Genomic DNA, 113617 nt, shown 5'->3' with positions numbered 1-113617 from the left:
CAGCCACGACAACCTTAAGAGCAAATACTTGTGACTTTACATCCGCAGATCTACAATATCACAGAATTCACTTTGAACTACTTTTTGTACTGAGACACACAAAACTGACCTATTAATGACCTATTGAGTGTGTGTAGATTTGACCATGATTAATATGATATAGGAACAGTTTCTCACCTATTTTTTTTATTGTGAAATATCCCAAAAGTTTTGGGAAGATCTAGAGTCTCACCTTTTTGAGGCTGCTAACTCTTCCTACTCCTTAACCTTAAAGATATTACTTGTTAGGCTTACTATGATAATCCATATAATGGCGCTCTTGAATATCTGATTAAGCTAAATTCTTTATTCACAAACAAAAATTTGCTAAATAAACTCCTAAATTTTCACCTTTCCTCCTAGAGCTGAATCCTCTTCCCAAGTCACTCAGTTTATTAAACAACAAAAACAGAAATGAGCTTTTGGAAAATTATGGACAATTTTCACCTCTGACTAAATATGTTACCGTAATATTTGTGTGTTAATATTTGTATATGTGCTCCTGTTTTACCTGAAGTATTGTATATTTCCTTTGATTGGACCACAACTGGCTCCATCTCACCTGTTTGTTACTATAGTGAGCTTCCCCTTAGGAGAACAAACCGCTACTCCAAGTCCTTCTGCTAACAGGCTACTAAACTCCAACAGTTTTCACTTTAAATGATATATTGAAATTTAAATTTTTTAAAGTCAGTCATTTATTTATTTACTTTAGAAACTGCAACATAATGTGTTATTTGTAATCTATTTTACTTGTTTTGTTCTTGTTTTATTTATTTTACTTATTGCGGCTTGTTGTTCTTTGTACTGTGACTTTTTAGGTTGTGTGTATGGACTGGGTAAGCTGCAAAACAATTGCCCTTCTTGGGCTAAATATTTGTTATCTGAATCTGAATCTGTTGAGTAAAGCTCAGGTTGATATTGAAATGACATGCAGTACAGGTCCAATCAATATTCTTCATACAGTAATCATTTAAATTCAAACATTAAATAGGTTCAGCAGAGCCATTATTTAGTTGTTTAAAGTCAATGTGAATCAGTAGTTTTACATGCTCAAAGGGTGCAAATTGGGTTTACTGTAGTTGGTTGAACCTCATTGAGCCCCCCAGGGCAAAAAATTGTGCACACACACACACACACACACACACACACACACACACACACACACACACACATACATCCTTGTCGTACTATGTTGTTACCCTATTCTTAACCATCACAACTGAATGCCTAACCTTAACCTGAAACAGCCACAGCATTTAGATCCCAAAGATCCCACAAATTTAGTGGGCTCCCAGTTTATGGACATCACAAATATAGTAAAAAAGTAAAACACACACACACACACACACACACACACCTGCTCTCTGCGCATTGTGAATATTCCCTGTCACCTCAAAGAGAACCAATTTAGTATTAGACAAGACACATTTGTCAACAAATACACAGTGTGTGTGTGCACGTGTGCACGTGTGTGTGTATGTGAGTGTGCGTGTGCGTGTGTTTGTAATTGAAAAATAATTTAATCAAAATTTTACCAAAAAAATTGCAAAACTAATAACATACACACCAGCCTCAGCTGTTAGCATGCTAACACACTAAACTAAACTATAACATAAACACCTGCTTAACATAAGCCTGTTTGCATTGTTTCAGTTTTAGTATGCTGATGGTAGCATGTAGTTCAAAGCAGTGCTGTGCCTAGTCAGCCTCTTATACTGTAGCTGCTAGCATTGTGGACTCTCAGTCTTGCTGAATGATAAAATCTCTCAGCATGTGTGTGCCTCTATTTTAAATTCAAAGAAACTTAAGAAATAGGTTTTCTTTCTTAAGTTTTCTGTATAAATTACTAGTTCACTTTTCCCAGTTGTGGAGTATAGTAACACTCTCTCTTCTGCAGGTTAGACCACCATACGCCATGGACACACAGTTATAGGTATAACTAGATCTCATTTCTCTATTTGAAGTCCACAGAAAGAGCCAAGGAAAAGGTGATTTCCATGTGTTTGTATAGTTAAATGTCTTGGCACTGTTTGATATTTTGCACCTAGCTTGTATTGAGTTTGCAAATACAGACAAGAGCTTGTGTTTGTGGATGTGTGAGTTTCTATGTTTAGTTCCACTTGAACAACTTTCACTTGATTTTTGGTAAACCAGTACTACTTCCCATTGCTCAAGTCAGCTATATGCTGTACTTCTGCACTTCAACCACTAGATGGACCTTTAGTTGTGCTGTTAGCTTCAGATAACTATGGCACTTCTTATGTATGGTTTTGGGTTAGGGAGTTTTTATCTTTGACTTTATTCTGGGGTGTCATCATTTTATCATTTTACCGTCCAGGTGAGTGATGAAAACAACTGCAGAATATAAAAAGTGTTATTTACAAGTAAATAAAAGAATTATAGAACATGTTGATTAGTCGCACTTTACTCATTCGTATATTACATTTCTGAAATAACACTTTCAAGAGGTGACTTCTTTTCCATTCTGCTTCCATTTTAATTTCATGTCATAGTTATATCAAGCATAATCAGAAGAGGAAATCAGTTTTGCTGGACTCACTCAGCTAAGACCTTACATGCTTTTATTATTCTTATAGTTGTTCAAAAGGCCTTTGCTTTTGTTGTTCTGCAGATGTGCACAGGCATTTTTCCTCAGACAAAACGTATGTTGTCTACTTCAAACTGAAACTTTACTGGCTAATAACAGGAATGATTCAGCAGGTTTTTTTTTAATGTTTTGTTTTAGTTCTACACACATTTCAAAGCAGATCTGGAGGCAGAGATGAACTCACCGGTTGCATTAACCCTAAACTGGGCAGAGCTGAAGATGTGCAATTTTTCTGGCCCACAATCTCAGGGCACATTCACTTATTTGAACTCTGGAGTGATAAGTTCTTACGTTGTGTTAATTTGGTCAAGTGAGAGCATTTGAAATAAAGTAGCAGCACATAACAAACTGTGACTCTGAGCTCATTACAGAGGTAAGAACAAGCTGAACAAGCTGCAGGGAACAAATCCAATATACACTTCTGAGCTTCTTTGTTTCTATACTGTGTCAATATTTGTGTTTTTATAATCCAGACTGTCTGTCTCATGTTTATCCCATGTTTACCTATCATGTTTAACTTTCTCCTCTCATCTCTCTCTCTCTCTCTCTCTCTCTCTGTCTCCTGTCTTGTCATCTGTCATTGACACTCATTTATCTTCATAATACTGACTGGATACCTGTGGGTTCCTATCCTATATGGCTTGACAGATATGGCTACATGAGGCCTTATATCATGTTTTTGGGATTTCAATTTTGGATTATTTGGATTAATTCTGGATTATTTGATAGGTATTATTATTTATTCAGTTACAGGCACACAATAAAGTCCAGAAGGCTGGGAGACATGTGAGAGACAGATTAAAAAAAAAAAAGTTTTATTATGTTATTTCAATTTATAATATGACTATAGTAATAACAAACATATTTGCAGTTACTTGAATTAAGACACATGGTCAACAATGAGCCACTGGACCCCCTGAGGGTCTGGATCAAAAGCTCCTCATCTGAATCACTTCAAGTTATGATCTTCCTATAAACAAGGAGACAGTTTTATAAACAAGAGTTAGTATTGATCAGTTTGACATATAGCATGCAATCAATCAAACTACCTTAAAACTATCACATCACAGCTTCTCCCCATGCCTACTTCCACATCTGCCTGTCTACCATCTGCTCTGCAGCTACTTCAATAATAGCTTGCAGCTGCAAAGACAGGAGGAGAAAGGGGGGGGAGTGGAGGAAAAACCCAGAGTGGTGAGGGGCAAAGGGAGGGAAGTCATTCAGTCAGTCAGTCAAGCAGGCGGGAGGGGGTGGGGTGTGTGTGTGTGGTGTGTTGTTGGGGGGGGGGGGTGAAAGCAGAGCTGTGATGCAGACAGCGAATCACATGAGCAGGGATCTGTTTACAAACTGAGAGCTGAAGACGAGAAGTGGAGAAGAGGGACGAGGAAGGAGAAAGGAGGAGAGTGAATGTGAGAAGAAAATAGAGGAGAAGAGAGGAGAGCCTGAGTCTGAGTTAACATTGGCCGCATTGTTTTCCTGTATTTTATACCTCCCTGTGTCCTGTGTTCAGAGCAGGAAGGCAGGGGGAGAGATGAGGAGCTGCTTTCCACAGGAGCACTGTTGAGGCTGCCTCCCTGCCTGCCTGCCTGCCTGCCTGCCTGGCTGCCTGGTTGGCTGGCTGTGCTGCCGGGGAACCCATCCATGTCCTTCCCTTTGTCTCTCCATAATTGGCCACGGCAGGTTTTCACAGCCAGAGAGGAGGAAAGCGACGTGGAGATCTGAAAAAGAGGAGAAGAGAAGAAAGGAAGACAGGAGAGAAAAGAAGAAGGAAGGGAGGGAGAGCCTTGTGACAATGTTTTGAAGAGGAGACAAAGCAAGAAAGCAGAGAGTGTGCTCGGCCACAGGTTCATAACAGAGTGCTGGAAGGGATTTGATGTATATTTCCTCATATTGTCACTGACATTGGTGTCTTTTCATCCACAACGCTCACAGTTTACCTCCAAGACTTTTTCTTTGTCATGCAGAGGGAAGACACAGAGGAATATTTTGATTTATTTCTCTAACACATTTACAGGAGTCTTAATGTCAATTAAAGTGGATGTTTGTATGGTATTTTTTGATAGCAAATCATCGCTGCTGGCTGAATAATCACTGTTCAGTTGAGCAGCTGCTTGTTAGGCTGATGTCTTCTTGAGGAACTGGAAGTCTCTCATCAGGTCTGCTTACTCAAGACCACAAGGATTGAACTCAGTGCCCATCCTCTCTGCCAACTATCAGGACTGGTCTGAACTGAAAAGCCACAACTGATCCTTTTCATTTCCAGAAACAAACTTCAGAAAAGTTGCGGAAACCAGAGTTTGTGACCTCTACAACTTTCTGGCTTTGCCATCTGAGCATCTGCACATTTGATGCATTCTGTCCAATGGTGTTACGGTAAGTGACATTTGCACAGGCTTTTTGTAAGTTCAAACTCCTCCAAATTAAAACTAAATAAGTGTTTACTAAATGAAATTTTACACAACACACAACAGAAAAAACAACAGAAACCAGTTCTAATGTAGAGATAAGCTTTTACTTAATATTTACAGCCACTAACTTACTAAGCAGAACTAATGCTAAGCTAACTGACAAAACTCACTTTAGCTTGCTAATATTCTACCTTTTGAAGTTTTAGAGTAAAGGAAGTAACTGGATCAAAATGCAGTTTAATATACATGTACATGAGCTACATAATGTTACACTATCATTAGCTATATGACTAAATAGCATCGGTTAGCCTAGCATATTCAGATATTTCCAACTCTTTGCAGGAATACTACTGATTGTGAAAGAAGTATTTCTTAATATTTAAAAAACTAGGTCTGAAACCAGTAGTCTTTGCAAGCTAACAAATTTCTTAATTTCTAAATGTGGTAAAGCACCAGTTTAAAAATAGCTAAATACTAAGAACTTATTATTCTTGAGAAGAAAACTTAAGGTGTTTTGTACAACTTACAAAGGGATTTACAGTATGAATGCCTGGCTCAATCAATCCTAATATGAAAGTTTATACAACATGACCTATAAAAACCATGATAATATATCATCTCATGTCTTTATTGTTTTCAATACCAATATCCTCTGAAGGGAGGACCATTTTTTTCCCAGACAAAACACATAAAACCAAAGCTACTTTTCCTGTTTAACAGTGTTCAGGTACAATCCTGTACACGCTGCATGCATTTGCACAGTGGCCTACCTTTTAGTGCTCCACTATCAATGATTCACTAACATCGTGCTAAGATTACAGCTGCTTGTTTCTTTAGCCAAATGTCCCGTCAAACCTCCCCAAACACCCCCACTGTGCACTGAGACTACACCCTATACTGCTGTGAACCTTGTCCATTAGAGGATGATTTTTGAACCCGGAGGTCACAGTATAAGCTGTGGCACTTGACCTCAAGAATGAGTGAACTCCTGCAGTTTAAGGCTGACATGCGTCGCATGGAATGAAAAGTGCCATGTTAAGAGCCCCTTGGGCTGAATGCACTTCTTTCTCTCTATGGCCAAATTCCAGTGAGTAACTAGTCTTAGGCCAAGAAGCAAGTGGAACACATTCCTGTGTGACGCAAGGATGCTTGTAAAAGTTCACATGAAAGTGCTTTGCAGTGTGGATAGGTGCTTTTGCTGTGTGATCTATGAATTTTGTAAATATGTGTAAGGACTCTCCTGTGGGAAAGCCAGTGAGCATCATGAGGATAGTGAACACCAGTAGAAACAAAAATCTGCCCTTAATAGACCCTGTTTTTTGTAGCTTAACTCAGTTTTAACCTGATTAATATGGATTTATGCCATTAATATTTTGCAACCCTTAAAACATTGCACTTTAATAAGAAAATAAATAGCCAAATGCTATTTCCAGAACACAGTTTTCTCCCTATTTCTCACTCACTTCTCATGTAAAACAAAATTAGAAGTTGGGTTCATAACTGTTACTACACACCACCTCTATACATGCACTCATATCTCAACTTTCACCCAAGTTCAAAAACTTTGTGCGGGTCAAGAATCTCTACAGTGTAAGCAGTATTACATTGCAGTTTGAAACAAGAGGCTTAACAGATACAAGTGCGGAGCCTATGTGCCAGGCCTTACAAGTTACACATATACGTCCACACACACACATGCGCCGACCCCACATCCTCACCACGGGAGGTGGACGCAGGCAAAGTCTAGGATTGCTAGACAGGGTGATGTATGATGGGATATGTTTGTCATGAAGACCTGTGTGGGCCATGGAAACACAGTAGCAAGGCTCTGACGGAGCTGAGTGAGCTGGTCTCTCACCACGGTGACACAAAGATCACAGGAAATATCCACAATATACCTACAATGAGAAGCCATTATGGATGACATGTTGTCCACTCCGCTTCATGTCTGTTTAGTGAAACATCCTGCAGACACAAGCTATATTACAATGGGCTTAAAGATGCTCAGACGTCCTGCAGAGCTGAGGTGGGCTGCCTGATAATTCTTTGCATGTTATGTTGTGTTCTATCACATTACGCGTTTGATCCATTGTGAATATTCTGATCAGTGCAGCTTTAACCCCTTCTGTAACCTAAACCCAGACCTAGCCCTAACCTTATAAGTGAAGATGTGAGCCTAAAATAAAAATGTCACAGTTGTGGGCAACTACTTTAACTTTCTGGTGTGTGAGTTTGTCTTCACAATGTGAGTGCCCCCATCTGTGAGGAAACCAAGAAGAAAAAGTTCAATGATCAGATCATTCAGAAAGAATAGCTCACCCACATCACTGTGAATTTTTCAGACTATTTATGCTGACATGCGACGAGACAGTGTGTGAAGACGCATTAATTCATACGTGATTTCTGCTGAGTGTCTAAATGCCACATAATGTTGAATTATCTGACAGGGGCTTTGTTCACTGTTTCTTTTCATGTATAAAAAATGACATTATCTCACATTTTCAACATGCAATTGAAAACACGAGTGTGTATTTACATTATTAGCAACAGTAGGCTATATTCATGACTGCCTTGTTCTTTGTGTGAGGACAAAGTTAAGTTGGATTAGACACACTGACCAATACCAACCCTTCATGAAAATTACATTTTGACATGATGGTGATGCAGTTTAAATACAAGTTGTATTCATTGTTGAATTTGTTAATACTTCGTGATTTCTGTTTGAAGTTTAAATTTCTTCTGATGTAAATACATATGCAACGGATAGTTCAGAATGACTGTTTCACATTATATTTTCTTATTATGACAGTCATCTGTGATACAGTGATGGGACTGGTGTAACCCTTGCAGCCAAACCATGCTGTTTTTCCTGCATTCATAGGATTTCTTTTTTCCATTCTGTGTCATCTTGTTCATGTGTCCTGTCCTCTCAGGGTGTCTGTGTGACCTTGGACTGCAGAACGCCAACCCTTACTGCAAGATGACATCTGAAGAGCTCTTCCACCTGCCGCTCAACATCTACATCATCATCCTGGGCATTGGCCTCTTCATCCTCATGCTCAGCCTCATCTTCTGCTGCTACCTGTTCAGGTACAACACAACAGACAGGGCTGAGGTAGAGCTCCTGTACAGGAAGTGTCAGGCCGCTGTGCTGGATCAGTATTAGCAGACAAATTCATCCACCTCTGAAAGGAGGAAGTCTGCCTCACCCTGCCTTCATGTGAAATTCCAATTTGTGTGTCACCTACCACCTACCCGTAGTGCTTTTCAGGATTTCCTAATGAAATCTTGTAAATCTTTCTTTTTCATTCTGTCTCTGCTTTTGCATTAGTTACTGATGTTCTGTATTTTTATCTCAACAACACTGAGAGAGCAAATCTGAACTTCTTGCATACAGTATAACTATTGTTTTTAACTGTAGAGCAGGAGAGAAAGAGAGCTGTGAACTATTACCCATTAAACCTACAAAAATTTAATTCCATGCAAAATACTTGTGCTAGTATCAAAAGGCTGTGTGACTTTAAACTGACTTCAGCGTATGACATATGACTTTACCTGTACCTGAGTTTTATTTTTATTTTGGTATATAACAAGAGCATCAACGTTGTAAATCAGAAAATTGAATTTCCACACTAACAGCTTCCCAATTTCCCATTCAACCCAACACAAACACACAAAATACAAAATGGTTTTCTTAAGTATGAAGAGTTCTGATTTCAAAAGAAGAATTAAAAAGCACTATTATAAAAAAAAATACTTGTAAGATACAATATTATTAATCCCTAACTTGAAAACATATTGGTGTGGTCATTGGATTACAAACTGTAAAAAAAAAACTGAGAACAGAGATGAGACTACAGGGAACAGGTCCACATTCTATTTACATTCTATAATTATCAATAATATTTATGCCCCAGCTTTTACTAAATATTCTCCCTTCATTTTTAACTTCACCTGTGTTTTAGTAGCCATGGGTACAGGCCTACAACCGAAGGCAGGTTTACACCCTCCAGTCACTGGTGGAATATATTTTCTACCCTCACAGGACAAAACCTGAGTCAGCGGTCTCCATTTTCAGCAGTGAGAGAACAATTCATCCACAGCCAGACTGGCCAGTTGGCATCATTTGGTATCGTTTGGTTTTCACATGGGGTAGTTGTATCCTGGGCCAGTTTCACATGTACAAACCTTATTAGCCAACTGTGCGCATTAGCAGATGGCCTCTTGTGTGCTCTGAAGAATCCTCTTAAAAGTCTAAACAGACTGGGTTTTATTGGAATGAAGTGCACTCAGTTGATTCAGGTCATCTGTCAATGCAGAATCCTCTCATTGTATTACATGGAAATGCATACAGTAGTGCATTGTCTGCTGTTTGACAAATCACAAAGGTTCAAGTGAGCGCTGCTTAAGGCTATTACAGACAGGCTGGGATTGGGTCAGTGTGCTGTTGCTGACTTCCAGAAGTTTTGGAAAGACCTGTTTAACCCTTAGAGAGGATGTTTGATAATTGAGCGATCTACATTTGGGCCGAGAGAGTACAATATGTGAGGCTGGGTTTACAGCCAGGTATCGGGTTAAAGAGCATCAGCTAAGACTGTAGTTAGTGATCTGAGTCCGGAGTTTGATTTGATTTAATTTAGGTGGTTTTCTGATTTTGTGTGTGTGTGTGTGTGTGTGTGTGTGTGTTTTTAAAGGTATATCTCTGATACTAAAGGACAAAAAGTAAGGCTATGTTTGCTGAATGAAAGTGTAGATGGACTGATGAGAATGTCTTATCAACAGCATATGATCAACAAGAATCTTAAGGAGATATTCCTGAAAGTGTTATAGATCTGCTCTGTGTAGATGCACAGGCTGTTACTTGACTTTGGTATTGTGTGAATTCCAGGCCCTCAGCTGATTCAGACAGCATGATGAGACATGTCCTGATGAAGACAGATACGGAGCCACCAGGCACATTATAGAATTTTTTATGACAAGTTTGTTTTTTGTTTTTTTTGTGCTTTACAGACTGAGGCGACAAGGGGCAAGAGAACAGTATGGGTACAACGAGGTAATATGTTAAAACCATTTCCAGTTTGACTAGTAATAATAGTTCAGACTGTGTCATTTGCTTATTTGTCTGTTAAATTTGAATATGCATTTTGTGATAAATCCTTTACTGTCAACAGGTTGTTTTGAAAGGAGCGGGGAAGAAACTGAGCCTTCTTGGTGTAAGTTGAATGCAGAGTGAATGGGATGGGCTAAACACTAATATAAAACAGTTGAAAGAAGTATAACTGACCCATGCTAACTGGCTAATGGGACAAAAAAAGGATGTGGAAAACACATCAGCAACAAATTTACTGCTGAAACAGTGAATGTGCAATTTTCTTAAAAGACAGAGAAGTGCGTATATGTATATATTTCTATTGTACTGTGAAAGTGTTGCATGTGTCATCATCACTGCTGTACTAGTCAAAATTTCACTGAAGTTCAGAGGAAAACTACACAACCAAATATTCTAGCTCCACCTAAGCCTTTCCCAAACCTGGACAGGAAATGATGTGGATGATATTCCTTTTAACTCACTGTATTTTATTTAGTTTATTTTTAAAGGTGGGTTTAACCAGGAAAAGGTCCTCACTTTTAGAAAACCACAGTTTTGAGTTATAAAGAGCCAGGCAAATATTTTTCAGTGAAAAATGTCAGTTTGAAGTCATGTTTCTTTATTTAAGTTCCAGGTGTTTGTTTCTGAAATAACTTTTACCTGTTCGCTACTGCTTTGTGATTGGCTAGCTACAGCAACTAGCTACACCTGATATGATATGGCCTCATAGTAATTGTGACCAGGTTTTTGCAAAAGTAAGAAAATACAACAACTTAAACAAAACAAAACAAAACAAAACAAAACAAAACAAAACAACAGGGGAACTACTCAAGCTAACAACAAAGTGTAAACTCTGGGAGCTTTGAGAAGCTCTCTATAACAACAACTATTACATTTTTGAACAATCATTTTACTTTCTTTTTGTTATACTGTCACATTTGAATAGTCATCATAAATTTATTTCTTGAAAACCTGATGCAAAAACAGAATATTTTTTAAAATTGGTAATATATAGGTTATTTTAGCTTATTATTATGAATAAGAGATTACGTCAGTGATCTAATTATTGCAGTGCAGCCATGGACACTTATGTTGGTGATTATTTTAACATAGAAATATACAGTAGTAGTCCATGAGTGAGAACTGTTTTCAACTGATTTCATAACGCGTCGTTTCCCTGTTTCAGCAAACATGTGCAGTGTGTTTAGAGGAGTTTCGCACCAGGGACGAGCTCGGAGTGTGTCCATGTTCCCATGCTTTTCACAAGAAGTAAGTTCTACAGCCTTCGCCTGGTCACAAAAACTTTCATGAGGCTGAGCAGCTGACCCCGTATTTGTGAACATGCACGACTGTATTTAAAAGTCACAGTCAAATGAAAAACCTCCAGACTTGATTCATTTGTTTAGCTGTTTCACAATCTGGTAACCGCGCAGCTAATTGTACTGACTCATACACTGTGTTTGAGACTGTGGATGCAAACAATCTTCAACTGAAATCATGTGGAACAACACTTTTGGAACAGCCAATATGTCTGCAAATCCATTGTCAGTGGCTCCACCTTCCTAAATCCACAATATCTTATTCTGGCCTTGATTTCTTAACATTTTGGTGAAGACTTCAAATCTCAACTAACCACTTCAGAGGAATGACTCATAAATTCCACTTAATGGTGGATTTCTGCCTTCAAGTCAGCAGCAGAAGGAGTCAGAGAGGCTGTGAAATCCAGAAAAAAAAGCACGTTTTTTCCAGCTGCCCTCCAGAAAATGACGAGCAAATTCCTGACAACATATGTCCCGGCATGTTTGAACATGAGCATGCTTTATGCAACTGAGACCTGTTTCGGCTCTGCAGCGTAGGTGTGACATTGACAGCAGGGCTTTCAGGCTGGTTTACTTTTTCTTTCTGACTGATATTTCTCCTAACGCCTGTCTCATCAGTCCTGTTTTACAAGCTGTCTGAACTTTGTCTTGCTTTGTTAATGACAAAACGTAGTAATATGTCTCTCATCTGTCCACTCTTCCCAGGTGTTTGCTAAAATGGTTAGAAATCCGCAGAGTGTGCCCCATGTGCAACAAGCCCATCTGTCGCCTCCAGCCTGACCCCCCACAAGCGTCCGAGCGGCCTCAGAGTCTCCTGGAGGTCTGAGAGGGGGAACGTACGTCCAGCAGCACCTCACGCTCTCCACTCAGTTGACACCCGTCACTATAGAGGCTCCTGTTACACGGTCCAACAGTCTGTAGTGTTAGTAACATGTTTTGAGGCAGAGCTACTCTGGAAATAGAAATGTTATAAACCGTAAGTACTGAGCCAATGAACCTACCTGGAAAACAATATGGAGGTGGTAACAGTAGTGACTTTCACTAACACTTGACATGGAGTTCATGATGATGGATTAAGGCTATTTTCAGTACATAGCTAGGTTATGCTAATGCCCAAGTGCCTTAAAGCTGCAGCTCCCCTGAAGGCCACTTAAATCAAATCAGACTGGCTCATCAAGGTTGGTTGTCAGCCTGCTAATTCATCTGTATATGTGTGTATTTAAAACGGTGTTATTAAGAGGTCAATAGCTTAAGGAGAGCTGTGTTTGCTCAGCTGACAGGTTCTGTCATTTTATTTGATTATCTGACTTAATTTTTGTTTTAATATTAAAGGAGAACAAACCAAAAGAACTCACTATACACTGCCCTCAGCAATTTTCATAATGGAATGAAAAATATAGCGTCTATATCATATACATTACTTTTTTTGCTTTGCTGAATGTAAACATACCTGTGTACACCTGACTACACCTGTCAGTAATGGCACAAAATGATGATGGTTCATAAGTGTTGGGAATAGTGAATGAGCTTTATGGCTCACCACCATCTTGGCGGTGAGCCATAAAGCTAAACTCCAAGCATCAAAAGGCTCCCACTCAGTCCAGATCAGATGTCCATATTTTACTTGTCTTATTCTTTTTTGCTCGTCGTTTTCATCATTTGATCATCCATCATGCAGAAACGTTGCTGCAGTTAAAAAAGTCTGTGACATCAACACAACCATTAACGCTTCAGCATTTATCTCAATTATCAAAATCACAGCATCATCACCAGCAGTATGTTTTATTGTTAGGATCATCATCAGACTGTGGAGACCAGGAAACTATCCCTTTGGAGACACCTGGTTTTCTGTCATAAAATCTGACCTGATCTTCATCTCCTTCACAAGCGTAGACAAACACAATGCGCTTAAGATAATAACACACAATTACAACATCTTGTGTCTTTATTGAACCACACCCATTTAACATTCACAGTGCTGGTGGAAAAAGCAAGTGAACCATCGTATTTAATTAGTGGTCGATCCTCCTTTAGCAGGAATAACCTCAAACAAGCTGATGCTGATCAGACCTGCACAATGTTCAGGAGCAATTTTGGACTATTCTTCCTACAGCACTACTTCAGCTCGGACATATTAGGATGTCTGAGTTATGTATTAGGACGTATTGGATGAATGTCTGGGCTCTGATTGGACCACTCAAGAAGGTGGATTTTCTTCATTTGAAGTCATTCTGTAGTAGGTTTACTTTAGGGTCATTGTCCTGCTGCATCACAGCTTCTCCTGAGCTTCAGCAGGTGGACACACACCCTGGCATCAGTCCTGTATGACACCTTGATAAAGTTGGGAATTCATTTTCCCCTGGATGATGTTGAGCTGTTCCAGCCAAGAGGCAGCAAAGCTCCAGATCATGATGCTCCCCCCACCCTGCTTCACCTTTTGGATGATGTTTTAGACAGTTGACAGTTTGTGAAAACATGGACTGATGAATATCCAAACCCTTTTTAACCCTTCAGCTTCATGCAAATCAACAATTCTTGATTCTAAATCTTCTGAGATCTATTTTGTGTGTGGCTCACATCAGCAGAGGTTTCTTGTGAACAGCAAATTCAAAATGTGTTGTTATATATATATATTGTTATCGTGTTTTTATAAGTGAAAGTTTCTCTAACCCACACCTCAAATCTGGTTTCATTGACACCTGACTCCAACTAGTGTTTTGATGCCATTAGCCGAGAGGTTCACTATTTTTTCCAGCTACACTGTGAATGCTTGAATGATGTTTTCAATATGGACAAGAACAACACGGTGATTTGTATGTTATTAGTTAATATAAATTGTGTTTGTTCATAATTGTAACTTAGATGAAGACCTGATTATATGTTAATACAAATTTATACATAAGTGCAGGTAATTTTAAACGCTTCACTTACTTTTTCTTGCCACTGTATTCAAGGGGCAAATAGAGTCAGATAATAATATACTTACAGCTTTACCAAGGGTTATTCTGTACAGTTATGTCGGGCCCTCAGTATTTTGGGGGATGTTGATGTGTAGTGTCACTTCTGTAACTCAACTAATGAGATTATTTCTGCCTTCAGAGCAGCTCTGCCTCTGAGTAATATTTGTATGGCAGCTTTTTTTTTTTTCAGTTTGCCCCTTGATTATATGCAGCTCCATATGAATATGTCTTGGACTTTAACCACCACATAAGTACCTGGAGCTTGGAAAGACGAAGATTTCAACCACCAGAAAACACCAGCTTTGAAGATATCAGAACCTCCTTTGGCTCGACGATGCCCCAAAGAGACTCAACCGATAAGATAACACATATATAAATATATACATGGTTTTTAAGTTATTTTTAAGGAACTGTTTTGTATCATAACTGGCTTTCAATAAAGGGTGTAGTATGTCAGCTCAAACACCTCGACTGTCATTTGTCATACAGCTGGATGTCATCGACAGAACTGAACCAACCTTTCTTCAGTGGAATCTGAGCTCAGTGTCTAAGAGCTGCTGTAGTGATATAAATAGACACATTGCACCGATATGAGGAGCCTGTTTGAGCTGGTTTCTTGTCTGAGTGAGGTGTGTGTCTCTGTGTGTGTACCATGTCTTATACTATGAGTACTGTGGAAACCATAAATGCTTTTAATTTTGAAAAAAATATAATCAGTGTTTGCATAAGGACAAAGCTGTTTATTTGCTTTACATTGCTATTATTATATATGGAGAAAGTATGGTCACTTTGGTGCAGACTGAAATATCTCAGCAGTTATTGTATAGAAACGTTGACGATGCTCTGACTTTTCATCCTGCACCACAAGCAGGTCAAAATGTTCACTTACCCAATGAAATATCTCAACATCTGCAACATGGATCGGCATAACATTTTGTACAGACATTAAATGGTTCCCAGGCTGTGTCCTAATGACTCTGGTGGTTTTCATGTCGCGCCATCATCATCTGGTCAAAACTTTAGTTTGGTTTTTGGCCAAATACCTGCAAAACTAATGACATTCAGCCTCAGCTGCACTTTGTGTTTAGTGCAAATTAACCATTGACAGCATGCTAACAAGCTAATTTGACATGGTAAACAGTATACCTGCTGAACATCAGCGTGTTAGCATTGGCATCGTAAGCATGTTAGCATTGACATTAGCTGCGCCCAACTACATCCTCATTCAGCTTCTTTTTAGAAGAAGTTTATAAGAAAATGAAAATAGTCTTTTGTCTAAAATCTGACGAGACCGTCCATATTCTGAGTTTGGAACAAGGAGCATATAACAGATAAAATTTTGAGAGGTTTAACCACTTGAATCCACCACACAGGCCATGAATGTCAGCAGCTCACCAATAAAAACAGACAAAGGTTGTCAGGTAAGTGGATGTCCCGTTGGATCTGTTGTGGATCTGATGCTGTTCTTCCAGAGACTGGACCCTTAGACCGTGAATCTGCAGAATCTCTCTGAAGATATATCTCACACAGGCTCTAGGAGAAACCAGAAGCAAACTTACAACCAAATCAAGTCACATCATCTTCTTCATGTGCAATGTTTCCTACTTGCTGTGTCATCAGTCTGACTTCTTCTCTCTTCCAGTGATCCCCAAAAGACACTTTTACATTGCATTTACCACTTAACGTGAACCAGGTGTGAATTCACAGGTAATTCCACCTAATTTTGAACGCAGCTTCCCCCATTTCCAGCAAAGTTCAACAACAGGTGTTGAGAATTTCAATAGTAACAGTTCATTTTTCTGAAAGCTACCCTCTGGTTTACTGTGGAGTCCTTCATGATATCACCAGAACAAGTAAATACAAAGTGGTCATGCAGGTATGAAGATGCACATGACTGCAAAAATGTGCACCACACACACACAAACACAAACACAGACAAAACACAAAACTGTTACACACAGTGAGCAGATGTCTGGAAATTCCCTGTGCAGTCATGACATAAGGATGTTTGCACAAGAACACAATGAGTGTGTTAGGAAAGGTTTTCAAGGATGCTAATGTTACATTATTGACACTGACTAACTGCATGAGTTACAAAGACACACAGCTCCTCTGTGTTTCCACAGTCCTTTGCTAATATGCATCACTCTTTGTGAAAGGATTTCAACACTGGAGTCCATTAAATCTGTCAGACATCCAGCATGTTAACTTTATATTCTCATACACAAAGTCCAGTGCAAGATAATCTTCTGTCTTTCCTCCTTTAACTCTCAGGAATTGAAAATGTATCACAATGAAATGACCAGTGAGTTAAGTCCAGAGCAAAATGATTTTATCAGTTGTTTCATTTTACCAGATTCACATCAGACCTGAGGACGCCCAATATCAACCATCACAAACCTGCTGAAGCTGAAACAGAAAACACCATCTAGAGAAAAGATGATAACTGTTTTTTTTTGTTTTTAAAAAAAAAGAAAAGAAAATATATATATATATTTTTACAGTTTTAGACCTGTGTTTGAACTAATAGCAGACATACAGCCTTGCATTATAGGCCACAGAACACACAGAAGTAAAGTCTTCCATGTTTTCTTCTGGGCTTTGGGGGTTTAAACACCCTGAGGAGGAGTATGTATTTTACAATTACGCATAAGTTGCAGTGGCTGAGTTTTTAAAGGAGAGTGACTTTGACAATTAGTTCTGACAGAAAATGTTTTAAAATACAGGTATTTGGTATTTTTCAACCATGGACAAAAGTATTGGGCCACACCTCTTAATCACTGAATTCAGGTGTTTCATTCAGTGCCATTGCCACAGGTCAATCAAGCGCCTAGCCATGCAGTCTGCCTTTATAAACGTTTGTGAAAGAATGGGTCGTTCTGAAGAGCTCACTGAATTCGAGCGTGGTACTGTAATAGGACGCCACCGTTGCAACAAGCCAGTTCGTGAAATATCTTCCCTCCTAAATATTCCACAATCAACTGTGAGTGGTATTATTGCAAAGTGGAAGCATTTAGGATCCACAGCAACTCAGCCACAAAGTGGCAGACCACGTAAAGTTACAGGGCAGAGGCGCCGAGTGCTGAGGCGCATAGTGCGTAAAAGTCTGACTCAAAAACTGCAGAGTTCCAAACCTCCTCTGGCATTAACATCAGCACAAAAACTGTGCGCCGGGAGCTCCATGGCATGGGTTTCCATGGCCGAGCAGCTGCGTGCAAGCCTGACATCACCAAGCACAATGCCAAGCGTCGGATGGAGTGGTGTAAAGCACGCCGCCACTGGACTCTGGAGCAGTGGGAACATGTTCTGTGGAGTGACGAATCACGCTTCTCTATCTGGCAGTCTGAGAGGAGAACGTTACCTGCCTGACTGCATTGTACCAACTGTAAAGTTTGGTGGATAATGCTATGGGGTTGTTTTTTCAGGGTTTGGCCTAAGCCCCTTAGTTCCAGTGAAGGGAAATCTTAATGCGTCAGCTTACCAAGACATTTTGGACAATTCTATGTTTCCAACTTTGTGGGAACAGTTTGGGGAAGGCCCTTTTCTGTTCCAGCATGACTGTGGCCCAGTGAACAAAGCTAGGTCCGTAAAGGCATGGTTGGGTGAGTTTGGTGCGGAAGAACAGAGCCCTGACCTCAACCCCCATCGAACACCTTTGGGATGAACTAGAACATAGATTGCGAGCCAGGCCCTCTAGTCCTACATCAGTGTCTGATCTAACAAATGCATGCTCTTCTAGATGAATGGGCAAAAATTCCCACAGACACTCCAAAATCTTGTAGAAAGCCTTCCCAGAAGAGTGGAAGCTGTTATAGCTGCAAAGGCGGGACCAACTCCAAAATAATGCCTATGGATTTAGAATGGGATGTCATAAAAGCTCCAGTACGTGTAATGTGTAGGTGGCCCAATACTTTTGTCCATATAGTGTATGTCGTGCCATTGTAGAGGGGGCTTAAGGTAATATAGGATTCATAGAAAATGTAAAAAACAATTAAACTGATATAAAAAGAAGGAAAATAATATTAAGAAATGACACAAGCATTTTATTGGCTTTCTCACAGTTGCAGGGTTGTGCTGGTGTTTGGACTCATTAGGCTCAGTATTCTGGCAACAGACTTCCATGAACTTTAAATTCTTGCCATAAAATATAAAAAAGAAAAAATGAGTTAATAAATCAAACATTTGTTTTCACAAGTGGCACAACTGCTGACAAACTTCATGGAACATGTGAATAACTGGGGGTGCTCTGGTAGCCTGGGGTGTGGTGTGTATGATCCGTATGGTGCCTGATTCAAGTCAAGCCAGGGACCTTAGCTGCATGTCATTACTCATCTTTCTACTGTCATAAAAGGCCCAAAAAAAATAGGTTTTAAAAACTTTTTAAGTAGATACATTAATCAATTCACCTTAAAATATTCTGTCTTGGACACTCTCGTTTTGAAGTGTCACACTCCTTATTTCTTCCTCATATCTGTGCACTTTCTGACACCTAAGACCACTTTCTCCCATGCAGAACATTTTCTCCACAGACCTATGGTAATAAGTCTGTGGTGTGTCTGATTCAGCTGCTCACACCTGCTGATGCTCCTCGGAGAATAATTATCTTCAAAAACACAGGCTGATTCAATGACACCACATGCAAAGCAGACAGAGGTGAAGGTGGTGTAATGATGGTGGAGATTAAAATGTGGAGTGAAAAGTATCATTACATCTGGAAATACTGAATGAGTTTAAGTGAGATTGTTGGACTCAGTCTATCTACAAACGAAGAATGATGTTGCACTATCTGTTGATTCTGTCTAAATGGGATCTTTGGTAAAACTCTAATTGTAGCTGTAGTCTTTTGCTAATACTGTAAAACTGTAAATTCATTTTATTTCTCTTAATTTTTTGATCTTATGTTGAAAACTAGTTAAGAGTAATGTGTAAAGATGCACTTTTTAACACCTAAGGTACAATAGTTAAATTGGCCATGACAGTAGCCAGACCACAGTTGTAACACAGGATTTGATAAATCCATGTAACCGGATGATAGCAATACACCACAGGGGTTTGGGAATGGTTTCATCACAACAATCAGTCAACTCAAAAGTGTCAGTTCACAGCATCTATATCCCCTGCATGTAGTCACATCCTTACATTCATAGAACACTGAGCTTTCCTGGTCATAAACATAGTCGTAACTATAATTAGGGTGCCTGTGATCGCCAGAGCGAGAGGATGAGTGTCATCAGGTGAAGAATTAAACCCACTGCAAGGCTTGAGATAATGATGGGTTTCCCATCTTCCATGTTTAATATGATGTAAATCATGAGTACTTGTGTCCTGGAGGAATGTCTGTGCTGACATGCTAAACACGGGGATGTCCCGACTTGGTGGGCATGTCACTGCAACATGTAACACCAATTCAACCTGGCTCCTCCTGTAATGTTACCACAGGAACAAAGGAGGTTTAGCTCTGGAGCTCTAAATCCTTATACAAGGCTTTGTTATAATTCTTTTTTTTTGGCTCAGAGTCTCTGTCCAAAATATGCAAGCTCCTATACAGAGCCCTCTTGACACAGTTAAGTGTCTTGTAATACACAGTGGGAAACAGCCTATGTTATTACTTTTACTTTGGCTTACAGATTGCTGCATAGAACAGTTGATATATTTGACACCATAAAGAAAATACATTTATTTGGTGTGTCTACTAAATTGTTATGGCTGTGTTGAGTGCTGAAAGGTGAAAATGAGTCGATCAATTTTCCATATCAAAAGTTATTATCATGGGGAAAAAAATCACACACAAAATGTTGGCTTTAAACCTGGTCACACATAGGCATCTCAGGGGTTAATTACCATATGTGTCTACCTGTAAGTCAAAGCAATATCTTCCCATTGTGACACCAACAAAAATAAATTAAAATGAACAAATAGAAAAACACAAAGTAGTGTAGGCAGACACAAATACAGGAATAAAGAAAAGTGACTTATTGTAACTATTGCATCGATTTAATTAATGCTTCGAGCGCCCCCTGCTGGCTAAATCAAAGTAGAACCTTCTTCTCCATGCATCGCAATTCCCGGAAAAGATGTAATTGTGTCATCAAAATAAATGTATCGAATTTGTTACATGTGATTGGGATTACCGAGTTACTATTTTTTTTTATATTTTATGCTGCAGGTCTAACCCCATTTGAGTCCCCTCATTCTCTGAAAGCAAATTTGTCAAATTGAATGCACCATATTGCTAAATGCTATTCTATATATTTCTCTATTTTACTCTTATTGGAGGCTTTGGTGGGTTTGGGCCAGTGTTTTACACACACTACAAATTAAATAACGATGGGAACCCTAAATTGTGTATATTGAATATTTACACAGATGATTTTGTGACATCTAAAAATATCCAGGTCCTTACTCAACATCTGCTTCTTGAAAGACAACCTGTACAATTCCACAATGACTTTTGCATCAGAAAAGATAAGTTACATTACAAATACCAACTTGACAAGTTTTGGGACATTTGGAACATCTTTTGTAACGTCCTGATCTGAAATGTAACAATATTGAAGTAGAAGGATGGAACAATGAACTGAATTGACAGCTATATAGGCCGCCCCCCCCCCCTTTTTTTCTTCAAATTATGTATTTTCTATTATTATTATTTGTGATTGTCAAATAATTTTACTCATTATTGTTTATTTATTATCATATATGTTGTATTTTTGCACTTATATGTGCCTTCTTGCTCCGTGTTTGTATTGTTCTTAAACTAAAAAATCAAGTTCAATAAAGAAATGTTGGGAAAAAAACAATTTGAGGACAAAGTACAGGTGTATTTAGATTTAGACGTATAATTTATTCATTTTTCTGGTCAAGCCGGGTCAAGTCACATTTATTATGAAAGACTCAGACCGGAAGTCGTCTTGTTGTTGCCGCTCACGTAGTACGAGCGAGGGAAATTGAGTCGCTAACGTGAGTGTGAAGAAGCAACAAAGTAAAGATTGGAAGCACTTTTACTTCGTGATGAAGCGTACTTTTGTGGTGTCAGCACGGACGCGTTAAACCTTTTAACCTAGCCAAATTAGTCGAATAAGCTTTAACGCTAGCTGTACATATGTTTATGTTTTTATAGTAAGCAAGCTAACGTTAACCAGGAAGCCAAGCGTTGCTAAGTCAACGCAAGTCACCGGCAAGTAAAACATATCTTCGACGTTTGGAGCTACGTTGTACTTAAAGAGAAAGCGTTTTATTTGACATTTTGTTCTCTTACCTGAGAAAGGAAAGAGAGAGTTCGTCGAAGAGTCGTTGGCAGTCGCTGGGGATGTCATCGCCTCCATGTGGACGCAGGAGTCATGAGGGGTCAACTCACACATCAGACAGCGATTCAGAGGACGAGGTACCTGTTGTCTTTACTCTGCTTTATTTACAACAAAGACGTTTATTTTCGCCCTTCCCGACAGCTGTCCGACGCTGTCCTGATCTGAAACATGCACCAACCAACCACCAACCAATTATAAACTTACTTTTTTAATTGTAAAGTTTTCATAACACATAAAACCAGAACTTAAATGACATAAGTTGAACACAGATGAACATAAAAGTAATGCAAATGTAAAAAGAAAAAAAGAATAAAAAATCACAGGGGGACATAAATACACCACTATATATAAAACCTAGGAGGAAAGGTAACAATTAAGGAATTGATTTGTTTGTGGATAAAGAATTTTGCATTCAGAATTATGAAGTCAGGTAAAAATTCAGATTGCCATCATTTGGATTATCATAGTGATAAATAATATTTTTAAGGTTGAAGGAGTAGAGAGATATTATTCTGGGATATTTCACACTCAAAAAATAGATGAGAAATTGTTTCTAAATCATGTTTTCAAAAGGTACAAGAGGAATCAATATCTGAAAATTTGGCCAGGTGTATATATTATGCATAATTTTACAATGAACTTCCTCAGCCTTGTATGTATATTGTAAAGTTGTACCTCTTGACTGTGATTTGTTTATGTCCCCACAGCCCAAGCTCCCCCTCAACCAGTTCTATCCATACATCCGCTGCGCCCTGTGCTGCGGCTTCCTCATCGATGCCACCACCATCACAGAGTGCCTGCACACATGTAAGTTACAACACAGGTCATCTTTTACTCCTCAGTCAAGTGGATGGTTAATCCGGGGCTTTCCACAATGATAGGGTCTGGCGTCTGCTGTGGAACCTTTTAATGCCACTATTCCATCATATACACTGATCTTAATTATTACATATTTAATTTAAGTTTAACTACCAGATTGTAACATGTAATGAATTATTGTGAAGGAGAATTAGGCTTCTTGTGCGTTTTAGCCCATTTAAGATTATACCTACTGTATTCCTGAATGATGAGAACATTTATTCATGGTTCTGATGTTGCCCTTGCTGGTTCCTCTACCTGCTCTATAAAACGGTCGATCGATCGATCGATCGATCGATCGATCGATCGATCAATCAATCAATCAGACTTTATTTGTGTAGCCCTTTTCATACAAACAATGCAAAATAAAGTGCTTTACAGAATAAAAGCAATAAAAACACAATACAATACACACATTTACACACAGAACAATAAATGACCAAGTAATGAATAAAATCAATAGAAATAAGACAATAACAGGAACTGAGGAAATGCTATCATGAATCGCAAAGATAAGGATAGAGTGATAAAGATAAGATAATAAAATGCTAAAAGAGAGGGGATGTTTGGAAGTGAGTAAAACCAGAAATAAAAGCAGAAATGAAATGAATAACCAGAAATAAAAGTTCGGTATTAAAAGGAAAATAATCGAGAAAATAATCAAAGAATAAAAGGACAAACTGGTGACACAGCTTAAAATATATAAACAAAACCACATTTGTAAAACCAAATTACATACTGCATCAGTAAAATATTATATAATATATTATTACACATTTCAATTTAAAATGGCATTAGTTCTAAATTGAAATATTTACAAGAATTGAAATTAAAACCAAATCAAAACTTGAATTAGCAGCATGTATTCATTCCAATATTCTTGATAAGCTGACTTACTTTAACAGCATTGCCAGTTTTAGTGTGTGTTTGCCATGTGTCTTAGAGATGGCTCTGCTGTAAAAAGCGCAATGTAAATAACGATTGTTCATTCATTCATTAAGCCCATAAACGTCTCTGTGGTACATATGGAAAAAGCAGCCATTCAGTGGACTTTCTAATGCTGACTGCACAATCTTACTGAAGTAGCCCGTCTAATAAGGATGTCTCCTGTCTGTGCAATCATTGCAATTCTTGATATGTTTTGGGCTTTGTAACTTAGCAGCCCTGTTACATACACACAATAGCTATATAACACAGACAAAGGGAAAAAACCCAAAAACATAACATGGGCACTTTAATCTGATACGTGCTTTTGTCACTGAGTGCATAGCAACGTATAAGCATTGATTTGGTTTCTCCTTTGGAAACCTGACTTTCTGGGATATGGTAAGGCAGATGGACAACATGGTGATTGATATACAATAAAGGTCTGAACTTTGGATGCATTTAACCTCTCACCTGATGTCCACATATGCCAGAGTTAAACCAGACCATACAACAATCGGCCAATATTAGCTTATCACTGATAAATCAGTATCGGTGTATATATATTGGCCAGTAATTAACAAGAAATTTCAGTATCAAGAAGCCAAAGACATGTTATATCAAGTTAAACTGTCTCCATTACATAGTTTGTCCAGCAGAGGCAGTTGACAAGTTTTCTACAGCAAAACATCCTCTTCACTGTTTGTTTTGATCACAATTCTTTAACAAACAGATTTAAGGGATCCGTATCAAACATGTTCATGTGCAGACATAATGAATATCAGCTGATATACGTATAGTCATAAGATTATTTAGATTCAAATATTAATGTATCTCAGCCCCAAAAGTCCATATTAGTCTGGCTGTCACATACTTGACTCCTGACTGTGTCCCCTATTGTTTTGTGTTTAACCTTTTCCCAGTTTGTAAAAGCTGCATTGTGAAGCACTTCTTCTACAGCAACAGGTGTCCCACATGCAGCATTGTTGTCCACCAGACACAGCCCCTTTACAACATCAGGTAGGCCCGCTCATTCTTGAAGTGTCTGGTGATTTGTTTCACCCTCTGTGCCTGTAAAATGACCAGATGTTTTTGAAAGTTCAATTGGAGTTAGTTAAGAGAAAAGAATGGAAAAAATCCTACAAGAATAGTTTTGCAAATTGGAATGCATTATTGGAATGCATCAACTTGTTTAAAGTTTATTGTCAAAGGAGATTTTGACCTGAAGAATTCAAAAAGTGTTTGAAATTTATGATTTCAATGATTTTTATAATTTATGAACTCTGCTCTCACTCAGATCTGTAAGTCTGTTAAGCTTCAAATGCTTTTTTTCCTGCAGGCTGGACAGACAACTGCAGGATATTGTTTACAAAATGGTTCCCTTCTTGGAGGAGCGTAAGTATGTGCACAATGTACAAAAAACTGAGTACACCCTTGGTCAGTATCACTAAAAGGTTAAGTACTTACAAGTCCTGTCCATTTTATACAGTTTAGACAAATTTGGCTAAAAATACTGGAGCTGATTAATTTGAAAAACAGAAATGTCTGACTAGATAAACAATAATGAAAGCTCCATATCAAAGAACCAACTGCAACAAAAGTCAGTTCACCCCTCATTAGTGGGATTCAGTTCTTTTATTTTTTTTATATTATGTGTGTCCACCTTTAATTTTGATGGCAGATTAGATCCTCCAGGGCTGGATGATACCCAAACCTGTGGACATGTTCTGTCATTCCACATAGACGTGTCTTTTCAGCTGCTCTTTGCAGGAGGGGGTTTGCTCCTCTGCCTTCCACTTTAAAATCCAGACAGTTCTCTCCTGCCAAGCTTCTTGAGACTGGGAGTCATCTTTTCATTTAGTATTGGGGTAAACAAACTTGCATCCATAGTGCCTAGACCTACATATTGGCACAGATAATCATTGTCCTGAGGTTAATGCACGAGTTGCATTAGACACAACCCAGGACAGAACTGATGAAGTTGTGGTGTCCACACGTTCTTTTACATCCTCGTTCGTAAAACTAGGTTTAACTGGAAGTCACTTGTGTAATTAGTTTTGTGGCGTTGCTTACAGGTGTTCAAGTTCATCTTTTACCTGTTTGTTTTTAATTATACATAAGATCATTAAGCCTACACTTCAACTTGAAATAATGTAATATGGTGCAATTTTGAATCATTTAATGTTTTAGTGATATTGCATACTAAGTTTTGTTATATACTTTATGTATAGTTAGATGTATTTAATGTAATTTTTTTTTTTTTCTACAGTTGAACGAGAGAGAATGTGTAACTTCTACAAAGAGAGAGGGCTGGAGGTGCCAAAACCAGGTAAAATAGTTCTGCATTAAATGTTTAAGTAAACAGTGTATAAGCTGTGTAAAGTAACATGCAGTAATGTCACTTTCCTTCTTTGTAGAAAGGTATTCAATATCAAAGTATTTGGTGGACTTAACTGCATTGTTACTCTACATACTGCAGAGAGGCTCCCAAATAATTTCTAAGTAATAAATGTTTTGCCTGTCACTGCAGTGCCCCCTCTGTCCAATCAGAGTATTCTTGATGACACTGAAACACAGCCTATGTTTCATCAGACTGGGATTAGTGGGGTCTTCACTGGAAGCATAAAGACAAGAACAAAGGTCCTCAAAATGGGGGAACAACTGCTGGGGACTTTTCCTCTTTATTATTCTAATAGGAGAAAGTAAATTACACTCAGAAAGATTTTGAGTTTGTGGCGTAATGATCACAAATAATTCCAGTTTGTGAATTTGTAGTTGTAAATCAACCTTTGTAAACCCCTAAAATAAATCTGCACGAGATATTGAAGCTTTTACATGTGTAGAAAAGATTTCTATTTGTAAGAAAAAATAAAAGTATGACTGTGAATAAAATCTGAACAAATTGTGAACAAAATCAGTGGTGTGGTAACACAAAAAAGGAAAGTAGTGCTTTGTGAACATGTGTGCAGACACGAAGCAGAACACTATGTGTAAAACCCATACTGTGTGCGAAGTAACAAGTATGAATTCTGACCCTGTTTTTACCCCTGAATCTGATCTGAGATCTGAATTCCTTGCCACTGTCGCCAAGTGCTCTCTCACAGTGGAATGTTGGGTCTCTGTAAATAAAGAGTACAATCTAGACCCGCACATCATGAGAGGTGCCCAGAGATAAACTTCTGTTATGATTTGGTGCTATTTAAATAACGAACTTGACCTGACATTAAATCTGAAAATTCATAAAGTTGGTCACTGAAGCGATTCGTCTGTGTTTTCTCTTTGCACCTTTGCAGTAATGATCACCTCTCCAGGTCCTGTTGTGTCAAAGAGGCAGAAGAAAGATAACATTCCTCAGTCTGTGTTCACCATCCCCCCTGAGCTGGATATATCTCTGCTGCTGGAGTTTGTAGGGTAAGGATTCATTACTGCTATACAAGGTGCTCAGCCTCTTAGACATTTATATATAATTTAAAGGCCCTATACAACTGAGATAAAAACACAATGTAGTTTGTAGTTGTAATAATCCAATTTAATTACCTGTACTCAACTGTTTCTCGCTAGCTAAACATATCATGGTATTTTCAGTCTTCCCTCACTGGGGGATGTTTTAACGAGTCAGTTAGCCACATGTGGTGTCGGGATGATACAGAGGAAGTTCAGCATCTGGTACTTTCAGGCACACTCAAGTAACAGCGATTTTGTCCTCTTTTCTTTTCTTTTCTTTTTTCTTTTCTTTTCTTTTCTTTGCATGATGTTGAAATTTATAAAAAATAAGAGGTATTTTCTTGGCCGCCATTGGACTTGTCACAGGTATAAATAATTATATATATATATAAATATCTAAAAAATAAGAGGTCACAAATTGTATTTCCAGGACTTGGTGCTAGAAGTATAAAACTCTGTAGATTCATCACAAAAACTATGTGTACGCACAAAACCAGAAATATGCATACATGTTCTTTTCGTGAGAATTATAAATCCATGCGTACACATTGGTCCCACTTTATAAATCTCACTCATTGAGAAATTGGGCACGTGCACGATTGCACAAATGGGAGGCAAAAAATTGCATCACTAAACTTCAGTTCAATCACTCCAAATGTAAAGTCTTGTTTTATCTCCTTCATTAGGCTCCAGACAGGTGTCTAAAATTGTGATTAGTAAATATTAAAATAGTATGGAAACAGTTTACAGAAACAATAAATAACAAGGATATTAATCAATGCTAAAGTAAACATTGAGCACACAAACACAATTATTGTAACTAACTTGGATCACTTTGGAAAACTGTGTGTACACATGGTCAGTGCGTGGCATGTGCACATTCACACTGCACATTCTGTGTTAATAAATATCAATTTATATGCGGGAAATGGCATACACATGACTTTTGTGTGTATGCATCATTTCTGCATACGCCCCCCTGGTGCTTTGCTTTTAGTCTGTAGACTGACCTGAGTTTGGCTCCTGGCAAACATGTTGTAGAAAATGAATGACATTACCATGCAGTTACTTAGACATGTCACCAGATGGTCCTGTTGTCTTACACCGACTGCCTGCTCACTACAAAAAATGTATTTACGTTGACTCTTGTTTTTTTTTCAGGGCTGAAGAAGGCATTAACAACTATAAGGTAATGATCTAAATTTTAAATATTTATTAGGTCTTATAAGATCATAATAGTGCACTGTAACAGAAACTATTAAGACAAGATGGATGATAACTAGATAAAGCTGCACCCTGGATTTCTTTGGATTAGAGAGTCTGTCAGATATTGCATTGCATTATTTTTTAGGGTCATTTAAATTTACTTCACTTGTACTTTAACTGTAAAATATTTTGTGGCGTTTTAGCACTGGTCTCTTAGTTTTTAGCTGCTAGTTTTTCTACTGTCTTCAGCAGCTATTTGCTTATTTGCTGTAACAAGCAGTTTACTGTCGGGGAGGCCAGTGATCTTTAAGTGAAAATTTTCAGTAATAAATGAGGTTTTAAATGAGAATAATTGTGTGGGATTAAATAAGATTGAAGACAAAACACTTGTTCTGTGTAATAACAGACTCAACTTCAGGGTTAAAGTAGTGAAGCCACCTTGTTTTCTCAAGGTTACACAGTTTTAAATGACATGTTAAAACACAGTTTTAAACGAATGTCACTCGTCTGAAAGTCTGTGATACAGTATATTCTTCCCTGACCATCCTGTTCCTGTGTAGCCATTAGAGAGGCCGTATGTCCGTGTGTCTGGTGAGGCCACGATCCGCCACGTGGAGTTGTTCATCAGGAGGAAGATGGAGCTTAGCCCAACCTGCCAGGTGAGTCTGCCAGGCTTACAGCTAATCAGTTAACCAACTGACATGACTACAGTCCTGATCCTGATTGTTGCTTTAGACAAACTTGGAAGCAGGACAGCAGAAGGCAGTCGGCATTACAGTGTAGTGTAGGCATGCACAGTGCCCAGGATCAGACTAGTGTTTAGACTCCTTCACTTCTGCATATTTATTAAAAATCTGAACTGTATTTTAGTCAGAGCCTTTTCTTGTGGCTCCAGGTTTTGGTCAGGGACCTCCTGTTTGCTTTAATTATCCTTGAGAAGTGTGTAGAACTTGATTGGAGTCCACCTGTGGCAAACTGAATTGATTAGACACAGTTTACAAAGACACACACCTGTGTATGTAAGGTCCCACAATTCACATTGCATATAAGAACAAAAACCAAACCATGAAGTCCAACAAACTCTGTAGACCTCCATGATAAAACAGTGGTGAGGAATATATCAGAACAATATAAAACAGAAGTGCAGTGGCCTCAAAAATCGTGAAATTGTAGAAGCCTGGAAACATCAGGACTCTTTCTAGAGTTTGCCGTCTAACTAAACTGAGTCACCAGGTAAGAAGGGCCTTGGCTCCAGAGTGCATGCGACCTGAGACTGAGGTGACAGTTCACCTTTCAGCACGACATGAAGCATATGGCCAAGAAAATCATGTAGATTGCCCACACAGCATGTTGACATTGTCAAGATATGTTTCAGTTTTATTTGCCAGTGTTGGACATCAGCTCTCCAGAAAAGCAGCAGTTGTATCACATGTTCCTTTGATTGGCACATCCTGGCTACCGTAGCCTGACTACTACTCCTGCATGTGTGGTGCAGTCAGGAGTCGCTATGTGTGGCAACTGACTTGTGTCAAACAAGCTACATGATGCTTCATGTGCAATATGTAAATCGATTTAACAAATCAGCTACAGGTTTTTGAAGTTACAGTAGTTGTCGCAATAATTTTACATATTTTAAAAAGTATGTGAAATGATTATTGTAATCATTGGACCTTGTATGTAGCAAAAGGGTTAATACAACACATATAAGTATATACGTATTGGACTGGGATACAATCCTGATAAAGGCAGGATAGCTGAAAACAGAGAAATAAAACGGATGTGTGATGTGTTTAATTTGATTAATTTGCTTGTTTGTCAGTAAATTACAGCAACACCGGACAATGTGAAAGTCAGCTTTATCATTATCTTATTGAAAGAAGTGGCACGATGTCAGTGTTACACAAATCAACATCAGATCGGACCACATGTATCTCTATGGGTGAACATATGTCAGCTGTACCTCCTCCATGATTAAAACTCATTTAACTATCTAGCTGGAAAGAGAGAGAAACAATAGACCTAAAGAGAAATAGTAGTGGGAAAACAAGAGGGAACAGAAATGCACATGTGGACAGTGCGGAGACGAAACAACTGCTGAATGCAATCAGAGCCCAAAATAGAAAGGTCAACCGCTCAGGTCAAAACTCAGCAGGCTGCCATCGTCTAAAGGACGGCAGACACTCATTGAGGACAACCGTAATCTGATTACAATCAAATTATTAATGCAGTGATACCATATGTCTGTCTCAGAGCTGTAAGAGGAGGCTGATGATCACAAATGTTAGTGTCAGGATCAGATGTGGACGTTTTCCTTTGCTCAGAGCACAGACAGAAATATTCAAGCGCGGTCAGTTTAACAGACAGAGTTCAGGAGTGGGTGCATTTTGTATTTAGTAACACGTGGATGAGGATTAGCAGCTTACACTGATTTCCTGGCTTCACTGCGCCTGCCTGTCTGGACAAACCTGGACAGGACAGAGGGAGAGGAATCATTGGGCACTGTTCATTGTAGCAGAGGTCACAATAGTTATGTAACTTTTCCCTTTTAAATTCTTGCGTTCCAATAACACTTTTAGTATTAGAATCAACTAGCAGATGTTTTAGTCTACCCCATCATCTCCATCCAGTTTGTCATAAATATCTGAGGCATTTCCTGTGTGTGTTTAGTGTTTTTTGTTAGATAAATGTGTCCCCTGCATTTCTGATGTGGCAGTGTGTAGATGTGTAGAAGGTTTAGTCTGGTCAAAACTAATCCATAATCTGAAATTCTCAAGCACTCATAATTTGTCCCATCAAATTGGGACTCAGCTCTTTCTGATTGAAATGTTTCTGTGTGTCCTGCAGGTGGACGTGGTTTGTGGAGATCACCTCCTCGATCACTACCAGTCACTCAAAGACATACAGAACTCTTTGGGTGAAGAGGCGCTGCAGGTAAGAGCCAGAGACACACACTGGAACAAACCACAATTGTAATAATTGAAATTTCATAGGAATACTGATCATGTTGATTGATCCTTTTGTTTTGTTTCCATTTTGCTTCAGGACGGTCTGTTGGTGCTTCACTTCGGTCTGGTCCTGCCCTCCGAGTCTTGAGCAGTTACCTCCTGAGGGAATGAACTGTCTTGTTAGACTTTGATTCTCTTCATCAGACTCATGATGTGGAGTAAAGTGTCTACATTTGCATTATAACTGCTTCCTGACTGTCTTGGATGTGTTGATAGACCACGTCCAAGAACTCTAAACTCTGAAACACTGTAGCATCAAATGTTCAACTCTAAAGATGACAGGTACATACGTTTGATTTACCGAAGTGCCAGCATTTAAAAATGAATTTTACCTGACAAGTGGAAATGATAAATTTCTGTTCCTACTGCCATGATCAGTGTGGTTCCAGTCCACAAGAATGTGACTTCTACACTTCTGCTGTTGCTTAAACTGGACTTTACTGTTAGTGAGTGTGGAAGTGTCTGTAAAGGCAACACAAGCTGCATCAGTCTAGTTTAACTCTCTTTTTATAAACCAGGGACCTGTTTCTTATTTGTTTGTATTTATGATTTCAAGTGTTGACTGTGATTTCAGATAGATACTTCTGATCTAAAGGGCTTGAAACAAAAGGACTACCACTACCAAAGCTGTGTGTGTGTGTGTGTGTGTGTGTGTGTGTGTGTGTGTGTGTGTGTGTGTGTGTGTGTGTGTGTGTGTGTGTGTGTGTGTGTGTGCGTGTGCGTGCGCGCGCGTGCACATGCGTGTGTACGAGCTTAGATTTGCATAGTATCTTTAAGTCCAGCTTGCTTCTTGGTGATCTACACATTTAATTTAAGGGCTATTAACTTTTCTATAGAGCGTCTGCTCGTGTAATTTAATACAACTGACTTGATAAATATTAGCTGGCAGTACAACTCAGAGTCAAAAACATTAATTTATAGGGTGTGTGTATAAAGAAGTCTTTTGATAGTTTATTAAAAATAGCTTTCCTGTTTGCTTTTGTCAGTTTGAATTAATAAATAAAAGCACAACTGAAAAGTGTTTCCTAAGTCATCCATGTTTCCTTTTGTAGGGGTGGGTTTAGAAACTTGGATCAGGCAGGAAGATTCAAAGAAGTGGGACACATTTTGTAAAACAGTTCAAATCTTTTAAGACTCAAATTTAAAGCCCTCATTCTTGGCTATAATAACCTGTACATTATTAATAGTTACATTGCTTATTTAAAGGTCCCATATAGTCTAAAGGTAGATGTCCATGTGTTGTTTGATTATACAGCAGGTCTAGGTTCTATATTAATACTATGAAAGTATCAAAGCCTCAGTCCACAGAGAAATGCACACAGCCTGTATTCAGAAACTGAGCCTTAAAACCAGCCGTCACGACTTGTAACTTTGTGATGTCACAACAAAGCAGTCACGGCTCTCAGCCATGCCCAAAGCCCCGCCCACATGGACCCACCATCCAACCTTGCAGGATTTGGTTTCTCTGAGTGTTTACCTGAAATCTGCTGTATTTTTATTGGGTCACTCAGAAAACAGTCAGCCAATCAGAAGAGAGACTCAGCCTCCTCTCTTCTGATTGGTCATATTGTCTCTTTGTAGTTGTTTGATTGACTTCCTTTGATAAAAGTCTACCAGCATGTATTATTTAGTTTAATATCTTTCTATGCTGAATTAGTTCTTCATCTTAAAGGTGACTGAGTGAGTCACTAACCACATCTACAGAATGATAGGAAAAACTCAAAGTTTTGCAAATCCTAAGAATTGGGTGGAGAAAACAGTAGAATTATGGGTATTAAATCATTAAAATATAACGAGCTGAGGCTCTTACCCTGTGTGGTCTGAACTAGTGGAGGCTGACATCTAAGTGGAGGCAGAATGGATGATCATCCTCGTGTATTTGTGAATATGCTGACTTGGATAAAGAAACATGGAGACCAGTTTGTCAGTCATGTCGTTTTATTCAATGCATTATTCAGCGCAATTGAAATTTCCAGTAGGTGTACACATTGGACAGTTGGACTACATGTACTGTTTGATGCGTTGAATATTTTCAATACTGAAGCACATTGTAATAATCCATGCTAGCTATTCTTTCTGTCACTATAAGGTTTTCCAGTACAGAATACTGTACTGCAACACTGATCATGTTAGTGGGGTAATCTACACTTCATAATGTCTGCAACAGTGCAACCAAAAAGCCAGCAGACACTGACATCATCCACATACACTATGTGCCCAAAGTGTTTTAAACTCAACGTTCATTGACAACAACAGACACGTGGCACTACACTAACATTTGTGTCTTTCTCTTATGAAAGTCTGTGTGGGCAATCTCTCTTTTTTTTCTCACCTGGAACACAGGTTTCAGTGCAATTTTACACAGATGGAAATTCATCCAGGAACAGTGCTTAGTCACATATCTGTTACTGTACAGTACACTTGATATAGATTTCCAGGTTGGCTAATTTTGTTTAATGTTGAAGTTTTACAACTTTATAGTAGCGACAACCCTCTTTTTATTTCAATAGAGTCCAAAAACCATCTTAATACTGAGACCTGTTCCCAAGGAAAAATGTCAAATTATGTACTACCAGATATTATCACCAAAATACTGACTTTCAGCTCTAATTGCAAAACACTTGTATTATTGTCCTTAACAAATACAGTACCTTACTATGAACTCACTACATGTGCAGTATATCTCTTTCCAGATAGCCCTGTGTGTATGTCTTCAGTTGTTGGAGTTGATGTCCGCCTCATCTTTATCCTCACTCATCTCCTTGAAGCTCTCCTTCTTGGCTCCGTCTTTCTCCCTCTGGCTGCTCCTGGAGGAGCTGGCTGAGGCTCGGGGTTGGAAGCTGTAGCTGGCAGCACTGAAAGACATCCCTGAATTAAAGTGAGTCTCCTCCCCCTCCAGCAGTTTCCTTATAGGACCAAAAGAAAGAAATGACAGACTTAATACACCTCACAAAGCTTTAAGACTTTAAATGAGTCCGCTGGTCAGGAAGTCGCCATGTTTTGTTGGGTGTGTCCTTTAATCCAGTCAGCACCTGTAGGCAGCGATCTCTATGTCCAGGGCCATCTTGACGTTGAGCAGGTCCTGGTACTCTCTCAGGTGCTGGGCCATCTCACCCTTCATGTTCCTCAGCTCAGTATCCAGGTGGCCAATAGTGTCCTGTTACATTGGAAATGAGACAGCAGAAATTATCAGTCGTGTCTAAACATAGTTTTCTTAATAAATTCACTTACCTAACATATACATGTATATTGACTGTTCTTAATCTACAACAGTACTGGTTTCTCTGTGGCATAACTTCCTTTTCTCCTTGAAGGAATAAAATAACCTTTTGGAGCTTTCTCTGAGAAGCCAGTGAAAGCAGATGGACTTCCTGTATCCGATTTAGCAGATCAGAGGTTAATCTAATCGACATGCAGGGTTAATTCACTAAGAACTGTTTCAGTAAGTTACAGAGGCTTGTTAAAGTGATTACCACACACTAAATTTCTTGACTTCGGACCTTGAACCTGAATGAGACGATCTGTTACTGACACTGAGCTGTCAAACTTTGAGGAGAGAGCCATAACTTTATTTGAGACAGGTTTTTTATTACAGACAGGAATGGTTTAATTCTAATTTCCCTCTATTTCATAAATATATTTTATCGCATTTTACTGGGAAGCATCAGTGCTTTCTTTTATATATAAATTTACTGTTTCTGCTTTTTGTAGCAAAAGGAATAATTCACATTTTGGGAATGAGTTTATTTACTCTCTTGCTGACAGAACTAATAATAAGTAATACTCGCTCATTAATTACTCTGCCCTGATTGGTGATTTGCATATTAATTAAACTCAGCACCTTTTCTTCCTGTCTAACCTAATTTTAAATTGTTAGACACTTTTTGGAAATACACTTTCTTATCTAGCTACAGCCAGCAGCCAGTTATCTTAGCTTAGCTTAGTATAAAAACAGGAGGTCACTAGTTGTGAAGCCACCACACAGTTAATGAGGCTAATCTCTATGCTAAGATAAACTTATGCTAAGATAAGATAAGCTAAGATAACTGTCTCCTGTCTGAAGCTTCTTATTTAGCATACAGCTGAGTGGTATTGATCTTCTCATTTAATGCTAGCCAATAAGTGCTGAGATTAATTAAGAGGTAAGCCATCAATCTGAAGTGATTAATCAATCTGTAGGTATTTGAATAATTCTGTAAAAAAGAAGAAGAATCAGAACAGTGAGTGGTGTGTAAGTCACAATTACCCATGTTGTGCTACAATGCAGGTACCAAACTTCCTCATTATTAGTGAAGTGCAGACTAAAATACAATAAAACCCAGAGAAACGAAAGTCATGTGCTCTCAGGTCCAAGTCACCTGCTACAGTCTACATGGAGGTCATTTCTGTCGACAACTCTGTACAGTAATAAGATTGGAAGTGAGCAGATCTCACGGTCAAGTTTGCCATGAATTATGTCACAGCTTGAGTAAAGCTGTTAGCTAACCACACACAACAGGAAGTCCCCAATGTCGAGTATGAGCCGGGAATCCAGCAAACTAACAAAATGATTCTGCTCATCTCAATTGTGGGTACTAACAGAAAGGTTCAATATAAAAAACTTGGGGTGGTCCAACGTATGGTCCCCACAAAAGCTGTCGGACCCCTTGCGTATACTGGGGTCCCGGTTTTCTGACCCCATGAATATAGAAAAACGAGGCAACACACACACATACTCTCCACACCTACATTTGGTCATTATGTGGAGCATGTTGTTTTTGTTTCTGGTTTTGGAGCAGTGAGATTAACAACCACAGGTTATTGTCTAATAAACAACTGAACAATGTCTACCTGCGTATCAGTTTGACTGACTGCTCAATAAATAAAATAAAACAGTAGCTTCTGATGTAGTAAACTACTGTTGCCATGTTGGTGTAGCTTAGCTTGCTACATGTCTCTGGAGAAACTGTTAGCTTAGCTCACTTCACTTTCCAAGTAGCTTGACCAACACTTACATTTTCAGGAGAAGAAGAAAAATGAAGAGAATGAAGAGAAGAAAATGAAACTTGTGTGTGTTTCTAAAATCCTGGCTCTTGCCCTGCTAGATACCATGAGAGCTGAGGAGACAGGGGTACAGTAAAGCTCAAAGCAACATGGACGCTAACATACAGTATGTTCTCCTGGTTGATAGTGTGTATCCTCTCACTTAGAGAACACCCACTGTTCTTTATAATGACTGTGATTCTTGCCTGCAGTGCTGTGACTTCAGTGTTGTGTGCATCCTCCATCTCTGTGATCTGCCTCTCCAGAGACTCGTTGGTGCCCCTCAGAGTCTCCATCTCGATGGTCTTGGACTGCAGCTGCCTCCTGAACTCATTGATCTCCTCCCTGCTGGCCCTCATGGCCTCATTGCTCCTGGTTGCCTGCTCGCTGAGGCTGGCAAACTTGCCCTTGTACCACTCCTCGGCCGACTGCAGGTTTTTGGAGGCGATGGACTCATACTGGTTGCGGATCTCCTTCAGAGCTGAGGTGAGGTCCGGTTTGGCAAGCTCAACCTCCACGGAGACCTGCTGTGCTTCCATCAAGCTGCTCAGCTCCTGCATCTCCTCGTCGTGGACCTTCTTCAGGAAGGAGATTTCATCCATCAGCGACTCCAACCGGCGCTCAAGGTCCAGGCGGACAGCTGCGGCGTCGTCCACGTCCTTCCTGAAAGACTTCAAAGTCTGTTCAGCTTCCTCCCTTGCCCTCGACTCCTCCTCATACTTCACACTGAGCTTCTGAAATATGAAATGAGAGGGAAGGTAAGAGATAAGAGGTGAGCGAATGGGCAAGTAAGTTGTGAAATACAATACAATTCGCAGCTCCCTTTTTGATTTGACGAGGAGAAAAGGTAAGATAAAAACTAAATAAAAGTAGGCTTTGTAGCAGTAAATACTAACAGGACACAGCAAATAAAAAAACAATAGAAGAAAACCTCTCCTTACATACTCATCCTTTCCAAAACTACCCGGTGGTTTTACCTGCAGCTCGTCCTCCATGTTGTTCCTCTCGATCAGAATGCGATTCTTGTCCCTGCTCAGCTCGTCCAGCTGTGACCGCAGGTCCCTCATCTCCTGCTGGTAGAGGTGAGTGATGCGGGACGGCTCGCTTTGCTTCTGCCTCAGGGTCACCAGCTCCGACTCCAACACTTTGTTCTGCTGCTCCAGGTTCCGCACTTTGTCGATGAACATGGCGAAGCGGTCGTTCAGACCCTACACAACAGGATTAATGCTTGTTTATCATCACACAAAGTCTTCTACTGGGGACAGATGGCTACTATCATTTACCATCCAAACTTACAAATCCAATTATTTTAACTGCTTATATGTCTCAACACTCTGTGTCTCTATTAATAAATTACAATTTTTTTACATTTTTTTTACCACTCGAGGGCAGCATAACAATCTAGAAACACAGCACTGACATATTACCACTTTAAAACTGTTGATGTGGCTAACATGTTGGCAAACAGGTTGCTATTGATTATTGCAGCTTTAAATTTGGTGTGCAGCTTTAAAACTGGGATGAACTGAAGAAAAGCATCCGTCCACCTAAACGAGAGCCTGATGATTTCTCTGTGTGCCTTGCTGACACTGGGATGGGTATAGACACTTTTTCAGGGCAAAATGGTAAATCAAAACTGCAGAGTTAAATCTGAACAGTTTCCTTAACAAAGAAAAGAGAAAGAGAAAACTTCATCCATTACATCTTTCTCCTCTCTCATCTCTTTGGTGTGAGACATCAAATGCAACTGACGTTACCGTACATGGGTATTAAAAAATACATGTATGTCTTCCTGCATTTGACTTCTCCAAACATAACGTGCCTGGTTCAGATATTAGCTCATCGTCACAGTATTAGAGAGAACATTAGCCCTGAATGAATGAATGTACTAATGTGTTAAGCCTGACATGTGCTCATTCTTTCTGTCTTTAAATATTTTTGAGGCATTTTTCCTTCATTCAAATATGGACATGAGAGAGGTGACAAGATACGAGTGGTGAAAGAGGGAGAATGACATGTAACAAAGTTCCTGGGAGGAGAATGGCACCAGGGACATTGCAGTCACATTATATGGTTGTGCGTCTTACACACAAAGCCACCACAACGCCCACACAGTTTATTCTTAACCTTGAAGACAGGCGCAACTCAAAGTCCTCTTACTTGTTTGTTCTGAAGTAGAGCTAAACTGGCTGGTCTTCTAATTAATTAATTGATCAACAAAAATTTATAGCAAACTACTGAAGCAAAAATGCTAAAAATATATATATAATGGCTCCTGCTTCTTAATTGTGAGGATTTGTTTGGTAGTATATTTGGATTTTGGACGGTTTTGCTTTATTCTGAAGCTTTTGACCGTATTACACGATCTTAAACCCTCCGAATCGTGGACAATTGGAAGATCTACAGCAGAGCAATGCAATCTGCTGTGACATGGTCAAAAGCTCCAGAACAGAGTCAGTGAACTCTGAGCTGACCTCATGTTACTGGTGTGATTTAGTTACAGCTTATGATATTTATAACAGGGTGCTGATCTGTGGGCAATAATACAGAGCATCAGATTTATGGGAATTAAATAATAGTTAATTAGGTGGTGAATCTTGTAAGTAAATAAACTGATTGGTCCTTTCATTATAGTAAATATGTCTGTATGGTTTGTAGTATATTAGCATGTTATGTTGATACAGGTTTCTTCTAATACAGTTCAGAATGAGGTCATTCTGACAAAAGACGATCTTAATTCTAGTTTTCATCTCATATGAACTGATTTACTCTTTTAGGTAAATGCAAGTAACTACCTGATACTCAAGGACTGAGACACCAGAACTGAAGCTAATTGGCCATAAATGTGGAGCTGATATGGGAAGTTTTATGTAAATTGGATGAAATGTCCTGTTTTATTATTCACTATAGACTCAGTATATATCAGGACAAGTCGTGTGCATTAATGCTACTTCATATCATAATGTCTGTAAACACTTTTAAATAAACCTCTAAATGTTTTTCAGTAACCCAACATGCAAGAAGTGCGGCAGTGTTTCAGCCCTGCACACCCACCTGCAGCTGCTCCTTCTCGTTAGTTCTGATGACTTTGAATTCATTATTGACAACGGAGGTCTGGGTCAGGTCCAGGGAGTCGGTCGGCACCGGAGAGAAGGAGGTGGAGGACCGTCCGGTCCGTCTGTACAAGCTGAGGGAGGACGCGCTGTTGCGGGACGCAGCCATGGACCTGAACCCCGAGGAGAACCGAGAGGAGGTGCCGCTAATGCGAGTGGAGGAGTCGGGGAACCTGGGAGAATCCCCGAAAATCTTCCGGTAGGATGACGAGGTGTAGCGGTCTCCGTAGTTCATCTTTGCCGTGAGTCAGAGATAAAACTGAGGGACTTAAAGAGCTTTGCAGCAGCTTATAGACAGCGGGCTGCAGCCAGAGCGAACCATTTTACGCGCGGCCGTACAAGGTTGTATAATATTAGCCCGGTGCCGAGTGAGGATGCTGAATGAGGTTTTGCTGTTTACAAAGAACAAAACAAACACTGATGTAAATTTTCCAAGATTTCGTCGGTGTCTCGGCTTCATTTGGTGTTTACAAACGATGGACCCGTCCACACATGAGCATCAGTCCTCCGGGCTACGTGCGTCATGCAATTCACCTCTCATACCAGCAGACAGAGCCGTGTGGCTGAGGAAAGTCCCAGTCAATATGGATCAATCTCAATCCTCAAACCTCCCAGTGAGAGCGAGGGTGTTTTATTACAGCTTGGATGTGGCTTTGGAGAAAGAAACGAATGTAAGAAAAACATTTGTCTTGTCTTGTCTTTGTTCCTCCTCTGGTTGAATGTTTATCAGAAGAGATTATCTGAGTCATATTCTCAGGTTCCTGCCATAAGGCTGTATAGGCAAGTGGGCCACTGTCTGAGGGTCCCAGATCCTTAAAGAGGCCCAAACTGTAGGCTACATTTGTTTACGTTAATGCTGTAAATAGTATAAAAGACACAACATTCCATGACTGTACAAGGAAAAGGCTACAAACGGTAACTGAAGGACTTAAATATCTGGATGTCAGTACAGAACTCATGTACTGGTCCCTGAACATGGATGCCATCTACCTGAAGGGGCAGAGCCAGCTCTTTTTCCTCAGGAAGCTCAGGTCCTTTGACGTCTGCAGTGAAACGCTGCACATGTTTTATCAGTCAGTGGTAGCCAGTGTACTCTTTTATGCTGCAGTCTGTCTTTAGTCTTTCGTCTTTAGGCAGCATCATGTCCGACATGAACACAAAGAGACTGGACAAGCTGGTCAAAAAGGCTGGGTCTGTGCTTGGCAGGACTCTGGACTCACTCAGGACTGTTGTGGAGAGACACATGCAATGTAAGATGGAGGCATTCTTGGACAATACCAACCATCCTCTCCACAACATTCTGGCAGGACAGAGAAGCAGCTACAGCTGCAGCAAACGTTTCATCTCACTGCGCTGCAGAACAGAGAGGTTCCATCCCATCATCTTAAGATGCCTCCACTTATGTAAAGCTGTAGCAGGAGAAAAAAAAGGTTCCTAAGACTTTGTTCTAATACAGTGTCCACCCCATGTTTGTTCAAAGGTGGCAGTCAACTCCTGCCTGCCAAGAGCTAAGTTGTTTCCCTGTTGGACACACCATGCTGCAGGCTGTTATGAAGAGGAGTGGGCCTCGGTGTCTTTGCTCATGGATGGATTACAAAGTGACAGGCCCCTGGACACAGACATGTACAAGGCCCCTCTACATAGGAGTCATATTGTTGTCGTGTTTTGTCTATTTGTTTTCATTTTATGTCTCTGTGTGGTCATCTTTGTGGTAGTTCACTGTCTCTTTGGAGTTGTTTATTTCAACCTACCAAATCTACCAAAGTGGTAGATGTTTGGTGCACGGACTCTCCAAGTGCTATTTTGGTTCATGTAGGTGCAGCAGTGACAAAGAGCTGGGTGAGGTGGAATATAAATGAGAGGCAGTCACATCACTGATCTCATCACTCTGACACAGCTGGGCCAGTCACAGTGAAGCATGACAACAACAGCTCAACAAATGGAAAGACGCGTCTCCAGGAAATCATGTTGTTGTCTAGATGGTGCGGAAATATTGATGATGCCGTTTATATGAATGCAACAATCTGACAGAAAGTGGCAGCAGATTGACATTGGTCCAGAAACAGATGTGGTTCTGAGACATCCATCCTCAGTTTCAAGACACATCATGATCCACCAGAATGTGAACAGCTCGTTCTGCGCTGTCTCATTTGAATACACCTCCCACCCTTTCGCACGACTCCTCCCAGCTGTGCACCGCTGGCCACCAAAATACCACACAGAAATGAAAGTGAGGTTCAAGGTCAGGAAACAAACTTTGCTTGAAAATCTTTGTGCTGCCATGAAAATAAGCCCAGAATGTTAATTTGGTATCCATACGCAAATGTAATATATGTAAATATATATTTCTATATATGAAATTTCATATATTGACATATATATCTAGCCTATACAAATATATACATTAATGTATGTTTGCTTATATTGTAGGCGGATGTTACATAAATATATATCCATCCCGCAGCCTGTCAGTATATGTTGATATTATATAGCCTCCAGTAGGGTCCAAAAGTCTGAGACCACTTTCCCAGAATATGAAGATACATGTTTAAAATTTATGAGAAATTAATAAGAAAAACATATATAAATATATTGACATTTATGTTGTTTTAATAAACTTGCATATATGAATGAAATATATTGTTGGTGTCACAAGGTGACAGGGGAGGACTTACTGGGTGCACCAAGATGGCTGCCTCCAGCTGCAACCAATCAGCCGCTCATTGACTCGCCCATCAAAGCAAATGTGCTGCAGGTCTGGTGAGGCAGAGACTATGTGGAGATTGGGCCACAAGCTGTGTGGGTGTGTATATAACTGTAGGTATCAGACCACAAGACGGACGGGGAGATTGCAGAAGGAAGGAGGAGACTGCTGAACAGAGGGGTAAACCGAGACGGCCGTGGAGAGGACCCAGGCTGGCAGGAATCTGGAGGAAACCAAGCTAAGTGACTCTCTCTCTCAGCCACGTTTCTCTCTACTTGTTTGAGCAAGCTTATGTTGACGCAGCTAAACCGGCTGACCAGGGGAGTGCTGTGAGACCCAACCTTGGCTAGCATGCTATATTAATATTTTTCTTTATCACTGTGTGGAGTGTGACCTATTTTGACCTTTTTGTGTGCTGATGACTGGATAGCATGCCCATTGTTGGATAGGTGGGCCGGAGCCTGGAGCAGCCACAGAGAGTCAAGAGAGAGCGAGAGAGAGAGATATCCTCCTTCCTGCCTGGATGATTCCCGCCTGTTACATTAACACATGATTTTTACATAGAACACATATGCTCCAGGATATGTGTTCAGTGGAAAAATTCCTCACATAGATAATTTTAATATACATTATTAACATATCTTCATATATCCAGAGGATGAATATATGTGATAATAATATATCCCCTCATAGACGACATATATGGCAACATCACTCTTGATATAGCGACATATATATCATATATTACAATTCCATATGGGCGTGAATGATTGCTTTCAGGATGGAGGATGGCAGAGGTTGAAGGTGGAGGTTTGGGTTGCAGCTTTCTGCCAGAATGACAGTAGAGGCTGCAGCTGCAGCCAGCTTGAGGAGGCTTGAGGCAGGGGCTGGAAGTGGCTGTATGTGGAGGTTCAACATGTGTCTGTTCACCAGAATCAGTGGTAGCAGTTGGAGGCCAGGGCTGCAGGCAGGAGCTGGAGGAGACTGTGGGAGGAAGCTTGGGCTACAGCTCTCTGCCAGAATATACAGGTGGTGGCAGCAGTGCAGATTGCTGGACAATGTTGTAGGTGGATGTTCAGGCCGCCTTGTGTGTCCCCCATGAGATTAATCTGGCCATGACTCGGCTCCTTAGAGTCACGTTATACTGCAGACTCACAGGTAGTACAGAATGACTCAGATTGTGGGCAGTAACTTCAGTTAGGTACTGAATTTCTGAGAGGCTTGTTCACAGATATTCTGTTCTCTTAAATAAACCAATGTGGCTGGCACATGTACTACCGAAAAATACATACAATATAGACACTGGCACTGGTCGTTTCTGTTGGATCAATGCTCTCATTGATTCTTTGTCTACCAGAATATTAATAATTTATCCCTCAGGGGTTTGTGCAACACGAGGAGCAGAGGCTGTTCCTGAGAATCTGTGTAGGAATTTGAGATGCAGTTCCCTCTGACAGCCAGAAGAGGTCGATGCAAATCAAGGTTTATCTAATCTTCCTTGTATATCGCTGTATACCAGTCCAAAGAAAATACTGTGCAGTCCTCTGGGAGCTAGTGGAGCTGAGAGATGGGAGAAGATGCAGGTGCAGGGCTGGAAGAAAACAGGAGAGAGGCAGTTATGGCAGAGTCCTGCTTCCCCAAGTCAGCCTGCTCAGTTTCAGAGGTCAGAGGTCAGCAGACCTTCAGTAAGCTTCCTGTACAGTAGAGTAACTGTGTGTGTGTGTGTGTGTGTATGTATGTATGTATGTATGTATGTGTGTGTGTGTGTGTGTGTGTGACTGGTAAGATGAGGAGCTGAGCAAAAAATCATAATCATATGAGCTTGTGGACTCTACAGTGAGTCTATATTACATGTTTCTATCCACCTAACAAATACAGCAGTATAAGCCCCGAAGTGACAGTGTCCATAGTGCTGAACTTTGAATTAGACAAAGTAGATTATGGTATTTTTTAGATACCAAGCATCTTAGGTAACTGGGTTGTAACTTACTCACTAACTGCCGGCTTGAAGCTTGGTGACGTAGTGACTACTCGCAAAGCCAGCTGGTAAACTGCTGTAGCTGGAGGGCTAATTGTTAACTTGCTAGCCAGCCTTGCTGGGCGTCGCTAGTCAGCACACAATTTCATTCAATAAAAAGTTACTGAAGAGGGAAAACGTTGACTCATTAGCTTAGATTAGCTCGGTCACTAAAGCAACAATAAGTTAGCATAGTTCACTCAAGATATTTGTACCATTGACTCCTGTCTCATAACTGTCTGCAAACTGTTCCTCTGTTGTGACACTGTTCTTACTGAAAAATAAAGGTAAGCACTGTCAAGACGGCTTTCTATTGAGCTATATTTGAAACAGTCACGTGGATTCATTTTGCTACCACAAGTGGATCACAACAATTTCTAATGTTGCCATTAAATCCCGGTTGTGTCTACTATTACCAGCGGTTGGTGTCATCGCCTACAGGAGAAGAAAATAATCACTGCTTCAGATGTAATATTTTGCCCCCTGCAGGACGGTAATTGTACTGCGTCAGTGTTTTCCCTCCTTTAGATGTTGGTTTCTTTGGTGAGAGTTTTAAAATTTTTTTACATTATACCACCTGTTAGCCAAAATAACCATTAAAATAAAATATCACTGTGCCACACTAGCATCCAGTGGATATAAATGTCAAAAAATAATTCATACAATTCTGGCTGTAAAACATAAATACTACTTTCAGACAGCAGCCGTGGGTCTAGGACTCATTCATATGAGACAGTTGTTACCCAGCTCCTCACTGTCAGCAAAGACTCCAGTCTGCAGTTTCAATGTAGTGTCAAACATGAGAGTTACACTCACATATACTGACTTTTCCAGGTCAAAGTTAAGTTTCAGTTTCATCTCTCTGTCTGTCAATCTGCACCCTCCCTCTCACTTGATTGCTCATGTGTGCTCTCTCTCTCTCTCTCTCTCTCTCTTTTTTTTTTTTTTTCTCAGTACATCATTAAATGACATTTAAACATTGGTATCTTTCAATTCATTTCCAGTTCACCAAAGCCTGGGAGCGTCCAACCCTGGTCAAGAAGGGGGTCATGATGGAAGGTCGGCTGATGCGGGCTGACCCATTCAGATGTTACAGATGCCAATGTGTCATTTTGAATGGGGAGTAAATGTCGAATGTTAACTTTTGGAGATTGTTGAAAACATTTTCTAAGAATCTGCATTTTAGTCCTTAAGGTGGTGTGTGAAGTTTAACATTCATTGTGTCTTGAGAAAACACATTCTAAACATCTGTCACATGTAAGGAAGGCATTTCCTTCCTCAAAACAGATTATTTATTTATTTATTCATTTGAAACCTGCATTGTTTACATCCATAGCCTGCAGTGTTCTTCTTCCCTGCCTCTGCAGCCCATTGCTATGTTTCTTTAACATGTCACCACCAACAGTGGACTAGTGTGAAATTTTGGCATGAACCTAGATGGCTCTACCCACATCCTCGTTTCCAAAAATACAAATGGAACATTAAAACATTTCTCCACAGCGCTACTAGTGGTCAAAAACTCTACAGGGTACAGTTAAAGAGGCTATTTGTAAGTTTTCTCTGCCGCTAAATGTGATTTCTTTCCAGGAACAGGCGGTGGTGATTGTCACGTGACAAGAGCTTCGGCCATCGTTGCATCTACAAAACAAGAGGTTATAACACATCCTCTGAGCAGCGCTACATGTTCAGGGCAGATTGGAGGCTTCAGTGAGTCGCTATCAGAAAGTGACGTTATGGGCCGGTTAGCATGCTAACTTCAGGAGAAGAAAAGCGATAGAGACAAGAGTTAACATTGGTGATGCTTTTCAACTCTGGAGACAGCTGTTGGTGAGTAAAGGAATAAAGTTTGATGCTGAACTCACATTTCCTCTTTACTGGTAAATAAACAGTTGTTAATGCTAATGCTGACTATGTAGCAATATTAAAACTTACAAATAGCTCCTTTAACACTAATCACTGAGCTTTTTCATAGTCATCAAACCAGAGAGCCATCACCAGCAACTGCTTCCTTTTGACCATTGAGGTAAGGGCCCTCTTGTTTCTTCCATTAGCCAGAAGGACAGAGGACAGAGGACAAACATTAAAGGGATAGTTCAGGTTTTTTGACGTGGGGTTGTGTGAGGTATTCATGCATAGTCGATACATTACCTACATTAGATCTTGGGCAGCACGCTCCCATTTAGGAGATACGATCGGGAACACCCTGCAGACTAGCAGAGCTATGTGTTGCTGTGCACGGGGCCACCGGAAAAAATGTGTTTTAGACACTGAAACACCCACCGAGACATTCCAATATCTGTGCTCCCAGTCGGATCTCCTGGTCAGATCTCCTAACTGGAAGTGCGCTGCCTAGGATCTAATGCAGGTAATGTAGGCTACAGACTATCACACCTCACACAACCCCATGTCAAAAAACCCAAACTCTCCCTTTAACAGGTGTGTGTGTGTGTGTGTCTGCAGTGTGAACTATGAAGGAAATAAATATGTTTGATTTTATGTCATGTTAGGTGATTTAATGGTGATTGAAATAAAGAAACAATTTACTGTTTCTTTGCCATGTTCATTATGAATCTGATCGCATTTATATTAATAAATATACATTCATATCTGTAACATATGAATATAACATGTGGCCTATAAGCTTACCCTCCCACCTGCCTTTTAATAGTCAGTGGGAATGATTTCCGCTGGAGTCCCTTTAAACCCGCACACACACAGAAACTGTGGAGGGTTGCGTGACTGTTCGCCACTGTGCCTGTTTCCGCACGGGGGCTATTGGCCGCCACCGCGGTGTGGGCGGGACACGACGTTCTGACTCAGCCCTGAGTCACCGCACGACATGTCTGTCACACATAGCCTGCTGCTGCGTTCACGGACCGTGCGAATTTATTAATTTCTTAAACTCGTGTCACATAAATATTCCTACGGGGAGGGAAATAAGTCAAGAGTAACCGACGTCTTACGGCTTGTAAAAATGTATAGGGACTTAGCAGTGGTGAACTATATGCTTATGTTTATATATTATAAGTCTAGGTATAGTTAATTTAACAGGTTTTGTATTGAATTGTTAAAATAAGTTATTAAATGGTAGGCCTACCTAAATTAGGCCTACTAGAGCTAGAACAAGCTGTTACTTTTAATCGTGTTTAACGTCTAAAATCTAAATTGAGCTGAATTTGTATGTAAGTGTTGACCGCGTACCTGCCGCCTACGGGCAGAGAAGTAGGTAGTTCATATTTACCATCTGCCTCATGACACGTGAATACAGCACCAGACAGGCTGATCTTACATGACTTCGCATTGGCCGCGATCTGTGACATTGGAGACGCTGGACTGAGCCTGGACCTGGTCCATCAGTTTTTTTTGGTAAAACAGAAATTTGACATCCCAGCAGCAGCGGAGTGAGCTTTCTACCACAACAACATCCCGAAAGCCATTTCTTTCAAACCTATTTGCTACTTTAGCACCGTGCTGGACGGATCTGCCATAGAGGGTGAGTGTCTTAAACTGCGTCTTGAACTCTTGTACGGTGGACTGGTGTCTGGTGTTCTTGGTAGTGATGGTAAATGTTGTTTCTCTGCACCGCTCTCTGTCTGTATACGTGCGATTTAATGCGTCCGCGTGTTGCCTCCTCATTTAAAGCACCTCAAACATTTTCAAAAAGTAGCTCCTGGTGTAATAAACACAGGATGTGTACGGTCTAATAAATGGACAAGTAGTCTTGCCCATCTACATCAGTCAACGCTTCCACCAGAGGAAAAGCAGAGCGTGGAATTCCCGTTACGCACCATTGCATCGCGCGTGACAACCGCCAAACTACATTGGAAAAAATGTTGTTTTGTGGCTCTTGCTTATTTTTTTTAATGCTAATACACAACAACACAAGACTTGCGATAATATTTTAATTGGAGTTGAAGCTTTTCTTAAAATCGGCATAGACATGACATACGACATATGATACAATGACAAATTAAAATGTGGTATTGTAATGTTGCCCCTTGTATGGAGCCTACATTTGTCTTCTGTTGTAACAGTGGGGCTACTGTAACGAACAGAGTGAGTCAATTCTAAAAGTTAAAATTAGATGAAAATATGTTATGTTCGGCACATTTGTATGACTCTAAAGATGTATATCCATTTTATTTTATGTAAGGAATAACTATTTTCACGGAGTCCAGTTTGAAATGAGACCTGAACCTTCAGGAGCAGGGTGAACTGGCCATGGTGTTCTCTCTTGTCGCTCCGGGAAAAGCAGTGCGCATTTACCGCTGTTGTTGCTGTTGCGGCTGCCACCATTATATAACCAAGTTGTCTTAAAAGCTCACACACCATCACTGACTGACAGACATATCCTGATCTGCTGCTGCGCTGCTCCAGTGCAGCACAGCATTCCCTACTTGGGCCTGATCTGCACGTGTGTGTGTGTGTGTGTGTGGGTGTGTGTGTGTGTGTGTGTGTGGGTGTGTGTGTGTGTGGTGTCAGGTTCAAACTGAAGGGATTGTAAGATAATTATTATTATTACATGGATAATTATTTAATGTATCTTTATTATTCTCTCCACCAAGGAGGTTATGTGGTTTTCACCTGTGTTTGTTTATTTGTCAGCAAGGTTAAGCAAAAGGTAATGAATGAATGTTTGCACCGAACTTCATAGAGAGAAAGGTCATGGGTCAGGGAAGAACACATTAAATTTTGGGGCAGATCCAGATCATTTATGAATTAGATTTTTTTTTCTCTGAAGTCTGGTGTATGTTGTTTGACATTGGCCTTGGTGGAGGTTCTCTGAGTGCCCTTCTTAGTATTGTTATTAGTAGTTATAGGAGTATGCTCACGTGAAGTCTACACACTCATGTTTGCATGTGCATCTGTTGTAATGTTGCGACAGTGTGTCTGAAGGGGTTGTTGTCATATTTTATAATGTATATATGTATATTTTTATGTTTATATTTTTATCACGTCAGCAATCATATAACATTCTTATAGAGGTTCACCCTGTGTTACTGCTGTGTACTCACACAGTGGTTGAAAGTAACTAAGTACTTTTACTCTATTACTGAATTTAAGTAGCTTTAGGTACTTTAACTGAATATTTCCTTTTAATGCTATTATGTGTCTAACTCCACTAAATTTTGGAGGGAAATTTGTGATGTTTATCTCCACTACATGTGTTTGACAGCTACTTTATAATTACTAATTATCTTTCAGAAAAAACCTTTGAATTAAGTTTATTTTTAAAGACCTTATAAGAATTTTTTTTCCACCTTACCAGCTATTTACAAAGTGTAGTTATAAAAGGCTGGACATTCCCCAGACCTCTGACCTAATGCAAAATTTATACACAGAATTTATATTAATGAGTTATTTTGTGATTGATTAACCCATCCATTTTTCAGCTTATCCGGTCTGTTTGTGTTTAATGATTAATTAATTACATTACTAGGAGTCATTGTTATACAGGAGGAACCATGGCTCTGGTTGTGGAGCAGGTTGTCGGCTGATCTCTGCCTTGGCTGTTTGATCTGCGGGGATGCACAAGCCGGTGCAGTTGTAGTGTCAGTCCCAAGCCTGGATAAATAGGAGAGTTGTGTTAAGAAGGGCATTGGTGAATACTGCAGAAACCTTATATCCAATATTCATCCAATAATCGATACTTTGTTTCTTTCCCTACCCAACTGAAAATACCTAAACTATGAATTAGTCAGATTAAGCGCCACATACACCGGTAAGATGCATCAGTATTCATTAATAATGTCACATACAATAATATATCAGTGGCTTACAGGAGACATTTTCTGCATAACAAGTACTTTTACTTTCGATACACTCAGTAACTATAGCTGATAATACGTCTGTACTTTTACTTTAGCATTTTGAATGCATTGCCTTGTAATGGAGTATTTTTACATTGTTATACTGACACTTTTACTCAAGTGTGTCTGAATCCTTCCTCCACCACTGCACTCCTGAAGACTTTATTGGTCACATTCTCTTTTCTGATTGTAGCACTAAGGGACTTTGCTCTTCAGGTATATTTTCACAACACCCATCTAAAATACATGTGTACTCTCTGTATGGGTACTGCATCAGTCAGTCATTCTGTCTGGCCTATGTAGGCCTGGCTTGGCCTGGCCTGAATGAATTGGCTGCCATCAAATAGCCATGGGTGCTGCCGGAACTTTGTCAACTGGATTACACAAGCAAGCAGGCTTCTAATTTAGCAGCTAATCCAGATTAAGGTGCCGTGGTTCGTCTGTGTTCCCAGCCTGGGGCTCAGACGCTGGGCCCGTCTGGCAGACGGAATCAGCAGCCGTCCAGCATCCACTGTCTCTGTCTGAACACTGAGATGATACATTCAGGACCCTAAAATAAGGTCAGGTCCCTACAATACATCTCTTTTTTGCTAGTAGAAATTTCCAAACCCATGCTGTGAGGAGAATAAAACTGGATAGAGGAAACTATCACCTGCCTGTCCTCCTCCAGAGAACGTTGTTCATAATGCTGCCTTGATGATTTTTTATGATTTACTGATAGAAATGTGTGATTTGTGGTTTGCCTTTGCTCTCACTTATGATGATACAAAGTCAAGGATCAAATCTGGACTCACTTTGGCCTGTAACTGGTGAACTGTTACACAGCCACACTGAACTGATTCCCACAGAAAAGCCACAAGACAGAGCAGGTGGTGCTCCAAGGGAAGGACACGTGAGTTTGTTCTCACCTGAAACTGAATTTCAGACACTTCAGATCTCAAATAAACCAATCCACAAATGACTGCAGGTCCAAATCTGAATGAAACACCTTAATAAGCATATATATATATATACATATATACATATATATATACACACTGTATTCTTGATACAGATACAATTTTATGTTGTCCCCTGTGATGAAAATTTATGTATGATATAGAGAATATAAAAGTTTACCTACTTCACAATAGCACTTTGTGTAAGGCAAGGGACAGGTGCTGTATTTCTCTCAGAGTTTGAAACCACTAACTGGTGGTTGGGGGTTCGTTTTTTCTGACCTTCTCCTTTTAATGCATTTGGCATTCAATATGGAGAATGTGACAGAGAGACTGAAAGAGAGAGAGAGAGTGAGAGGGAGCGCTCTGTGAACTATAAATAGACAGTGGGAGAGTGGTTGTGATGATAGCATCACCACACAATAATCCCTCAGCAGGACTGGCGTTACTCCACTGCACTACACCAGCCCTAACAGTGAACAGGTATCCCCTCTACTTTCCCCTATAATCAGGGTTATCTGGCGAACCTGAGCCTCTGACCCTGCTCAGTTTCTCTGTGTGTAGATGTTGCATTAAGCTTGTTAATGTGGACCTGTGGGCAGAGAGGCATGTTTCACTCTGGCCAAAATAGTCTAAGTTCAGAATAATCCTTTTAATTTTGCAGTGTGCAGGGGCTAACTGCTCAGTCAGACTGCAGGCGGAGGTGCCGATTATGCTCCTGCAATACTGTAGGCTTTGACTGCCATTTGTTGAATGTCATGCTGGACCCTCACTGTGGCTCCCATCAGCTATCAGTCACCAACCAAATATCGGCTGTCATCAGCTTCAGCCCCAGGTATTGCAACCGGGAAATTAGTTAGCATTTTACTACTTCTGAGACTACAGAGGTTGTTGGGGACGATAAACATCATCATGTTGAACATGAAAACACGATCTTCTCACCAGTCCACCTTTACAGCCTTGTTGTGATTATATTTTTAAACTATTACTAACTCTGTAAGAAGAAAGGCTTTTGTAGAAAAGGTCAGAGCTGAATCAAACTACAAGTTAAGGTTCAGTGGTGGTGACATTGAAGTCATGTGACCGTGGTGTAGTTGGTTTATAGCCTAACATTAGGTTTTTGCCTCTGGTGATTGTATTTAGGCTTCAAACATCATAAAGTGGTGTTCATTAGTGAAGATTATCATGCTGAACTAAATGTGTCAGTTTTATAACTTTTGTTGGTCACAGAGTTTATTATCTGCAATAATCCAGAAACCAGTGTTAAAATCTCACTGGATTTTTGTTGAGGGAACCAGGGTGATGCTAATATCTGCGTTGGACTACAAAAATACATCATTGTTTAGCGCTGTGGAAAATGTTGAGCTCGCTCTCTGTGGACTTTTAAACATCGCGTGTGAAATATAATGAAGCGAGTACTCGACCAGTCAGAAATGTTCAGCACTGCAGACCACACCCCCCAAAGTTCCTGAACCTTTGGAAAGTACTACCAGAGACAGTAGAAAAATCGAGATGCTTCATTTCCGATTATTTCCTGTATCTGTGTCACGTGGGTTTCTCCACCTCCCCGCCACTTTAGGAGACCGGAAGCAGGTCTGAGTGTATTCATTCCAATGGGCGGAGTAAACGAGATCACAGATCATGACAGATTCTTTCGTTCCATAGTCACAGAAATACGTTTCATGCCAGTTGCCTTGGCTTGAGGGAGGGGTTGAGGGACAATGCCCACTTAAGAGACTGGAACTGTGTCCCATTTCATACCATTGGCGCTGCCTGTAATGCGGTATCTTCTGTATAGAGGATCTTTGGTACTACCCCCCAACCAGGGACTTTTTTATGGGTTGATCAACCCCGGAACTAAATGTAGACCATGGTTCCTGTGGTCGAAATGCGGCTTTTCATTTCTAACCTGTGAACATAGACTGTGAACAAACAGATTTTATAAAGCTGTAGCTAGCTAGCTAATGAAGCTAAAATTAGCTCCACGTATTAGTTAAAGACCCTGTCTCTGGCTAAGTTTTTATTGTTTCAAGCCAACTCATTTTAAAACAAGAATGTTGTAAAAGGGTCTAAAGAAACACTTGATGGCTACATACATGATATCGTGCTAAAATCATGAGGCTAAAGCTAACAGGTCCTTAAAGCTAACAGGTCCATTGTTCTTACATTGCAGTGTAGCACTAGTTAGGGCTAATATTGCATGTATAATGAGGACAATTTTAAGATAATGTGATTGTTTAGTTTATTTGTTCATATTTCAACACTTAATACAATCTTGTGTAACATGGCTGAGGTTGCTGGAATGTAAACTTCCCCAAATCTAGTAAAGAGTAAGACAGAGCTGCTAATGTTTGCTTGAACTCTGATGGCATCCCGGACCTCCAGTGGGGACATACTACACAATGGATGTATAAGTTGTTAATTGAGCATTATTAAACATAGGCTGTAAGCTTATTACACAGTGTGGTTAATATTGCTATAGTTAATGATTACTGCTTGACCTTGGAAGTAACAACCAGTTGATATTGTAGGAAGTTAGCAAGTAAGTTTGACATGCTAACAGCTTACATACACACTGTTGAAACCGTTCCTTATATTTTTGCCCTTATGTTTTTGGCTTTGCACAAGGCTATAACTAAACTAAAATGAACTAAAATAAACTAAAATGAACTAAAATAAATAAATAAAAAGAAAAGACACTTTCAGGGTGGTTTCTCTTAGTATAGAAAAAGCTTGTAATTTTTAGTTGTTTAGTTGCAACATGAGAGGCAACTTGATCAAATTCCCAGTGTAGCAAGCCTTTATTTTGACGTGAGGGTTTATTATGACACTGAAATGTACAGCTCATGTTGTGCAGGATTTACAAGAGCATTTGCATCTTATCAGCAATGTTTAATGGGATTGGAAGTGCAAAGACAAGACATACAGATTTAGTATTTCCCGTCAATCCAGCATCACAATAGTATTTGTATGTGTGAGTATGTGTGTGTGTGGCAGCTCTACATTCTCAGTGCCTTTACTTTGAGCAGAGTGTTCACCATCGCTCCACCCCTTCAGGCACTGACCTCCTTTTCATTATTCACACAAGCAGCACCTTTTCTTGCTTCTTTCCTTCTCTGTCTCTCTCACATTATGATTTTGTTTTTGTGTGACATTGTCACACTTCATGTGTAATGCCTCATGTGTGCATGGATGTACTCTGTACAATCTGTACAATATGACCATTAGGCTATGTCTTTGATAAATGCTTCACTACATGAGTGCATGAATGCTATCTTTCCTATTTCTTGGGATCTTGTAACTGGCAGCAATTAATAATAATTAGTGATAATGAATCATAATATTCTAATTTAATGTTAAACAAAATATGCTGTACTTTGGCACAATAGTTCAAACTAGGCATGGAAGTTCATACTTGACCTTGAAAGATAATCCTTTGACAAAGATATTCCAACTCAAAGTCCATTTAGTAGTTTTTCCTACAGCTTTCAAACACATGGAATTCATCAGATGATGTTCTCACAGTTGTGAGATGGATCTGTTGACATGCACATAAAAACCCAACACAGACTAGAAAGTGGACCTTGAGTTGTTTTATGGAATTGTTTTTATATATTTATTATTCTTCTTCTTCTTCTTATTATTATAAAACACTTGAAACAATGTTGATTATGACATTATATGTCATATTGTAAGTTTTAATTGTTCATTTATATTTTTTTTACTTTAAATAGGTGCTTTAGAGAAAATGCTGTTGAAATGCATCAGAAACAACATTTTAGCTCCTAGGACCGACCTCATGATATGAGCATGAATCATTACAACATTATACATTCTGTTTTCTGCTGTACCTACAGTATTTTTTATGATGTGCGTCACAATGCACTTAGTATCTAATGACTGAGGAAGTATTGTGATGTGTTCAGAGATCCAGAGGAGACAAGACTAAACAAGTGGAGGCACATACATGGAGACACACACACACACACACACACAAACACACTTACACATACAAAAGGCACAGGAGCACGTATGGAGAGGGGGATCGGATGTCAGAAAAGCAGCGTTTGCAAAGCAGGCCTCTTAACAGGAGCCAAAAGAACAAAGTATTAATAATGGATAAGGCTGCATTTAAAGAGAGTATAGATAGATAGATAGATAGACAGATAGATAGATAGATAGATTGAGTTTGCTGCCTTGTCATACTTCCTACTGACAACTGAGCTTTCTCCATGGCAACTGAGCAAAGCTGCTCTGCTGAGGAAGATGATGAAATGTGGTTGAAAGTTCTGGAAAAAGCCAGTGGACCATGAGTTTTTGTCAAACTACTGTTTTTTAACGTCAACGCTGAGCTCGACGACACAGTCAAAGTGAAATAGCAGTCAAGCCAAGTTAATGGTTATTCTGCCTTATTCAGGTTTTATGAAACTCTGAAAATGAGCGTCCATGTTTTTATTATCTTACATTTGAACACAGTCTAAATGAGCTGTTAAGGTGGGCAATTTTGCAACGTCTGTTGGGAAAATGACATCCTCTGAACACTTTGTACATAAACTAAACCACTCACACTTGTACTTCTGTCTTTGTGAGGACAGTCAGTCACATGATGCATTCCCTAACCCCAAAACCTCACAACTAAATGCCTAACCCTAACCTAATTCTAAGCCTGACCGTGAAACCAAGTCTTAACCAAGTCCAAACTCGAAGTTGTGAGTGCTGGCCAAAACGTCCTCACAGCAATGGTTTCAAACCAAAAGTTGTCCTCACAACCATGGCAACACACACACACACACACAAACACACACACGTACACACACAGATGTTGAGTTGCTGAGATCTTATCGTGTTACCTCCCTCAGCTCTGTGACTCATTGCTCCACTACCTGTATAGTAGTCCATGTTACATCATGTACTCTGTTGGAATACCCCCTCCCACACACTTTTCCTCCCACTCTGTGACTGTGACTGTGACAGTGAGACTATGCTGCTTAGTGCCCAACATGCAGCCTTCTGCATATTGAGAGAGCAGCTCAACATTAAACATTTAAACATTTAAAAACATACGCACAAATACCAGTGTGTTTCTTGCACCCAACAACATGTGTGAGTTCAGGAACTGGATTATTTTCATGTTTCATGTTCAGATCTGATGAACATTTGGAATGTTGCATGTTATTAAATGGAAAAAAAAAATGGTTGAGATTTGGTTCCCAGTTTAAAAGAAAAGCTCTTAGTTGTCAGATGTTATCTAGGAACACTGTGTTTGACAAGTGGCCCCTGAATTCTGATGTTAGCAAGTTTAGTCAAGCGTCCATAATGATATATTCATTAAAAGTGCTGAGATTCAAAACTAGTCACTTTTGATCACATCTCTTGAATGCATGTCTCACTAATTCAAAGGACGTTGAGTGTGAAGAAATCAATAAGTAATTATCATAAACAGCAGTGTCAGGTTTATACCATCAATCTGATCAGTTTATCTTATTTCAAAGAACAAAAATGGAGCCGTTCAGTCCCACATATCAAACTCACTGTAGCCTGTAGGATCCCCACATCTCGAATGCATTGTCATATCACTGCTGATCCAGGAGGTTGGCTGAAAGGAGTATGTCACTCATCGAGACTACAGGTCCACAGCTACAGTAGCAGCTCTGTGAGTGTGTATTTACTCAGTGGTTTGAGCTAAATGCTGATGTCAGCGTGCTAACATGCTTACAGTGACAATGTTACTGTTGATATGTTAAAATTAAACTTTTGACCTGATGATGGTGCTAAATGAAATGTGGAGATCACTCAAATTATATCTCCCTCACTTTCCAAAATCCCGTTTGATGTGTCACTTTACTGTCGAGCTGCTTTTAATAATCCCCTTGACAGAATCTATAATAAGAATGTTGGTATATGCAGGTATAAATGATGGATGGATGGACATTCATCTTAGTCATCTTCAGTTTTTACCATACGCTCCCAACAATAGGCTAAATAAGCAGTTCCCTGTGCCCTGTGGACTTTTTGACCTTGGATTTCACCTCTCAGGTTAAATTCAGGCTCCATATGCAGCCTGAGAGCAAGAGCTGTAGTAACAAATATTGTATATATGTAATAATACTGCTGCATGCTTAATTTGACTTTTGATTTACAGTAAATAGTCCCCTTAAAAGACGCTGAAATTCCACAAGATGGAGACAACATTATCCCCCAATGAACCAATTTAAGTTATTATTATTAAAATACAGTAATTTGCATTATTTTTGTTGGACTACCAGTGTTTTGGGAAGCATGATAACCTAGATTGATATTAACATACAGGTATATGGATACAGGAAATAATATTCATGTAGTTTCTGTCTTTCTTTTCTTCCCACCCGTTCTAAAATCCAGGCCCTCAGTAGCTGCACAGAACCAGATGACAAAACAAAATCAACACAAAAAGTTTTTCATCTGTTCTTGAGTATTTGTATGAGTCAGTAACTGAACTTTTTAAACAACGTCATATCTGCTGAGTCAGGCTATAAGTTCATCTTGGTGTCTTCCCATCACCTCTTGCTCTGTGGTACAAAACTTTTCCTCCTCCAGAACATTCTGTTGTTCATTCAGTCCCTATTTGCACAAATTATTATGTGTGCACTGAAAGTGTTCAGTGAGGTATTGAGAGTGTGTTCCTTGCTTGAATAGCAGATGCTGAAAGTGTACATTAATATGGTGTCTGTGCTGTATATAAACGGCGTGTTCAAAGTCTATGTTCAGGACACTCTGTACGACCACTAGCTTGTACAGCACTGAGTACAGTGCCGTGTGCTGTCACTCATACAGAATTGCATTTGGCACTGACACTGAAAAATCCAGCCATGGCAAATGCTGAATGAGTGAGGGACTGTTAACAGGCCAGCCCTGATATTGGGATATTTGGCTTGCAGTCACTGTATGATTATGACCTAATGATTATATACTTTGTTGTACAGTGCTGTGTCAGCTTGGCGGCCATTCAAGTGGCTGATATCTGTGTCAGTGGTGCAGAGTAGCATTTGAGGAGATTACTGTTTTGGTCTCCGACTGAAGGATGATATGTGTAGCACCATAATTTGGGCTTGGTGTGGAAGTGAGTACCCGGCCATGCATGCACATATGGTACACAGCTGAAACAGGTGGATTTCTGCTCTGGTAGGAAAGTGGTTTGGTTCTGCTGTACTGCTCCCTCGTGAGGACAAAGACAGACTGTGCATTACACTAGTTCCCAACCTGGGGGTTTTCATCCCCAGAGGAAAATCTGAGGGGTCACAAGAGAATTGACATAGAACTGTATTTTATCACATCTGTGTGTTTTCTGGTGAAATATTGGTGCATTCATCTCTTCAGGCCTCGAAATTCATTGATATTATAAAAATTTAAAGGAGCTAATCACACTTTGTTTGGGGGGGGGGGGGTCAAACGTAAGTATTGCTTAGTTATGAAAGAGCACAAGCTAAAAAGGTTATGAACCATAATACCACACAGTTAAGAACTGTAGTTCTGCACTTAAATTCTATGTGTCTAGTTGATCTGAATCCTTATTGATAAGTCCTGGAGGAGAAAAGTTTATACAGTATATTAATCAGCATTTTCAGATTGGGCTTTGAATGCTGCAAATAAATGAAACATTAACAGTCCATATGATAAAATGTGTGTGTGTGTGTGTGTGTGTGTGTCTGGATGGCTGAGGCCAGTGCTTATGACTCTTGGCCGGCTCGTGCTATGGCAGATTTTTCTGTTAAATAATTAACCACAATTACAGCCTCGCGGTTGTCTGCCTCTGCCAACCAGTCAAGTTGCAGTTTACATCCATGTCTGTCCAGACTAATATAATAGATTGTAGTGAAGAAGGAATTTGAGAGGTATTACGTGTATTTTGCCATGATTAGCAGCTGAATTCTTGGGTTATGGCCAAAAAATGTGTTTTGTGAGGTCACACTGACCTTGACCTTTGACCTTTGACCATCAGAATCCAATTGCTTCAGTCCAAGTGAACATTTGCGCCAAATTAGAAGAAATTCCCTCAAGATGTTACTGAGATATCACGTTCATGAGAATGGGCCAGACGGACAGACGGACAACCTGAAACCATAATGCCTTTGGCCACGAGGCACACACCCCTCAGCAGTGAGACCGTGTGTGTGTGTGTGTGTGTGTGTGTGTGTGTGTGTAGTCAGGTGTTTGTGTTTGTTCTGGGTTGGATTGTGTTTCTTACTGGGACTGGTGTTGGGCCAGTTTGCAGGGCCAACCCAGCTGCCTCTGGGGGGTTTGGTTAAGACTGTAGACCCGACTGGGACGTGCTGGTTTGGATTGGTTACCACTGGTTTAGCTTAAAACTGAACCAAACTGGACCACTCTGGACTGGTTTGAGCTTCGGTGCACTGGGCTGGCCTTGACTGGTTTAGCCTGGAGACATAGACTGATGCTTGAGCAGTTTGTTTAGAGTGGATCGGACCCGATGAGTCTGGACTGGATTCAGTTCAGATCATTCATTCCCCAATTTTCCATCCTATTTGCTGTGATGTTCCCGCAGCCTGCAGAGGCGGCTCATATTCTCAGGTTTTCCACATTGTGTTGTTTCCAGAAAATCTCACTCCATTTCACTTTATATTTGTTTGTTCGAGTGGTTTGGGAAAGTTTGAAACAGCTTGGAAGCAAAGCGTTTTTCTTACAGGTTTGGTTTGGCTCACAATCACCGTGCCGAAGGAGAAAGTTAAACTAAATATTTAGTAGTCCGGTTTGTTTTTTCCCCTGCAGTCATTGCCCTGCTTTCCCTCTGATTTTATAAAGAGGAATTTTATTTTGTTGCACAATAGCTGCTCTATTTCACCCTTTATGCTAAAACTGTGCGGCAAAATCAGTCGCTGGTTCTCTGACATCACAGAAACAAATGAAAGTAGGATACAGAAACAATGAAGTACAGAATCAATAAGAATATAGCAATGTGTATTGATCCATGTATAATAAAACTGTCTATGTGGTCTGTGCAGGACCTGCTTATTCACATGTGAGTATCACAGAAATTTATGGTACTTATGTTACATTTATTGACTGATGGTTGTTATCTTGTTGTTTGCAGTGAGAAAGATGATGATGATGATGATATTGATGATGATGAAGAAAAAGGTAGTAAATGGACCTTTAGCTAAGATATCTTCCATCAAACTACTGTTTATGCTAATTAAATATCCAGCTTTCTGAGCTTCATTCTTCCTTCAGTAGTCAAATTTGAATGTCCTTGATCTTTGTCCGGCCGTCCACTGACTCCTCCTGTTTGGTGACCTTTGACCTCTTCCCTGCCGAGGCTGTGGCTGGTTTTGGTCTGGTGTTCACAGACAGCTGATGCTGCCTGTTTCCATTTATTCAGTCTCTTGTCTGGGGGTCCTTGCTGTTTCACAGATGTAGTGTTCCCCCACAGCTGTCACATCTGATGTCATACACCTCTCCAGTCTTCCTCTCAGGGGGTGTTGTGTCTTTCGGGTGAACCAGAAGAGATCACACTGTATTGACTGGTTTGTGGGAGGTGCTGCCTACGACTGATATGACGACTTTAGCTGCATGTTCTGACAGTACAGCCACGTGTAGTCCCACTGAGATACTCAGATATGGTTCCTGTTTAGTTAGCAGTGACCATCTCGGTCTTAAGTCATCATCCACTCATTGTGATCGACCACCGCTGGGTCATGCTTACGTACAGTACACTGCCTGAGAGATCAAGAATTAATTTCTATACAAATAACAAAAAATAACTTATACTTTCAAATTACAATGAGATGATGTGAATTATGAATCAAGAACATGTATGTTCTTATCTGCTGTGATTAATATTTTGTTTAATGTGGTTTTCCCACATAAAAAAGTGAAAAATTCAAAAACTGGGTCTGAAGCTCTTCTCCTCTTACTTCCTCATTGAGAAATCAGGATCAGGCCTTGAGCCCCGCCCACCACCTGCTGTCTCCAGGTGGACAGGTGAAAGAGCAAAGAGTATCAAGATGGTCAGAGGAGGAAACATCAGAGAGACTCAGCCACATGTTTGAGCCTCAGTCAGACCCAGACTCAGATGAGGAGTCTGCTGAGACCAGAACCAGAGACTAGCAGACGGATCAGAACGGTTAGCGCAGTTAGCATCTTTTTTTGTTCATGTTGTTTGTTAGCTTGTAACTGGAAGTGGCTGACACAGTGTTAGTAGCTGTGCTAATGCTAACTCTCTGGCTCTGTACTTTACTGACAAGGTTTTAGGTTTATTTAGCCCCGCCCCCTGTCCCCACAAGTTCACGGGATTGGTTCCTTAGGTTTGTGACGTATGAAACCCTGGCTGTCTGAATCTGTGTTTATGAGACTGTCATTGGTTCACTGTAGTTCAAAGATGAAACACTCAGTCATGGTGTTGATGATTATTTCACTCTTCACATTCACATATAAAAACATCATATGGATGTTAACAACCTTGATTTGAAGTGTGCGACTGTAGGGATTTCTGTCTAAGGGGGAAATACTCTGGAAACTTCAGCAACACTTGTAGCATAAAGAACAACTTCATTGTGAGACCAGTGCATTTCAGCTTCTATAGGGTGATCCAAACTGGCCCAGCCCCCAGATCCACGGGGGGGCTGAAGGCTCTGGATTCACTATGTAGCAATTACTGTTTGATAAGTTAATTAACAGCACATTTGTTTGTTAATACTTCATGCATCACTAAAGCACATTATCAACTTAAATGAATGGGCCTTAAGGCAACATCTTGTAGAGTGGATCTGAATGAAAAACCTAGTTTTAAGGTTTATTATTTCAGCTTATATTGTGCTTAAGTAGCACATGTCAGGAAATAGATCCGTGCTTAATACATACAGAATGCACACAGAGTCAATGGGGGCGCTACATCACCTTTTAGCCCCAGAGCCCCTGACTGTGTTAATCCAGCCCTGGTCATTTAGCAATTAAGCGTGACTGTGATTTCTGGTTATTTTAACTGAGGTGCTTTTTGCAGAACAATTCAAAGCAGAAGAGGCAGATAGAGGGAAAGTAAACAGTTACAGTAGTCAGGGGATTAACTCCAGGAATGCACCGACCATCACACACACTGATGATATATAAGAGGGGATCTCAGGGGGGAGCTCAGTTTTAAGTGCACATACGACCGTGCAGGTTTCCTGAGCTGTGATTTGCCACAGGCCACTTGAACTTCAGATAACAATTGAGCTCTGTTTTGCTGCTGTGTTGCATTTTTTGTGTATGTATGTGAATGAGTGTGCGTGAGCAGCGCAAACACAAACGGTGTCTTTACTCTCCGCTTTGTGTCGACTTCTCTTTTTTGGACCAACACATGTTTTTCTGTTTTTCCTCCCAAATATGTTTTTGTGTGTGTGTGGAGAGCAGAGTGTGTGGACAAAGGACTGGGTGTCTGCAGAGGGTGCTGGGGAGGGGAGAAGGGATGATGGGTGATGGGTGGGGGACTGGAGGAAGGGATGATGGGTGGGAGTCTGCAGGGGACGGCTGGCTGGCTGTGTTTATGAATGTGAGGTTGGGGGGGCAAAAGGTGGGGGCACGGGTGTGTGTGCGTGTGTGCGTGTGTGGGCATTCATCTGCATATGTGTGTGCATGTGTATAAGAACATGCATGTACTCATCTGCTGGTGAACCTTACTGTGTGTGAGTGTGTTTGTGTGTGTGTGTGTGCGCGCATTGCCTGCCTGTTTGCAGGCTTGTGTGCGTGTGTGTGTGTGTGTGTGTGTGTGTGTGTGTGTGTGTGTGTGTTCTTTTGTTTTGCTCTGGGTTGCTGGGTGATGGGACCAGCTGGGAGGGCTGAAGCCATTCACTTCCCTTCTGCTACCCTGAAGGCAGCCAGCAGGGAGGGAGGAAGGGAGAGAGGGGGTCGAAGGAATGAAAAAAAAGAGGAGAAAAGCGAGGAGGGGTGTGTGGAGGGGGTGGTTTTATCTCTCATGGCAAAGCGATAGAGAGACGGAGCGATCGCAATCAGGCAAAACAGACAGAAACTGACAGTGAAAGCAGAGAGGTGAGGAAGTTTTGAACGCAGCTCAGAGTGAATGAAGGGATTCATGAAGGAAAGTGAAGGGGGGGCTGAGGGAGGGAAAGTGTGTCAGGCTGAATCGTGATAGAGCAGCGGAGCTGACTCAGCCAGTCTGGTCTGGCGTAGGAGGGCAGCAGCAGGGGACCAAGTAATAGATTACTGTGCGTGCACTATAATCAGATTACTGTTCTCTATTTGCATATAAAAGGATTATAGCAGTAAATGGATAGAAACTGATAACTGTGCTCTTTAAAACATTAAACAGGATTAGAGTAATCTGATTGCAGTAAAGGATGGTGATGAAAATTATTAATATTATTATACTACAGTGATCTGATTACAACTCAAGTAGAAAACAGTTCTGTTTATGCTAATAGATGTAACCTGCTCACATCAGCAGCTGTGCAATTAAAGTGTAACTCTAGCTCCTCTTCCACAGTCTGTTCAGGGCGGATTGCTGCACCTTCAGTCCGCCTCGTCACTCTGTATGAAAGGTACAGACATGGATTGCGGGGCAGTGTTGTTCCGCCTTTATGCCGGCAGTCGAGGTCGGCACAGAGTCGGATCAGTGTCTGTGTAAGAGCCGGCGTGGTGGGACAGACGCTGATGCTGCTGTGCCACGCGTTGCACGTCTGATTCCTGAACGCCGGCATGCTGATGGCATGAACAAGGGGTCTTCTTAATGCCAGTATAGTGGGATCTCTGTTTGAAACACACAGTAGCCTCAACTGACAATCAGTGAATAATGATAAATGCTAAAAGTATGTATGGAAGAGTCACAAAGTAAAGCAGACGATTGTCATTATCTGTTAACATTAGCTAACATTAGCTTCTCGGGCTATAGCAACAGCAACAAAAATGGTCTTTCAAATAAAATCTTTAAGGAATATCCTGGTATTTTTCAATCTGAGGCTTATTCTCATTATTGGGTCATGTTAACTTTGCACTCACCACCTTTATTGTAGAGGTGTGTGACCTATGGTAAAAGACCATACATACCTTTACAAACTAACTTCAATTTTATTTAATTCTGAGTTCAACTGGATCCACTGAGAAGAATGTGGTAGTCTGGCCTTGTGTGTATCAAAGAAGACAAAGAATGCATTTTCAAATGTGTCTTTAGTGAAGACATCCTAACACAGACATCTCAGATAAGACATTGGTGTCTGGTGTGTTATGGTCCAATGTGGTTCAGTTTAGTGGACGTGAACTGGTCTATTCTCTTTACTTTTGTCTCAAATTTCTTCTTTTTCTACGTTGTTCTGACTGAATCCCTGATAAGAAACAGAACAAAGAGCATCAGCAGAGGGAAAAATATCTCTGTGTGGATGGTGTGGCTGGACGGGAGAGAGAGGTTTTAGTAAAATGAAGCTGCTAGACTGGTAAAAAAAAATGAGAAAAGAAAGATGGATAACCAGCTAAACCATTGTTGCTGGCTGCTAGTCTCTAAAGCTGCTTCCTTGTGCCGTGACTTGTGAGTCGGCCCGGTTTCTCTGGAAGATTAATGACCTTCCTGTTTTCAGCTACAGTGTCTCTCTCCACAGAGTTTTCACTGCAGCTCAGTTTAAGTTGAAGTGCTCTTTAAGAAATGCTGCAGAATCTAGGATCTATTGTTGAAGGCAAAACAGTGCAGGTTTTGTAAAAAAGCGATAATAGCGCTGAGGTTTTAAGTATTACTACGACTGTTATTACACTGTCTGCTGCTTTGACTGGCACCTTTACTGCTGAAAATACCACAGCCATCACATTACCTCCAGCATTACTTCCTCTGCCTACAACCCTCACGGTCTCTGCCACCATTCAGACTTAATGTAACCTGTGCAAAATTGTAGGAAATGAATTCTCCGTCATCAGCGTGTTGACACCCAGGGGACAGAAGTATCTGTGTTCCCTCTACTGCTGGACTATTGGTGAGTTGTTCCACTGGAATGTGTCACACTCACCATTTTGCTATGGATGGGTACACACACACACACACACACACACACACACACACACACACACACACACACACACACACACACACATACATTAAAGGGTTACAGTAAACCTTTTCACATAGCCCTGAGCCAATAGACATTAAAGCATACAACAGAGTACTGTACTGAGTATGTCTGAGATGGTTATTACAGTGTCTCGTAATGTCTCAGCTGATTTACACAACATCACATACTCAGCTTTCAAACTTTTAATTTACTTCAAATCAAATAATTTGCCATCTGATATGATTTAGATGCTTGTTTTTGACAGTTTGTAGTCTGATCAACAACATGCCAGTGAAGTCAGTGAACAACAGACAAAGAAGAACAATTCATTTCAGAAGTTATGACACAAGGAAAAAAGAGAAAAGGACACAAATGAAAGAGACAGAGCAACAGAGAGAGAGAGAGAGAGAGAGAGAGAAAGAAAGAGAACAACAACTTCTTTCCTGTAAGTCACCTGACACTGGAGGCGTCACACAGCCATGAGTAAACACACCTCCCTCCCTCCCGCTTGCTCTCTCTCTGTGTTTCTGTCTGGGTCACTCGCCCATTTTCTTAGTCAAGGCCCTTTTCTTGCAAGATGAAAAGTTTGGTTTGGAGCGCCATAACTATTTTCTATTTATAAACCTATCTTCTCAATTCTTCAGTCTATGCACAGAGGGGTTAAGGAAAATAAGCTTTTTGTTATACAAATGTTTTTTTAAAAGATAGGGCAGGTGTTATTTTTCATATTATTTCATCAAAACCAAAAATGTGTTAGAGCAATTATTTGAGTAGTTTTTGACTTCCCTACTCAGTTTGTGGCACAAGTCCACTGCTTATAATAAGAAATAATACAATAATGCCAGATTTACCTTTGTAATTAGACCGAATTTGTCTTTGTTTATTCTGTTAAAATGTCCCTTTCCAGCTGCCATAGAGAGTCTGGAACCAGTTGTGCATGGCACTGTAGAGAACCTGCCTAAAATCTGTTGTTCTGGAGTTGTTCTGCTGTGATCCACCACAGTTCACAGCAGAACATCATGTCCACAAATCTCAGTCTGACAGATCAAACTGCTGCTGATGCTGTTATGAGCAGGTGTCTACATTCAGGGCCAGCAACTTCAGCAACTAGTCACGGATATATATATTAAGGAGAATATATCCTGTGTGTGTGTGTGTGTGTGTGTGTGTGTGTGTGTGTATGTATGTGTGTGTGTAACTGAGGCAGGAGGCCGGGAAGGGGAATGATGGACGCTAATAAAGAGACGGGTAAAGAGACAAAGAGAGAGAAAAGGAGGAGGGAGAGACAAAGAGAGAGGGAGAGAGAATGGGAAAGAAAACAGATGGGTGTTTTTGGTGTGGAGCCCTTCCCCTCCCTCCCTCCCTCCCTCCCTCCATGTTGGGCTGGCGTGCCACACCCATATCTAATAGTATTATTAATATTCTCTGGTCCTCTTCACACACCCTTCCCAAATCTGCCAGTTTTTCTCTTCTTTTTTAAGTCAAATTTGTTTGTTTTAGTTTTTATGACCACACTGCATAAAATCATTTTAAATTTAGATATTGAGCTGTATAATCAAAAGTGAAATCACACTGCCTGTGCACTTATCTAAGGATTTATAGTTTCCAAATGGGATGCAAGAGAATTTTTTCTACACACACACTTCAAACTAATCTAGAAGCGGGTTGTCTGTCCACGTGTGGGGTACAATAGAGAAATAATGTGACATTACTTCAACGCCACAAACTATGGCCTCAAAATTGAGTTGAATCAACAGCTACATGACACAGTCTCAACAAAAACAGAATGTTCTCTAAGTTCTAAGTTAAGCGAAGTAAGATAACACATTGCACAACGGTGATGCAGTAATGACGATTCCAGGTACCAGGTCCAGTCCGCAGCTTCTGTCAACCCAAGTGGCGAGTAGAGTCAAACTGAGTTGAGCTGGTGCCATGAAGTGGAAAAGGGTGAATAGTCTCCAAACAGAAAATAATACTGGATCTTACAATTCCCACAGTGCATGTCAATATCATTTTTCCATGAGATCCTTCATACCTGATTACCTGTGTTTTAAACTCTGTAGCTCCAGTTTGCACCACGAGCTGAAATTTGTCGTCCTGAGGACAAGGTGACATGTTTCACTGTAAGGCGAAGGAATCTCAGCTTGTCACCTCTTAACACCAAGTTACAAACATCCATGAGTTGCAAGCAGTTCAATCAAAAACTAATGTTTCCCTCTCAAACTGTTTGCTATGGATAGCTGTTAGAGGCCTTTTTATCTAGTCTACCTAGTATTTCACAATAAAGGCATCATCTTGAGACTTTATCATGAATCACCTGATCAGGAATCACTGCACCAAGAAAATAGGTAAATTTCCCATAACGCACAAAACTTCTGTTTGTCTTGTCGCAGCTGTTTAATATTCTACATATGGAGTTGGTCTTTTTGGAGAACTAGTTGAAGTGCTGGACATTCAGAGTTAAGGGTATTTATGCAAAGTAACGACATTTTGGCTGCTCCACACTTCTTCCAGAGATCTTCAGGATGTTTTCAGGAAGAAGGTAACAACAAGGCAAAGGCGACATCCCCTCAAGTACATTTTCATTTTACAATGCCAGAAATAATCTCCATCCATACTAACACTCTTGATGGGATGGACCCAATCAGCGAGTGAACATGGGTGTTTGTGCAAACAGGAAGCAGATTTTCTACTTTGCAGTTGATTAGTTGCAAAAAATACTATGAACGAGGGACAGCAAAGACAGCTGCAGTGTTAAAATGCAAATTTTAACTGACCAACAGCTGCTAGCAAAAACAAAAGGTCAGTAACACTGTAATTCATTATCATCTTGTATTCACCACTGGTAGTCGAGGCTGATGAGAGCCAATCAGGGAGCGACTGTGGTTGCCAGCGTCATCGTTTCCAAAGGTCTCCGTTTGCGGCTGTTCAGACTACAACACAACCCTGGAGTTTTCAGTGGCATGTCTGTCTGTTGATGTAGCTGCCACTTCAAACGCACTGGTGGTAACAGCAGCCACAGTGTTGGCAACAGTCACAGACATAGGTACAACAGTGATGATCACAGCAGCAGCTGGTAATGTAAAAGTTGAAGTAGTAATGTTTGTAGTAGCAGTAGTAGAAGTGTTATAGTAGGTGTCTATAGTAACAGAAGTTATCGTGGTGGTTAGTACTGCAGTAGCAGAAATAGTAGTATGATACCAATCAGTTACTACGCTATTTAATGCACAATGCAAACTAGCAGCTGTGTGTTAATAAATCCTTTATATAATCAATAACATGCGGTGACTAGTGTGTAAAGATTCCTTTATTACTGACACAGTGTAATAAAAGACATAATCAATACATTGCTCACGTAAACAAAACTGATGAGTAACACAGACACATGCACATGAATCACTTATTCCAGTTGTGTGTGTGTGTGTGTGTGTGTGTGTGTGTGCACGCGTGCGTGTGTGTGTGTGCGTGCGTGTGGGTGTGAGTGTGTGTGTCATCCTCACATTGTCATGCTCATGTGTGTGGTGAATTTATAGACCTCAATGATATAAAAATGCACCATGTGTTGTCACGGCGGGTATAAACAGAACATGACGGTCAGCAAACTAATTCTGGTGACAGTTGTAAACCTGCGAGTTACCACCCAGAGGTGCAACACAGCGACGGATGGGAGCAACATGTAGCTTCATGTACCAGGCGATGAGTTAGACCAGTGAACTCACCATGAGTCAGGTTCACACTGATGGTGACACACACACAACCTGATACACGCACATAAAGACGTAGACAAAGAGCAGAACATAACTACAATAGAATAAAGGATTTACTGGTTTTTGACTCACTTGTAGCATTACATGTTGTGTTTGTGTTATTGTAGATACTGTTACATTTTATAGAACATGTTGGGGAAACAATCATTTCTCATGTCATTAGATCTGAATGCATAAACTGTTGACCTTTTGCATTGTGCTTTTGTAATTCTGTTTCAGCGAAGGCAATCAAGTCACTGAAATGAAATAAAAACAAATAAATGGACAGAAGCGGAAGAAAAAAGAGAAAAAGACAGAGGGAAGAGAGAGAAAAATAGAGGTAAAGCAAAGGCAAAAGGGAAAGAAAGATGAGGAACAAGCAGATTTTTACAGAGAGAGCGAAATAAAAGAAGCGCGAGGGAGAAATAAATAAAGATAGATGGAGGGAGGGAGGGATGTTGTGGGTGCAGCTCTCCAGTTGGTGTTGCTATGGCCCTGCCCTCCCTGCTCACTGAGCCATTTCCTGTTTTTGACCTGAAATCTTTATTTAGAGCCATCCCTCCTCACTGCTCGGCATTCATGAGTCAACTCAGAGTCCAGAGAGATGAACACAGGACTATATCAGACCTCCATTCACCACAGAGGCTACACACGCACGCACGCATGCACCGAGCTAACGCGCCTGTTAGCCATCCTCCAGCTGAGCTTTCATTCAGGCCAAACCGTTTGCATGATACTGATGTATTGAGAATCCCTGTTCCTGTCTTTTATTGTTTGACCAGCAGTTTCCATATAAGCTCTACTGTCTCCACTGACTGAGCTTGGGCTGTAACACTGAGTCACACGTCATACTGTCCAGTGATGGGTGTTTTTGTGTCTTGTAACCCTCAGCCAGCGATGACTTAAGTCCTGGTCACACCAGTATTTTAAATGGCAAAATCAATGGAATCACTGCAAAATAAATGTTCTCTTTTCTTGTGCCACGCTCTGTTTAGACCAGGCCTTTACATGGAGAGCTTCAGTGCACCATGAAGGCCTCATTGCACTTTTCCTCCCTGACAAGCTGAGAAACTGAACGATTCTGTGCTCTGCAAATACTGGACTCCAATAGAAGGAAATGTTTGTGACAGCAGGTTGATCAAAGCCTGTCTGGACAAAGTAGGGAGACTTGCATTGTGTCTGTGAGTGTATCAGTGCACAACTGGGTGAGTGTGCAGCAGGGGGCATCGGGGGCACAAACGGTCCAAGATGCCCATTTTCTGCCCCTGGATGCTCCACCGGTGTTTTTGTCTGCACATCGCAGACTCCACTGGGTTTTGTTTGAGTTTACCGGACATCACCCTGCCATCTGCTGTTGGGTAGGACGGGCCGGGCATTACTAACCAGCCAAACGGCACCAGCCCGCTGCTCATTCCTGTGACCACCCACTATTCTGATAAATGATTGAAATAAATGATTTCAAGTTTCCAGTGCAAGTCAAAAACAGCCAATCACCAGCAGATAACTAGTCTTATGGTCCTGTTGAGGGAGAGAGCAAGAGAAAGAGCGATTCAATGTTACAGAACATGCCTGTGTGTGTGTGTGTGTGTGTGTGTGTGTGTGTGTGTGTGTGTGTGTGTGTGTGTGTGTGTGTGGGCGGAGCAAAGTTGACGACGCCACTTCTCAGGGCAGCTGCTCGGTTTCAGCTTCTCCTGCTACGTTCACGTGCTCCTCGTAAAATTACGAGCCACAACAAAATGGATCCTGTCACCACAGTAATTATGACGTTATTACACGAATAACGACCTCTGGAGTATAATTGATATTTTGAACCAATCAGTTGTCAAAAACGTTTGTTTATCTATGAACTAATTGTAGGTTAAATGTTATTTGGAGGTTTTGTTTTTAAGTATTAGAGAGGACAACTTTCTGCACAGATGACTGTACCATCATAAAAGTTTATTAGAGGCTGAGACTTATAATAAAAGCCAAAAATAAATAAAAGATTAATTCACCAACAGTAGCCTGCCGCACACATAAAGGTTATGTCAAACAAAAGTTTACTTTTAAAAAAAAAAATATATATATATAAGATCTGCGACGCATCTGACTCAGGGTTTCCCTGCGTGAATCTTGGTTTAACATGCGTCACTATCACTAACTAATATCTAAAATCTAAAATGTTTGAGTCAAATGACATGAAGCGCACGTGCAGTTTACCTCGAGAGTAGGTCGTGTCCGGCGGCTCGTGAAGGCAGCAGCGTTCCTGTGAGCGGAGGCAGTTTTCTCCTCCTATCAGCGCCATTGTGTTACAGAGTCTCCGAGAGCTCGGACGGCTTGTATTTCTGTGGCTGACAGGACCGTTTAAATACCCCCCCATGTTTCTCTTTCAAACTCCGGCGGACCTGGATGTGGTAAGACCTTAATTTATATCTTTTGGAGAGGAAAGTAAAACACGCCGTGGGGATACGTTACGACGGGGCAGTGTAACCTATTTCTAATGAATAATAGACACGGTGGAGGCTGGTGTTTGAGCGGTGCTGCTGTCGGGTATAGCGGGGTCTGGTTGGAAAAGTTTTCGTATTTAGCGGATAATATCTGTCTATACTGGTCCCTGCTTTACTACCATTGAACATGTATCTGTGTCTGCCGAAAACTCACAGTTCACAGAGCCGAGGCAGTGGCCGCCACTTTCCAGTTTATCACTAGGGAGAAAAGTCTGTCTGTTAAACTTTTTTTTAACCAAAATACACTGAGTGCTTTCTCAAAATACACTCAGCTACTGGTACATGCCGCTATAATGAATAACTTTAGCTAAATTAATAATTAGGTTATTTCAAGTGTAAAAAGTAAATCCTAAATTACATAAAATGACATAATTTTTTTAAAATTTACATTACAATACAATACAATATAATTTGTTGAGAATGTATTTGAGGCCTTTCTAACGACGTGGTGAAGTTACACATTTGAAGATACGCGTCAACAACAGCACACAAATAATATTTACATGAATGACATTTGCAAGCACACAAACTGTTTATTTGTTTATTGTTATTGTTATTATTATTATTATTATTATTATTATTATTGTCTACCTGTGTAAAGTACACCTATTACCTGCTTTGAAGTGGTGAAGTGTGTGTGCAGTGTGAAGTGATTTGGTCTCCAGTGTTTGGGACCGTCTCAGTCGTGTAGCCATTATGGTGAGTGGAGGGGCCTCTGTTTCGTAACATGCACCACAACACAGCAGTCTGCTCTCTGAGTGACCGTACCTCCTCCTCACCCTGTCGCCCCTTGGCTGTGACCCACAACCTGCATGTGGGTCACAGTCAGAGTTTCAGTCTGGACCAGCACCCACAGTATAACATAGACCCAGAGCAGACCACAGAGCATAGACACATAGGCAGATGTGAAGCAGAGTTATACAACTGCCTATACTCTAGATGAGCAGATAACCACAGTGGGGAGGGGGAAGCCTGAGTGGGGAACCCCTCAGACTTGAGGTTGGGTTCAGAGTATGCTAAAAAAAAAAAAAAAAAAAAAAAAAAAAGTTGATTTTAAATTTCATGGATTCATTTACTGGAACGTTTCCAATAAGAGACATGTCAGTGGCTAAATTTTGAGCTTCCACTCTACACTTCACTGCCAAGACAACTTGGAAAAAATAATAGTGGGCAGTCCCTGATTTTGTTTTAGAACCCAGATTCCCCACATGTTCTCCTAGCTTGCAGCTGTTATGTTCAGACTCAATAAATCAGCATTCAGCTGGAAGGAAATTTTGGGGGATTTGGAGACACTATAACAATATCATCTTTAACACATATCTGCTTAGGCGTTGATTTGAAAATGGACTGGACATCATGAGAAAGGTGACAGCTGCAGGTTCTCTAAGGCTTGAACTTACCGTCATAGGTCGGTTCTGATGCATCGGCTCCCCAGTGAGGGATGGATGTAGCAGGCTACTATATACTGCATACCTTCAGTGGCTGCATACCTGTAAGTAGCATTAATAATGAAGCTCCCAGTGCAGCAGTATGGCCTCAAGTGCAGTAATAAGGCTTGTACTGCAATGATAAGGATTATACTTAAGTAATAAAGGTGCAGCCTGCAGTAAGAATGATGACACTTGCAGCACTGAAGCCGGTGCCGCTGTAACAAGATGGGCACTGTGGTAATAAGGCCAACACTGCCGTGGTACGATGCATGCTGCAGTAATAAGGCAGATACTGCAGGAATAAGGTGGATACGACTGTACACCCGTATTGACAGTGTGAATTTCTGTAGCTTCTGAGGCTTTGTCACTGGAAGCATCAAGCTGGGTTTTCTCTCCCTGAAGAGGTTCGGTGGAAAAGAGTGGAGCGCTCAGCTGCATGTGGACACGTCTGCTGACCTAAATCTGCTATCTTCTTCTGCCTTTTATTTATAGATTTAAGTGTGTGTGTGTGTGTGTGTGTGTGTGTGTGTGTGAAATTTGAGAAGCACACACACACTTACTGTTCGTGTGTGTGTCATTGTGAGTTACTGCACAATTCTGTAAAAGTGAGACATGATGTTAACTTTTTGTAAAAACAGTTGATTTTCCGTTTTAAGTATCATAACACCTTTAATCTCAAAGAATAAGTCATTTAAGCACATACACCTGTCAGGTGTATCTGATGTGATTGACTGACAATGTTTAATGAACTGGCTGTTTTGTCCATGGTTGAACACAGCCTCAGTTTCCATTTACATCTGACTAAATAACAGCCCTGTTATAAATCCTAACTTAATGATTATACAACTTATGGTCACTCTGGTTGCTGCAGTTTGAGGTGCTGAATCTCTTAACTCCAGACACTTTAACTTGCTCTTTAAATACTTCTATCAACTCCATTTATCCATTCATTCACATCAACAAATTAAGGATTGCTGTTAAAAATGAATTGTAATTAATTTATCGTTCAACAAAACTGAGAGAGAAAGTCTTTCAGGCTTCAAGATGGCCTTCAGCAAACCAACATTTTTGTTTTAAGTGGCTAAGTCCACCCTGGGCCTGGCTGCTCTCACCAATGTCTCTTTATTAATGGGGATATTACATGTTGCGCAGTAGGAACTGTGGGGTTTTGTAATCAGGTCTGTCATTATGTAAGGGATCGTAGTGAATTCCCTGTCTGATACTCAACTGACCTTCGTCATGTGAGCGTTTATGATCACTACGAGGGAAAACACACACACACACACACACACACACACACACACACACACACACACACACACACACACACACACACACACACACACACACACACACACACACACACAGACATTGTTTCCAGTTGCATGATTGGCTTATTTCTTCTCTAGCAACTGTCCTCCCTCATTGTTGTTGTGTCATAAAAAACATTTATCAAACTTTTTTCAGAAATTTCAAAATAAAAGAGTTTTCAGGATAAATTCTACTGTTTATTTTCAAGTATACTCAGTCCTAGAATATTTGACAACTTGTGTAATTAACACTAACACCACACACTAACCACAAAAACCATGATATTGCTCATATTCATCATTATATTATAATATTAAACGTTGAAGCCACTTGAAATCCCAAAACAAATTAATTTATTTAATTGCCCTTTATTCACCATCACCAGATCTCCTATAAGCATTTCACCTTTTAACCCACCCATGAGTTGCTTAATTGATAGCCTATGTCTTGAAGAGTTTAAAGGTGTCACCTCCATGTTTCAGACTCACAGATAGCTATTGGGAAAAGACAACTGTATTTTCCCAGTTGAAGATATTTGCCTGTTTTATTGCAATCACATGCAAAAGAGCAAGTTGGCCATTATTTGTGGAAACACTGCTGGTGAGGTGTTGAGGATGATTTTTGATGACCATGTCTGGTTGTGGCACTTTGAATACGTGTGTGCTCAACAATGTCGTAAAACCAGAATTAAATTATGAGTAGACAGAGCTGTAGAAGTAGTCACGGCAGTAGCAGCAGTGGTAGAAACAGGAGAAGCAGCTATCGTCATGCTGTAACTGTATCCTAAGTAGTGTGTGGAAGCGTAGCTGCTATTGAGCGTAGTGGATCTGGTCAGGCGAGCACTACAACTCATTTCTTCCTCTGGGTTTTGTCTGGAATGTGTTTACTAGTTCCTCATTGTGTGTGTGTGTGAGAGAGAGAAAGAGAGAGAGAGAGACACACACACACGAGTGAGTTTGACAGTGTCGTCCTCATGTGCGGGGCTGGATGCGTTACAGAGAGTAGGAACCGTGGAGGCACAGTCATGACTGCGAACTGCAAGTCAGCCACTGTTTGTGAACGCTGAGATTAATACGTGTGGAACGAGGAACACGACAAAGTGTTCCAGTCATCTACCTGCAGCAGTGCAGTGTGTAGCGTATGTCCATACTTTGTGCATCCAGAGAACCTGAAATAGCTCGATGTAGAGGTGAGGGGGAGGGGTGGATGTGCAGCTCAGGCATGGAAACCAGCGTATCCGGTTACAGGATCATAATATCACTGCAGAGTCCATCCTCTAGCACTGCACTATCACACAAGACACGCACACATAAGCACATGCCATACACACACACACACACACACACACACACACACACACACACACACACACACACACACACACACACACACACACACACACACATACTCACACACACTCATACTCACTACAGCCAGCTCCTGGAATAATATTCTCAGCCCACATGTCTGATGTGTGTTTGCAGGCACAGTTGGCACACTAGCACACACTCTCATGCTTGGACACACACCTGACCTCACCTCTAAACGTCTCAAAGGTGCATGTTGTTATGTTTTACATAATCATTTTGAGATTTGATTAATACTCCTCAGTCATTCAGACATGATCAAACTCACTCTTTATGTTCTATTTCTCTTTGCTTCATATTATTATTTTATTGTAAGGCCCACCTCCCTGAAGCCATCATCAATTTTTCATGTAGTCTTATGTAAACACACCTTTAGCCACAAGTTGGCCTCGATTTCTGAGGTTAAATATCAGATTTTGACGCTGTTTGATTGTATTATGTCCTTAGCTTGTCCTTTAGCTCTCTCTTAGAGGGACAAGCTGTGTGGGCCTGGTTGTGAAGACATTTCAGAGTAAAATGAATGGAAATTTTTTCAAACTAGGCCAGTGTGCGGTTGTTCCTTGGTTCGTATCAGGACATTTGGTGATATTTTAGGCTGTAGGCAAAAACCAGAGAAGTGTTTATTTTGAGAAATGTTCCTACCTGACGTTCTTCTCTCAGATCAGATCGCTCTGCTGGAAACAACCATTTATCTATTGATTTTGCTTTTTGTTCGTTATCTGTTGCACATTTTTGAACCTGGTTTCTAGGATAAGAAAAAAATGATGAACCTCAGCAAAAGGAGCACATTTCACAAGATGTCATTGATTACATATATTGATAAAATAACAGGTAGATGTTGGACTTTCATTTAAGTAAAACCTTGCTCAGATGACATTATCAGTCTCTAATGGAAATCATGCGATTGATATGATTGATTACACTCTTATTTTGAAATTGATCACACTGCAGGACTGTTGGAGGTGATAACAGATCCTCTTACTAGTACTAGAAGTACTATTTTTTATTGCACACACTGAATACTCATCATGTTTTGCAACTTTCAGTAGTAGCACTGACCTTCAAACCTGCAGGTTGGTTCATTTCTAGTTATAGATGGTTGCTGCTTTGTCTTGAAGGTCTTAAGAGGTTTTTTCTACATGCACCTCATGGAAAACCTTTTGGAAAAGGTAGTTTTAATACTCTACTTTGCGGGACTATTAACAGTGGCATGTGAAGTCACAATGACCTTGAATGAAGACTGTAGCTCCATTTTGGAGTGCGGTGCTCCTCCGCCGCTGCGCTTGATCTGCTCAGCTATACGCTCATCTATTATTCTTGCTTTGACTTTTTCTTCTTCTGCTGGTGTGTTCATATCGAGACTGTGCTCACAGGGTGTAGGACGGCTCTGGGTCTGTGAACTTTGACAGCCAGTGGAAGGAGGGGGAGGTGTGACATAAAGACCAGAGGGAGGATGAAAAAGAAAGATGGAAAAGAGGTAAAAAAAAAAAAGTGTGAGTGAAGAAGAGAGGAGGTGGAGGAGAAGGAAGGGGAAGAGGAGGATAATGAAGTGGAATGTAAGGGGTGGGGCACCTCTGGTATGTTAGCCCTGTGTGTGTGTGTGTCTGTGTGTGTGTGTGTATGTGTGTGTGTGTGTGTGTGTGTGAGTCTAAACACCCTGCCATGAGTCAGTGAGTCAGACATGCGCAGCTGCTTCAGCTCTCAATCACACACCCGCAAACTGCTTTGAAACTAACTCTGTTGCTCTCTCTTTGATTCTCTGTGTTTCTGTCTCTCTCTGATTCGCCATTTTCCTCGAAGCAGCTGCAGTGAAATGTAGAATCTCATTCATGATTTAAATTCATGGACACATACATGTTAAAATGTGTTTTTAATCACCATAATAAAAGTCAAGAACGTCTTCATTGCAGTTCTGTATGATTTGATGTTGTGTTCATCTTGTTGCTGACATTTGTTGTTGTGGTGTTTCCTGCTCTGAACCTCCCAGAGATCACCTGTCAATCAAACAACGCGGCCAATCCTGACATCTTTTCTTTGGCTGATGAAAAAACACTGATCGTTAATTCATGAAACTAATATCAGCATATGCTCATTAAGACATGCATCCATTTCCTCACACCTTTTTCTCATGTCATCTGGTAGATAGCAAAGACTAACATCACCTGTATTACCTGTATTAACTGCCAAGGGACTTAAACCAAAAGTCTTATTGAAGCGGAAGCATCCATAAACCGGTCGTATTAAAGTGATAATAAGTAGCTTTTCCACATTGAAATGTCTAAAAATTACTAGAGCTATGTTATATATGTTATATACTAGAGCTATGTTAATGACATCATGTTGTGGTTGTCTGCCAGAAGCATCAAAATTGACTTTTTATCCATTGTTTTAACCACAGTTTTATGATACACTTTTTAGATCTTGGTCATTTTAACCTAATGAAGGATTTCAGTCATCAGATATCTGAATATTACGTTATGAGAGAAATAAGCTGAGCAAAGGTTAGCGGCAGCTCAGCTCGTAGCCCCTCCAAGAATTCTTGTGTCTGCCGAACAGTGTTGGAGAAAAATTGATTTTTAACATTAAACTGCTTTATTCAGTATTTCTACTGGATTTAATGCCCTGGTCCGTTGCTTTGCGGAAAATTCAGCTCCTGGTAAGAACTTCAACAATTCGCACTGAAGGAATCCTGAAGGAGAAGCTGATTGCAGTGACGGCAGCCTTAACTCTCAGGATCCCAGACTACTTCACGACGTCACCAAACACCGTCTTTTGTTATTGTCTTTATTGAGAGACCTCTAGTGGCAGAAAGTGACATATTGTGTGTTTAAAGTTTCTGACAGCTTAGGTAATTTTGTGATTTGTTAAATCAAATTGGATTGACTTAACAGGGCAGTTTGCTGCGACTATTTTGCTGAGAGGAGGAGGTTTCTGTACCATAACAGTTAATGTTAATTGTTAATATGAAAGTGTAAATGTGCTGCCACTGAACCAACAGACCTGCAGCAAGTGCCAGTTTCAAAGTCTTCAGGTAAAAGAGGAGTTGGGTTTGAATCCGTTGCTCAAAAGCAGCTCAGCAGTAGTTGTAGTAGCGGGAGGAGAGAAGGCTGCTCATTGCCCTCCCACCTCTTCCAGACCAATCTCTCACCTACTTCCTCCTTTGACTTTTCCTCCTCCTCTTCATCTTCTTCCTCTTCCTTCCTGCCCCCCAGCAGACTCCCCTCCCTCCTCCTCCTCCCTCCTCCTCCTCCCTCCTCCCCCATCCCATTCTTTGTCATCTCTTTGGGTGAATTCCCAGCTGACTCTGTTTGTCATGGCAACCAACCAGTCGTGGTGACTGGGCCTGCAGCTCACACTTCCTGTGTGTGTGGCTGCGTGTGTGTGTATGAGGAGACGCATGCGCAGTGTGTGTGTATGTGTGTAGACAGCGACTGGCTGCATGAGCCTGTCAGCCTGGATTAGAGTCAAACACACTGCAGCGATGCCTCTTTTCTTTCTTTCTTTCTTTCTTTCTTTCTTTCTTTCTTTCTTTCTTTCTTTCTTTCTTTCTTTCTGTCTCTGCAGAAACAATAATAGCACCATCAGATATTTTAATTAAAAGGAGAGATCTCTTTAACTACTGGAACATGCATGTTTAGGGAATCTACTGTGGCTGTGTACTGTGGCTCTCTCTCTTTTCTCTCCTACTGTATGTCTCTCGCCCCCCACCCTGCCCCACCCCCTCACTATGTAACTCAATGTGCTATTCTAATATGGCAGGAGAAGGGAGGGGTGGAAGGGGGTTGGGCTTTAAATCTGGCCTATGATCCTGTGGTACAGCAGGGAACGCTGCTATTACATAACTTGGTGTGTGTGTGTCTATGTCTCTGAGTGTGCGTGCATGTGTGTGCTGAGCTACAGTATGTAGTGGTGAGGCTCCCATTGCAGCTGCTCTTGGTTTCACTGTATGTTTTTTTTTTTAAATCCCTTGTTGCAGTAAGCTTGTTGCATTTAAGCAGCTTCTTGAATCACCACGGTTAAGCTGTTGGGTTTCAGTCTGAAAACTTCACTGGTGAATGTACAGTGTATCTGAGTGTCAGTGAGGTGAGATCTGACACTGATAATCTCATGTTGAGATCCAGAGGTGCTACTGGATTTTATCAACATACAAAAAACCAAATAATCAGGTGTCAGGTATCAAAGACTCACATTTCACCAGTTTAGAGAATTGTATTCAAAACATGTTTAATTATTGAGGATGATTAATATATTTATGTCTAAGTTATCAGGCTCTGAAAAAATTTCTCCATTGCCTTCTGGCATTTTTGATCCACCCAGAGGGGTTCCATTTAACACTGATGGCCTAAAGTGGACCGGCCCAAGTGGTTTGCTACCATGACAAACCTCGTGTAAAGTAGTAATTGTCACCAAGTGGGTCAAACAGGACTAAATTATTAATTACTAATTATTAGACGGTGATCAGAAGATTTTATACCGTGGATTATATTTAGAAATTAAATTTTAAAAGTTCAGTCGCTGTTAACCAGACCATTATAAACTGTTAAACAGCTAGCCTGCTAACTGCAGTGAGTGTGGTGTAGCGGCACATGAACCAGTTCTCCACCTGAGCAGAACAAGACCACCTGTCACCAGCTGCAGTCCAAGATGGTGGAGTTACAGTCTGTCCTCAAGAAAACTCAGAACTGAACTTTCACATCAAAACACTTACATATAGCACCTCGTAAATAAATAACACGCTGTCCAAACACATGCTCCATATGGTCTAAGCAAAAAGTGTGATTGGTTGTGACACCAAAGAAGACAGAGCTGTCGGAGAAGAATAGTGACGAGCAGACAAACATCTGAAAGAAGCATCAAAGCGATGGAATAATACGAATCACAACTTCCAGAGCGGAAACAGAATGCAGATGTGACTCAGATTGTGGATTGCTATTCTACCCAAAAAGATCACCATGTGATCGTTTGGCCAGATCACTTACCCCTGTTCTGGATGATGGTAGAGCTGAAATGATGGGATCATTAACGATCTATAAGAAATTAATTGGCCAAACGTTTGCAGGATTTGCTGCTTTTTTTTGTCTTATCTGATAATCAACTGAAATTCTGGGGTTTTGGACTCTTGGTCGCACCAAACAAACTATTTAAGTATGTTACTTTCAGCTCTGGGAAACTGGAAAACTAATCAGTTGACAGTTTTAGACGGATTAAACAGTTGTTATGTTTCTGTATTCTCAGCCCGGTGACAAATTAACTCCTGTCTCTCTGGTTTTGTGTTTTCCAGATATATGTTCGGTAAAGGTGCGAAGCGGAAGCTGGACGAGGATGAAGAGGGGCTGGAAGGCAAAACGCTGGAGGCGTCGGTGGCGGGAGGGGGAGTAGGCCTCGGTCCCGAGGGCCTATCCAAGGTATCGTACACCCTGCAGCGCCAGACCATCTTCAACATCTCCCTGATGAAGTTGTACAGCCAGCGGCCACTTGGCGAGCCCAGCCTGGAGCGCCGCGTCCTCATCAACAACATGCTGCGACGCATCCAGGATGAACTCAAGCAGGAGGGTTCCCTGCGGCCGCTGCTCCTGCCACCGTCGCCACCACCCGACGATCCCATGGACGAGGGCTTCCGTGAGGCGCCACCCTCCTTTGGTGTTTTGTCAGCAACAGCGACAGCACAGTTGATGCCGGTGATCGCTCCGCCGCCTTCACCCCACCCAATGGTGCCTCCCAACTGCCAGGCATCCCAGGCCTGCCCCAGCCGTGTGGAGGCCTGCCTCGCCCCTCTGGAAGCCTGCCTCACCCCAGCCTCTTTACTGGAGGAGGACGGTGGAGATTCAACCTTTTGTGCTCCATCCCCACCCACCCCTCCTCTGTCGCCTCCCCCAGCTCAGTCTCCCACATTACCTTCGGCACTTCTGGGCCAGGCGTCCCCCAGGGTCCCTGTGCCTGCCTCGTCCACTGACGGTTTCCCCTCCACTCTGAGTGACATGGAGTTGGGTCCTCCCACAGCCATAACAAGGACAGCAGCAGCTAATACTATGACCGTGACTACCTCCCCAGCTCCCACGCCACTCACCCGGCCCTCCCACTTAGCACCCCTCCTCCCAACACCCTCCTGCCCACCCAGAGACTATAGGACCATGGGTGCTAAACCAGAGGCAGCTGGCGTCTTGCTGGCAGAATCTCGCTGTGCCGAGCTCCGGCCGATGGACACTCTGCCCACACTGCCCCCTGGCGGCTTAGTAGACATTTCCTCCTGTCCTTCCTCCCCTCCTTCCTCTGCCTCACCCTCGGGGTTTCTCTCAGACTTGGCGCTGGACGACGTCCTGTTCGCCGACATCGACACGTCCATGTATGACTTTGACCCCTGTACGACAGCAGGGGCCGTGGGCGTGACAGCGGGCGGTGGCCTCGCCAAATTGTCACCAGTGGTGACAACAGACGACCTCCTCAAATCGCTGACGTCACCGTACAGTGGCTCCGCCCCCCAGGTTTCAGCCAATCAGCCTTTCAAAATCGATCTGACAGAACTGGACCACATCATGGAGGTGTTGGTGGGTTCGTGACTTGCGGACGCCACCGCCACAAACACACAAACAGTTTAATCCGCAGAACAGACTGGAATGAAAATTTGGGATCGCTTCGGGGGTTTTCTTGGTTGTTGTTTTTATGTTTTTTAAAAAAAACTTTCTTCAGAGGTCGGTAATTGTAAACATCGATGGTGATGTCAATTAGTACTACTATGACAACTACTACTACTACACAACACTGTGCATGCACTGTGCTCGCCTTTCCAAATATGGAATGAAGTAACTGGGAAACAAAGACACAATTAAGTTTGTATTTCTATACTTGTGAGGACCTCCATTGACTCCATTCATTCCCAAACCCTAATTTAAACCTAATCCTAGTTCTAATCTTTAACCTGAACCTAAGCCTTAACCCTGAGGAGTAACTGTACATAGAGAAACAGGAGGACCGGCAAATTGTCCTCATTCTTGAGGATTTTGCAATCATTATATCCTTGTGAGGACTTCTACTTCTCACAGGTAAAGAAATACGAATAAACACATATAAACATGACACACACACGCACACACACACACACACACACACACACACACACACACACACACACACACACACACACACACACACACACACACACACACACAATTCATGGCTTTTAGCAGATGAGTGCCTTTCAAAATGACCACTTATTCAATTCCTGTTTTTTACAGTATTTGTTTTTTTTTTCTAGTTCTTTTCACTTTAACAGCCTAGAGAGGTCACTCCTCAATGTTTTTTTAATTTATTGTATTAAAACTATAAGTAAGTAAGGTAATTTCTCATGATCAAATAATAATTATTTAATCTTTATCTTATTAGAGATGCTATGTTTTATTTGTTAAGCAAGCATAAAAAGGTTTTACGAGAAATACATTATTTTACCAGTGTGCTACATCACATATTAGCTCGGCTATATAATTATGCTTTGGGAATAGCTCTAAAACACATCACCTGTTTGTTCGTTTGTTAAACTTTTTTGGTAGAAAGAGATTGCATCACATCATGTCTATGAATTCAGTTCAGGACTTATGTTTTTTTCCTTCCTCCTCCTCATTGGCCAGCACATATAACTGTGCTGGATGCTATTTTACATGAGCTTGGTCATATGGGCTAGTTATCATGCTTCAATTACAGCAGAATTCAAATGAGCTGCTCCCACAGGAAAGCTAGATGTGTTTACATTGGAAATGAAGCGGCAGCAGTGCCAGCACCAACTCTTGCCTCCCAGTCAGATGTAGGTGATCTGAAAAGTCTAACCTAAAAAACAGACTTTAGGCTCTAAACACGTAAAATTTGGACTCAAAACAGAACAGCTATCACAGATTATAGGGGATGTCATTGTGGCATTAGCGTGACTCCATAAGATTTGTAAAAATCACATGAAGAAGATTGAATATTTTAGTAGAAATGCCTTATTTCTGCTTGGGTTCATACAGAATTAGCAACATGAGTGACAGACAAATTACAGCACAGCATACAGTATTACACACACACTGTATTTGCAGAGTATGTTTACTTGTGTTTAGAATAGGAGCCCGACACGCCAAATCTCAGAGCTCTGCTCACTTCTGTACATCGTGCAGTAGAATTTGAAGTTAACCCTAAAAGCTCACAGACGATAGCAGGAGGGCTAAAATCTGTCTCGCAAATAATTTGAATGTGTATTTCCACTCAAGTAGGAAACCCAAATGTCAGTGTTAACCTGATACTGCAACCATGCAACATCAAAAGACTACCGCCCTCCTGCACAGCCCACTATGCATGATTTTTGATATAAAAAGACTAAATACGATGCCTAAGTCCATCATCTAAGATAAGGGTCTGCATGTTTGTTATCCCAACTGACCACACTTAAACAGTTAAATAGAATAGAAATTCTCAGTTCATCAGTCAAATGCTGTGTCTACAAGTTGAGCCTTTTTTATGCTATCTACATACAGTATGTCATCTGTTGAAGTTCTTCACACAAATTTCCCTTATCCACTTCACAAATTTGGCTATTAACTGTGATGCTCCACCTCAGAAGGAGTAAGCAAGCATGGAGAAGCTTGTGAAAACTGCTGTATCACAGTCACCTCATCAGACTGCTGACCTTCATTTAGGATGAACTGATCTCCTGCCACACAACAAACTTTTGCAAGAAAATTTTTTTGTGTGTCACATATTTAGCCATAATATCCACAGAGCCCATTCTGAAATGGACCAACACATTGGCACCACAATAATTGTATTTTGATGGTTAGAAAAGGCCTGCAGTGGACACGGGCATTTTGCAATTTACAGACGTAGCATTGTTTCTTTTCAAAGTAAAACTAGCTGCAGAATCACAACATAGCACAGATTTAAGCTGCAAATACACGGCTTGTTTTTAAGAGTTGATACTGCAAAACGAAAAGTTGTAAAATGCCTTTTGTTGCCGTAAAATTTAGAAAGACAGAAGCAGTGAGTTAGCAAACGTCAGACTCATCACCATGCCTCTTTTAAGGTAGTTAGTGCAATCAGATTTTAACTAATAGGCTCAAATATTAAAAGACAGATCTACCTTGGGATACCTGTACTGTTGCTTCGCCTTGTCTTTTCCCTTTACGCTAGCTTCAGTGTTGTTGTTGTCTTGAAGTGAAATTGGATTCTTCAATTGTCGAATATCAGTTTCATCATGGTTTGATGTTTAAAGCTGCATTCATTGATTTTTTGCCACTAGGGGGCAATAGAACAAGCTCAAAACATAACATTTGGCATGTTATCACCCTATAAAGCTGTTAGCTAAAAATGCACACTGGTGTTAATTTGTTATTGTGTCTCTGGCCCCCTGAAAAATTCAAGTCCCATATTACTTAATCACTTAATTCTCCTTTTTGCTCTGTTTTGGTCTCCAATAACTCCAGAGGGAAACACTCTTCAGCTGGTACATTAATGCTCCACTCTGTTCACCAGCTAATCATTAGCTTTCAATTTGTTGTTGAGCTGTGAGCCACAAAATGAGAACGATGTGCTAAGAGAAACTAAAATGTCCCATAGAGTGGAGAGGAACTGAAAGTATGATGACAATTATCTGTTAGTTCATCAATACAAACAGCACCTTACACATTATGCATAAAAATGTGGATCCAGTAATAAAAAATAAAATATCGATGAGTGCAGCTTTAATGTTCACTTCAGCCTTGTATCTTATCATTATTCATATCATCTACATTTGTCTGGCTATTCACAGCAATATATGAAAAAAGACACCACAATGTGACAGAAATGCAAGGTACCTCACCAGTAGGTGTAGGAAATAATGTAGGGTGGACTTTTCCTTCAGCAGTAGTTAAGTAAAAAAATAACACAAGAAACCCTAAACACCTCTGTGTCTACCAACACAGCCTTTCCATGGTGTAAAATGGCATGTTAATGATATTTCTAGCAGAGGCCCCAGTCTCAGTCATTGCTAATGGAAGAGAATATGTCATCTGCATTATAGTCTTACTCATCTTACTGCGTTAGACAACAGCAGTGAGGCTAGAGTAACTTTAAAACCTGTTCCAATGGAAGACCATTAGTTTCCCAGAATGCATTTGACCTCAGCTAGTATGTAAACAAACTGCATCGTAACAGAATTCAAAAGCAGAGTGCGAGCCGAGCAGATAGCAGCACCAACTAATACTGTTTGTAGACGACTGTGTCTTGTTTCTTTCACTATGTTTGAAATTTGGAGTGCTTGTTTTTTTTTTTTTTGTCAATGAAGTTATTTATTCATATTGTTTTTTCTTCTCTGTGTAAATATATTTATTTTGGATGTGAAATGAACATTTGGATTGTAAATGCGTGTACAGAATGTGTGGTAGGAATGTACTTCAGATAGGAATGTATCTGAGTGTGGAATAATGGGTGGAAGCCATTTTTTATATACATAGGTAGTTATATTATCTTATTTTTTTTCGTTTGTTGCTATGTTATTGATTTTTGTGGGTCAGCAGCCACGTTTTACATCTTTTGTACTCTTTTGTTCATCATTTTCCAGTTGAAGGCGAACAGTTCATGCAGCAATACTCAAAAACCCGTCTCCAACCTTCAGATGTCAAGACTCCAAAGCCTGTCATAGACGCTTCAATGCCAAAAGTAATGTACATAGTATGAACAACATTCGAGCTCCTGAGACTTTTTTGATCAGTGTTTGTTACCGAATCTGTTTTAGCGCTGTCTGAGCGAGCAGCAGTTCGCCAGAAGAGGCTGACTGACTGCAGTCGAGGCTGATTCCCTCTACGAAGGCTGTATTTTACACAGACCTAAGAGCTGTGCCTTTTTCTATGCAATAGAACACAGAGAGAGAAATTATCAGCTGTATTGGGATCTAAATGTGGACTGTAGATAAAAATATTTATATATATGTATATATATATTATATATATATATATATATATATATATATTATGTATATATATATGTATGTATGTATATATATATTATATATATATATATATACATATATTACATGAGATAAAATGGACAGTCTGTCTATGAATTTGAAACAGTCTTACTTTTGTAGTTTTATATATATATATATAAATATATATATATACAATAAACTGTAAAAAGAGCAGATGTCTGTTGTGTCGTGTTTCTCACTTTCTACTACTACTTGGAAATTCAAACCTTAACTGATACTGTTTGTACATTGTGTTTTTGGAATTGCCCTAAATTCTTCCAACGTGACCATGATGCACTGTTAAAGCCAGATCGTGATAAAAGCAACAAGGTGAGGGGAAAACAGCCACTGAATTGGTATGATCACACAGTGAATGTGTTTAAAAGTGGTGGATAGTGAAGTTACATCTTGAGGTTGAAGGTTGACTCTCGACCCTGGAAACAGTTGGGCAAAACATTATTAACACGACATGCACTCTGTGTTTCTGAAGCTTTCAGTTGCATCTTGTGGCTGTACTTAGTGGTTGGTGTTTCTCGGGTTTCATTGAGATGGTTTCGTTTGTTATCATGTGACCTGCAGAAAGCATGGAATCACTGTCATGTAATAACAGGTGGTTGTATACAGTATTTATAGTATGAGCTGAGGAAGACAACGAGATTTGGCTGAAAGCTTCAGTAACACCAAGAAAGTGAACCTTGTGTTGAGAATTATATCACAATGATATTAAAATAATAATATAATAATGATAATAAAATAATAACCATAAAGTCACACAATTGCATCAATAGGTACTATTAAGAATGCTGTTTATATAATCATAATATCATTTTTTCATTCAGATGTGAGTACAATCAAGGCATCATATTTGAAAATCCAATAGGTTTGCAAATATTTTTTCAAATGTTCACCACTTCTGATAATAAGCTATATTCCCTCCTCAGATTTCAGAAATGCTTTTCAGCAAAATGTTGTGCCATACCTCAGTTTTTTAAATCTTCAAGAGCACCTTAAGATTCCTTGGACTTGCATATATATATTCTATTTTTATATGTATGGGGTTGGTCATGAGATTGCCATGGCCCAGCACTTAAACAGTTTATGCAATAGTGGCACCTTACTGTACACGTTCAATTTTCAGCTTTTGTTATGTAACCAAGTACATCTTGTACATTTCTCAGTAACACAGATATAGACCCAATAAAGCCTTTAGGGCACTGAAATGAATATTGGTTTAATTTGGCCACAAATTGCCTGATTTTGATGGGCTGTATGATTTGGATGTAGACACACTCGCCCTATAAGTGATAGCACAATCACCACAAAACACACTCGTTACCCAACATCCTTCAGTGAGAAAACATCAATTTAGATGAGTGGCATGAATGTAATGGCTATAATTCTGAAATTCATGCCTATAATTCTGAAATCAAAAACAAAAACCTGTCACAGTTTATTCAAACCCGAACTGTGACAAAAACCTGTAGCTATTGGCAGACAGACACCATGTCCATCAAGGTATTTTGTTCATTTTGTCATTTTATTTTGACCCACAAACTGTAAAATCTAAATATACTGAGGCTAAAAATACTGGAATCAGTCTGCCTAAGTTAAATCCTAGGTATAAAAAACCCCTTAAACCCAGAGAAAACTAAAATATGACCTTATTGTCCTCAATGTTAGCTACAGCCCTGCATCCACACACAGGCCGCACTTGTGTACATTAACCACCAAACATACATAAGATGACTCTCTTCCTGAATGTCTGATTGTTCTCAGAACAAACTGATTTGCATGGGAAACACATGAAATCATCCGATTCTATTCAAGGCTCTATGGTTATTTTAAGAAAGATAAGTGACTCTTTCAAAGGGGTGTTTTTGCAGTACACTAGGTTCTTGTAGAGGAAAATGTCTCCAGGCTGAAGGATGTAGCGGTATATTTATTTTGCCAAATTAATGACACTTTAATACTGTAGACTATGGAGCACCACAACTGACCAGATGCAGTTATCAGACAAGTTGAGAATATAAATGAATACATCATTACTCAAACAATTAAAAAAAATGTGTAAAGAAAAATAAAACTTTGTATGTCGCTAATTTTCAGTCATTAAATAAAACTAGATTGGATATTTACTATTTTCTATTTATCTTTCACTAGCTAATTTTATTTTCAACAGTGCAGCAAAAGAGAGGACTGAGTTGGGCTAGCTTGCATGCTAGCTAACTTGAAACACATGCTGAACTCCAGCCTTTTCAGCTAGCAACATAAATATCTTTATAAAACTACACCACCTAGTGCAGGTAATGCTAATCAATCATATGCTGTGCACTGCTGTAGCATCACTGTGTAAACTCTTGCTACCGTAGCTAAAGTGTTTTATCCAGAAATCTAGGAATAAGATATTATTATATTCTAACTCTTAAGACTTTATGTGTTATATTTAACATTTTGTAGATAATGAGAGAATGTCTGTCTCATAATGTCAAACAAATTAAACTAACTTATAATAAGAATTAGCTGTCTGATTAAAGCTAATGGTTTGCTATCTCTTTAAATGAAAGGTAGAAAACTATTTGTTTTTACATTCCATTTTAATTTTTCCAAATTACAGTATTTGGTGCTTTTAGTTGTATTTTAGACTCATTTTTTACTGCCTATTGTTGTCTGTTTTGAGGCTCCACAGTTTACATCCTTGAGTCATTTTCAAATCCTCACATGGAGAGGAAGGCCTACATGTATACAGGAGTAAAGTGCATACACAAGCGTCATCTGATCAAAATATTTTAGTCAAATCAGTCCAAGTTCAATTGTTACTGTAGTCACATCAGGATCATAGCTCTGACCGGATCACATTTGATCTTTGATAAAATGTAGGTACCGTCTTCTGGCTGTTCTCCATTATAGATTTCAGCCTATGTCTTCTACTGTTTTTTTGTGTTTTTTTTCTTCTTCCAGTTGACAGCGGCACAGGGCCAACATTTGCCACTGTTAAACAGCCATGACTCCTGATCCGCAGGCCGGGGTTATTTCCAGCATTCAGGCCACACAGCTGTGAGGGGAAGGGGAACAGTCTGTCTCTATTGGTGGAGGGAGGGAAAGTTTAGCTCAACTTAGCAACAGCAGAGCTAAGGTCACTGAGGACAACACAGATGACAGTTAGTAACAGAGGCAATGAGACAGAGCGCTGCTTCTCTCTCTGTCTGTTGTCTAGGTATGTGCTTCACATTTTACTGTATTAATAAAGGCCTGCCTAAAACTTTATATTTCAGTATGCTTTCTAATGGCTTTTTGTTCCCGCATTATAACATTATAATCTTACAAAGTGGGTGAAATGTATGGAACCCCCCAAAGAACAACAAAATTCAGTAAAGGGTTATTGGAAAGTAAGAAAAATAAAATATTACAATCAATAAATAATACTGTCAGCTGAATAATTAAAATGGAGTGCAAAAGAAATGTAGCTGTAATCCCCCCCTTTGAAAAGCACTCCAAAGATTGCATGCGTATAATAGTTTTTTTCAAAAGAACATAGAGATCATTAATTCAAAATCAATTTTTTTTGTCAAAACCAAGAGCCTTGATTACCCACAATACAACTCAACCACTGAAAACCTGTAAAACAGATATAAAAATGTCTGTGTGAAATCAGTGGGTTTCCCCTTTAACATCCTGACACGTCTGTTCATCTTTTACTGCCATTTGTCACTTCTGGGATTCCATAAGAGACATATTTTATTTAACTCTACTACAACTACTAATATTACTGATGATAGTCTACTACTACTACCACTACTGCTGCTACTACTCCTATGATGATAATCTTTTATTTATACAGCACCTTTCATACACAAAAGAAGCAATGCACTTAAATAACAAATAAAAAGACATGCAAGAAATGGGAACTTCAAAAACACTGTCCAGCAGAGCCAAGTTTATTTAGTATTGTCAGCTGTTTTTCTACTCTCATGTACTGCCACAGCTTACCTTTCTCTGCTGTGGAAATACTTATACAATAGCTTTATTATGGCGCCATCTCGTGGCCAAACACTAGTGGTGCAACGAGGATTGACACGAGTGAGTGTGGACAAATCTAATGGCCATGATGCGCAATGACAGAGTCCTTACCTCAGAGGAATTTGAACTTCCTGCTTTTACAAATCACCATTATTTCCATCAGACGTGTTTATCTGTTCTTCAGTGCTGTTGTTCCGTTAAAATGAACTGCCTCAAATAACAGAGAAAGTGAAAGGGAGCGAGCAACAGCGCCTCACAGGCGGCAAAGAGCGCTGGCCATGGTGCTGACAGCCCTCTGCTTCCATCCATCATCCTCGAGTCTGACTGTCTGATAGGTCACTATGAGGTCTAAGTGTGAATGATGGATGTTAGTAGCTGATTAAAAGGGAAAGAAAAACAAGAGGAGGACAGATAAACAGTTCACTAAAAAGAAGTTCTATAATTGATAAAGGGCCATGTGTCTTGGAAAATAGTAGAAACCTCTCAGATTCCTCTTTCCAGCCAAAAATTACATGTAGCCTACCTTATGTAACTGATGCTCAAAGGGTAGAGGGGGAACAGTATGAGATAGTCCTTCTTATACCTTTATAAAGAAGGTGGAGAGAAAAGTTGGGAAATCAAACATAATTATATTTGGGAATCCCTCTTCTTCCGGTATCGTAATCATCTGTTTTTTATCCAGCAGAGGGAAATGTGCCCCATTTCCAGAGACCCTGGCAATCTCCCCTGCTCTTGCATCATTTGCTCTCAGTGGAAAGTGCTGGCATTTGTGCGCATGTTCCACAGAACGTTTTGTGTCGTCGTTCATTCTCCATTGGCTCTCTCTCTACTCTGAGCTCAGCTTCACACCGGACCAGCCTTCACGCAGCACAGTGCGTGCGCCAGACGTATGTGTGCATCTAACCCACGCTGCCTGTAACCGGACTGAGCTTCCCACGCTGCTCTGAAGAGGAAAAGGATGGAGAAAAAGAGCGAGATCAACGGACACGCCATGCCCAGCTCGGCCTCCACCGACAGGATCCTGGAGAAAGGCGCGAGGAAGAGTTTCTTGGAGAAGCTGATGGAGTTTCTGAGGAAGAACCTACTGGTGATCATGACGGTGTCCGGGGTGCTGGTGGGCGTCGGGCTCGGCATGATGGTCCGCAACATGAACCTGACCAAAGCGCAGATGACCTACTTCGCCTTCCCCGGAGAGATGCTGCTCCGGATGCTGAAGATGATCATCCTGCCCCTGGTCGTCTGCAGCCTCGTCTCCGGCGCCGCCAGCCTGGACACACGCTCCCTGGGCAAGCTGGGGGGCATCGCAGTCGCCTACTTTCTGGTGACCACGCTGATCGCCTCGGGGATCGGGGTGGCCCTGGCTTTCATCATTAAACCCGGCGTGGGCGCGGGAGCTCTGAACACCAACAACCTGGGGCTGGAGAGTGTCAGCAGCGACAAGGAGACGGCGGACTCCTTTCTGGATCTGGCCAGGTACTGAAGCAACACTCCACCCATCTGCAACAATCTGACACATTAAACACTGATATTTAGGTCACTGGTGAATGAGACGCAAGCTGATGTGACTTTGTAGTAGTTCTGAGGGGAATTGTGGCACATCATGCTCCAGGCGCAATGGTAACACTACACGCATGGAGCGATCCGAGGATTGCGCGCACACACGCTCAGAAAGACATTGGCGGGCGTAGTAAGCAGAGCACATGGTGGTACACTGTGGCATTATTAAAGAAAAACACCCAAGTTATCTTATATGACTATCATAGGATGGGCATTTCATTAATGAGCTATTTAACGCTCTGTTGGTGATGTGTGTGAAAGTATAAGACCCCTTGCAATAAAGTATACAGATGTGAACGGTGATTCCTGCCCCCTAACTCCTCAAAAACATTGACCATGAGAGTGTTGTGTAACTCCTAAAAGTGCCTTGATTTGCAATTCAATTGGCAGGCTCCACAAACTGCACATGTTCTTTCCCAAGTTGACACCATCAAAAAGTCAGTCCCATGCACACAGGCTCTAGCAGCTGGGTAGTTATATCTTGTTACATGAGTGATCACCCCATCATTACAGACTCCTGTCCAGCATCCATCACCTGCAGAAATAATTTTCCTTGAAAATTAACATGTAGAAAAAGCTACTCCCATCCTCAAACTGTTCCTTCAGATGCAGTTTAGCCAAGGGTGGAAAGTAACTAATTAACTAATATACTACACATAAGTCCTTACAGTACAGTTTAGATGTGCTTGTGCTTTACATGACTATTTCCGTTTTGTGCTCCTTTATACATAATTCTAATTTCAGAGGGAAACTCAAAGATCAAGGAAACTTTATTGTCCCATGCAGAAGGTACAACGATGGTGAAAATTCAACAACCCTGATCCACCAACTGTGCTGATAAAAAATAATGAATTAATTATAAAAATAAAATAATATGAATCTAAAAGTAGAATGTAAAAGGTATTAAAATGATATAATTAATGTAAGTGTAAGATTGTGCAAATACGCCAATAAATGCAGCAAAAGTAGACCTTCCCTCGCCAGGATGTGCAGCCAAACAACCATGCAGCAGAAGCTGACAGTGGGTAAAAGTTTATAGCCCGTATGGTTCTGGGGATAGAAGCTCCTTCTCAGCCTCTCAGTTCTTGCTTTGAGGGAGTGGATGAGTCAGCCTGAAGGTAGCCACAGGAACAGACCATGACGACCCATGACAACTTTATGAAATGATGTATTTTCATAGATCAAACTATACAAAAATATATAAAGTGGTTCAAATTAGCTCCAACTCAGCCAACTACAACAGTAAAATGTTGCTCATATGTCAATGCATCAGTCATGCTAATCAAATGTTCTTTATAATAATAATATGAAACACTGGTCTATTTTTCTGTTTTTCTAGTAGTAATTCTGTTGTTGCAGAGTTACTATAGCAACAACACATCATCAGTAAATCTAGCCTGTCTCATGATGGTCTAAACTCAGCTCACGTTCCTTTCAGTGGGTGAACAATCAAGAGTAAGACTTTGAATTTAGCTCCTTCACTAGCAACAGAGTAGCTTTACCAAGCTTTTCTTCTTTGTGCAGGAACGTGAACGGGCTGTTTCATGGTTGACTTCTGCAGAGGCACGTCAAAGATCTTATGAACTGTTTTTGAATTAGCTGAATGTGAAAATGTTTTGTGTAAAGTTAAAAAGAACAGCTACTGGCAGCCTCAGCCTGTAGATATCTGAATGCTCAGTGGCCTTCAGTGACCCAGACAGGAGGAGTCCTAAGAATAAGTTCCCACAGTGTGGGGGGAAAGCTGACAGCTGTTGAAAGAGTGGAGTGTATTTTGAGGAAGGGATAAAGGAATAAACCCCGGCAGTACAGCGTAGTACAAACTGAGCACTGTCTGCTGCTGTTGGCTTTTCAGCCTTATCACGATAGCAGGTGGACAGTCTGCTTTCATTTCTCAGTCTTACACTTTAGAGTCAGACTCTATTTTTGCACTGGGGCCAGCTGTTCAAATCATCAGAGGAAGGATTAGACCAGTACAGGATTGAAAGCCAATACTTTCTTTTCTTTTTATTCCTCTGTGGCTGAGGCTGCACAGTTTAGAGTGTGTTTAAATGGGATAATCATTCAGTGTTTCCCCAGAGATTTTTACCATTCAAAGCATCAAAGTGTTTAACTTTGGCAGACTTGGCGTGATGTTCAAGTGCAAATATTGTCATAATAAGTTGCTCTTTTGCTCTACATGGAGGTTACTGGAACCAAGGTTTCTCTTTCAACTCTCAATACCAGGTGTCCGAATCCCACTTTGAGTTCTGGCGTGTCAAATTTAAAGGTTGATGTGACACAAAGAGAGGCATTTCAGTTTCCCTAAAACATGTAATATTACTTGTTTTGATGTAGAACCAGTATCCACTTTGTACCTGTTCATTTTATGAACTCAAAGTGAGATTAGAGCGACACTGTCCATGTACTGTAATACTGTAACACTTTAGCTAAGTTGGTAACTTAAGGAATATGCTACTCATACTAACTGATTAGCAAAATACTCCTGTAGCACACTGGAATTATTTCTGTTGAAAGACCTAAAGACAGTTCATTAATGTTTTTAGTTATGCTAGGCTCCAGGAATGACATGCAGTGTGTTGGTCGGTCAGCTGGTCTCTCCACCATTTGGCCTGGACTGAAATATCCAGACAAGTATTGGATGGATCGGCATCAGATTTAGTAGATTCATGGTTCCCAGATGATGCATCCTGCTGACTTTGGTGATCCCTTGATTTTTCTTCTGATGCCACCACGAGGTTGACATGTGTTGAGTGAAATCTTTCAGCAACTATTGGATGGACTGCCATGAAATGCGGTACGTAGTCTCCCTGTGCATTCGCATCCTTATCAGCATTAGTTGTAACAACTTTGGTGATCTCCTGTCTTTTCATGTTGCTCCTCCTTCAGGGCCTAGTTTGAATTTGTCCAATACTATGGTCAACAATATCGGCAGCTTGCCCTCTACATTTTCTGATTTGACGTCTCTATGAGCAGGACGACATCATGTCTCTACAAATAATGCTGAAAATAAATCTGTCTTATGAAACGCTCAGGTTAAAGTTTGGTTAGGTTTAGGGAAAAATCATGGTTTCGGTTAAAATATTAATTTGTTAAGGTTTGGGGAATTTAGTTGCCATGGTTACAATAATAAATACATGATTAAGGTCAAGGAATGATGATGCAGTTGATGTATCGCTCTTCTTTGGAGGACACTCCCACTTTGGTCCATGACTAAATTCCTGCGAAACTATTCCGAATCATCCTCAGCTAACGTGCTAATCTAAGATGATAAACATTGTACCTGCTGATCGTCAACATGTTAGCATTGTCACTGTGCTGGTGTTGGCGGTGTTGCTCTGAGCACCGCTGCACCTCACTACAGCCACTCTTAGTCATGTTACATTTATTAGATGTGTCTCTATACGTGAATACCTAGTGCCCAAGAAGTGATGTGTTTTATATTTACACACAACAGCGAAGAAGACTGAAAGAGGCCCTCTAAACCTTATTATTATCACTAGTTGGGCCGGTGACGGCAACACCAAAGCAAGTTTTTACAGTTTTGCATGACCCAAGCTGTCATTAAAACAAAGAAAGTAAGAATATTGCAGATACTGACTGACTTTAATGAGACCATGATTTAAACATTGCGAACAGAGCTGCTGGAGAGAATTACAGGTATGTACATATTTGACAGAAGCTTAACTCCATTCTCTTAAAACTCTTACCACTCTTTATGATTTGAACTGACAAAATGATTTATTCACACAGAATGCAAACACTTTCTGCACACAAATTTATATCATGTTCAAACTCCCAAATAAATTCACACAAAGCATACAGTATATTCGACTTTTTAATGATATTCAGTGATAGAGTAGACATTTTTTATACAAACTGAAAATGTATTAAATTGAACAGGGCTGTGTTTCCAGATTCTGTTTAGGAGATTAAAAATGTTTGATATTGCAACATTTTCTAAACATTACTGTGTCATCATGCCGAGGTTTTCAGGCAGTTTTGCTTCTTTAAAACAAAATGTTTAATTAAATACAAGGATAAAATTCAATAAAGAATAGCTGTTTTATTACATCTGCGTTGGGTGAACCACTCATAATCTGCTGTTGTGCAATAAAGTAGCTTCAACTGTTTGACATAGGATGAAAAAAAAGCCAAAAGTCAACACAAAGACAGAACCACTCCAGACCACATTAGATGAATAAATCTGATTTCTTAAATTTGAAGGATTGTATACGATGTTTGGCTTCATTTAATTAGGAAACAAGCCGTTATGTAACAGAGCTTTAAAAATCAGCCCACAGAAAGGAGGCAGTGGGGCTCTGGCGAGCCTCTGTGGGAAAAGCATGCCAGTTCTCAGCTCTGGTTTCCCAGGGTTAATCCAGATTCTCACCTCGGTCATGTGATAGCAGGAAACCTGACCACCCTCACAGAGAGGAGAAGCGTTTAAGAAATCATGTGTGGCAGCAAGACTTTAACTGAATAATTACATTTCTCTGCAGCATTAGGAAAGAAAAGAAATGACAAAGTGAAGATAACATGGCTACCTGCCAGTGTGGCCAGTGGAGCTACCATATTTAACAGCTGAAGCAGCATTTGGCTCTGGACTGAAGGCAGGGTTGATGGAGGTCAAGGGGTTATGCCTGAATTGCTTGGCTTTGGTCTGGCCATGGGAATAAATGTGAGCAAAGTCTGTATTTCTTTGCACAATACTGTGTGACCCTAGAGGATAAAGTTACAAGAAACACACACAGATACATGGAACAGGCCTTCAGGCTTCCAGTAATCCCTGTGTGCTTTACTTACAGAAGTGAAAATAAACTCAGCATGGTGCCTTCACAGACTGTCAAGAAAGAAGATTTTAAAATGGATTTATAGTGGTGACAAAAAGGACCAAACCAGACTGTCCATCTATAAGATGAATAATGAACTGCCTTCAAAGCTGAATATTATCATAGTGTGGCTCTCATGAATATAGCTCATGAATTGTCACATCACCACCTCATCTCTTACTTCATTTTGATTTTGTTTCTTGCTTAAGAATTTAAGTTACTGCCAAAATGCAGTTGCGGACAGTTTTTGGATTGTACGGCAGATATTAATAATGGGCATTTGTATTTGTCTGATATCCATATCTATGATGTTTAATGTGGAGCAACGTCTGCTGCTATAATAATAATAAAATGTATTTATATAGCACTTTTCAAGTTTTAAAGTGTTGAAACAGAAAGAAAAGGGGAATTTAAAAACAGCAATCAAAAACAAAAGACAAACACATCCTAAAACAGAGGTAAGTTACATGAAAATATAAATTGTCCATATAGTGGGAAAATAAAACACAACATATTGTTAAACACTCCTAAAAGCTTACCAATAAAGGGATGTTTTAAGAAGAGTTTTTAAAGACTCTATGATGCTGCCTGTCTGATCTCAATAGATAGACTGTTCTGCAGTTTATTATGTTTGCCAGATGCTACGGACAGATTTAATGTGTGAGCACAAAGAGCAGAAGTGATGGAAAAAGTCAAACAACACATTAGTGATAAAATGAGACAAATATTTTAACAACATTGAAACATGTTTGTAGCGTTCTATCTGTTGGTCAGTTGGTCTGCCACTTTGGGTCAGACTGAAAACAAAAACGGTAACATGGTGACCCTTAAACCTGCTAAACATCGGGATTATGTCAGCATTTAGCGTTAGCGTTTAGCTTATAGCACCACCTAAGTGCAGCCTCACTGAGCGCTGCTAGCATGACTGTAGAATAATGCTATTGCATAGCTTACTCTCTAACAACTGATTGCTTCACTAACGAACACACTGGTAAACCACATTTATTTATTTTACGAATTGATTTTGTAATATTTTATGTGGAATAGTTGAGTTATATTGAGCTATTAGTCGCCTTAAAGCAATTCCCAGTTGGCCACCAGCTGACTGGATGCTTTCCAGTTCAAATGCTGCAAACTGGTCTGAATGGATTTGATTCATTCTGTAGTGAGAGGAATCAGTTAATTGGTGATGTGTGTTTTCTGGTCAAACAAGGGCTGAATTTTGAAAATGCAACTTTAACAACATTTGCTGTATAACGTATAACGTCTTTTAGTTTTATATAAAAGTGAATCTCCTGTAATATGGTGGCTTTGATGCACACTCCACGGTTTCTGCAGAGTGTTGACTCTATCTGTGCTGTCAATGTGCCATAAACCAAACGCTGTACACAACATGCATGGAAATGGCAGCCTGTGTCTGTGCACACCAATAATACCCCAGCTATTACAGAACTGTCTGTTTATGGTCATAAATATTCATATCACAACCCTAAACCTCAAGACGGTGACTTTAACCTTTAATCTAAAATTACAGTTCCCTGTGTGAGGTGAGGACGAGCTAAAATGCCCTTGGCTGTAAATGTGTAAATGTCAAACTTGTTTTCATAAGGAGATAAGTGCAAAGACAAATTAAGTTTATTATCTAGAGACAGAGCCATGAAGCTAAAGCATGCTGACTCATGTGTGACTGGTTGTGTGGCATCTACAAACAGCAGAATTCAGAGGTAACCACATTTACACCAAATGTGTCTTATAACTTTAGACTTTTATGCCAAATGTGTAAATGAACACAGGGTAACCTCCAGGAATATGTAATCTTAGTAAAGACTTTGCTGATTTGTTTTAATAGAAGATGAACCAGACGGCAGATCAGGGCCAGAACAACTGCACTGTCAGGGAATTTAGGGAGCAGTGGACCCTGGGAAAAGAGCCAAAGTACAGAGTGTGTGATGACAAACAAATCCTGTGAACAATTTACTGTTCAGATGGGTTAACCACTTGGTTTTGAAAGACTTGTCAAGTCTAGTATTCAGTTTTTGTTTTGTCACAGTTTTTAGTATTACCAGAATCCTTGGTTAATTACATGAAATCAAACCGAGGAAGAAGCGTATAGAATAACTCTAACTGTCTGTGGATCTAACTTGTTTTTCTCTCCCCTTTACAGGAATCTATTCCCAGCAAACCTCGTGGCTGCTGCTTTCCGTTCTGTGAGTGCCAGCTCCTCACTTCACCACACTGCAGACTCCATCACTGCTTTCTGTCTGTTTTTCTTTACCACCTGTGTCTAGTGCGTATTGTTCATCAGAATTTATTTCACCAACCACACGGATGCCGCTCCATGTTCATTTTCTGGCTGTAGCGCTGAGAGCCTCTTAATGAGGAGATGTTCAGAATAGAGACCGGCTGCTCTCCGCTGCTCGCCACAATGCCTCTCTTCCTTGTTCCTAACCAGCCGTTACCATGGCGAGACCATTCCATTCCAGCCAGCCTAGCAACCCACCTCGCCTCGCTGGTTTTGAACATGGCCCGCTCCACTTCCTAGAATTATGATCCTGTCTGTTAAGGCTAAAATAAGGAACCAGGAAAGTTCAATATTTGGGGATGATTGGGCGACACAAAATGGCTATGCACACACACACACACACACACACACACACACACACAAAAGATATAGTGTGCACTTACCACACACACACACTGGGACACACACACACTCACGTAATTGAACCGATTGCCTCAAACTTCCCTAAAACCAGGCCAGTGAATAATAAACCTGCAAACAAGTTGTTGACTTCTCACGGGGAGAGTAAATGGAGTTTCAAAGTGCAGTCAGGTCATGGAGTTCAATACTCACCCCCCCTCCCCATCAAGCCTATACAGTGGTAGAGCCCCTGTGGAAAGTGTCCAAGTGTGGATTAAACCAAGAAAGCAGAGGAGAGGGGAGACTTACACAAAATGACAAGCAGCTAGATGTTTAAACAGACATTTAACAAATGTGTACAGCCTGTTTTAAAGTCCACACAGGTCTGTATAGATGCTGGAAACCTTCATCCAATAGAGCTGTTTGACAAAAAGCAGAGAGGGAGGGACAGCGTTGTTGCAGGGCTGTTTGTCTCCTTTTAAAGCAGAGACGCCGTCTTAAAATCTGGCCCCCATCTCACGCATTTATTCTCTTTCTGTCAGTGAGTGATGCAGGTTGAGTACAGAGCTGGAGCTCTGAGGCAAAAGCTTAGCGTAGCATAAAACCTGGATGCAGAGCTAGCCTAAGTTAAACAAATATATACACCAGCAACTCTAAAGTTGCTCAGTAATGTAATCCTTACATGGTGTAACTACTTCTTTATGAAAAACAGAAGCACTAGCCATCAAGAAAACACCAAGTTACACCATGTTACACCACGTTAACTCCCTCTGAAAGCACAAATTCTCAGTTTTTACATTTCAGTTCAGCTGTTTCCTACAGAAGTGCATTGAATTCACCAGAGGAAACAAAAATTGGAGGATTTATCTCATAATTTCCTGAAAAAAAGATCCTGATCTCATATTCTATGACCTGATCATTTTATTGTGCTTAATTGCTTTATTTTGATAGCTGTTACCAAATGTTACCATAGTATTTAGATATAGTCACAGTTTTTGAAAGACTTTTGAATGAGTCTGTGTCCCTGAAACATTGTGTGCTGGTTTAGCTGCAGCTGAACAAACAGAGATCAGAGTTCTGTCTGAACGATCTGAAGGACGTCAGACGTCTGTGTGATGTTGACACACTAATTATTCTCCTTATCTTATTGTCACTCTCAGTGTCTGACACATGAACTCTCAAGTGGTGAGATACTTCTGCTTTTTATTAACCTCGCGTACACAATCATGACTTCATCATCTGATCTGATTGGCTATTTACACAGGCACAGGATTCCACACATTAATACGTCCAACTGCGTCAAACCAAGGAGGAAATAAAATAATTTAACCTGGTAGTGCTATCATGTGATGACTGCAACCACCTTAACCTGTCTCATAATTACGAGATCAGAATCTCGTAAAATATTAAACACCATCTAATAATTGTGATAGTGTTTCCATATTTTATGATTATGATCATTATGAGGTAAGGCCTCAGGTCTCTCACTTTCTTCTTTCATGAATGTAATGTGCTTCTGTAGTTTCCCCCAGCTTCCACTTTTTATCCTAAGCTAACAGCCTCCCTGCTCCAGCTCTGTACTAAGCACATTAACATAAACTTTTCATCTGACTCTGGGTCGAATTCATTGAAGCACCTTCATTTGTACACAAGTGTCCCAGTTTTGAGTTTGACCATGTTTTTGATCGTTTTTCATATATTGCCTGGATCATAACCTGGCTATTCATCTCCTTGTGTCCATAATTGTAACATTGTCCAGGTTTGCTTTATTGACTTCTCCATCTCATGACCAGTAAACAAACAGTAACGAGTGCCCAGACCGTCATCAGCATCATACAGTATCTTTTCTTTAACTGACTGATGTCAGATGTAGATGTCAGGTAGTGATCAGAAACCTGAAGTCCTGGAGTCCAGCTAGCATGGACTCTCAGAATGGAGAGCTGTGTCGCATCCTACAGAGGACATGGTCTACAGAGGTGTGGCCCTTTGTTGCCCAGGAAAAGAAGGCTGCCTTTGTCGGCCGCATTTGAAACAGCCTTCGAAATGGGACAGTCCAGTCACGCCAGTGGGAGACAATCGGTTTTCAAATGCAGCCTCCGAAGGATGCAGCCCCTGAATTGGGACACAGCTACTCACTTATGTAGCTTTCAAAATCCAGGATATTTTATTGACAGGCACTAACAGAGAACTAGGATACTTCACAAACCACATCATACCTAGGACACAAACGCATGTAAACACACTCATTTACTTCCAGTTTACATTAACAGGCACTTGAAATTAAACTTTATTGGCCTCTGTTATAAAGTGGATGCGTATCAGGATACAGAACAGAAATTTGCAGGCATTCGCATGTTGACACAGAAGTATATGAACAAACAGCATCAAACAAGATGACCTAAAACAAGTTTTCTTCCCTTTATGTTTCAGTATGCCACCGACTACAAGATGGTTGCTGTGGGAAATGACACCAACGGGACCACCCTCTATCAGAAGGTACAAACAGGAAAGATCCCCACATGTACAGTCACACATATAACACACAACTACACACACACACACACACACACAAAAATGTGCACCAAATAACCTTGAGTAGATGTTTGGGTTACTGTTAGCATACTATATATGTTCATTTATATAATTATTTTGAATGGTTATCATTTCATGAATTTCCCCCAGGGGATAAATAAAGTATCTATCTATCTATCTATCTATCTATCTGTCTATCTATCTATCTATCTGTCTATTTCATGACAGTACACTCTGATCATGAGAAAAATTTTAAACCAGTGAAAGAGCAGCATTGAAGCGCAGATGGAGAGAGAAACTGTACCATAAGAGTAAGTGCAAACATGCAAAGAGCAAATACCAGCAGCTGAGATGTAACCTGCAGGTTCATCTTAATCAAACACAGTTTTGTTTACATTCTGTTTTTATCACCAAAAGGCACTTTAGGTTTATTCAATACAGCTATCTAAACACAATATTCACGTCACACGTATGTTGAAATATCTCTATACTTGCCAATCAAGTGATTCTGTCAGGATTAAGGTACTAAGGATCCAAATGCAGGCTCTTGGCCAGGGTTGGTTCAAGGATTTGTTCAGCAACAAAAGAAAAACACAGTCTTACTTAAAGGGGTGAGACAAGTCCAATCAGGGGGAAGCAAGAAATCCAAAATCCAAAAACCAAGGCAAAAAACTCAGGAACATAAAAGGATAACAGGAACACAAGGAATCACAAGGAGAACTGATAAGGAACGCAAAGAGACTCCAGGGAAACTCAACAGGGACAAACCAGGAGCTTAACAGACAAACTGACGAATACAGCTCCGAGCAGGAAGTAAAACAAAAGTGGACACACAAGGAAAGCTACTTCAAAATAAAACAGGAAATTTTCAAAAATCCAAACATAAAGTCCATTCAAAGTCCAAAGAAAGACCCCTTCAGGGCGGACCATGACCCATCCCTTCACAGTGCGACTGTGAGAAATGGGAGACAAAAGCCACAGTCCTCCCACTTTATGAAGCCAACAATTCCTAACACAGCTTACTCCGTCAACTTACTCTTACTCAGTCGCTTTCATGTGAATAACTGAGTGCAACATCATGAATGCTTTCAGTAAAAAACACTGTGTCCAACAACCGTTTTTATGATGGTAGGCCTTCGTATACACATCTTCCCTCAGACATGTTCAGGCAGCACTTCACATGATATATAGTTATTAATATAATTCATTTGAAGATACTGAAGCCTTTTGTCTGAAGGTACGTCAGAAAAAGCTTTTATGAAAACTATTTCTTTGTCCTAAATTTTTAAGTAGTCATTTTTTTCACCAATAACTTTAACGTCAAATTATCTGCAGAAATAGAGTCAGAGTTATTGTTTGGCATCTATTTTAACAGGGATGGACACTGGTCTATAGTTCACCGACAAGTTTATTTTTACATTCAGATCTTGCACTTTAAAACAAGCGCATAAAGTCTGTCAAAATCATGTCTGTTTTTCTTGTATCATGAGCTTTCAGTCAGTCACAAACTGTTGGCCATTGGACAGGTCATGTTTACCGAGCAGCGACCATTGGGCCTGTGAGGACGATGATGTGTCGGTCTGAATAGGGAACAAACACAGGCTGGCACAGGGCCTGTTGCAGATTGCCAGTGTCCTCATTACTGAGTGTGACAAGTTTGTTAGTTTGTCAGGAGGAGAGAACAGAAGGATCAAGATATTCGCTGTTGAACAAAAGACTTTTAGACTTAAGGCTTTTTAGCAGCAGTCTGTTTTAAAGATTCTATGCAGCACTGTACTCAAATCATACTCATGTACTAAAGAACCTCTTAAGAATAGATACAGTGCTCCATAACATCAGTCACAGGTTTTTAAGTCGGTCAGAGGTTTCTATATAGGATGATCTAATTTGGTAAATTTTGAACAAACAATAATAATCTTCTAAATCCTCGTACTTTTCCCCAGTGGCCTTGGCTTGGCCACATCGACCCAGTATAGAGGAACAGTTGGGGGATCTGATCCTGGCATCAGTCCGTGGTATTTGTCTGTCATGGGTCATGGTGGACAGTCCCCCGGAGTGCCAGGGGATGAAGCTGGTGGAGCTGTGGGAGAGCTCAGGACAATGGCAGAGGATTGAGCTCAGGATTTGTCCTTGTCCTTATTCATTAACCATCATCCAGCTCACTGAATCCTTCAACTGCTCCCAGACCTGTGCACCCACACATGCACACTCTGTAGCAAGAGGTGTCGTATAAACTACTACAGATTATATCAGCACTAGTCTTTGACAAGCTTACGTCTCCATAATGAGAGGATGGGGTCCAGGTCCAAACTGTTGACTTAAGAAAACCAGTTTATCAACAGACATTTTTAGCCATGCTGGTGGTGTAGCTCATGTGTTAGCACATCAGTCCACCGCTAGAGTGCTGATTAGTTATTTCAAAACTAATGGCAGGATTTCCATTTAACTCTGTGCAGACATTAACAATCTGTGGAGGATTACGTTTGATGTGTTGACAACTATTGGATGGACTGGCACAGACGTTCATTGATCTTAGATCATGTTTGTGGTGATCCTGTGACTTCTCCTCTAGCATCACCATGAGGTTGACATTTCTGGGTCATAGAGACACACCTCAGTGACTGTCAGACGCTCATGTTGCGTACAGGAGAGATTGCAATGACTGAATCTTATTATTTTACACTTTTCTTGTGTTTTATTTGAAGTGTTGATCCATAAGAAGATATATTTGTGGTTTTAAGAACCAAAAACCATCTCAGTGTAGTTTTACATCTCCTCTCTCAGGCTTCTCTCTGGAGCTCTAGGAACAACAGGTCAGTCAGCCAATCAGAGGAGAGTGGGGGCTCTGAGCCTCTCTTCTGATTGTCTGACTGTTTTCTAAGGGATCTAATAAAAATATATATGTGGTGTGGCTGAGAGCAGTGGCTTTGTTGTGACATCACAAAGTCACACAAAGTCCTGACGACTGGTTTTAAGGCTCAGTTTCTGAATACAGGCTGTGTGCATTTCTCTGTGGACTGAGTGTTTTGATACTTTCACAGTATTAATATAGAACCTAGACCTGCTGTATAATCAAACAACACATGGACAGAGACCTTTATAGTATATGGGACCTTTAATTTGAAAATACCTACATCACAAATGACAATCCAATGACCTTCAGCTGTACTTTGTGTGTAGTGCTAATGAGCAAATCTTAACATATCAACACTCCTAACATGATGGTAAACCTGCTGCTAAACATCAGCATGCTCACATTCATCATCCAGTCATCCTTCCTACAGTCTTTTCCCTTGCCTCTGTGTGAGTCTTGCCTCTGCTGTGTATTTTTAGGTTCCTGTTGGTACAGAAACAGATGGCATGAACATCCTGGGTTTGGTTTTGTTTGCCATGGTGTTCGGTGTGGCGCTGAGAAAGCTTGGAGACGAGGGGGAGGAACTCATTCGCTTCTTCAATGCATTCAATGAGGCTACCATGGTGCTGGTGTCCTGGATCATGTGGTGCGTAGAGTGGTATTAATAGTGGTATATTTGGACTGCATCATATTTTGTAAATATTCATATAGAAACTTTTTCCTTCCTGTATTTTTATCGTGTCTCTCAGGTATATCCCTTTTGGCATCATGTTCCTGGTGGGCAGTAAGATTGTGGAGATGGAGGATGTGGTTCTTCTGGTCACCAGTCTGGGAAAATACATCTTTGCTTCGATCCTGGGACACATTATCCACGGGGGCATCGTCCTGCCTCTCATCTACTTCGGCTTCACACGCAAGAACCCCTTCAGTTTCCTGTCAGGCCTCATCACGCCCTTCACCACTGCCTTCGCCACCTGCTCCAGGTAAACTGTCACAGCACAGGGTTCCTGATGAACAGTACAGAAAGGGAAAAAGGAAGTTGTCAGAGGGGTGTGATTCCCTAAAATTAAGAGTAGTAGCACTGCACAGTAGTAGTAAGACACACATTATAAAATGAGTAAAAAGTAAAGCTTTGTAGCTTTAACTTTGATTTAACTCTTGACACCCTGACCTTCTCTCCTTCCTTTTGCACACAAAGAAGAACAGAATCTGGTGGGTTGCAATGAAATTTACGGAGCACATTCATGCTTTGAAGAGGGCAAACATTACTCTTGTGCCACATATCTGAGCACATGTTATGTCATAATAAATTGAACACATTCAGATTCTGGGGTACAATTGAGTTAATGACCCCTGTGACCTTTGTTGTAGCAGCATTCTTAAGACAAACTGAACATTTTTACCACCAGATAGTGTGATGTTCCAAGTCTAGTGATCTACTGGACAATGGTGCTTCTCTGGGCCTCTAGTGCAGCTTTAAACATTTAGTTTTGTTTTTACCCTAAGACCTTAAGACTCTGCTGTACATGATGAATAATTATTTTTAAGTTGATCATTTTACAGTGGAAGATAATATCATCTAAATGGGCCATAGACCAACTTTTGCAAGTAAGCAGCACATACAAAGCAAAGTAAGACCACAATTGCGATCATACTTTCTGTTTCAGTTCATTAATTGTATTTTGTTTGATCATATTTTAGTCAGATGAAGTGGCACATAAAAAACTGTAAAACATGATTATTTACTGTACACATGTTCTCACATATTTGCATCAAATAACATGAATCATGTTTTGCATTTATAAAGCCTGCACCTGTCATTTAAATATCAAATCTCTTAATTAGGCTGAGGCGATATCCAAAATTTAGTATCTTAATACAGTCCAGCCTAAATATTGGGATATACAATATTATTGCAGGGTCTGCCTTTCATAGTATAATATATTACAATGTAATATATTTATATTGTTGTATTTTATGTTTCAGGTGTTTTTTTTATAATGCATAATTATATCATTGTATTTTATGTTTGGTATAAGCACTGCTGCCACTAAACAGCAGTTTTATTTGTCATGTACAGTAAACAAAGCAGTGAAATGAGGGTTGGACTCGACAGACTGTGCAAAACTGCAAAAATGCAAATGCGATATTATGAAAAATATGACATATGGTGGTAAATATCGTGAAATTTGATATTATCGAATATTGGCCCAAGATTAATCTTAATCCAGCTATATTATATGGTTTGCAGTGATTTGGGGGTGAAGAAGCTTGAATGTAAAAAATGTTAAATGGTATTGATTTCACATGAATGACTGACAAATGATCTCACTCTATGCACTGTATGTCTCTCTATGACTCACTAGTTCAGCCACTCTTCCCTCTATGATAAAGTGTGTTGAGGAGAATAATGGTGTGGATAAACGCATCAGCCGCTTCATCCTTCCCATTGGAGCCACAGTTAACATGGATGGGGCGGCCATTTTCCAGTGCATCGCTGCTGTCTTCATCGCTCAGCTCAACAATGCTGAACTGAACGCCGGACAGATCTTCACCATCCTGTGAGTCCTGATGATAAAACGTTTCCTCCCTTTTTCTGTTGCTTCTTACGTTATTGGTATAAGTGGTATTTTTTTGTTAATGGAATTATTTACCAACATCTCTAGGGTGACAGCCACAGCCTCCAGTGTCGGTGCAGCAGGCATCCCAGCCGGCGGCATCATCACCATCGCCATCATCCTGGAGGCCATCGGCCTGCCAACCAATGACCTGTCCCTCATGCTGGCTGTTGACTGGATTGTGTGAGTAAAGCTTGTGAACCCAGTGACTCTCGTATTAGAAAACACACAAAGCTACAACTGATCACATACACATTGCCAACATCACAGTAAGAAAAGCTAGATCAGGGTTTCCCAAGAGGAAGGTCGACAGATGGGAAGTATAAAATCTGTTAAAAATCACTCTGTTGTAATTTCCCCAGTAAGTCTGTTGTAATTTCCCCAAGCCCCACTGTTTTGTAGTGACAAAGCAGACATACATAATCATAATATATATAAAGTGAAACATGAACTTGCTGAAATACATTAATGTTTTCCATTTGAAAGACCATTCCTGCTTCACAGCACAGGTCACAGGTGGAACAAAAGTCTGGCTTTCAAGGGCCTCTACACGCTCTCATGTTTCTGGAACAAAAACATCTGAGTTTTGAAGATAAGACACTCGAGTTCTATCAGTGTTGTTGTCATTCCATGTATTCGCTGGAAGGGGCTGACAAGGAGGACTATGTCCCTTCTTTTAATTTTCTTAATGAGGAAACTGTTCTTTAACTTTAGAGATTATCATTGTATAATTGTTACTATACCTGGTATATTTGGGTTATTATGGAAACCACCTGGTTTTATTCTATCCAGTTTTATATTTGATTTTATTAGAAGAACTGTTGTCTTGTACCACAATTTATTATCATACCTTGTTTTATTACTGTAATCACCGTTTTATAACGAAGTGTCAACCTCTGGGGTAAAAAAGTGAAGCCAACACTGAAGTACTGTATGGGGGGTGAAATTTTATATAACTCACCTGTTTACATTTCATTGAGGCTTAAAGTTATGAATGATTGAAGGCGTGGGCACTTTTAGAGACAGGTGGGTAAACTATTTTCTTGGCTCTACACAGGTCCCACCTCTTTGTCCATTTTTGATTAGCTGGGAGTTAGGCGGAGTCAGACACTGCCAAGATGGCGATGGCAGAGCAGCTCAATTCGAGCTTCAAAACCACTCTTTGTTTCATCCATCTTTCTATACAGTCTATGTCTTTGACTGTCTCACATTCAACATGTTCATTGTGATGTTGTCTTATGTGATGTAGCGGCTTGGAGATGAAGACAAGTTTCCCCTTGCCTTACCTAACCTTTCCTTACCTTACCTTGCCTTTCCTTACCTTATCTTACCTCACTTTACCTATTTACGCTAATGATTATAACAGGTGAAAGATGATTACTCTTAAGATCGGCACCAATTTTAGCAGTGTAATTTAATTTGACATATTTGCTAAAAGAAGACTGACTTTTGCTGTCTGACTGTCCACGTTGTGTACAGGGATCGTACGACCACTGTGGTGAACGTGGAGGGTGATGCTCTGGGTGCTGGAATCCTCCACCACATCAACCAGCAGGAGATGAAGAAAGAGCAGGAACAGCAGCAGGACGGGGAGCTGGCAGAGGTTCGGGTGGAAGCAGTAGCCAATGTCCAGGCAGAGGAGGAGACCTCGCCACTAGTCATGCACCAAACCAAAGCCTTAGCGGCAACGCCGGAAGCTATTGAGTCTGTCCTGTGAACTCAGCAAGACTTTTTTTCTTGCCCTGTGACCTTTCGACATTGCTGCTGATGGGACACAATTCTCACTCAGTGTCCATTCAAAAAAAAAAAAAAAAAAAAAACGGAGGTCACTAATGGTTTCCCTTGTGAGGAAAAAAAGTGCCATAGTAACAGTTTGTCTAGAGCATTGATGGTCCACAGTGCACTTACTGCTGCTGTTTTGAAATTTGGTCACTTGGGCTCATGTCCCCATACTTGGGTTTCCATCCAAGTATTTTAATGCAGATTAGGATATAATGGATTTAAAAATTCTGAAATTTTGAAAACAGTTCCTCAACACTGCTAAACATTTTTTTTAAATTTTCACTCAAGGCAGATTTTCTTTTCTTTTTTTTTTTTTACATTTTGCGATAAGCAGCGATGGAAACACAGTGTGAAAAATATCCCTAAAACATTCCCATAAATGTCATAGTTCTGTTTGTCTCATTAACCGTATGAGATGCTCATGGCCACAAGTTTGTATGTTAGAACATTATCAAGTGCATTTCTTTGTTTTGTATCCTCAGACAGCAAATACAACGACCAACATTAACTATAGAAAACTAACTATTTGCCAAAATCCGATAATTGAGAGCAAGTGCTTGCGAGTGTCTGTCATATAATCACATGTTCAGGAAGTCTGTTCAGTCACTTCAACTCATCTGATGGAAACAAAATCCTGTCTTTCTCTTAATCAGATTGAAATAGGAACTTTTGCTCCCAGGTTTAATAGTTGTCACAATCTGAAGAGATGTTTACATGATGTGCCCCGGCTTGTGTTTGCTGACCATCAGCTGACAATGTCAAACATTAACCCTTCGAATGAAAGGCCAAGAATTTGACCTATTTGTTGGACAAGCCTAATGCAACGTGTTGACCCAGTCTAGCGACTCCCTAGTGACCCAGATGGCCCAGTATGGTAAAGAATCTTTAACGCTCGACCATTTGGAATAGTAAGGTTAACATGTATGCTTTGCCATCATGGTCTAATCGTGTTTATCCCTAAGTAAACAGAGTGTGGGGTTATTTAAATAAACATGGTTCACTGAGTCTCTCTCAAGGAAAACGACCTCATAAATAACCAAATGCAAACAGGATAAGGTAAAAATGTCACCTGCCTTTATTTCTCAGCTAATATCAGCATTTTACAAGCAAGCTTTACAAATGTGCTTCTGCAGTCTGTGTACAAATAATGGCCATCCAAGCTAGCTCTCAAAAGTTGCATTTATGCACCAAGGAGTCTGAAAAGCAGCTTGTTTGTTTTGAGTTTTGTTTTGCTAATTAGACGGCTAAGACAATGTTAACATGCAGCTATCAGCTAATTCTCTTATTTCTTAGCTAGCGTTTGTTTAGCTAATGTTCATATCAAGTGTTTTTAAGCTAAACAACAACAAACTAAACTAAAAGATACTAGATTTATTTATGGTGAAAAACCCAGCTCCCAGTCAAAACCAGAACAGAAATTAAGCTAATCCAATCAGTCCTGTTGAGACAGCGGAGAAAGTCAATGTGCTATTCTTTTCCAAAAAGTTGAAGATCTTTAACATGGCTGCCAGTGAGTGCGTTATTTGAAGGCGTTCATGAGCTTATAAGATACTGTTAAAGACATAGTCATGGCCAGAATTACAATTGACAGAACATTGGTTTGCAAGTTCTGTAAACACCACTTGTTTGACATCATGAAAACACTCCAGGCTCCCACGTATTAAAGACCACTATTTGATTTATAAATGTCAGTAGTTCCAGATGGTTTTGTTTAAGGAATCTTAGCAAATCCATAAGGAGTTCACTCAAAACTCAAAGCTTCATCAAATGTTTACGCACAGAATGTGGACCAAACCGAATGCTGACTGAACTGAATACTATACGCCATTAGTCTGTGAATCCATCCTTTGGTTTCAGAGGGATTTTTTTCTCAGTGGTGTCTCAAAGGCTTGCACCATATTAACCTTCATAGGAACTAATATGAATATATTGTATTGAGTGCATCCTATGCTATGTAACAATCCATGAATCTTACCATGAAAACCCCCCAACAATTTCTCTCTTACTGGCTAAATTTCAGGGAAGGAATTAGCACAGTGGCTGATGACACATCTTTATTCAGTCAGTGGGATAAATTATTAGCTGTGGTCGCTAGATCACTTTAAAGGGAACATTGGTTACTGCCATTATCATAGTGTAGATACTGCTCCAAATAAGTGACTGGTGCTTTTCCTTAATGTAGAGACACAAACCCTGCCATAGTTGATGTCCATACAATATGGAATATGGTTTGACATGCAGTAAGCTGTGCCAAATTTCTAATGGTTTAGCAGAAAGTCTACCTTTAGGATACAGGACTTGAGTGACAGGATGAGTCTGTGCTGTCCTCTAGTGGTGATGGGTATTAATGTGAAAGTTCAGAGGTAAAAAAGTTAGGGTGATTGCAACTCAGAGCTTTTGTGTCCATCTGAAACTCTCATTAGTTTTCAGCTGACATTGCTGAATGAAATTTCCTATTTATTTGATCTATTATTTAACATTCATAGGGAATGACTGGTGATGCGACCGCTCCTTTACTCAGTCTCATGATGTAATACTGTATTTTAAAGTGAAGACCACTAAGAGGTATAGGACCTTTATGTATGTGAAATGAATTTCATTCATGTTGCTGTCACTTCATGCCTGAGATGCTCGTCATGACGTAGTGGAGCTGCTTTAGTTTTGGATCATAGTGTGTATGTTGAAACTGTCTGCTTTAAAGATGAAATATGAACTAGTATGTCTGAAAATTTCTTACTCAACATTATCATTTGAGATTTCACAGATGACTTTTCTAAGCTACCAACTGCTCTGTTAACCTATGGCTGACTTTTATGATTAGGTTTTGTTGAGTTTATCTGGTACAATCACATGTAATTAAATGCAATGTGGTACACACCATATATATATAAATATAAATATATTTGATATTAATTTATTGTAATTGTTTTAACTTTTGTATTATTTGTACTTTCTCCTTTTAACACTTTCTCTCTGTGTCAAATTTTTATTGTTATGATAAACTTTTTAAATGAATTTTACTGAACAGTGTTCCTGATAACATCTTTAATTTTTGTCATGTTGTTTTTGTTTAGGAGTACCTGCTACTTTGCCTGTGCCGTGTCAATGTCTAACACGTTACAGCTGTCTCTTTGCTGTTGGTCCTGCTGTCTGTCCACATTAAAGGTGATACAGTAAAATTTTTCATGCAACCAAAATCTATCTATTTTTAACCGTTTATTATTAGATCATAATGTTATTCAGGACATTACAGAGGAGATGTCAACCTAAGCTCTTTGTCTGACTGCATGCAGCTGAATGAAGAAGGGACAGCTTTGTCCTTGAGAAGTTGATTATCCTGTAGACTGTACTGCCCTTTAAAGGATTTTTTAGCACCAGGCCCATTTCACATGAGTAACTGATGGTATTTTAAGTGGTATTTTAAGGGGTAAGGGGTTTTCTGAACACCCCTCACATCAGTGCGGGGGTTGATAAAGTTGCCAGTACTGACTGACATTTCTGCTTCTGCATTAAAATGTCAATTTCTACCCGTGCTTTGTTACACTTAACTTCACCTGGCAACTCACTCATACCAATGGAAAATCTTGTTGCTATTATTATTAATAATATAAGTTTATTTATATAGCAATTATCAAAATCATAGATTACAAAGAGCTTCACAAGGATAAATAACACAACAAACAAGAAACATGGAGACAAATTACTCAAATTTAAAATATTGTGGGTTTACAAAACATGGGAACATCTTCAGCCAGCAGTGGGCAGTTCAGTGCTGCTGTAGCAGCAAAAATACTACAAATATATTGATGACTTGAACAGTAGGTATCAGGATGAGGGAGCAGCAGCAAGGATGTAGCTCTCTGGTGAGGAACCTCCATCACATCTGGCTGTGTGTGAGGTGCCTCCATCGCTGCTGTCTGCACTGGTGTCAGAGCTTGTTGGAAGCAACCCCACAGTTGTTGAGTGACTCCTTCAGGTTTAGATGCGGCAGATGGAAACAAACAAAAACAGTTAGTCCAATTAGACTTCACAAAACAAAAACAAAACAAGATGCTGCTCCTGCATTGCGTAATATTTAGACACACTAATATTGGATAAAATCAGAATTTACAATTTGCAATTACTGATAATTACTACAACCATTATCAGTGTCCCCATCTCCTCTCTGTCTACTGGAATTATTTCCGTTATATGCTGATTCTGATTCAAGCGCAATTGTAAAATTCCGATATTCTTGAAGGCAGCAGGGATGATGCTGCCCTGGATCCATATTACCTTGCTAGCAGGTTGCAAGCTAACTGAATACAGGCGGTACTGTGCGGCTACATGGGGATGTCCCACCCTTTCTAAGACAAGTTGAGGACTCCGTGGTTTTTATCGGCTCTTCACAAGCAGGACTAACTTCCAAACTTTGGCGAAATGACGACACGGTCAGAGAGAGAAAAAGCCCAGAAACTGAATGAGCAGCATCAGGCCATTCTGTCTAAACTGCTGAGAGAAGAAGACAACAAGTACTGTGCTGACTGTGAGGCAAAAGGTAACCCTGACAGTCTTTGCTGTAAACCTCTGTCAGAAATGTGAGGGCGAAAAGATGAAATGATGTGGGAACTTGGTAGCTAACGGCTTGCTAAAACTAGCAACATATTGCAACGTTATTGAGATGGGAGTCACTTATGTTTAGCT

General features: G+C 40.4%; 6 protein-coding genes across 9 annotated transcripts in view; 5 read left to right on the top strand and 1 right to left on the bottom strand.

Moving 5' to 3' along the window:
- The first annotated feature begins 3985 nt into the window (after nucleotides 1-3985).
- On the top strand, nucleotides 3986-14877 carry LOC111220738 (RING finger protein 122-like). 2 transcript variants are annotated; one of them, XM_022743942.1, is made up of 7 exons: nucleotides 3986-4059; nucleotides 4161-5023; nucleotides 7992-8148; nucleotides 10069-10111; nucleotides 10230-10271; nucleotides 11334-11416; nucleotides 12172-14877. In XM_022743942.1, exons 2-7 carry the CDS (start codon nucleotides 4999-5001, stop codon nucleotides 12290-12292), a joined length of 471 nt encoding a protein of 156 aa, XP_022599663.1. In that variant the 5' UTR covers nucleotides 3986-4059; nucleotides 4161-4998; the 3' UTR covers nucleotides 12293-14877. The 2 variants fall into 2 exon arrangements, with proteins under 2 accessions (XP_022599663.1, XP_022599662.1); XM_022743941.1 differs by lacking the exon at nucleotides 3986-4059 and having other exon boundaries at nucleotides 4072-5023.
- Nucleotides 14878-21380: 6503 nt separating this feature from the next.
- pcgf6 (polycomb group ring finger 6) lies at nucleotides 21381-32103 on the top strand. Its single transcript, XM_022743847.1, has 11 exons — nucleotides 21381-21386; nucleotides 21694-21810; nucleotides 22441-22540; nucleotides 24439-24535; nucleotides 24855-24910; nucleotides 25785-25844; nucleotides 26809-26926; nucleotides 28121-28148; nucleotides 28726-28824; nucleotides 31010-31096; nucleotides 31208-32103. Exons 2-11 carry the CDS (start codon nucleotides 21736-21738, stop codon nucleotides 31256-31258), a joined length of 771 nt encoding a protein of 256 aa, XP_022599568.1. The 5' UTR covers nucleotides 21381-21386; nucleotides 21694-21735; the 3' UTR covers nucleotides 31259-32103.
- Nucleotides 32104-33107: 1004 nt separating this feature from the next.
- Nucleotides 33108-39596, bottom strand: LOC111220578 (alpha-internexin-like). The gene is made up of 5 exons (XM_022743697.1): nucleotides 39247-39596; nucleotides 37170-37400; nucleotides 36399-36926; nucleotides 34203-34327; nucleotides 33108-34076 (listed from the first exon to the last, which is right to left on the bottom strand). Exons 1-5 carry the CDS (start codon nucleotides 39538-39540, stop codon nucleotides 33884-33886), a joined length of 1371 nt encoding a protein of 456 aa, XP_022599418.1. The 5' UTR covers nucleotides 39541-39596; the 3' UTR covers nucleotides 33108-33883.
- Nucleotides 39597-47427: 7831 nt separating this feature from the next.
- On the top strand, nucleotides 47428-82181 carry sertad2 (SERTA domain containing 2). Of its 2 annotated transcripts, none has more exons than XM_022743924.1 (2): nucleotides 47428-47519; nucleotides 80417-82181. In XM_022743924.1, the coding sequence occupies exon 2, from the start codon at nucleotides 80421-80423 to the stop codon at nucleotides 81690-81692; it is 1272 nt and encodes a 423-aa protein (XP_022599645.1). In that variant the 5' UTR covers nucleotides 47428-47519; nucleotides 80417-80420; the 3' UTR covers nucleotides 81693-82181. The 2 variants fall into 2 exon arrangements, with proteins under 2 accessions (XP_022599645.1, XP_022599647.1); XM_022743926.1 differs by lacking the exon at nucleotides 47428-47519 and adding an exon at nucleotides 70854-70934.
- An 8763-nt stretch (nucleotides 82182-90944) lies between these two features.
- On the top strand, nucleotides 90945-108972 carry LOC111220579 (neutral amino acid transporter A-like). The gene is made up of 8 exons (XM_022743698.1): nucleotides 90945-91594; nucleotides 98672-98714; nucleotides 101579-101644; nucleotides 105014-105180; nucleotides 105284-105517; nucleotides 106901-107095; nucleotides 107201-107335; nucleotides 108632-108972. The coding sequence occupies exons 1-8, from the start codon at nucleotides 91080-91082 to the stop codon at nucleotides 108867-108869; spliced, it is 1593 nt and encodes a 530-aa protein (XP_022599419.1). The 5' UTR covers nucleotides 90945-91079; the 3' UTR covers nucleotides 108870-108972.
- A 4277-nt stretch (nucleotides 108973-113249) lies between these two features.
- LOC111220567 (stromal membrane-associated protein 1-like) overlaps nucleotides 113250-113617 on the top strand; it is a 113403-nt gene continuing 113035 nt past the window's right edge. For both annotated transcript variants that reach the window (XM_022743682.1, XM_022743681.1), the window contains exon 1: nucleotides 113250-113471. In XM_022743682.1, the coding sequence (XP_022599403.1) occupies nucleotides 113354-113471 (118 nt within the window). In that variant the 5' untranslated portion in view covers nucleotides 113250-113353. The remainder of the gene's footprint in view (nucleotides 113472-113617) is intronic.

This window comes from Seriola dumerili, unplaced genomic scaffold (genome assembly GCF_002260705.1).
Source record: "Seriola dumerili isolate Sdu_G_001 unplaced genomic scaffold, Sdu_1.0 BDQW01000073.1, whole genome shotgun sequence".
Taxonomy (NCBI): Eukaryota; Metazoa; Chordata; class Actinopteri; order Carangiformes; family Carangidae; genus Seriola; species Seriola dumerili.
Note: the sequence above shows the minus strand (reverse complement) of the source record. Positions and strands in the feature narration are given on the sequence as shown.

Bases quoted from the DNA above. Each gene is read 5' to 3' on its own strand.
- LOC111220738 (XM_022743942.1), top strand. From the start codon at position 4,999: ATGCATTCTGTCCAATGGTGTTACG. The intron at 8,149-10,068 runs GTACAACACAAC...TGTGCTTTACAG, and splicing joins TTCTGCTGCTACCTGTTCAG to ACTGAGGCGACAAGGGGCAA. The intron at 10,272-11,333 runs GTAAGTTGAATG...TCCCTGTTTCAG, and splicing joins AGAAACTGAGCCTTCTTGGT to CAAACATGTGCAGTGTGTTT.
- pcgf6 (XM_022743847.1), top strand. From the start codon at position 21,736: ATGTCATCGCCTCCATGTGGACGCAGGAGTCATGAGGGGTCAACTCAC. The intron at 28,149-28,725 runs GTAATGATCTAA...GTTCCTGTGTAG, and splicing joins AAGGCATTAACAACTATAAG to CCATTAGAGAGGCCGTATGT. The intron at 28,825-31,009 runs GTGAGTCTGCCA...TGTGTCCTGCAG, and splicing joins AGCTTAGCCCAACCTGCCAG to GTGGACGTGGTTTGTGGAGA.
- LOC111220578 (XM_022743697.1), bottom strand. From the start codon at position 39,540: ATGAACTACGGAGACCGCTACACCTCGTCATCCTACCGGAAGATTTTC. The intron at 37,401-39,246 runs GTGGGTGTGCAG...CCTGTTGTGTAG, and splicing joins ACGAGAAGGAGCAGCTGCAG to GGTCTGAACGACCGCTTCGC. The intron at 34,328-36,398 runs GCAAGAATCACA...CCAATGTAACAG, and splicing joins CTGAAGTCACAGCACTGCAG to GACACTATTGGCCACCTGGA.
- sertad2 (XM_022743924.1), top strand. From the start codon at position 80,421: ATGTTCGGTAAAGGTGCGAAGCGGAAGCTGGACGAGGATGAAGAGGGG.
- LOC111220579 (XM_022743698.1), top strand. From the start codon at position 91,080: ATGGAGAAAAAGAGCGAGATCAACGGACACGCCATGCCCAGCTCGGCC. The intron at 91,595-98,671 runs GTACTGAAGCAA...TCCCCTTTACAG, and splicing joins TCCTTTCTGGATCTGGCCAG to GAATCTATTCCCAGCAAACC. The intron at 107,336-108,631 runs GTGAGTAAAGCT...CGTTGTGTACAG, and splicing joins CTGGCTGTTGACTGGATTGT to GGATCGTACGACCACTGTGG.